The sequence below is a fragment of the Terrapene carolina genome, unplaced genomic scaffold (assembly GCF_002925995.2).
Source record: "Terrapene carolina triunguis isolate 2854851 unplaced genomic scaffold, T_m_triunguis-2.0 Scaffold53, whole genome shotgun sequence".
NCBI classification, from domain to species: Eukaryota; Metazoa; Chordata; order Testudines; family Emydidae; genus Terrapene; species Terrapene triunguis.
Window position 1 is genome coordinate 19,792,370 of NW_020664404.1, and position 137,397 is coordinate 19,929,766.

Genomic DNA, 137,397 nt, shown 5'->3' on the forward strand with positions numbered 1-137,397 from the left:
TTTTTTTTTTTTTTTTTGGCTGCTTGGGGCGGCAAAAACCCTGGAGCCGGTCCTGCCTAGGCTTGTCAATGTCATCCAATCTCAGCCTCCCCCTGCATCTCTTCCTGGGCTCCTTTTCCCAGTCTCCTTGCCTGGCCAGTCCCAGCTCCCTCCTCCCCCACTCCGCCCAGTTCTTATATAATCTGTGTTTCCCACTACCAGTCAACTGGGTCCCAACCTCCCCCTTACAAGCTCTCCCCCTAGTCTCTTTTCCCAAACAAACCCAGCCTCTCCCTACTGCCAGTTTCCAGGCCCAGGTTTCTTGTCCAATCAGTCCAGCTGCTCTCCATCCACTGCTTCCAGAACCATCCTCCCCATGCAACTCCAGTCCCAGTTTCACCAGACTCCTGTTCCAATCTACTCCTTTCCCTCCTTCCCTGTCTGGCTCTTGTCTCTTCTGCATTCAAATCAGATGGCTTCCTACTCCAAGCGGTCTGGGCAGCAGCAGCATTGAGAGCACAGAAGAAACAGGCGACTGCTCTCATTCCAGTGCCAGCCCATCCCAGTGGCTCAAAGGGACTAGGAGCAGCCACTACAAGGAAAGTCCAACTTTGCCCCATGGACCTGGGCTGGAGGAAGGATGCTCAGTCTCTCTATAGGGATAGTGCATGCACAGTCTGGTCATACATAGGAGCTGTGAGGGGATGCAACATGTTCGGTTGCTCTGCAGAGATGACATTTTCACACTCTGGTCAGCACTAGGAGCTGAGAGAGGCTGCTCAATGAGGACAGAATCTTTGGCGATGTTAATTACTAAAATAAAAAATGTCTCGACTGAGCATGTACAAACTGCATTTTTTCAAAGGCTTATGACTTGGTCAAATTGGTGTTCTTTTTCCACAGGGATGGCAAAACCTACAACTCTGACACAAACGCCACTCACTCCCCTGCCAAATTTCAAGTCTCTCCTCCAGAGCATTGCGGGTGAACGAGCATTTTGAAGAAAATATCTAAAGAATTCTTTTTAACTTAGGCAAAACAATATATTTTCTCCTTTTCTTGGAAATGGCTGAACCATTTTGGCTGAAAATTTTCAGATAAATTCAACCTGAGCCAGAAACCTGGCATGGAAATTTTCAACCCAAATTGTAAGGCTTCACAAAGTTACAAGCAACTGAAAATAGGGTCTTATAATGGGAAATGTCAGGCAGCCATAATAATAGATGGTGTTAACAATCCCACTTGTAATGATTTAAATTAATTAACTGGATCACTAAGCTCCATTAAAGCAGAATGTATTTTTAAATGAGATAATGGTGTTCCCCAATTCATGTTATTTCTGCTCTTGTGCATCCTCCAGTTTAAATTTCTGATAATTCTCTAAAATACCTTCATTGGGAAATAAGTTGTTGTATAGATTTCTCTAAAAATTATCTCTGTCAGCTTGTCTTTGCTCAAAAATAAAAATCTTCCATAATATTCTTCAGAAGTTACAAATAAGCTGTTGAAGACACAAGGAAAGTCCAGTAACTCATCAAAACAGCAATGCTGCCATCTCTCATGATTTTATTGCAATTCTTGGATTATTTGGTATTTTTCTTAAAACCCCAGATGCTTAAATTATGACATTGCATGAGAATCTCAGCTTTATTTTAAAAAAGTAAGCTCCTACTTCTCATGGTTTGAAGTAAAAGCTTGAAAATATGAAGCAAGTGCACCCTAAAGTATCAGAAGGCAAACAGAAAAAGCCAAAATGTATTTTAAAAATATGATTTCATGATTTTTAGCAAATCTCATGGTTTTTAGAGCCTGACTTTTTAATAGTGTTATTACAGAATAGTGACTATGTCTAGCATAATTGAAGATTCAGTCAGATTTTCTCGATGAGTCTGAAGTGCTGTCTTAAGCACCCAAACATTCCTTCTAGTCTACTAATCTTTATTTATTTATTATTTTACAACTAAAATAGACTTTTATTAACAATATGGAGTGGGAGTTTGTGAAGATAAATACTTCTTTTCAGTTCATAATGAAATAAAGTGGAACCAGTTGTCTCAGAGATTTGGTAATGGGATATGAAGACTCATCTATAAATCACTGGTTTGGATCCAGTGCTAGTCAGTATAGGCATGCAGCAATTCTCCAAAAAGGCTGTATTTTAGAGTGTAAGGTACCCACCCTACACATCATATCATATATAATTTGAAAGCTTATTTTATGTACATTTAGATGACGTCTAATGTGGAGCTGTTAAGTCATGCTTTAAGCCTGTATTGCTGTGAAACAATAATATCCAAAATGAGAGAGCATCGTTTTTTTGCACAGTTCCAGAAACACTGCAACATGACTATGACTACAGTTTTACTGTTTGTTAATTTCAATACCTTAATTTTTGCATGGGCAAGGTTTTTTTCCCCAGAAATGATTAGGCTGTTTAGCATGTGGCAAAAATGGCAAATATCAACATTTTGCAATATACCTACATGAAATGTTTTCACATCACATATTTTTAATCGTCAAAAGTGCCTTGCAAGTGATTATGATATTAACTGAAAATGTTAAAAACTATTTGCTGAACAGATCAGTCTCACACTGAAGATTGGGCACACAAGCTATTGCTTCTGGTGCACATAGTTTTTACTGCATAGTGAGTAGAAATGACTGAACGTCTTCTACATACAATGTCCCATCTCGTCTGTCTGGTAGAAGTTTTTAATTTGTAATTGCCTGTTCATGTAGTACAGCCTTTGAAATAGTCTGAAAACTAGCTTTTTAATTCAGTGACACTTATGCACAGGTCAGTATTAGTCTTATAGATGACAATACACAGCTTCATATTGGGCTTCAATCAAAGTGCTCACTAAACAAAAATGGCAATTTTGATACTACCATATAGATCTAATTTAAATCTAATTTAGCACAAGTCTGCATACTTGTATAAAATGAAAAATAGTGGTAGTCATGGTGGTAATGCTAACAATATACTTTGGGAATTTTACCTCTACATTTTTACCCTGTGATGTTTTATTGCATGCATTGAGAAATTGTGGGGAGATGCCAGATTGTTAGACCTTCTTGTTGATTCTGATGTGCATGCAGTTTGTACTGCAGATCAAATGCTTGCTGGTAGAGCACAGTTGAATCACATATGGCTTGACTTTAGCATTTGAGGCTCTGAGTGCTCTGAAACGTTATTCATTTGCTAAATGGTGTGAGCCGGGAGGAGGTACTCATGTAGTTCCAGCATTAGTCTGCAAACGTTGGCTGACTCTCAAAAGGTGTTTGAGTCTGAAGACACTGAGTCCTTACAGCATGTAATTAAAGAGCATGATGATGCTGTCACTCAGCATATGCTACCACTACTGGAGGAATATCAATCATGGGGACATGTCCAGCCTCCTACATTCAAGTTCTGGGATCATTTTTTCCAGGTTATGCAGATACTACTTCTAAATGCGTCTGCCGAGCAAGAGGATGATTAGAAACTTCATCTACACACAGCATGCCATGCTTCCATAACTCTTTACTGCAAACAGGCCCAACTATGCCAGGTGGATACCAATCTATATTCTTGATATATTAAATCTCCCTAAAGAAATACACAGTGCCTTTGAATCTGGGGAATTTGCTGTGCATCAGACTCTTGGAAATGGGAGTGACATGGGAAAAGAATCAAAGGGCAGAAGTGGGATTCTAGGATTGACAAGAAAGAAGCCTTATCAGCTGGATCCTCACAAGACATATTCTGGGTGAATATGCAAAGCTAGGAGAGAAAGAAGTGGCCTAACAAGAAGTAGAGGAGAGGGATACCGTACTGAAGAGCAATGAAGAGCACATTATGACTCTTACCAACTATGTCATCAACAATATGACAAACTGAATCACATCCAGAGATAGCTATCAACGTATCTACTGGACTGCATTTAACATCAGATGTGCAAGCAAATAGCATATGTTGGTGAAAAACAAAGGGAGAGATTTGAGAGAGGTGCACTTGATTCTGATGAGATGCATAGCTTCTTCAGCCCAGTCAAGAAATCTGATGTCAAAACATTTGCTGATATGGCCAAGACGACCAAATTTAAGCTTGGCAAAGGAGGGACAATCACAGCAGCTTTCAGTCCAGAAACTGTTTTCCACAGAGCCCAGTCCTTAACAAGATACAAATGTTTCAATGACAACTGGTCTTAGTTACCCAATAGGACCTGTGCCTGTGTCCTTCCATGCTGATGCAACAATGAGAAGGTGAACTAGGGCATCATAGGTTCCAGGGCTGGCACACCCATGGAAAAAAATTAGCAGCTGCTTAGCACCCACTGGCAGCCAGCTTCCCCCTCCCTTGCAGTGCCTCCCGTATGCGGGAGGCCCCACCGATCAACTCCTCCCCCTCCCTTCCAGTGACTCCTGCCCGCTGTGATCAGCTGTTCTGCAGCATGCAGGAGACGCTGGGAGGGAGGGGGAGGAGCGGGGATGGGGCATGCTTGGGGGAGGGGGCGGAATTCGGCGGGAAGAGGCGGGGCTGGAGCAGAGCAGGGACGGGAAGAGGCGGGTTGAGGGTGGGGGCTTGAGGGAAGAGGTGGAGCAGGGGCGGGGCCTGGGGCAGAACGGGGGCAGGGGTGGAGGTATGGGGGAAAGGGTGGAGAGGAGTGGGGGCAGGGTTTGAGCATCCCTGGGCAAAGGAAAAAGCCAGCGCCTGTGAGCGCATCAGCTGGAAGCTTAAACTGCAAGAATCCATGAGCTAAGAGCATGCAACAAAGAAACCGCAGTGTAAATCAGTGATGCCATGCATGTCACACAAATGATGGTTGGAGACAAATTCCGCACATTCGATGAATTGGCTGCTGAGTACCTGAGGCAGGTCCTAAAAGGATTTGACAAAGTTCATTCTGTAATCGAAGTCTTTGCTAGATATGACAACAATAACTCTGTGAAAACTGTAGAAAGACAGTGCTGGACAGGATCTAAGCTTGGATGAAAGAAATACCAGGTGATTGGTGGACACCCTGTTTCTCCATGGAAAAAGTTTCTAAACGTGGCATCCAACAAGCAGTCACTTGTAAAATTCTTCTGTGGATATATGGCTCAAAATGCACCTGAGAATGTAGGAGCACACCCAACACAAACACTCCTTGCTGGAGGCTTTTCCAATTGTGAAGTAGCAAAATCCATCACCAATAGAGGTGTTGAAGAAGCCCAAGGCTTATATGGTACTCAAGGAGAAACAGACACAAGAATGCTTCTGCATGCTGTGTGCCAATATGGCTTTTGGTGTCAAAGGAACCATAGTAATTAGGTCACTTGATACAGATGTTTTTGTGTTTGCTATTCATTACTTTCCAAACAGGGAACACACAGATAACATGCGGATGGAAACAGGCACCATTACCAACACAACTGACAAGCGTCACTTCACACCCGTGCATGCAATTTATGACACGCTCACTCCTAACTTCTGCAACATACTTCTTGCTGCACACACATTAACAGGATGTGACTCTGCATTATCCCTATTTGGTACTGGGAAAAAAACTGTTTAATACTGTCAAAACAAAGGGAGCTTACCACTTCAGAGATCTTGCCACACATTTAAAGGGCATCCTGACAGAAATTAGTCAAAAGAGATTTATTCTGAGGGGATTTGCCAGCCATTCTGTAAACATAGGATGAGGAGAAGCTTGTGACATATAAAGGTCTGTCGCATCTTACGCGCATTTAACATGCGCGATTTCAGCTTTACGCGGTCGGCAAAAACAAAAACAAAAAAGAGAAAAATAACAATTTTAATACTGTACCTGTAGTGCGGGTGATTCCGCCCGCCATTACACTCAATGTAATTTTGACTATACGCGATTTTCGCTTTACGCGCTGACTGCGGAACGTAACCCCAGCGTAAGATGCGACAGACCTGTACTCAAAACATTTCTCTCTCCCCGCTCTCTTTCTCTCTAGTTATACTATAAATCATGTATTCTGGGAATATGGACAGTGAAATATCCACAACAATTAGTCAGTTGTCTTGCTTTTGACCTGAAAGTCCAATTTCAGAGGTGATGTGTTAATTAAACTCTTCTACTGATGATTCCTTCATACGCTCAGAGTACCTTACTCCCACCTAAACTACTGCAGTACTGCCAACCTCAAGCATTCAAAAATCATTAATTAGTACCCAAAAATTATGAGATTGGTTTAAAAACCATGAGATTTACAAAAGGGATTCTTTTAATTTGCTTTATCGTTTCTGAGCATTTTAGGGTACAGTTGGGTTATGTTTTGGGGCTTTTCTCTGCAAACCTAAGGGCTACTTTTTGTTTTAAAAAAACAAAAGCCAACAATCTCATGTAATCTCTTTTCTCTGGGAGCTGTGGCTTTAAGAACATCATCAAATATCACAAGACACATGATAAATCATGAGAGTTGGCAACACTGTAGCGCACTTTAACATCAGATCTTCTAGATCCTTGGCATGTGACACCAACTTAGAGTAGTAGAGAGCAGGTGAGTGGTCCATCTCACTGGGAGTGAGGCAGTCTGTGTTGTAAGGGAGTCTAACACATCAGTTCTTGAACCTGGTTTTAAGAAGGAAAGTGATTTTTTTAAAGCTATAAAAGGAAAAAAATAAAGCTCCCTGACTCACTATTTGTTTCCTACTCTGCAACAAAAGTGCATCCATCTCAAGCTCTGCATATCCTTTATAATCTCTTAAAAAACACTTCTGATAAACAGACCCAGTCAATTATTCCCAGATCATAATACCCTTGGAATGATATAAATATAACAAAAATGTACTAAATCTCACCAACAGAAACCCCATCAGGGTTCCTCCACCACTGAAGTCTAGTCTCACATCTCCTTATGGACCAGGTTTACTGGATCCTTAGTGAACAGTGTTAAGAAATGGACTGTGGGAAATTCACAAGCAGCCTTGTCCTTGTTAACTGGTAACAAATGTCCATAATCAACTGAAAGTGAAGCTAAGGGCCTGATCCAAAGTGTGTTGATGTCAATGGAAAAGCTTCCATTAACTTCAATGGGCTTTAGATTAGGGCTGAAAGGAAGAAATGGGAAAACCTAGGGGACAAAGGAGAGAAATGTATGGATGGTGTTTAAATATATTCATTGCTTCTCCCTTTAGTTCAGTTGTTCGCTCTCTAATGTATTAGATTTTATTTTTCTTATGATTCTCTCCCCCTTTTTTAATGTACTGCTGGAAATTTTTTAGCTTTTCGGTACAGGGGAATAAAAATACCACATGGCTGATAACCTTTCTGCAAGGCCTTTGTGAGAGAAATTGTTAGTCAAAAAGATGCATTGCCCAAGGCTGCCTGTGTAAGGTACTGTGAGATGCAGAATGCACTACAATAAACAGGAAAATACATCTTGTATTTCTCTGGTCACTCTTTGCCCCACATTTATCTACACTGTGAAATTGTTGGTAATGTACACAAAAATCATCTCAGGTGTCTATAGATAAGAGCCCTGTGCATGGCTAACCACAGTGGAGTCTGGACAGCCAAATTCACAGAATGATATAGCAATGATAAAAACTTGGCTGGGTTAACAGCGACGCCTGCTTTCAATGCCGGCATATCTGCCTCTGAAAAACATGTGAACAAGCACTATGAGGGTATAATAGTAGACAGGCAACTACAAGGGATGGGAGAAAGATTCAGCAAGGAAACAAGGAGAACCCTATTGCTACAAATGTAGCTGTCCCACAGTAATCAAACTAATCCTTCTACAGTAAAAGCTGGCTTTTAATCACACTTCCTGCCCTCAAATGGGTTTGTATGTGACAGGAGCCCTGCTGCACTCAGATATCTCTTGCTACAAGAATAGCCCCTAGGTTCCATGAACATGAAGACAGAATTTAGAATATCCATGAGGCTGCTCTATATTGCATTGGAGCTGAGCAGGTCCACCAGATTGGGAGGAGGATTATAGGCACCTTTGCACCCCTTCAGTTCCTGCACAATGTGCAGCTTGGGCAGACATAAAAACATAATAGTTGCCATACTGGATCAGACTAAGGTCCACCTTGATCAGTATCCTGCCTCCAACAGTGGCCCATACCAAAGCTTCAGAGGGAGTGTGCAGAACAGGGAATTATGGAATGATCCAACCCTGTCTTCCACTTCTGGCATTCCGAGATTTAGGGTTGCACCGAGCATAGGGTTGCATCCCTGACCATCTTGGCTAATAGCCATTGATGGATCTTTCCTCCATGAACTTATCCAGTTATTTTTTGAACCCATTATACTTTTGGCCATCACAATATCCCATGGCAATGAGTTCTACAGATTAGTTGTGTGTTGTGTGAAAAACTACTACTTCTTGTTGGTATTTAACCTGCTGTCTATTCATTTCACCAGTTGACCTCTGGCTTTTGTATTGTGTGAAAACATAACATGTCTCTATTCACTTTTTCCACACCATTCATGACTTTAGACTTCTATCACATCCCCCTTTAGTTGTCTCTTTTCTAAGATGAGCAGGCCTAATCTTTTTAGTCTCTCCTCATATGGAAGTCCTTCTCTGAACCTTTTCCAGTTACCCTATATCCTTTGTGAGATGGGATGACCATAACTGGACACGTATTCAAGGTGTGGGTGTATCATGGATTTATATAATGGCATTATAATATGTTCTGTCTTATTTTGTGACCCTTTCCTAATAGTTCCTAACATTTTGTGTCTTTTTGACTGCTGCTGTACACTGAACAGAAGTTTTCAGAGAACTATCCATGTGACTCTCTTTTTTGTGTGTAATAGCTAATTTAGACCCCCATCATGGTATATGTATAGTTGGGATTATATTTTCAAGTGTGCATTACTTTGCACTTGAATTTCAACTTTGAATTTCATCTGCCATTTTGTTGCCAAGCCATCCAGTTTTGTGAGATCCCTCTGTAACGCCTCGCAGTCAGCTTTTTGGACTTAATTATCTTGAAAATTTTGTATTGCCTGCAAATTTTGCCACTTCACTGGTCACCCTCTTTTCCAGATCATTAAGGAATATGTTGAACAGCACAGGTCCCAGTACAGATTTTTGCAGTCCCACTGTTCACCTCTTCCATTCCAACCCTGTGTTTCCTATCTGATTATTGGCCCCAGTTTCCAGAGATGAAAGGCTATTATACTAACTCACTGCTCTACCTTGTCATCCCCCACACCAACTATTACTATTAAAGGCCAGAGATTGTATGAGCTGCACAATAAATTATCTGGTGCATATCTACTTTGCTAGATAGAGTGAGCTAAATCCTGGTCCTGCTCTGAAGCATATACAAGTTTTGTCTTACTTCATCGGGATCAGCATTTGTTTTCAGTGGGTATATACTGCGTGTTAAAATTTCTTTTCCAGCTTTAAGGACAATCAGATTTTTTAAATAATAAACAGACTACTCAAGGGAAGCTGGAACCATTGTCACTGCTGAGTCAAATTTTGTAATAGCCTCTTGTGTTGTTACTGCAGACTCATCAGTATACCTTTTTTTTTCTCTCTGTTTTCTTTTTCATTTTCCTGCTATCTCTGAGTTTCACTTTCATTTCACGTTTCTCTCAGACACTTCAGTTTCATTTCTGTTTCCCTATGCCTGTGCCCTCCCATTTGGTCCTGTTCTCTCTCCCTGAGCCACTGGAATATTTTCACGTTCCCTTTCTTACACTGACTTTCAATCTCCTTTATACTGTTTCATTTTCTTATTCTCTTCCTTTCCCTCTTTCTCAAATTTGGTTTTTTTCTCTCTCTGTTTTTCCATTTCTGTGGTTTGTCTGCTTTTCCTTAAGTGCTACATTTTAAAACAGAACACAATAACAAACAATTTGGGATACTCCTGGACTAAGAGAGGCTGGGGTAATCAGTGGAATGTAAGCGTGTTTAAAGCTAAGCATGTTTGAGTTCTGTCCTTAATAGGGATGGATTTAAACACATGCTTAAGTGCTTTCCTAAATCAGGGACGATGGGTATGTCTAAATAGCATATAGCAGTGAGCTGCCTGGCCCAGGTCGACAGACTCAGACTAGCAGGGCTCACACTACCACTCTAAAAGTAGTTTGGAAGTCTCAGCTTGGGCTGGCGCTCAGGCTCTGAAGCCCATCCACCTCCCTACGCTTCAGTGCTCAAGCCACAGCTTCTAAGTGCTGTCTACACATCTCTTTTTAGAGCGCTAGCGCAAGCCCCACTAGTTCAACTCTGTGAACCTGGGCTGGGAGGCTCATTGCCACAGGCTATGTAGACATACCCTAAATTACTAATTACCAGCCATCCAGTCCACCATGTATATATGCAGTTTATCATATACAGTAGTGGTCAATTTATGAATGGGTCAGTTTGGGTGAATCTTCTCTTCACCCCCCACCCCCCAAAAAAAGTGTTTTACTACTTTTCCCATCAAATTGTTATGTGTTTGGAATTGTCATGTGTCAGGTTCGTATTGTATCTTATTAATTATTGAAGTACCAAATATTTATTTCTATACTAAAGTACCTATTTCTACTAGTTATATAAATGTGGGCCTGATCCTGCAGTTTTCACTCAGGCAAAACACCCACTGAAGTTATTAGGCTATGAGTTCAGGCCCCGTTTTTGCATTATTATTCCTAATTTGGCACATTATGCTATTCTCTGTAATATTTTTTTAAATCATCACACTGAATATATGAGACCCAAAAATGTAAACACTATATTGTATATAAATGATCACATCAGCCTAAATTTTCAAGTGATCTAATAAAATTCCAGAACAATGATTTCACAATGACAACATAAGGAAATTACCATAGTGTTATGGTACCTGGATTGACTAAAGAATATATTTGTTGGGCCCAATCTCTGGGTCTGGCCAAGCTCTTATCAATGTAGGACCTAAGAGGGAGAGGGATAAAGCACCTACTGTATATACCACCTTTAAACCCTGCTCAACTCCCAGATCCTGGAACCAGTCAAAGAGCTGTTCTACCACCGAGAGACCATACCGCAGTGCACTGTTCATTTCCGCTTCTCTGCTACATCCCTTATATCAGGAGCAGCGGCAAGGATGGCTGCCATAGGGCTGCTGATACCAGCTCTGCCACTGGAGTATTCCCCTATGTAATGGGAACGCTTCACCTGGCCACTTAGGTTAGCATTAAGTTCACTTTTCACCACTGGAATGGGCCAAAGTTGCCAGGATGAATCCTTGACTATACAGAATACAAGTTTGTTTTTTATAAAGTGAAATGAACCTACTTGCCGAGTAAATATAAAAGAGAGATACTTTAGCTTATAACTAACACTCAGCTCTGAACAAATATTCTGTGGCAAGTCTGAATGATGTTTATAAAATTACTGTAATTTGCATGACATTTACTTAGGTGTTTAATAAATAGGTTCTTTCATTATTGCAGGATTAGCTTCTGCAAGGATAAATAAGGCTTTTTACTATTAGCATTCTGTACTTTGTAATTATTAGCAGTTTGAGGGTGCTGTTTTGCATCCTTCCAATTAAAATATATTTTATTTTTCATTATGTTGTTTTGCAAGTCAAGGATTTAATTTTGTTCTCACACCAGTTTTACCACCAGTATGTGGAAACAGAAGCAGAAGCCATTATGTGTTTTAGACCAGGGTTAATCAACCCATGGGTCGGGACTCAAAATTGGGTCGCCAGAATGTTTCAAATGTTTCATGGCAGCTCCTGTCCCACAGTTCCTACTCCAGGCACTGCAACAGCTGGGGTCCCAGCCAGCTCCACTCAGGTTTGGCCCAGCCGTTATGATGACAGGAGTCTGGGTAGACCAAATTTGAGTGAGTGGCACTGCAACTCCATGAGCCAGATCACAACTTCACCCACACATATTTGGTCTAATCAGGAGTGCGGGGCCAAACCTGAGTAGCGCTGCAACCCTTGAGGTTGCAATGCCCGGAGTGGAGAGCAAAGCCCAGCCAGCCCCACAGCACAGGAATTGCCACTGTGGGGTGAGTGCCAGGCAGGACCCAATCCCCCCACAGGGCAGGATCTGACCGAAAGCACCCCAGGGCAGGGCCAGGGCAGGGCCAGGGGGGCAGCAGGGAGGGAACACCACCTCCACTCCTGACTCACCTCAGCAGGCCACCCACCCTGTCTGGGTGGGGGGGGGGGGGGTCACAATCAAAAAATCGGAAGGGGGGAGGCACATGACCCCCCCCCATGCCTCCCCATGTGTTGCCTCTGGTACAGGGCGCAAATAATGCTTGCTTGCCCCAGGTGCTAAAATGTCTAGTTATGGCTCTGCCACAGGGCCTCCACCCCCAGAATATTTACTAGGTTGTGACAGGCCATAAACATTTACAAATAGGTCCAGAGCCAAAAAAAGGTTGAGAACCACTGTTTTAGACAACTCAAAGTACTGCCTGATCTTACATAAAAACACTGAATTATAATATTTGGGAATAATACAATGGCCTTATTTTAGTCTGATTTTCCTTGTTTATTTAAAGCATATTCTTCTGGTTTTTTAACCTGATTTTATACTGTAGTATAAAATATAAAATAATTTGCCATTAGAACTCATTCCCACATGACATTAAGGTCAAGAGCTGAGTAAGATTTTTAAAAAAGGATTAGGCATTTTAAATAAGTAATAGATTTAATTACCTTAGCTATGATTCATTTATAAAGATATAAACAACTGGTTCCTCTGAACCTAGCAATTTTCTGTTCTTTGAATGGATAGAAGTTCATACCCCAATCCTTTAAACTATTCCATGCAGATGAACTCCTGTGCCTGGTAGAGCCCCACTAACTCAGTGTGAAACTCCAGGTGGGCCCAAGAATCTTTTTGTGGAATAAGAGCTTCCACACATGGAGCTAATCAGGAATAGCTAATCAGGAATAATTTCATGTGTAGACAGGCCCTCTGAGAGATTAATTTTCCCCTAGTTATTCAGCCCTATTACTGTTATTCAGCCTTATTATAACTGCAGATAGAAGCTGTATGTTTTTGCCCATTTCAGCGCCAAGGTGATTGGATTATAACCAACCACGATATAAGACCTCCACAAGAATACGCAATTTGTATTTTGTGCCACAGAATAGTCATGTTGTTTATTGGGCATTATAATAATACTTTGCACTTCTACGGAGTCTTTCAAACAAAGATATCATAGGGTTTTAAAACAAATGATTATGCTTCAATTAACTAATGCCTCTGAGCAGCAGGTGTGTATTGAAGAATCACAAAGCAGCTCTTTGGATTTCCTTAACAAATGCTCAATTTTTATTTAAAAACGAAATGGTTTACAAGGCATGCTGAAGATCAAACAGTAGTGTAACCAGCTTCCTAAAAGCTACTCTCCTCCACTGCTTTCAAGCTGTGCTGCTCAGTCTGCAGAATGAGTAATTAAATGCAGGTGCAGGCCAGGATATTAGCTGTACCAGTGCATCATCTCCTTGTCTATTTTCTGGTGCTTCTACCAGTAGGAGTACCTGAGGCAATAACGGTTAGATCACTGAGGGACTAATGTGTTACAACCCTCAGAGCGGCAGTGCCTAACTTTTAGGTAGCTTACCACGCAATGGAAACTATATCCCTGAGTCAGATGCTTCGGCTTTCTAAACAATACTTAGGGAGAGTTGGGCATTTAAAAATGGGATCCACAAAAGCCAGCAAGATGAGGGGGAAGCCACATAAGCTAGTCAACAGGAAATGCTGAGAAGAAGGATGTGACCTCTTCTCCCACCCCTCTTAGGGAGCCTATCACTGCTTGGGATTCTCAGCCATGACTCCTCTCTAGGAGTTAAGGCCCAACTCCTCAACAGTATTTCAGCTCCTAACTCCCTTTGAAATCAATGTGCTTAATTACCTTAGGGGATCTGGGCCTAGGTGCCTAAATTGTTCTTCGAAGTCATGTTTGGGGGAGAAAGGCAGGGCTTAGGCCTCCCTTATAGTTTAGACCTTAGCCCAGGGGTTAGGGTATTCACTCACCTGGGATGCAGGAGATGCCAGTTCAGTTTCCCCCTCTGCCTCCTGAGAAGGGATTTGAAAGTAGGTGTCCCGCACTCAGGTGAGTGCCCTGCCCTCGAGAGCTGTTCTCACACTCCTATGGCCCAAAGCATATTGAACCACGGTGGAACAGCCACGATGCTGAAATATGACAGTTGATTGTTATTACCCCCATTTACAGATGGGTGGCATGAAGCAGAGCAGTTCAGCGTGCACATAAAAAATCACGGACACAGCCCGCAATTGAGGCCAGGAGCGCAATTGAGGCCAAAGGCACACTTCTGAGGCTCCTCTCTCCAGGCAGCCTGGGGTTATTGCATGCCAGGAACAGGCTTCCTGGCTACGGCTGGAGTTTCACGCTCTGTTCTGTAACACACCCCTGCGTGCAGCAGGGACAGGGCTGGAGCAGCGGTGTGACCCGCCTGCCTGCCCCACCACCTGGCTGCAGCAAGACCCTTCTCCGGGCTCTTTCAACTTAAACACGGGGCCTGTTTAGGACCCAGCGGAATCCGGGCGGGGGCGGTCGTAGAAAGGAGCGGACTGACGTAAGCGGCAGGCCACCAAGCTGCCCGCTGATAGGCGGATACGGGACGTTCCGCTCTTCTCCCCGCTCCTCCAGACCGTGTTCAGTCCGCGCCGGCGAGTGGCAGAGAAAACAGCGTCCGGGCCTCGCACCGCGCACGCACTGAGGCGGGGGCGCGCCGGGAACCGACACGATCCGCCCCGGAGCCGCCGGCGGCAGACCCGTCCCCTGCGCGGCCAGGGCAGCAGCAGCATGAGCGGCTCCTCCGGGCGCGCCAGCCGCTGAGCCTCGCCCGCCGCCGCCGGGGCCTCTCGGATGCTCGAGGCCCCTCCGGGCTGAGGATGCTGAAGATGAAGCTGCCGCTGAAACAGACGAGCCACCGGGTGGAGGAGGCGGCGGGGATGGGGCTGAAGGAGCCCAGCAGCCGGGACTGTCACCTCCAGCTGCAGCAGGTGCCCCGGCCGCCTCCCCGAGGCGGGGCGTCGGCGGGGTGCGGGCGGGAGCGGCCCAGCCAGCTGCCTGGCTTGGGCCCGGGACCTGGGCCGCCGCCGGCTCCTGCCGCGGGCGGGGCGGCCTCCCGCACGGACAAGGAGACGGTGTACGAGTGGTTCGGCCTAGTGCTGGGCTCGGCGCAGCGGCTGGAGTTCATGGTGGGGCTGCTGGACTTGTGCAACCCGCTGGAGCTGCGCTTCCTGGGCTCCTGCCTGGAGGACTTGGCCCGCAAGGACTACCACTGCCTGCGCGACGCCGAGGCCAAGGCCAACGGGCTCAGCGACCCCGGGCAGCTGGGCGACTTCCGAGACCCGGCCGTGCGCTCCAAGCTCATCGTCTACCTGGCGCTGCTGGGCTCCGAGAACCGAGAGGCCGCGGCCCGCCTCCACTGCCTGCTGCCCCAGGTGGACTCCGTCCTGAAGAGCTGCGGGGCTCGCGTGCGGGAGGAGGATGGGCCCGAGGAGGACATGGAAGGGCCTGGAGAAAACGGCCAGGCCCTCCCTGTTGAGAGCCTGGGCTTCGGGGCGCAGGAGGAGCTACTGTTGCTGTTCACCATGGCCTCTCTGCACCCCGCCTTTTCCTTCCACCAGCGGGTCACCCTGAGGGAGCACCTGGAGCGGCTGCGGAGGGCCCTCTTTGGGGACCAGGAGGAGGATGCCTTCGGCCCTGCAGCTCAGGTACCAAAACTCCCATCCTAGTTTCCAGGCAGCGTCCTATTCCCCCCTTTCCATGTGCTGTCTTGGGCTCTTTTCTCCCTTCTGCCATCATCACAGATAATGAAGTTGCTTTTTCTCCCATCCTAACCCCCATGCTGCTATGTGGGAGGCCCTCTCTCCCCCATCTTCTGGTTGCTGCTGTAGGAATTTCCCCTTGTGACCTAATAATGCCCGAAGGTGGTTCTGGGAGGAAAGGGGATTCTCCCTGGTAGCTGTAGCCAGAGCTGACTGGAGCCTATACTAACTAGTAGGGGGCAAAACAGCAGTAGTGCAGTCCAGTGAGCTCTTTATACACCCAGCCTGGAGCATTAAAGTCACCACCATGAATTATACTTATGATTCACTTAAGTTGTGGCTAATAACATCTAAACCTTTGGCCTGCTTTTGAAAAGGTTACTGCTAGAAGAGATTGCAGATATTCTCTAGTGATATGTCCAGTATGTTGTAGAAACTGAATGTCCAAATGCCAATGTGAATGTTGGCAAGAGATCTGGCTTTTCAGTGGGATAGCGGGTTCTGTGTCAGACTCAGACACTTGAATTTGCAGGGATCAGGGGTGTAACTCCATGTTTACGTTGGAGACTGTGCAGGTGTAGCTATGCTGGCACAACACCATAGTGTAGCTGCACGCTATGCCCATGGAAAGGGTTTTTCTGTCAGTGTAGGAACACCATTTTCCCAAACAAAATTGTCTACATTGACAGAAGTAGTTTTGCCTTGACATAGCTGCATCTATCCCATTGGTTATGTTGGCATAGCTATGTCAATTGGGGTTGTGGCTTTTTCACACTCCTGACTGAGTTAATTACATCAACCTAACTTGTAGACCAAGCTGAAGACTGCCCTCTGGACATCAACATTGTGTACATTACATTAGGCATGGATAGTGCTTACTTTTACTATGTGAGCAAACGAAAATGTCAAAACTAGAATTTGTGTTCGAAGTGGATAGCTTAGCTTCCTAGATGGGACACTTGTTGCTCCATTGATGGTTATACATGGTAATAAAGCCTTTCACTTAATGGCACAAGTCATCTTTCCATAAGAATCAGCTGTTGTGAAACTCAGAATTTCAGTAGGTAGTCTTAATTTATGATCTGTGTTCTTGAATGTTTTTAAAAACTTTTGTAACAATTTCCCCTTATTTATCTGACACTGCCATCTTTTTATGGGTCTACAGCTTTTGGTATCCAGATGGCTCCTGGCTTAAGAGGAACAAAGGGTGTGGGTAGCATATCTTTGCAAATGTTCCATGTATAGAAATGGTCTTATGTTAGGTTTTTCACTGTAGGAGTAATGAAATATTAAAGTGTTTCATGACTACCTACAACACTGTCAATATACAGCCACCTCTGGGATGGGATAGGAAGGCAGCAGTCAGGCAAAAAACTCTTTCATGGCATGCTGAACAAAAGAGAATAAGCAGGACACCAAGGCCAACTAACTCTTATGCAATGTGTCTTGGGATATTTAAGGACCAGACGGGCATCAATTTTTAAGTTTTCATACATCTTAAGTAAACACTCAACTCTGGCTTTAAATTATTCAGTTGGCAGGTCAGCAGCAGAGAGTAGATATTCTGATGCTGAAATCTTAATGATGAATTCACGTAAGCCGTAAAATAAAGTAGGGACGACGAGGTTTGTCTTATTTTGACAAATTAATTTGTATCAAGTCTGTCTATAACAAAGACCTGCCAGGGGTCTATGTGGGGGGGGGGGGGGGGGAGGGGATTATGGTAAGTTAGCTGGCCACTCTTTCTGTTGGGTGTGAAATGCTGGTAAGTAGACATATACTTTTCCCAACTGAAATTAGAGGATAGTAAACAGTTATTATATAGACTAGGTGATGTGCCATAGATGGCACTAGAGGCTTAACCAGAGCATTAAGTTAAGATTCTTATTGACCAGGGCCCAAGTCCACAACAGTGCCTAGGCACCTAAACCCTAGACTAGGGTGCCCAAGTTCCAGTATCGGCTCCACATCTACAAAACTCCTGGCAAACCATGTAGGTGCTTATGTTTCTGCCTTTGGGCATTTATGCTGTCCCCTCCCGTGCTCCCCGAATGTCCAGATGCCTGTCTCCCAGCCTATGCCCCGGAGTGATTCACAAACTTGGGAAAGATAGGGGTGTTTGCTGGCCTGAGTGGTTTGTGGGACTTGATCTAGTAGGCATGCTTGAGGCTGCCTAGCAGATTGGGTCCCTTTCAAAATGTGGCCACTGGAGAAGGTGATATTGGTGATGCCCACCTTTATAACTCTTAGTTCAGTGGTTAGAGCACTCAGCTGAGATGTGGGAGACCCAGATTCAATTCCCCCCTCTATTGCAGGGGGAGAGAGTATTTGAACAGGGATCTCCCACCTCTGAGTACTCCAACCACTGAGCTTTGGGATAGTTGTGGGGGTCCCTCAGTCTTCCTCATGTTGAAGCAGTTCCACAGTGGATAAAGAACGAGCGATTGGAGCATGGGGACTGGACCCTGGGTCTCCCATCTCTGAGGTGGATGCCCTAACCACTGACGTAGTCACTCTTGACTTGTGTGCTCTGTTAATATTCAAGTATTTATCCATAGTAGATCCTTTGTTGGGCCAGAGAGAGACAATTCATTGTATAGGGACCTAGGCACCTAACTTGGCTTTGTGGATCACGGTGTTCCCATGATTTTCTTGGGGCCTTAGATGCTGTGATTCTCAGCATTGTAATGTTCAAGTCCCTTTGTGGAGTGTATCCATGGAGGCTATTCTGTATAACTGTTTAGCTTAAAAGCTATAGTTAAAAAGCCCCCACTTTGTTTGAATAGTCTGTTCATATAAACCATGCTACCTAGAATGCAGTGATAGCCAAATCAACTTGGCTCATCCTACAGGTCACATTTTTTAGCCTACACAGAACTGAAGTTCTGCATCACCTTTCCCCCCTCCCAATTTTTATTATAATCATAAATACTACAGAGCACTTCCTGGGATTGGCTGTCTGGGAAAAGTGGATGGATGGACCTTGCCTAAAAATGCTGTCAGTTCCCAATCAAATAGCTTGCAATTAAACCAGGGGAAGCAGTGTGATTGGAGACATGGGTCTGCCATTGATTGCTGTGTGGCCTTGAGCAAGTAACTTGACCTGTAGGTCCCAATTTACAAATGGGAGGTAAATACCCTTCGTATCTCACAAGGGAGTTGTAGGTTTGTCTATGCACCTCTTCTAGTAGGTGAGGTGCTAATTAGTGAAAATGTAAGCGAACATGTGCATGCTTGATTTTATAAGCTCCAGGGGGTAGCGTTTCCAGTAGTTTCTGCAGGGAGTTTCTAGAGTGTTAGTTCCTGCCAATTAGTTCCACTGCTGCAGTCATTCAGCTTGTCAGTTACACGTGGGAGCCCCAGTGGCAGGTGTTTTGCCTCTGATCGTTTGTCCTAGTGGTGGAAAGCTACAACCACGGCCCACCCAAAACTAAGTAAACTAACTAAAACTAGTTCCCCCATGACTACCAGGGCAGACATCTGTGGCGGGGGGGCTAGTAGTACCAGAGCGGGAAAGTGTAGACGTTTCGGTTGCCACATAGTGGGAGGACCTGCCAAGGGACAGGACCGCTGCTGTCTGAGGAGGGGTGCTGGGAGGAGCCCGATCTTCACCACCTGGCTGCCCTACAGAGGCCATGCCTCTGGGGGAGGGTGGCCGCCTCTAAGGCAGGGAAGGACCTTCTACCTGTGGGGAGGGAGGTGACATGGGGAAAATGGTTCCTTCTCCTGTTTGTGGTGGGGACACCCTTTAGCCCCCCCGCCCCGTGTGTCTGTGGAGGAGGCTCGCGCTGCCCTGTCGCCGGGGGCGCGCAGAGTAAATCGGTGACTAACAGTCATTGTGGCTTCCCGCCCCGATTCAAAATGGCGGCTGCGGAACCGACACTCCCTGTCACGTGATATCGGGCCTGCCCTGGGGGCGGAGTCTCCATTCATTACATAACGAGCGAGACGGGTCTGGTTAATTCTGATGGGGCCCGGCCTCTCGCGCTTGCCGTTTGCGCCCTGCGGGGATGTGGGAGGGAGCAGTGAGAACGTTGCGGCAGAGGGAGCCGGCCGTTGCGATTGGAGCACGCGGCCAGCCAATGGGAGGGCGCAGTGTTGGCGCGTGCAGTGTCGGTTTTTCGGGGTGAGGAGAGCGACCGTGAGTCGCGAGGTGGGGACAAGCTCTAAGGGGAGTTCGCGGGCGTAAAGCCGAGAACCTGCCCCGCCCACGCCAGGGACGGCGTCATAGACGAGCTGGTGGGGAGAGGGGCGGGCAGAGATTTCTCTCAGCAGCCCACAGCTCTGCGCTCCTTTGTCGCCGGCCTCTCCCCTGAGTCCCGCGTGTCACCATCGTGCCCCGGTGGCCTGGAGGGGAGCAGCCGTGCAGCAGAGACTGCGTCTAAAGCTCTGATCCCGCCCGGAGGCGGGGAGTCTCCAGCTAGCGGGCGTACAGCAAGTGCAACATGGTCTGTTCCCTTTGTCTCCCAAGCGCCTTGTCCCACCCGCTGTAAGTTGTCTTCCCTCGATCATCTCCGTGTGTGCAGAGCCCTGTAAGTGTAGCAGGCTGCAGGAGAGCCTCTCCTAACCTGACTCATGCTCACTGGTATCTAAATCACCAACAATATCTAAGCATAGAAAGACAGACAGGGACGACCCACGGACAGCCCCCAAGGACTAGAATAACAATCATTCAGTGTCCAAAAAAGAATCCAATTTTGTTGTCCTAATAAAAGCAGGTTTTGAAATGAAATAAAAGGTTTTGAAATGAAACCTTATATTTAGGGTTGGCAGAATTTAATTTTTATTTTTGTATAGTTTTGAGGGATAATGTCAACACTTATTTGAAAGCATTTTTTATAGTCTTATTTTATATTTTCACAATTGCAGGAAATTATGGGTGGTCAGACAATTATGCAATGACTGTAGACATTGACATTCAAACAGTTAAAGCTTTGTTACTATTAACACACACATTGTCAGCATCACATGTCAAAATATACAAAGTATATATCCTTGTCAAAAATCAGTATTACTGAGGTTCTTGCTTTGAGAAGCATCTTTGACATGCAGTAGAATGAAAGTACTTTGTTGCTCATTCTGTTTTTCTCTGTGTAGGTTCTTGTATCTTCTTATACCTTGCTTTCTTCAGTGACAAATGTAAAAAGTAAGGGATAACTTTGCACTGCAAAATTAGCCCATAGAACTCACTGCCATAGATAAAACTGAGGTGAGTAGCTGAACAGAGTTTTAAAAAATTGGTATATTTAGAAAATATATTTATCATTATCCCTGTAAGCCTGTCTTATTAGAAGCCAAAAGTAAAATTATTAAAACCTCCTATATGTTAATCTTGTAATAAAATCAGTTTTACTGGCAAACAATAGGACAAATGGTAGTGAGAACTTATCATATATATGTACCGTATCAACCAGTTTTCTAGAACAAGATGGATAGATCAGTCATCACATTTCTTGACTTCCATTTCTAGCTTGAGATGAGACTAGCTCATCAACTTTCTTTTCCTTACACTTGACTTCTCAGGTTTTGAATAAATTAGTATAAGAAGTGAAGGCAGTTCAGTCAAAAACACTTTTTTAATAAAAATATTTCTTATAGTGCTTTTTGTCAGTGATCTCAAAGTGCTTCAGTCTTCAGTGTATTTATTCTCACAACACCCCTGTGAGACAGGCAAGTATTATCCCCATTTTACAGATGAGAAAATGAGGCACAGAGGCTAAGTGGCTTGCCCAAAGTCACACACAAAGTTGCTGCAGGAGCAGGTAATTGGACTTGGGGAGATCTTAGTTCTAGACTAGTGCCCTGACTGCTGAATAGTCTTTTCCCTTATAATGCAAATAAAACAAAGCATTTACAGATTCCTGATTACTCTAGAAAAACATCTTGAAAACATTACCACCATTGGTCATGATAGAAAACTTCAAGGTAGTTCTACAGTGGGTTTACACCTATTCTATTGATTGACTTAATTTATTTGTTTGTTGCACCAATAAACAAGTAGTCTGGAAAAGCTGTCCTCTTGTTCTGAAATAAGCTATTGATTGGCAACTATCTGTCACAACAGCATATTTCTTCTATAATTGGTCATTTAGCCTGATACTTTGACGTGGGCATGCAATTTCACTTAATCTAATTTCTTTAGTTTCCCTCCCTGTTACCTCTGTGCCCCTAAAAACCAACCCAGGGTCACCCTTGTATTAGTTTTATTACGATGCCGCTGTTGGGTCTGATAGAAAAGAGATGGAGCTTATTCATACACGCACACATTTACTGCATTCATACCCTCATGCACCCACACCCTTACACAGGTGGAGAGTTACCGGAGACAGCATGGAGACCAAGAAGCCGAAGCGTGGTAAATCTGGTGTGTCCGCCTGCAGTCACGAATCCAGGCTGCTGAGCAGGTCAAGGAGCAGCAGCTGCTTGTGTGCATGGCTGCTTCCTTTTTCTGGAACTGGGCAGCTCCTGTCACCTACACTGAGTTTTTCTTCTGTGTCCATCACCGAGAAGCATTCCCAGACCAGTTCATTTCATGCATACCACGTTCTTCTTCTCTTTACAGCACTTCGTGATTGCCTTCTCAGGGCAGATTATATCAGACATACCTGGCTCTTTTCTCCTTGCCGGTCCTCTCCACCCAGTCCCACATACACTCCATCATTCACACTCTCTCTGAGGGATGGGATATTACAAACCTTGGAAGTTCATACAAGTGGTAACTTGAAAAGGTTATAGAGCTTGCAAAGATTACAAAACTTAAAAGGCTGTGCTAACAATAATTGAAGTTACAAAGTCTGCAAAAAGGTTGCAGAACTTAATGATACAAGTTACAGATCTTACAATCGCATTTGAGCGGAGGCTTTACATAACATTCCCCATCTCTCTTTAAAAAAAAGAAAAAATGAAACCTACTGCAGACCATTGAGGAAAGAATTTATATGTAAGTTTCATTAAAAGGCAGAGCAGTTCACTAAATATAAATGCACATAATGTGGGCCAACCTGTAACACTGCAAGCATAAACATACAAGATGGGTACAGTAGTAATTTCATAGCTAAGGTTATAATCAGCTTTTATTAAGCTCAATTTCGATCCCTTTTCCTGCTACTTCCTCAGAAAACCTGTTTAACTCTCTTGCATTTTGGTCTCCTTCCAACTGAGACCTTACAAAGTTGAGGTTTTCATTTTGGTGGCTTATTGTATTTTACGAACTTTGTCTGAAAACTTGTTCTTGTTGACAGCAGCCTCTTATAAAGCTAGTAAGCATGGCAGTTATTTTTGGAATTGCTTGCAATGCATTTGCCGTCTGAGGATTCAAGCTTAATATTGTCTGCCTTATGGCATTTGAATTCCACAGGCCTAGTCTGTGGACTTGAAAGTCTGGAAAAGAACCAATCTGAATTTGCTCTGATTTTGATTCTTTGCAGTTCGTGCCTGTAGCTATAGCAGGGATACAATTATTTTTTTGTAAAGATCCAAATTTCTTGGTCAAGGTATAGTCAACGTCCAGACTCTAGAGGAAAAGTGGGGGACGACCCCCAAAACAATAAGTAAATACAAAGATTTTTGAGGTCCTTTTCAAAAGCATTTGGTGGTCGGGATTTGGCCTGTGGTCCATCTATTGACAACCTCGAGCTATAGTTTGATGAAGAGGTAGGCATGGTGTGTCTCCATGAGAAAAGAGGTACAGGGCAGCTATTCCTTTAATCATTCTCTTTCCTGATGTGCTGCTTTGGAGATCCAGAGAGTTGGAGCAGTTGAAACTGCTTTTCCCTGGATTCACAGGGTATTGAGGCTGTTGAACAAACTTGAGGATAAATAAACACACAGGCTGGATTTATGGTTGAAGCACGGAGGGGAACTTGAGAAATCTGAGTTCAGGCCAGGCTCTGCAACAGGTTCTGTGACATGGGGCAAACCATTTAATCTCTGCCATGGTTCCTTACCTGCAAAAGGGAAATACTTCCTTTTTCTTGCCTGTTTAGACTGTAAGCTCTTTGGGGCAAGGACTGTATTTTATGTATACATCATTTAGTACAACAGGTTGATTGGGTTTTCAAGGTGCTGTAATTCATAGTCAAAAATGAATGTTTTCTTCAGCTACTAAAAATTACTTTATACGCATTCATTTAAGAAGCTGCAAATAATGGATTATTTGAATGTTTTAATTGCAAAAAATAGCTTGTCAAAAATTCAGTTAGTGTTGTGTGGAATCCCAACTCTGAATGTCTATTAATGCCCATAATCTATCCAAAAAATCTTGCATTCATCTATTTTTACGATATAGACCACAAACTCCATACTTTACATACCATTCTACAGAAACACCTGTTGCTATCACTATCATACATCAAATTGAGTTACACAACATTGGGTTTATTTAATGGAACTTTCAACTAATCTTGGCTGTGAATTGGCCATTAAAATGAATCAAATTAATTTTAGCAAATATTGACCTATTCCTCTTAAACAATGTTTTTTCAGGACCTAAACCAACCATTTCAGCACCTTGACGTGATCTGAAATAATTCTAACTAGCATATATAGTAAGCAGGGCTTAGTCTAGATTCCCAAATATTTAATCAGGATTGATTAATGAAAGTACTAGAACTAAGATTGTTTAGTTAAATAGAACTCTGATAGGTGCTATGATTAGCTGGCTTAAGGAACCACTTTCAGAAAATTCCTGTAAGTCAACTTGTAAACGAATGAATGGTTTCTATTTACAGATTATTTTGCTTAACAAGTTACGGTAAAACACAACACCGTTTCTGTGGCTAATCTTCAGTGACTTATAAGAAAGCAAGATACTGGTGCTTAATTGTCTTAGAATCTAAGGGGTTTTTGTTTTGAGAGAGTAAAAAATAAACAACCCAGTTGCCACCATGCTGCACATACAATTGATGAATACTGCCAGACGCACCTACTTAGGTACTTATCACTTGTATATCTTCTGAAGCTGGTTTAAATTGGAAGACTAGAAAGGTCCGGGTGCTACTGACACTCTTATTTTTTTTAAATGTTTTTGTGTAGTCTATTGACTTTACATTTCAGGCAAACTAGTATTTTTTTTTGCCTGATCCAGTTTCTTACATACTGGAGTGCAAAACACCATCGCTCTTTCACGGTGACCCTGACCCATGTGCTTCTGGAAAAGAGCACTGCTTCTGGATAATAGTCCTTAGGCTCTACAAAGGAGCTAATGGTAGGCGGGGGGGTAAGTCAGTACTAAATTGGATGTGGTACCTGTCGGGAAACAGACTACATCTTAGTAAATCGCTTTAACTAGAGTAGTGTTGAGTGTATGGTGATAAAAAACCAAGTAGACAGTAAAGAAGTTGAGTAGTCTGGCTTGAGTTGCTCTGTTTCAACAAGGGGTAAGGAATGAAAATGGAATACAAAGAGATTGGGTAAGTGACTAGTGTAGCTGGACTAATGAGAGCAATGTAGCCTTTCCCCTCCACAAAATTTGTATTACTTCCAAAACACTGGTAAGCTAATACGAGTACTTGTGTTTAAAAAAGTTCTTGTAGACAGTATGGGGCTCCACTGATGGACAGCAGAAAAGGTTTCATAGAGCAGTGGTAGACTGGCCATATCTCAGACCCTTGCAGCTATGGAGTTCCCATAATTAAACCATTGTCAGATACACTAAGGTCTTTGTGATGTTGTACAGTCTATATGGTTTTATAAAAATATGATAATTAGTGAATATAATGTAACCGGGATATGCTTCATGCAAAAGGTCTCTTGTAAGATATCATTACAAAGCTTATCTACTGAGTGTGATCATCCTATTTGTATAAATGTACCACTCTTGTATCTAAAACTAGAAATATGAAATATAACTCTGAGGGCCTATTGTAATTATGCAAAGTGTGAGCCATTAATGGTGGTTTGGAATCTTGATGACTCCCATTAACCAGGACCATTGTCTGCAGATGGCTGTTTTACCTGTGAGTTTTCCTGCATATGTGTGTGCTGGCAAGTGGGTAATGAAGTCTTGCAGTGACGTGATCATGTTACCTGAACTGGAATCCACCTTTAACCTGGTGCTTTTCCAGTGGGGGTGGGGAGGGGTGGAAACCCAGAGGGACAAAAGGTTCCTGCCTTATGCAAAAGATATATTAAAGGGGTGGAACAGAACAAAGGGGAGAGAGGAGCCATCATGAAGAATCCCCTAGCTCCACTTGAGCTGGAACAAGAGCTGTACCAGGGGAAAGAATTGTGCCCAGGCCTGGAAGGTGTCCAGTCTGAGGAAAAAACTTACTAAAGCATCTCTGAGGGTGAGATTATCTGTATTCAGTTTGATTAGACGTAGATTTGCGCATTTTATTTTATTTTGCTTGGTGACTTACTTTGTTCTGTCTGTTACTACTTGGAACCACTTAAATCCTACTTTCTGTATTTAATAAAATCACTTTTTACTTATTAATTCAGAGTATGTATTAATACCTGGGGGAGCAAACAACTGTGCATATCTCTCTATCAGTGTTATAGAGGGCGAACAATTTGAGTTTACCCTGCATAAGCTTTATACAGGGTAAAACGGATTTATTTGGGTTTAGACCCCATTGGGAGTTGGGTATCCGAGCGCTAAAGACAAGCACACTTCTGTGAGCTGTTTTCAGGTAAACCTGCAGCTTTGGGCCAAGTAATTCAGACCCTGGGTCTTTGTTGGAGCAGACAGGAGTGTCTGGCTCAGTAAGACAGGGTGCTGGAGTCCTGAGCTGGCAGGGAAAACAGCAGCAGAGGTAGTCTTGGCACACTAGGTGGCAGCTCCCAAGGGGGTGGTTCTGTGATCTAACCCATCACAGCCTTGTCTACACTACTGCAGTAAGTCGACCTAAGTCACGCTATTCCAGCTATGTGAATAATATAGCTGAAGTCAACACAGCTTAGGTCGACTTACTGCAGTGTCTACATCACACTGCGTCGACGGGAGATGCTCTCCCGTTGACTTACCTTAATTTTCTTGTTCCGGTGGAGTACTGGAATCGACCAGAGAGCACTCTGCAGTTGATTTAGCAGGTCTTCACTATACCTGCTAAATTGACCCCCGCTGCATCGATCACAGCAGCATTGATCCCCGGTAAGTGTAGACATGGCCTCAGTTTCTTTCATACTGGCTCAGATAGAGACCAGGTGTTTTCAATGAGGGCATAATTGGACAGTACCTCTACCCTGACATGAGTATCTCCTCTCCCTTTAGGGTCTGGTTTTCCTGTAGTATGCCCCTAGTTGTATACAGGGTCTTAAGTCCTTTTGTGCTATCAGCAGAGACTGGAGCTTGTAAAGGATAAGCTAAGAGCTGTGGTGGTGACCACCTATGAGTTCCCTATCTCCTGTGTTACCTTTCCCCAATCTTTAACTCCCATCCTCTTTCCTATGCGGTGAATTGAGAAATTGTTTTTTAAACAAGCTTTCAGCTCCACATCTCTTTTCTATTCAAGAGATGTTAAAGCATTAAAAATCAAAACAATACAAGCTAATTCTTCAAATAGCTATACTTTAAGAGGAAGAGAGCAAACTGTCAGATTTAGGTCTTAAGTATGCCTCAGGTTAGACTGTATTAAGGGAGTATGTTGTAGTATATTTTGTCACAAATTTTAATATGTGAATATCTTTGGTCTGACATGTACACAGAAAGCCAGTTCCTGCTCTTTTATTTTTTTTAGGTCAATTTTAGAAAACGCTGTTAAACGCAGAAAGTCCAGCTTTCTAAAATGAATTGTGCTATAGATTTTTTTTTTTCACTAAAGCTCATGGTTTTAAAGTAATGGGAGACTATTTTATTATAAGAAACAACATATTAGACAGCTCTTCCAAAATGTTAATATAGAGGCATTCTGCTGCATGAGGTAGAGCTAACTTTTGTATCTACTTTTTGTGTCTGGCAAGGCATTTGGCTATAGCTTAAACAGGGCCTAGTTAGTAATTTTCAGGCAGCTGCTTTGATCTTTTGGAAGTTGGGTCCAGGACTTTGGTTTGATCACAGTAAGAAGGCACTTTCACTTCTGCCAAAACACATGCTAAAATAGCTTGTTCAACTGCATCCATAGTTGTTGCCCTACCAATTTCACAGCTGTGAAGGACTATGAAATAAGCCCTTCCCTGTGAAATCTGATCTCCCCCTGGCTGCTGGGAGCACCCCAGTGAGGGGGCTCCTAGCTGCAAGTCCCGGTTGGGCTAGGGAGGGAGAGGATTTGTCCTTCCTCTGCACAGCTGCTCTTGCTCTCAAGGGGGGATCAGACCCACCTCGGAGTACCTGCCTCCCCACTGCTGTAGGAAGCTCCTGCCCCTGAGGTTCCTACAGCTGGAGGAGATTTGTGGAGGTGGGTCGGATATTCCCCTGCTCTTAACTGTGAGTCCCTGCTGGGATGGGGAGGGACAGGACATGGCAGCTGGGGGGCGGGGTGGGAGGAGATCAGACCCACTTTCCAGGTACTTTTTGGGTTGGGATCCCCACAGTTACAACACTGTGAAATTTCAGATGTAAACAGCTGAAAACATGAAATTGACTAATTAAAAAACCCTCTAGCTGTGAAATTGATCAAAATGGACTGAATTTGGTAGGGCCCTATCCAAAGTGAACAAAAACTTGATAGTTTAGTGTCTGGAGGCTAACAGTTCTCTGATCTGATAGAATAATGAGACCAGGAATTCAAATTATAGCACATTACCTCTTTCTGCTTGTAGTTGAAGTAGCTTGACCTCCATCAAAAATTAGATCTGGTGTTATGTATGGCTGTCCATCGTATCCAATGATGTCATGGCATATTTGACAAACCACCTCCATTGTACTGGAGTAGGGAAGAGGTCTGTCTCAAAATGCTTCTAATTGTAGAAAAATTGCAAATAGTAAAGCTGTTAAAATGCCAATTAGTTCAAATACTCATATTGTGTTCAGAATTTTTTATAAACCTCAGCAGGCTGAAATGGGTGTTTATCAGAGGAATGGGCTAAGGATTGCCGCTGAATGATTAAGCATCTGTTCAAAGCATTTTAATGTTCAGAAGACACAATTTTTTTCCTATTAATAGGGAAGTCATAAGTTTGAAAACTGAGATGTTCCTCAAAGCCTAATAAAGCCCACCAAAAACAGTCCAAATGCAACAACGGTGCATTGGTTTAAAAAAAACAGAGTTTCTGGGCCTCTTAGATTCTGTGCAAGACAGGAGGAGGGATGCCTATGGTGGCTTTAAGCCTCCTTTGTGCTTTTCTGTTTCTGGACTGCTTAGCAGCCCTTGACATTACTGACAGCCATGGGGGGCCTATCTAAGTTACAGCAGCTTGTCCCTGTCTTCTTGTGGGCTGTGGCACTGCATGGAACCTTGCTTTTGCCCTACCCCTGACATGTCTCCTGTTGCAATATGCGTGAATGGGTCCTCACAAGACCACTTTGTGTTTTGGGCAAATCCTCTTCTGGATGAATCTAGCGTTTTTAATACTCCTTTATACCACTGTGGTCCTTTCTGCCTGCATAAAGAGGCCATGGCAGAGGTGAGCATCTTGCTCTTTGTATACATAATGCATATAAAACTCTGAAATTTGTAGTGGGAGATTTCATTGTCTGCCTCTGACCAAAGGTGAAGGCTGAAGGAAATATTTCATATGATTCTACACACCTATTTTCCCTGGCCTGTAGTACATTCAAATCTCCATATTTGATCTTCACTCTTTGCTCTCTGCTTATCTGAAGTGGTGGTAACATACCTTAGGAGGTCTTTATTTTGACAACTGTAAAGAAAGCCACAGTCAAACAGACTTTGAGTGTGATCCGTATCCTATGCATTTGAAAACATGTGGCTTTGGGGATATGTGTAAAATCAGAACTGGAGATGGAAAGTAATTCTATTTAGCAGGAATTCAATCTGCAGGGATAAAGGTGCAGAGGTAGCAGCATCCAGGCTTGTGGGTAGGGGAAAAATATCTTGTGAATAATCAGCATTTCAAAGCTACTTACAGCTGATCACTCACTCTTCTGACTTTCCTGTGTGAATGGCAATTGGAGTGCAACTCTGAATGTTAATATCAGTTCAGCATGTTGGGCTTTAACACCATGCATCTTTGGTTCCCTTAAAATGTATTCTGGAGTTGAATTCCCAGGTACCTCACTTCCAATATTTCAAAATATAAGAAAGCTATCTCAGGATTTTGTAAAAAGCTTACCATGATGGGGTCAACATGTTGCTTCCACCAGGAGCACAAGTACAGTTAAGAACACTTTTTAAAAAAAAATTCATGAGAATGGCCCTTCCAGAGCTTTTCTGAAGTATTTCTATTCCAGTAAACTTCTTTTATCCAAGAACAAATTGAAAAGACAAAACGTGTATATATTGACTTGTGATGTGCATGACAACAGATGCTCAAACTGCTATGCTACAGTGAAATGGCCAATCTCAAACTCACTGCACAGTCTTTCCAGATGCCATACTTGACATTTGATAGTCCCTTTGTTCAGTTCACTTGCCCTAGTTACTGTGTTACCGGAGGCATACAGGTGCTTTATCTCCTAGTTTTAGGATAACTTGGGCAACTGAGGTGTGTGTGTGTGTGTGTGTGTGTGTGTGTATATATATATATATGTATATATTAATTAGTAGCAGAATCATAGCAAAGTAGTATGTGGGGGTGTTTATACACTTGTATTTGAGTATGTTCAGAATTAAGTGAACAAATTAGCATTAACCATAGCAGCAGATTTAAGTAATCTATCACTTATAGTAATTATTACATTTGCCAAAAGTTTTTTAAGAAAGACTAGTGATCTTCAGTGCCTAACTTGAGACACTTTAAAGGAATCTGACTTTCAGAGACTATGCGGACAGCACTTTATTTAAAAAACAAAAAGTTCCTTTGAAAATGTCTCGTGTTGAGCACCTGGAAAATTAAGGTACACTATCACTAGTCACTTCTTAAAGTCTTAGTCTTTGTCAATAGCATGTACTGTGCACCTGTAGGAAAAAATAAATTGCTTGCTTACTTGGTTGTGTTTTTCTGTTAACAGCAACCTCTCAGACTGACAAAATTTGGCCTGCATAATTTCAGGTGGTGGGGTTTGTTTTTTGAGAATATACATTGTTTGAAGGAACTTCCCCTCTATTTTTTCTTTCCCCATATAGAATGACTTTTCCCATAATGACTGCATGCCAAGTAATGAGAACAGTTTGGATCACACCACACCACCTCATGATGGACTTTCGATGGCCTCTCATAGACCTCAGCGGGAAGGTATGTAAATAAAATTCTGTTTAGAAGTTTTTGATATTCTTTACAGGTTAAATTTAACCTAGTGTTATGGGACTCCTATGTCTTACTCCTCACTCAACTGAGGAATTGACTGCTCCCTAAGTGCAGCTGCTTCTGGACCACCTACACAGCACTCTCCAATCTGGTATGAGCAGAATGACAGGATTGTATAATTCTAGTTAGTTTCTTACTGCTAATATCAGAATGGATAGAGATTAATTGCAGGTGTGTCAAGAAATAAGCTTCCCCCTGAAGCAGAGATGATTTATTGGGAGGAGGAAAATAAACTTAACATGAACTGACTTTATCCACAGTATTGGTTGCTATAGTGATGCAAAACATTTTGTGAATTAAGATGTCGATACTGTGAAGTAGTGAATTGGTGTTACTTGCTTGGTTCACTCTTCTTACCTAAGACTCATAGACTTTAAGGTCAGAAGGGACCATCACGATCATTTAATACAGGGGTAGCCAAACTGTGGTTCACAAGCCGCATGCTGCTCTTTTAAAGGTAAAGTGCAGCTCACAGAGCCTAGCCTAGCCTCACCCCACCCCCCCATTCTCCACCTATCAGACTCAGGTGGAGCTTGGGGCTTCTGCCCGGTGGTGGGTCCAGTGGCTTCTGCTCAGTGGGGTGGTGGGTCTAAGGGCTTCAGCCCTTGCAGGAGGAACCTGGCTAAATAAGTCAAGCTCTTGGAGTCCCCTCTCGTAAGATAGGTTTTCCATTCTTTCGATCATCCTTGTGGCCCTTTTCTGCATCTGTTCCAGTTTGAATTCATTTTTCCTTAAACATGGGAGACCAGAATTGCACACAGTATTCCAGATCTGGTCTCACTAGTGCCTTGTATAACTTACAAATGTAGATTTTTTTTTGTTATTATTATTATTATTATTATTATCGTCTGCACTCAAAAACAAACTGTAAAACTTTTTAGAGCCTACAAGTCCACTCACTCTCCTACTTGTTCAGCTAAGACAAACAATTTTGTTTACATATGTGGGAGATAATGCTGCCTGCTTCTTATTTACAATGTCACCTGAAAGTGAGAACAGGCATTCACATGGCACTTTTGTAGCTGGCATTGCAAAGTAAATAAGTTTTACGTTGTTTTATGTATGAGTGCAGTTATGTTTAAAAAAAAAAAAAAAAATCTACATTTAAGTTGCACTTTCGGGATAAAGAGATTGCACTACAGTACTTGAATTAGGTGAATTAAACAAAAGAAATCGTATTTTTCATCTTTTTTACAGTCAAAATACTTGTAATCAAAAATAATATAAAGCAAGCACTGTACACTTTGTATTCTGTTGTAATTGAAATCAGTATATTTGAAAACGTAGAAAACATCCAAAAAGATTGAAATAAATGGTATTCTATTGTTTAACAGTGCAATTAAATCTGCTATTAATCATGACTATTTTTTAATCTTGTGATTAATCGCGATTAATTTTTTTAATTGTTTGACAGCCCTTCTACTTTCTCTTTCAAAATTTGTTTCAAGACCTTGCATATAATTAAGGTCAAACTAACAGTTCTGTAGTATTCCGGATCACTTCTCTCTCTCTCTCTTCCCCCCCCCCACACACACATACTTACAAATAGGAACTATATTAGCAATTCTCCAGTCATGGGGGTAACTATCTCTCTCTCTCTCAGATTTCTTAAAAATCCTTGCTATTGGTCTTGCAATTTCATGTTCCAGTTCCTTTAATATTCTTGGATAGAAATTATCCGTGCGCCGCTCCTGCGCGTGCCCCCCCCATTTAGTCCCATTAAGTTTTGTTTTGACTTTCACCTAAAATGTGGTAATTTCTACTTCCATATTCTTGTTCAGTAGCCACCCTACCACTACTCCTAAGCTCTTCATTACCCTTATTAAAAACTGAGGCAAAGTATTTGTTTTAGATGTTGGGCCATTCCTACATGATTTTTAATCTCCACCCCATCCTCAGCGCTTAGCGGCCCCACTGCTTCTTTGATTGTTTTCTTCTTTGTATGGCTATAGAACCTATTGCTGTTTTTAATTTCCTTTGCAAGGTCCAACGCTACTTGGCTTTTGGCATTTTTCACTTTCTGATCTCCAATAGGTACCTTTCCCTACTGATCCATCCCATCTTCCGTTCCTTGTAGGCTGTCTGCTTTGGTAAAAATAACCTGTTAAAGATGCTTGGTCTGGAACCTTTCCCTATGAATTTTTTTCCCCTTGCTTGGGATGCAGGCTTCAGTAATTCTAAGCCGCCTCCACATTTGGATCCTTGAGTTCTTTAGTCCAGTCCACTTCCCTAACTAATTCCTTTTAAGTTTGCCCTTTTTAAATCAAGGACCCTAGTTGCTGATCTATTTTTGTTTCTTTCCATCTGGTTTAAACTGAATGAGCTCACTTGAACCAAGGTTGTCCCCTACAACCAGTTCTTCCGTGAGGTCCTCATTACTCACCAATACCAAATCTAAAATGGCATTCCCCCTTGTTGGTTCAGAAACTATTTGAAGAAATCTGTCAGGTATCACATCCAGGAAAATCTGGGCCCTACTATTATTAGTAGCACTTGTCCTCCAATCTATATCTGGGAAGTTAATATTCCATAATCACACAATTCTCAGTACTGTTTATTTCATTAAAAATGTTAGAGGTCTCTATATACAAATCGGATCCTATGAGTCTATTATACCCAAGTACTATCCTAGTGGAACCTCCGGTAGCTTTCTTCCCCAAAGTGATTTTGACCCAGACTGACTGTTATCCATTCCATCATTTCTAATTTCTTTAGTCTACCTCAACATTAATATATAATGCTACTCCTTCACCTTTGTATTTATTTCTATCTTTCCTGAACAGCACATATACTCTAGTCATGACTACTATTCCACCATGTTTGTTATCCCTATGATACTTGGTTTCACTTCCTGCACCAGTAGTTCTGGTTCCTCTTTTTTGCTCTCCAGGCTCCTTGTATTGGCGTACAAACATCATACTTGTTTCTGCTTGACTTCGCCCAGATTCCTCACCCAATTGGGTACAGTCATTCTACTGCCAGTATTGCTTACCTGACTGTTAGTGCCAGTGAAGCTCTCTTTCCTCTCCTACCTATTGCTGTTCCTTTCTTCATTGCTGTATCCTCTCTTACTTGGTTTTCTCCTCCTGCTCAGGGTTATAATTAAGTGTGGCGATTACATGAGGGTTTTATTGGGAATGTTTTTATCTTAACAAAATACATAAATGGGAATGAGTCTTCTTTTCTTTACTACGTACCAGTCTAGAAGTGCTTCAAACTTCAGTTTGGAGTTTTAAAAGTGTAGTAGTGAAATACTGAAGAAAATGAGTCGCACTTGACTACCATCATTGAAAACAAGACAAACTATTACTCTATTGCATTAAAAACGCCCTCTTTGCTTAGGGAGTATGTATATAGATACTCCGGGGGTAATTCTGTAACAAAAACTAAATTCTGTGCACAGTATTTTAAAATTCTCCATATTTTGTCAATGCAATATAATCCTGCCAGTTGCAATTATTTTGGTAATTTATTTAAACCACAATACAATGGATGGGGAATGATTGTAGGGCATTGGAGGAAATATCCAAACCCCCTTTGTCTAATAGTAATGTAGCTAGGTTTGACCCTTTTATTTCTAGTTTATTAGTCAACAAATATATGCAGCCATATGCTCAGTATTACATTATAGGCAACTGGAGAGCAAGTGAGGCCTGGGGAGTCAAACTCACAATTTATATCGGCTACTGACCATTTCCAGAAAGGTTAGTAGTAGAAAGTTCATAGAGCACATTTTGATCGGAAAATTTCAGTCCAAAAAATTAGACCAGTTCTAATCACTGAAGCACTATAAGCATTTATATGGTCATACTGTCTTTTACAATAAGGCTCCATTACACCTCTCTGGCAATGTAAAGGAGCCTTAAAACGTTTACACGTTTTATGCTCCTGGGGGAACTCACCAAGAATGGGAACAATTCACTAATAGTGGGACCAACTAAGTAGGCAGGCTGCTACCTTATATTCTGCCTGAGAGGACAGAGCCTGCCTCATGCCTACCTCCAAACACCCCCAAAGCCCTGCCCTTCCATGCCAGGCGTGCCGCAGTAGTGAGCCAGGACAGTGTCTCTTGTTCATTCAATTGCATGCCTGCCCAGTCCTACCCCCTGGCATTAATTGATGTCTTCCCCACGACAACCAGCCCTCTCCCACCCCCCACGCTGATTTGTCTTCACCGACTGCTCCAGGCAGTGGTGCAGAATTCACCCAGGAGTGTGTAGTGCATCTTCCAGGTGGGATCGCTAAGTAGAGTTCAGGTAACTTGGAAACTTATGGCAATCCTATATCTTATCCAGTAAACCCCAGTTCTTCTCATATAAATGACTTCAAAACTCAGTTTTCAAGCCAGCTGTAAAATATATTTGTGTTCCTATATGTATAACTCAAAAGGCAAAGCAACACTGAGAGATGGGGTAATTAGACTGTAGGGAAGTTGAGTTTGGAGGAAAGAACTGAGGCATAACTATCTTCGTATTACAAAAACATCTCAGAAGTCCCGTCTTGAGTTTGAAGCACCATTGTGCTAACCACTGTAAGTGGTTAGAAATTGACTGGGAAAACAAGAGATTTTAGCTTCTAGACTTGGTTCTGGTACGTAATTTGATTTTAGCTAAGTGTTAAAACAATGTTTAGAATGATGGTAAGCTGTAGTATGCATGTGTGCATACTAAGTTGACATTCAGCATGAATATGTATTGTGTACAGAAAGAGTCTGAGCTATATATGAGCCATTATTATCTTAGCCAGTGTTACTTAATTTAACCAGACGACCAATCCATCCACTTACTTAAACTCTTAAAAACACTGACTCTGGAAGAAAAGTCTGTTTAAAAACATAAATAAAAAAGCAACGTAGGAAATTACAAAACTAAGTCTTTATTTCAGAAACACTTCGAGGCTGCTGAGAGGTAACTACAATGTCATCAATCAGAGCACTAACAATCTAGAGCAGGGGTTAGCAACCTTTTAGAAGTGCTGTGCCGAGTCTTCATTTATTCACTCTAATTTAAGGTTTCGCATGCCAGTAATACGTTTTAATGTTTTTAGAAGGTCTCTTTCTATAAGTGTATAATAAATAACTAAACTATTGTTGTATGTAAAGTAAATAAGGTTTTTAAAAGTTTAAGAAGCTTCATTTAAAATTAAATTAAAATGCAGAGCCCCCCAGACCAGTGGCCAGGACCCGGGCAGTGTGAGTGCCACTGAGAATCAGCTCGTGTGCCGCCTTTGGCACGCATGCCATAGGTTGCCTACCCCTGATCTAGAGCATTGAAAAACAAGAAAATGACTAGTAAAGGACATTACACATCTTACACTGCCTACATAATAAATGCGTAATAGTTATTCCTCAAATATTATAAATATTTCAACACAAGTCTTAAATAGCCTAACATAAAATAGTATTAATCTTGAAAAAGAAACCATCATAAATATGCACACATAGTTAGGATCAGCCTCAAATACTAGTCAGCATACACTTTCCCTATTAAATAAACGTATGGTGAAATGTCATAACTACATGTACATCATTATCAAATGATTGTAAGAAAGTAAACCAAGAATTCTTCTGTCTGTATGCAAACATTAATTGGTATTTCCCATATAACAATACCTCTTAAGGAACCTCCCATGGGCCAGACTCAAGGTATTATGCAGTGCATGTTTTTTATAATTAAAAAACAATGCATTTGTTAACATAGATAGTTGAAGATTTTGCAAGGTTAACTGTTCTGTTATCTTTAAGTTCTTAAGGTTAAAGTGACAGGTGTAGCAGACTTAACTTTTGAAACTTTTTTGTTTAATTTTTGGGCTAACTTAAATGTCTATGTATTGGTGGGTAGGGTCACTTTTTTCCTCTTTTTGTTACTTTTGAAAGCAAGTTGCTCTCACAATTTAAAAAAAAAAAAAACACCACAAACTGGGAAGTGACATTTAAAATTCCTAGCTATAAAGGATACTCTGTTTATGGTTTGGAAACTAAGTATTTCAGGAGTTGTGGGATTATAGGATTTCAGGTTTGTGTTGTTTGTGGTGTTGCTTGTTCCAGTTTATCCATGATTCAGTTACTAATTTAGCTGTTTCAGTCTAGAACTGGCATTTACAAATTGATGTCTAACCTACTGAAACTTTTAAGTTTAAATGCAGTATGAGCAGAAGCTGTACAAGTTATATACGGTGATAATATTGCAGCTGATTTGGCAAGAATGAATAACTCTATTCTAATGAATATATGCACGTTTAATTAAGAGGTTAATTAAGATTCCTTATCTCTGAATTACCTCACATTTTCACAATTTCAACCTTAATGATGAAATAACAAGCTTGCTACTTAATTAAATAAATAAATAAAGTGAACAGAACGATAAGGAGAGAATCTTCTGCAGACAAAATTGCTTTTGCATGATGTACAAAAGATCCATGTCTTTCCTTCTTCAAGGTCGCTGATACAAATGCTAATGTTGTGACCTTACTTAACTTATGAGGTCTGTCAAGATCAGCCCATGGTTGTAAGGAAATGAATTCTTTATATTGATGCGTTCTTGGGGCATGTCACGCTACAGCCCTAAATCACTTTTGTTAGGTCGACTTATAGCCAGGGCAGTAATTACTGATGTCTCCACTACCCTCCTTTTTTGTCAGTGGTGTGCATCCTCACTAGAAGCGCTTCCACCAACTGAAGAGAGGCAGTGTGGGAGCTCTCAGCTCTGCACTGCTTCATGCTGGGAACCCAGTTGCCGCCTGGGCTTCTCACCTCCCAGAATAGAGCTGTGAAATTGACAAGACATCCGCTGTTGGATAACGCAGTGTCTACACCAGGGGTCAGCAACCTTTCAGAAGTGGTGTGCCAAGGCTTCATTTATTCACTTGGTTTTAAAGTTTTGCGTGCCTGTAATACATTTTAACGTTTTTAGAAGTTCTCTTTCTATAAGTCTGTAATATATAACTAAACTATTGTTGTATGTAAAAAAAAAAAAAAAAAAAATTTTTAAATGTTTAAGAAGCTTCACTTAAAATTAAATTAAAATGCAGAGGCCTCCCTCCCAGACCGGTGGCTAGGACCTGGGCAGTGTGAGTGCCACTGAAAATCAGCTCACATGCCGCCTTTGGCACGTGTGTCATAGGTTGCCTACCCCTGGTCTACACATACACTGTGTCTCCCTAACTACACTGACATAAGCACTATGCCTCACATGGAGGTGGAGTACAGGTCTGTCTCTCATCTTACGCGGGGGTTCCATTCCGCGGTTAGCGCGTAAAGCGAAAACCACGTATAGTCAAAATACATTGAGTTCAATGGCGGGCGGAATCACCCGCACTACAGGTACAGTATTAAAATTGTTGTTGGGGTGTTTTTTTGTTTTTTTTTGCCGACCGCGTAAAGCTGAAATCGCGCCTGTTAAATGCGCGTAAGATGCGACAGACCTGTAGTTATGTCGGTGTAGTGGGGCACTCTACATCGGCTGGATGAGGCTGTAGTGTGTACACTGACATAATTAGGTCGATGTAAACTGCCTTACGTCAACCTAATTGTAGCATAGACCAGGCCTTAGAGAAACCAGATAAGAGGAGCCTCTCAACTTCATAACAGCTTTCATATAGGATCTTTCTTACAAGTTACATCCTGAAAAACACTGATTGAGGTTGAGTAGTATTTGAAGACTACAACACCACATCTCCTTAACAAGTATCAGCAAGGGGTGCCCCCCTTTTTTCCAGGTGTGGGAGACCATGTCGAGGGTTCAGAGGGTGTATAGAGCCTGTAGCCCACCCTCTCCAATGCAATGTAGTGAAACTGCCCTGGCCTGTTACTGGGTCTGTCTGAATGGTCTGGGTGCTGGGACTATTATTCTCAGTCTCTTGAGGTCTTTTTCAGTAATTCATTCTGCATATGAACAAGTTCAAAAATTGCCAATATGAATATAGTACTTCTCTCTTCCAGTAGTCTCACCATCATCTCCCCCTCCCCCTTTTTCTGTTCATTGATTTGTTCATGCTGTCATATGTCTATCAGTATTCTACATGTTACCTCACTTCTCACTTTCACTTACAAACTCTGGCCTTCGGTGTAGTGGACCCTATTTCTTGACTCCTGCAAACTGGGACTGCAAGGCACAGGAGTTGACTGTTTTCAGTTGGCTGCACTGAAACCTTTTGCTATAAATGCATGATTTAATTTACAATGTTATTTTAAGGCTTTCTTTTCACTGACAGTAATTACTGGATTGGCTGTGTAAGGTTTTATGCCCATATCTCTAATATTGTGCAACAAATTGTTGTTTTTCTTTCAGCTGTACACATTGAGAAGATAACTCTGAAAGGAGTACCAAGAAAAAGGGCTGATAAACATTTGGAGTACACCTTCAAAGTAAGCAAATAACAGTTGGCTTTTAAAAGTACATCTTTTTAATAGGAAGTTAACACGGCTTAGGGATATAAAAATTGTTTTTAAAGTACTAGTGTTAGTGAGATTTCTCTCCCCACTAGTTCTTTTAGAATAGTAGACACCACTTTAAGACACGTGCTCTTTGCCTCCTTCATTAAGGTATGGCGCAAATGCTGCCTGTACTGCCAGGCCTGAGGTGTGAAGACACAACATACTGAGCACCAGTTAGGCCTCTTCTAAACGTAATGTGTGTGTTACTCCAGAGTGATGATATGCCTGAAAATCTTGGCCTTTTTGGGTCTAACCCAGACTTGGAGAGCTGCATGCTTGTGATAAATATTTTACTAGTACTCTGTTTTAGAATTAATACTAAAACTGTTTAATTACTTAGTAAAAATACCAAATAGGTGTCCTGAGGTTCTTGCCTCTGCAGCTGCCAGTAGTATGGAAGTCAGAAAGGCATTCAAGGCCATGTGGCCCTTTTAGAACTATATTCTGAATGTTTGGTAGTACAAAAGGGTGGCCCTGACAAGCACTGCTTTCTGGAAGGTCTACCTGGTGCATCTCACAAGCATGAGAATATCCAGAGACACTGATCTGATGGTTACCAGGGATTGGGGGTTGATTACAGAAATGAGTAGTGCTTTGCTACTAGTTCAGAAAAGTAGCTTTCTGTACTGAAGTGCATTAAGTTAAACTATTAATACTGTGCATCCGTGAATTCTGTAAACTGGTGCTACTTTGACTAAATGAGGACAACTTACAGTTTGTTCCTAGTCAATGCTATGTAATGTGGCAAAGTACATAAGGCACTGGATTGGGACTCAGAAGGCCTGGGTTTGATTCCTTTCCCCATCTGTAAAATGTGGTGATACTAATCTTTTGCAAAGCATTTTGAGATCTGCTAATAAAGTGCTATATAAAAGCGGGTATTTCAGCATCTAATCTTATGGGCCACTGACAAGTAGACATGAAAATGTAACAGTATTCCCAGGCAAAAACTTTTAAGTTTGGAGCTAAAATTAAAAAAAATCTCACTTATGGTTTTCTGTGGTTTCCCCCCTCTCCCCCCCAAAACACAATGTTATAGAACATGTTAATTTAGAATTTAGTCTACAAAATGTAGAACACACTGCAGATGCACAGGCTGTTGTCACTGAAGCAATCTTAACTGTGTCAAAGTGGCTCTCTGAGAACAACCAGAAACTTGGGTTATGTCTATATTTCAGCTGGGAGCAAGCCTCCCCTGCCCAGTAGACAGACTTGTGCTTGCTCTACTTGAGTTAGCATGCTAAAAATAGTAGGTTGGACGTTGCGGCACTGGTTTTCTGCATATAAAAAGGAGGGCCAGCATTAGGGGGTAGTAAGAAGGGCAATTGCATGGGGGCCCCATGCCACATGGCCCCGCAAAGCTAAGTTGCTCAGGCTTTGGCTTCAGCCCCAGGTCACGGAACTCAGGGCCCTGGCCTTCAGCCTGATGCGGTGGGGCTTCGACTTTCTGCCCTGGGCACCAGTGAGTCTAACGCTGGCCCTGCTTGGAGGACTCCCTGAAACCTGTTTGCAGCCCCCCAGGGGGCCCCAGACCCCTGGTTGAGAACCACTATTTTAGAGGATATCCAAAGTTAGTAGGCTCCTTTTGAAAGTGTGGCCCTTACTATCTATATTTTGCCAAAATGGATATTAATACTTACTTGCAGTGGGTATTTGTATACCATCTTGAAATGGACAGTGCTGTAGATGTACTAAACATATTTAAATAGTATAATGCAAGGAAAGAAACATGATGTAACTTTCCTTTTCTTCTTCTCTCCCTTCCTATCAGGTAACCTGGTCTGATCTTTCCGTCACATGTGTAACAAAAACACATCAGGAGCTGCAGGAGTTCCTACTAAAAGTATGTATTCAAGTGTAAGCAACCTACAAGCAGAGTACTGTACATCACACTACAATTTCATGGGATAGGGCACTACTAGATGATGATTTTGGCTCTCGAGCTTCAATGACAGAAGCTTGAGAATATTGCCAGACTTTTGGCTTTCAGGAAAGCACTGATTGAATGAACACTAATGCATGTTAGCCATTCTATTTAAAGGAATGTATATTGTATGGTGATAGATTCCTTTCCAAAGTATGTTGACCATCCTTCTGCCCAAGCAGGACTAGAAGATATGGTTCTTATCAAGAACCATAAGGATAAGAGTCCTTGGTTGGCAGGAGATGGTAGTTTGAGATGGGAGACAACCCTTCCTACCCTTTTGGTTCTAATTGAGCTATCATAAAACTGTAAGGCTGGCTTTCTTTATGCTCCCAGTGGAGCTTGGAGCTAACACTGGACATGGCTACATGGTCTACATGGATGCTAACAAACATGTTAGTACTGCTCTAGGAAAATAACTTAATTACTGGTGCAAAGCCAAGAATACCAAACTTCTTACGATTTTCTACTTGGTGTTGTAGAGACAAATGCAGCCCCCTTCCCTGAGGAACTCACAAAATGTGAGTAAACTAGCAGATATTTGTGCTCTATGTCCATTGTGTCCTGTAAAATGGGTTAAAACAGTACTATCATCCTAGCTACTGTGGTCTTGCATCCATTCCTCAGTGGCTATCCTTGGGTTGTGCCTACCCTAGGGAATCTTTCTTTACCTCTCCAAATGATTCAGAGCGTTAACGAGAGCTTGGCTCGAATAGCTTCTGGTGTCACTATTACCCTGTTAACTAAAACTGTGCCACATGTAACTTTGTACAAAGAGCATCTTGATGGACCCCAGTGAATATGAATTATCAGTGTTTGGAGCTTCGCTACTCTAAAAGGGGAATAAGATTTACGTTCATATTGGAAAACCCTTCTTGCTCAGCATACAATTCCAGACTTTTTTTGAATGTTATACACATTTTTTTCCATTTGGGAGACTTCTAGATCTGTGAGAGCTTTGAAGGGTTCGAAGGGCTTGTCTACATTACCCACGGGATCGACGCACAGTGATCGATCCAGCGGGGGTCGATTTATCGTGTCTAATCTAGACACGATAAATTGACTGCTGACCACGCTTAAGACACCTTCCTCAGCTTTCTAGTAACCTCTCAAGTGCTAAGAAGCCTAGCCAGACTTCTGTTCATGTCTGCTTCCAGGTGCAGAGCTAAGCCTAGAGATTTAGCCATTAAGAATCCAGCAGGTATGGATTTAGTTGAAGTATGTATGACCCTAATCCAGACTGGCTGCACAATGTGGTACAAACGCTTGGCCAGCACCATAATGGTAAAATACTGTGACTAACAAATAGGGAGGGATCCACACCAGATGACTCTGCAAAGAGGCAGTGGGTCTCTGAAAGTAGTGAGGCACAGGATAGCTGTAATGATATTACAATACCTAATAGGGATGATCAACATCCTGGTAGATTAATTCAGCCAGAATCTGTGGTACCAGTATGATCCCTGAAAGTCAGTTGCAAAATGGATATTTTTCTGGTGGGAACACATCTGTCTGATAGTTATAACAAGACACGATACCAGTGACCGAGGTTCTGTTCTAGGCCAGATGAAGATGTTAGTCACTTCAGATGCTTTTCTGCTGAATTGGCGAACAGATCTCCTCTATTGCCTCTCTTCTATCCTTTTGATACCAAGCATGTGGAATAAAGTCTGGCAAGAAAGGGCACTGTTTTTAGTGGTTTCCATTGTTCTATTGGTGCAACTCCCAATAACTGTGTGACTGTGCAGTTTTACTGGTAAGTAACTTTCATATACACATACTCAGGCTGCTGCTTTTGTATTTGATACCTCTTTTAATGAAAGTCATCTTGCCCCTAGAGCAGTTCAGAGACGGATGAGTGATTACGAGCATGGAAAAATCCTTGTATGAAGGATTCCCAGTCTTCCTTACATTAGAAAGACAAATAGGGAGATATGATAAAAGCATATAAAACCTACAGTAGAACCTCAGGGTTACAAACACAGAGATACAAACTGACCAGTCAGCCACACAACTCATTTGGAACCAAAAGTATGCAATCAGGCAGCGGAGACCCAAAAAAGCAAATACTGTACAGCCCTGTGTTCAACATAAATTAAAATTTCCCTTTTTAGTAGTTTTTTTGACAAGATAAGGAAACTTTCTGTGCTTGTTTCATTTAAATTAAAATACTTATAAGCAGCCTTTTTCTTCTGCATAGTAAAATTTCAAAGCTGTATTAAGTCAATGTTAAATTTTGAAAGAGCCATAACATTTTGTTCAGAGTTATGAACATTTCAGAGTTATGAAAAACTTCCATTCCCGAGGTGTTCGTAACTCTGAGGTTCTACTGTATACTATAAAGTAGGTAGGTAGAGAGCTTCTGTTCTACCCTCATATACAGTGCAAGAATAATTGGACATTCAGTGAAACCGATGGAAGGAATTAGACTCGCAGGATGTTGCTGAGGCCAAGAATTTAGCATAATTCACAGAGGGATTCAACATTTGTATGGCTAACGCAAACACAGTTTGTTAAATTCTGAAACGGATAACTGGATAAGCAAGCGGTCTGGTAGGTAGTCATTCTCCAAGTAGTAGGTACAGTGAAACCCCGCTATAACACAATAATTGGGGTCCAAAAAATCCGATTGCGATAAATGCGGGGTTACGAACATTTACCATTTCAAGCCGGTCAGTTTTTTTTTTTTAAACACAAGTTATCCCAGCATGTTTTAAACACAAAAGTAGTAATTTAATTACATGTACATGAAAGAAACATGTGAAATCGACTATACTAATCATAGTGCAGAGTGCAAAGTCAATCTGGTTGCATGACTCCATAATTTTAAATTTCATCACTTCTTAAAAAAGCTATCTAGTGTGGTCTGCTTATTTGCCGCGGACTGTTGGCTTCTAGCAAAGTCAAGAATGCTGCTGAGTTGGAGGATTTGGACGCTGTCCATGTCTTGAGTTTCCAGCCACCTCAAACAGGCTTCTAGGTGCTTTACTGCCTCGGACACTTTTGGTGGGGGAGTTGAGGTGTCGTTGTTGTCGTCATTAGCGCCACTGGTTTCGGGCTCTGGTGGTGCAACTTCATTCTTCATGCTGACATTTGCAACAATTTCGTCATCTGAAATGTGTTCATATGGGGCAGATGTCATCTGCTGAAAACCATTTGAGGATATCGTGATGATTGTGCTCATATTTTCTGAGTGCTTCTTCGGCTAAACGTACATCGTTTTCAATGAATCTTGTAAATTCAGGCTCGTCGTCATTACTATCATCGTGTGTAGATGACGGAAAAGCTGGACCAAGACCCTTTATCCAGCATCGTTCAATGCAACGTGCAGAGATAGCATCCCAGGCTTTCCTGCCGAGGTGACAGACTTCTTTCAAGTTGAGTAACGTCAGTGATGTGTCGACGGAGGAGTTGTTACCCGCTACCATCCACTTGATCATTTCGCGACAATAGTTTTGCCTTGGTCCAGTGGCTGGATTTCTGACATAGTGTTCTTCGGGAGAGAAGAGACTTTAATCTTGCCGTCACGACTGACCAGTTTTTCCGCTGGGGGGTGGGCAGGGCAATTATCCAGCAGGAGGAGAGCTTTTTCCTCCTGCTTGAGTTTTCACAAATGAGCCCGAACGGCTGGCACAAAAGTTTTATGGAACCAGTCTTTCAATATGGAGCTATTCATCCATACATTCTTGCTGTTGGAGTATTCAAAGGGAAGGGCCTTCATATTAACATGCTGAAAACATCTGGGACACCTTGCTTTTCCGATCATCAGAGGTCTAACTTTGTGGCTGCTAGACTTTTTGACGCAAAAAAGAGTGACTTGGTCCTTCCTCTGCTTAAAGCCTTCTCATTTGTGACTATCAGTCCTGGTTGCGAGGGTGGGATCGGGTAACCTTTTTAAAGCATAAACCAGTCTCGTCGCAGTTGTAAACTTGATTGGCTGTGTGGCATCTTCCTCCAGCAACTTTTTAAGCTCAGTTGGGTAGGAATCGGCAGCCTCTTTATCAGCTGAGCGGATTTCCCCAGACACAAGAACTTGGCTTATAGTGTGCCTTTTCTTGAATCTGTCCAGCCAGCCGTTACTCGCCTTACATTTGGATTCATTTCCATTGATAAGGCGATCAAATTTCTCTGCTTGAGCTTTCAGAATAGGGCCAGAAATGGGAACTCCTTCTGCACGAGCCTGCACAAACCATTGGTACAAGGCTGAATCTAGGCTTTCGTCATTAGCAAACTTGACCTTTTTACGCTGTAAACCAGTTTCCTCTGCAAGAATGCAGGGTAGGCTACGGAGCTTTTTTCTTTTTTCCACCCTTGCAGAGTGGATTCTAATTCCTAGATCTCTAGCAAGCTGAGTTTGTTGTTTGCCCTTCTTTAGTTGATCCAGGGCATCCAATTTCCCTTGGGCAGAAAACGACTTGCGTTTGCGAACTGGCGTATCCATAATGGTAAAATATTTTTTTAAATATAGGAAATTAATAAGTTCATAGGCAAACACCATACACATGTACAACCCGAACTAAGTGCAATGGGCCTGCAATGGCCACGAGTCACTATATCCTATAAGACCGGAAGAACGCGGTTTATTTATAAATGTCGTAAAGAAAGCATTCCAGCAAAACTCGAACAGTATTACGGCCTTAAAGAGGAGCCAACTTATGATCGCATTATATCCGAATTCGCGTTATCACAGGGTGCATTATTGCGAGGTTTGACTGTATTAGATGAGACCTTAGTGGGGACAGTCTGTCCTGTATCTACCTGCTGCAGGGTTTCTTGCATCTAGATTTGGTTTCTATCAGATAGGACATTGGAATAAATAGGCAATGGATTTAATGCTCTTTCCTATGTTACCTAGACTAGTAGTCTTCAACACTCACTTCCAAAGTTTCTGGAGAAACTCATTTAAAAGGTTCTAGACTGTTCAGTTGTTGAAGTCTAGAAGAAAATGTTCACTCTATCAGTTAGGCAGTTCAAGAGGGAATTTTGCTCAAACAACAAGCCAAGATGAGCCGTTTCAAGATTTCCACTCTTCAAGGTAGCAGAAAAAGAAGCTCTGCTTCCAGAGGGAAATGAAGCTGAGCCAAGGCTGCATCTGCAATCTCCATCTCAAACTGCTACATGATTCCCTCACTTTAGTGGCCCAAGAAAGCATAATGGGGAAATTTCACCATTTTGCTCATCTAGGCACCTCTACAATGTCTGGTAGGGGAATCTTATTCATTCCACAGGGTTACTCTGTGGAATAGAAATACCCTATTTAGGACAGATTAATTCAGTCCCCTTCATTACAACAAACCCCATAAAGCAAAGGACTATTCAGGGTCATTCTAATACTTCCATTTCTTCTTGGAAAGATCCCATTAACTGAATCTCCATGAGAACTTGCAGTATATTCAAGTCTGTGCATCCCCACATGTCTCATGATGATTGACTTAGGTATGTTTTGAAAATTTTATTAAGTCCTCTTTGATCCAAATTCACTTTTTACATAATGGTTTCAAAGCAGGCACTTCAAGAATGCAGGTCTTGACCATTTAAACTGTCATATTTAAGATGGCATCCCTGGATACATGAACACGTATCAAGATTTTTGTGCTGTGGAGCTCTGCAAGCCTTCCCCAGTTCATAGATTTCCATTCCGGTCTAAGACATTCCTACTTTCAACAATTGATTTGAGTTTAAAGTTCGTATTTTCTGTGGTCAAAATCTCTTTTCTCATTACCACTAATTTAGCACCAAGTCTCTGATGTCTGTATCTTAAAAACCAAACACCTATATAACATAAGCTCTTATGAAAACACCTAGTCCTAGAGCTGAAGACGGGCACTCTACTCACACTTTCATGAAATATAATATTGCTAAGTAGTCTTCATGTTTCCTCTGCTTCCACTAGCTGCTATGGTCTAGTCCATGAGACCAGTGCCCACTTTATGAAGTGGGGAGTAAAAAAACTCTACGTCTGAAATTTGCCACTTTCTTTTTTCTATGCCTTCGTTACTCTTTGTGTGGGATGTTAATTTGCAGGTTTTTATTTCAAAATTCTGATTGTATCAAGTTTTGTAAGTTGCTACCTAGCAGTTGCGCACATTGCATTAAATATGAGGTACCAATAGTTCTTTATGCGGTGCAAGAAATTCTTAATTCCTGGCCAGTGAATAACATGCAGTTCCCAGCTAGCACGCTGGCTTCAGTCTCTTCAAATATGCTGAAGGATGCTGCTGACAGACAACTGCTTCTTTGTAAACTATATAACCTATTGATCATAACTGATTGTCACTAGATGTTAAAAGGTGCAGTATTGCTATTCAGTTAAATTTTGGAAATTGACTTTGGACTGCTAGCATTTCTCAAATAAAAATTCAATAACACTATCTTTTTTTCTTAGACATTTTTATTAGAATCTCATCTCATGCTTTCATATTACAGCACATTTCAAAGCTTTAGTGTAAATGTTAACAAATTTTTGTCTCCAACTAAATTGGAACATCTAAATGGCCTCAGACACTTTAGTATTCACAGTTCTCTAACAAATTGTTTTGCTATTAACTGTGGCACACACGTCTAGAGCAATGAGATTTGTTTTAAAAGTAGCAAATCCAAGCTCAGTGCTGCTAAGTAAGGAGTATAATTGCATGTATAAAGAGTACTGTTATCAAGACTTTGATTATGAAAGTGCATAACTCATATTTGGAACCCTTTCACCAGCTTCCAAAGGAACTGTCTTCTGAAGCGTTTGACAAGACCATTTTACGGGCACTAAATCAGGGTTTCCAGAAGAAGGAAGAACGGCGGCACCCAGATCTAGAGCCAATAATAAGGTAACCAGCTGAGCAGACAAATTATTTTCTTTGGAAAAAAAACACCTAAGTCAAGTGAGCTGTCAGCAGCATGGCATTCTCTGATAAGACTTTCTCAGAGGCTCTGGGCTTCTTCAGAAAAGTAATATAAGATATGAGTCATGTGGAAACATGTTGCATATTATTCTGTCCAGTTTTTCTTCATTTCCTTGTCTTTTTTTTCTCTCCCCTCCTCCCCTTAACTTTGAAGAAAAGAAAATTGATTCCTCTTTTCCAGGTCAAATGAGCATTTCCTTCCCTCAACCAGTGTTCGGTCTTTCTTTTTTTTCCCATTGAACCTATTTTCTATATGCTTTCTTCCCTCCCTCTTTTGTGAATATGTACTGCAGAATGAAACTTTATTCCAAAATCTCTAGTGGCTACCAGACTCAATCCATGTACTTTAGTGGGAATTAATTGGGCTCATGGAGCAGAATATTTACAGGTAAAATGGACTGGCAGTGGCTAAGTGAAACAGCAACTGTTTATCTTTGAGAGCCTGGTATTCAACTGAGACACTCTTAGGAAGATACTCTTAATAATTAGCTGCTCTACTCAAGAAAATGCTTGTCTTGAGATAACATTATATGGTAGCGTTATATCCAGGGATCAGATCTCCATTGTATTAGGAGCTGTACAAACACTATAGGAAGACAGTACCCCAAAGGGCTAATAGTTTCATGTAAGATAGGAGGCAATGAGTGACAGACAAGATGGCTTGGAAGAGAATGAATAAGGGTAGTATCATGTGAATATGGAATTCAGTAGGCTAGCTAGATGTAGAATTTGATAGTCCCAAATAATCCAAATTGATTTCAATAGAAATTCCAAGACTCTCTCTCTCTCTCTCTAAAATAGAGTTCAGGTTGGAGAGTACGTATCTTTAAGGCTAATAGCATGACACGGAGGCTGTAATGCATGATTATGAAAGAATTACAAAACCAGGAAATTCTGCTAAGGTTACACTTAAAAGAAATCCAAACATGTTATGGTATGGAAATGTGGTTAAGATACCCAAACATTAACTGTCCTGTGATGCCATGCATTAACCATATAATTATGGCATTGTGGGTTTTGTGGTTCCAGGTTAGATTAAACTGACTTCTTTTTTTCCCCTTGTGGTGTCACTGCAGGACAAAGTTAAATTTTTGTTTGTTTTAAATGTAACACAACTTGATGTTTTTCAGCAATGGAAAGCATAGTTTTCTGGAAAATGGAACTGGGTAATACTCTTCAGCAAGCAAAAACTGGAACTTAGGCTGGATTTTCAAAGTACTTGATGTTAGCCTAAGCCTTCTCCTATTTGAAGGCTCATGGGCTTTGTCGCTGACTCAGTGGGAGCAGATTTAGATGAACACAGAGTGCTTTTGAAAATCCAGTCCTTTTTCATGTTTACCTCCAAGAATATTCAGACTACTACTCTAACTTATTTCCATAGACAAATTTAAATCTACATGTAAAAGAATAAATTGACTGGATTTTGATAGCATCTTGTGCTCAGTTTCAAAAAAATTTAAGATGCTGGAGCACAAATTTCATGGTCTGGTAGCCCCAAGTCTTATGAATGTTACAGGTTATTTCAGTTGGTTAAAAAGTTCAAGCTAGTCTGAGACCAAAAATGTGGAATTTAAAAAAAAAATTCTATATGAATAGATGTTTTTAGATGAACACTGAGACTTCTTTACAAATCGTAGTTGGTTTTGCTTTTAACTATTCCTTTGCAAGGTCTGTACTCTTAACAATACTGTACTAGCTCAAAGACAAAGATGGACTTTTTTATACTGTCTATACCAAATTAAGTGTTAATGATTAAGTTTCATGGTTAATTTAGGATGGTTTTAAATGACTTATGGTTTTACGTTAAAAACCAATGTCTTAAAGTAACTGAAAACTCTTTTATTTCAGGCAGCTATTTTCAAATATGTCACAGGCTTTTCTGCAGAGTCAGAGAGTGTACAACTTCTTCCAGTCAATTTCATCAGAATCTTTGCACACTCACAGTAAGAAATTTCTAAATATTCTTTTGTATAATATGAAGAAGCTGTAAGACTTTCTTCCTGCCCCCAAGTTATTTTATCCTTTTTATGAACTTCGTATCCATTGCAGAAGTGACTATTCACTGGCCCCCCTCTCGAGAATACAAATTTAGAATGAGACTGAAGATACTGTAGAATATTCTTTGCTTTCTTTGAGTTTCTAGCAAAGGGGCAGGCAAACTTTCTGGCCTGAGGGCCACATCAGGTTTCCGAAATTGTATGGAGGGCCAGTTGGGGAGGCTGTGCCTCCCCAATGGCCCAGCCCCTGTCCCCATCTGACCCCCCACCTCCATTCCCTGGACCCCCCCACCCCTGACTGCCCCCCACCACCCCATCCAACCCCTCCTCTCCTTTCTGACTGTCCCCCCCCGGGCCCCTGCCCCCATTCAATCACCCCTTCTCCCTGACCGCCCCTGGAACCTCTGCCCCTGACTGCCCCCCGCCGCCCCATCCCCTATCCACACCTCCACCCCCGACCACCACCCCGAACTCCCCTGCCCTCTATCCAACCCCCCCGCTCCCTGCCCCCTTAACGCACTGCCTGGAGCACCAGTGGCTGGCGGCACTACAGCCGCACCGCCAAGAGCACCAGGACAAGCAGCCGTGCCGCCCGCTGGAGCCAGCCACACCACCGTGCAGCACAGAGCACTGGGTCAGGCCGCAACTCTGCAAAAGCCCCACCACCCAGAGCATCGCGCCGGCAGTGCAATGAGCTGCGGGCAAGGGGGAACAGTGGGGGAGGGGCCGAGGACTAGTCCAGGAGCCCAGGGACCAGGCAGGAGGGTCCCGCGGGCCGGATGTGGCCTGCGGGCTGTAGTTTGCCCACCTCTGTTCTAGCAGGCTGGCAACACTTAGTGTGTGCAGCAATTTGGGGATTCCTGCTTTTGGGTACTCGATAGAATCTCACTTATTTATGGCCTGGCTTCACCTCAAACAAGAGGACCACTGGAGGTATACAAAATTGAATCAGACTTTTTTCTTTGGATCATATCAGTCAATGGTTGATCCTGCCTTTTGGGAGGGAAATCTTTTTTCCTCCCATGCTAGTATGCAAACTAGTGCATAGTGTGTAGGTTTTTTGCCCATGCAGACATTTCCATATATTTGTAGAGACTGAGTAAAGGACTGCAAGGCACAAACGGAAAATATTAACTTACTGTGAATTATTAATTTGTACATTAATCATCTTTACTGCCCTCCCTGAAGCCTTCTGTAACAAGGCTATCATGTTTATCAGCCCTGTAAAGTGAATGACAAACACCTTCATAGACTTCGAACAAAATATTTATGGATTCAACTGGGCTGACTTCAGATCAGCTGCAGTTTATCTCTCTTCCTCATGTTTTGCTAGACGCCTCAATGCTGGATGTTTCAGTGCTTAAAGTAGGATTTGCACCAACTGTGTAAATGTTTGGGCAAATTGATCTCCAAAAGATATTGAATATTGTCCAGAGTCTCTTTTGGGCTCCCACCCCTGACAAACGTGCATCTTGCAGTAGATTTCCCTGGTGGGAAATCTGTTATGCAGCATAAGTTGGTCATGCAGCCTTCACTTTGTCCCCTGGTGCAAATTCATTAGGGTACAGCCTAATAATATGATCGCGCCTTTTTCCAAAGGACACCCTGCTGCATTCAGTGCACAGGGTGGACCATGTTTGCATGGTGGTGGTGGTGGTTGGGGGGTCTAGACTACTGCCTCAGTTGTTGCAGAAGTTTGAAGTTAAGTTGCAAATGAGGCAGGGTACCCCAGGAAGCAAAAGGTTAGTCTTGTAGTTTAAGCAGTTGAGTGCCACTCTGAAGAAGTGAATTCTATCTTTCTTCCATAGTTCCTGTTATGCTGGACAAATTACATAAACCAAAACTTACTGGTAACCGTTTGTTTTCTGGGTGCCCTATTTTGGACACCCGTGCTTTGACTTGCAGAAGTGCTGATTATTTGCAACTGAAATCAATAGTTGTGCTTTGAACATCTGAAGTGCTATAATAAAATTAGTGGACACCTTTGACAATCTTGATCTGAATCTCTGCCTTAGACCCTCACTCTATAGTTGGGTAACTGAATATCTTGCATCACAGGGCTGTTTTGAAGATAAACTAATGTTTGTGAAGCACTCCTATGTAACAGGGATAAACACCGTAAAGTCCATGAGGAAATTTTAATAAATTTGCATTCAAGGCAAGTTTTGAAAGGTGTGCAGTAAATAAGGCTTAGGGCCATGCATAGAGGGTAAAGATATTGAATGGCTAACCATTCAGTGAGCAGTCGTCCACACTGCCTGGGCACCAGCAGTGAGATGGTCTACTAGCTCTCAGTCCTCGTTCCCAGTGTCACAGCGACCCCCTCCCAGCAGACTGGAGAAGCACCTGCAGCAAAAGACCTACTCAGTCCCAGCCTGGATTGTGCTTTGGGGGTAAAGCATGCTCAATATCGACAGTGTTCAGGAAAAATTTGTTGCCACTTCCCATAAGCCTCTAATCCACATGTACAAACCGTTTCCAAAGATTTACAGTTCAGTCAAATGTTCATGGATTTTTCTGGACAGGAAAAAACTGATTCCAGAGCAAAGGGCAACCTCAAGGCAGATATCTGGTATAGAAAATTTTAGCTCAGGTGGCTGGCTTGGCTATTATAAGTATTAGGCAAACTTAACTATAGTTAATGCCACATCACTTTCACCTGTAATTGTGAAAGGATTAAGAAATAACTCTAAACTTGAAAAAATGCATTTTAACCCATTTCAAATAGATTTTAAAGTAGTTTGTTTAACCATCTTCAAACAATCTCAAACAGTTAAAACTGCACCATAGTTTTAAAATGGCATACTTGTTCATGCCTTCTCTCAAAATAGCCAGCCCTAGAAGGGTTTGGTGTCCTGAGAGTATGTTACTGGTATAGTTCACATTGATGTGTCATAGTTGGAATTTTAAGGTGTTAGAACTGCAAAGAAACACAACTTCTTAAAGTCATTTATAATGTGTGCTGAGCGCTTTTATTGCATTTGGCACACCTGTGTAAAGTATGCTTTTTTTGGTTTTAATGATATTTACACAAACTTCACCTGCTATTCAACTAGCTAAAATTAAGATGGTATCTTTAAGTTGGTATAAAAGCCCCAATCTCTCTCTCTCTCACTTTTTCCTTAACATAGCTTCTAGTTTTCTGTACCTCCTTGCAGAAGCTAACTTTTTACCCTGAGTTAGTTGCTGTAATAACTTCCTAGAAAACTACATAAAACTTATTCTCAACAGGTAACTTACAACCCTCTTCGAAGACAGCTAAGGCATCAGAACACTTCAAGGAGGACAGTTCAGAGGCTTCAAGTCAGGAGGAAGGTATTCATATATTCAAAGGTTCTATGTATGAGTAAAATTTTTACCAGGCTGACAGTCACAGAAATAATGTATTTGACTGACTTCTACCTCTTGTAAAGTGCTGAAGACTTTGGATGAAAGTTGCTATATAAATTTTAATTTTTGATACTGCACGCTTTCAGTAACTTAATACGGTTATTACATTTGTGAATAGGAAGGCTTTGGAGGTGTGGTTGCTTTTTGAGTTGTTTGGAGAGGCTGGGGTGAACAGCTAGGAAGAGTTGTGGGGGTTTTTGTTAGTACACAAAGATATTTGTGACTTCCTCATGTGTCTATTTTTTATGACCTGGTTAATGTTGAGTGAGGTATTTCAGTTTTAGTTGACATTTATAAAACATCATCTTAAATATGAAGATCCTCTATGTGGAAATACTTCATTCCTCTATTTTTATCCCAAAGCTGCACTTGTGTAGTGTTGTGGCCAGTTACTAACAGTGACTAACCCTTCTGATCTGGGTAATGAACTCCAGATATGGGAGTTGGTACTTCTCAGATACCATGAACAGTTTTGATGGGATGTACTAGCCCAGTGGATAAGTAGTCTCATTTTGAAAGGAATGCCAAGCCAGTTTTGCATCACTTGAGCTGTATGCTAGTTTGACATTTCGATAGGCAAAGGAGGGCATGCGACGCAAAGGACTGTTAAACCATTCTATTTGCTAGCGCACAGTGTTCTCATTCCTATCCTCTTATGCTGATATGCAAGGTGGAGTGTGATGTACTTTTGGATGCAACTTTTCTGAATCTCTTTTCAAATAAAGAAATGTGAAAAAAGACAGCGGCAGCTTGGGCCATCAGGCAGGAATGCTAAAGAGACAAGACGACTAAATTCCTGTTCAACCTCCAGTTTCATAAGAGCTCACAATAGGTTGCTTGCTCCTTTAGTAGAAATGTTACTATCTTTAATTGTAGCTATTTCACCATAGTACTGCAGTAATACAAAATAGCTATTTTTCAAAGTATCTCCTCTTCCTTTTACCAGTAAGCTATTTGGTCAGGTCCCTGTTAAGGAGACGCATTATCCAGTGGATCCTCTGATTGTGATTGTGTTGCAATGCATTGGCAAAATGTGATTCTTAAAGTTCTGTACTGTAAATGCCAGGGTTGGTTGATTTGTGTCAAATTTTGTTCCCTTCAAGGCAGAGACAATATCTTCTACCACTGGAAAACTATATACAATTCAGAAAAGCTTTTTATCTGTTTTTGAAAGAAAATGCCACCCATTGCGCTGTTCTATCTTAAAACACTAAGAAAACTTTGGAATGCATTTGAAAATCGTTCAAATTGTCATTTTTACATTTTCCTTAAATGAGAACTTTTTCGACTTTAAAATTTCAAATGCATTTGAATACATGCTTAATGCCATTAGAGTAAACTTTGGTAATGCTTTTAAACTTCGTACTTTCCAAATAATTCCAATTCTCACTCTGCCTTCAGTCTTCTAGTTGGATCTCTATTTTGATCTTGTTCTGAACTGCATCTTTAAGGGAGTTGAGGTAAATGATAGCAACTTTCAAAAGAAAAATAGAAAAACCCAGAAATGATAGCAGAGGAGTCAAAGATGTTACTTAGAAGCCAAAGATCAGCAGCAATTGGACCGTGGAAATTTTACTTTTGGCAGTATAATAAATATACAGTACTTCAGAGAGGTAAAAAGACAAGCTCCAAGGACTTACGGTTAAAAATAATAAACATTTTCCCACATATACATGCTATTACTTGTAAGGTTTACTTAAATTGCAACTAATCTCAGGTTCTAAATGCATTATATCAATGCAGGAACTTACTCATTGAGCAGCTCATAACTTACCAGTACCATATTAACCTTCTGGGGCAATATCCAGGAGTTGGAGAAAGGAAACAATTTCCATTTTTCCTTTTGATTTGACTGATTTTTTTTGTCCCATTGAGCTAAATCTGGCAACCTCTAATGACACAACCAGGGCACCTATAGTTAGTCTGTTGGTGAAAAATAATCCCAGTTGACTATGAAATGTACACTTCTCTCCCTGTGCTTTTTGCTATTTTTGTAACTTTTCTGGGAAACTGGGGATGAAGGTCCCCAGTCCTACCCATCTGATCCATGTCAACTGACCCCTGCTTCCATGCATTGTTTGACTTGAGTGGCCTTCTGTGCAAGTGTACGGGGTCCACTCATGTTGGATCAGATTGTAAGACTGGGATCTGTATCTATAGTAGCATTTGTCTTTTTCCTGTCACTACCAAAACATTGAGTGAAATATAGTCGAGAACCTTTACTGGATGGGTTATTTTCCTGGATTGACTTATAATAGAAACAATTGTTACTATTGGCATTGCTGACTTGTGTTCTTTTTTCTCCCCCCAGATGTAATGCAGCACACATCAGTCCATAAAAAACATAATGGGAAAAGTCCTGTTGCCAAGTAGGTATTAAGGTTTGCAAAACTAGCATGTCTACTTTAAAGTCAAACTTAAATAAATCCATATTTATTAGTTGCTTGAAACTTTAGGGGCATGCAAGTTTCCTTTTGGATCAAGACTTTTTCAAACTGTTATAAGGTATATTAAGTTGTCTTAATATTAAAACTTTAAGAAGAAAGTAGTTCAGTTGGAAGACATCCCTGGATAATTCTTCCTAAAATGTGTTTTTAAAAAATGTAGTTGCCTAACGTGTACATCAGGTAACTCATACATTTCTTTTCCAAAGGTAATCCATGTTCCTGGGTATTAAGCCTTGGGAATGAGATTTGAAAGATGACTAGCTGGCTCCAAAGAATTTTGGGACTGTCTTACAAAAAATGGCATTGTTATTCAGGGAGCATACAGAACATCATAACCACAAACTAGCTTTTCTTTTTCTCCAAGGTTAGGTCCTTGCCCAGTAGGGGCCAAGTCTTTTACCAGTAAAGGTTCACAACTTTTCTGGCATAAATCAGACAATCACATATTAAATACTTACATAGTTGGCATATAAGACTCCATGCATCCCCATCCCTGGTTTTCAGTAATTCCTCATATTGTTGAATCATCCCTCTTGTGTGGCTTTTCATATTTTTCCTATGGGGGAAGTATAGTTACTATCTTCCTACAATAGTCCATCAACTAAAGCATTGAAATCTTAACTTCTGTTTATGGCCCATTGTAAATGTAAACACTTTTTTACAAACCCAGTTTAAAAAACTCATAGACATGCTTTCCATGTATATTTTAGTCCTTGAATTATTAATGAAGAATGCTAACAAGCCTATCCAGAAATTTTGTGGAAGGTATTTACTCAAGAATGACCATACTGGGTCAGACCAGTGGTCCATCTAGCCCAGTATTCTGTCGTCTGATAGTGGCCAATGCCAGATGCTTCAGAGGGAATGGACAGGACAATTGAGTGATCCATCCCCTGTTGTCGAGTCCCAGCTTCAGGCAGTTGGAGGTTTAGGGATACCTGGAGTTGCATCATAGACCATCTTGGCTAATAGTCATTGATGGAGCTATCCTCCATGAACTCACCTATATTTTTTTTTTTTTTTTTTTTTTTTTTGGACAGTTATATTTTTTCATTGTGTAAAGTAGTACTTATAGGAGGAGATATACCTGGAAAGGTCATCAAGTCCAGCCCCCCGCCTTCACTTGCAGGACCAAGTACTGATTTTGCTCCAGATTCCTAAGTGGCCCCCTCAAGGATTGAACTCACAACCCTGGGTTTAGCAGGCCAATGCTCAAACCACTGAGCTGTCCCTCCCCTATGTTTGTTTTAAACCTGCTGCCTATAAATTTCATTGTGACTCCTACTTCTTGTGTTATGTAAAGGGGTAAATAACACTTCCTTATGCACTTTCTCCACACCATTCATGATTTTATAGACCCCATCATATCCCTCCTTAGTAGTCGTCTCTTTTCCAAGCTGAACAGTCTTTTTAATCTCTCCTTATATGGAAGCTGTTCCATACCCCTAATCATTTTTGTTGCCATTCTTTGTATTTTTCCAATTCAAATATATTTTTTGATATGTGACTCTGATTCCTATATATTTTGTGTCGTGTACTACTGGTTATCCTCATTGCACCAAGTTTCCATGGTGCATATTATACCAATATCCTTGTTTAATGCCTGGCACTCTGGTTCACCCATCTTAGTATCTAGACTTACAGCATTTATATATAATGGTCTTTTTACAGCAGCTTAGCTTTCCCAGAAAATCTGTATGCAAGATGCCTTATAGCCTGCCAATTTGTTCTTCATCATTTCTATATATACATTTTATTGTATCTTGGCCATACAAAAAAATAAGCAAAACCAGAAACTGCAAAATACCTAGCATAAGTAACAATATGTATCTTAAATTCTGTGGCTTCTTGCACAGAGTAAGAAGAGAAGCTGATTTTCCATTTTACTTACTTACATACATACATATATCTCTATATCATGCTCCGTCTAAATTTCCCTCTTTCTTACTCTGGAAACTATAACTTGTTCTATGCCACACCTTGTCTGTAGACCTAATCAGTTAGGGCTAAACTAAACCTATGGGATACGTAAGATCAGGGTTCTGTTAACCTAAAAACAAAAAAAAACAGCACTTTGCTTAACCCAGTTGCTGGGATGGTACAGGGATTTAGGTAGTAGCAATCTGAAACTTGAAGTGGCCCATCCACAAGTTGATGGAAGAGAGAAACTTTCTCTTATCTCCCATCTTGAATCTGCTAGTTTCTGTAAAGTGAGGGAAAGGTCTTAACTTCTCCCTCCTTGCAGCAACCAAGCAGCTAAGACAGGGACAGAAGTAATCTTGCTTATTCTAAAATCTCCCCTTTTCCCCCCCTGAAGTTGTCTCCCCTCCTGTGGATAACTTCAGTCTTTCTCTTCATGTGTTCAAATATGAATGGCGTCTCCTAAGTGAAGTAAGTTTTTTGTAGGTCAGTTCTTACATACTCATCCATATGAATCTGGTATAAATCTTGGGTTAGGAAAACTATATCTCTGGAATAGTGGTGGTACGCTGTAGAGAAGCTTATATAGTACCTTTCTGCACATTCTGGCTTAACTCCTACAATCACTCTTTTTTTTTTTTTTTTTTTTTTTTTTTTTTTTTTTTTTTAAAATGTTTTTTTTTTTATTTTTTGTTTTTTTTTGCTTAACTCCTAAAATCACTTTTTTTTTTTTTTTTTTTAAATAAATATGTGCTTTTTCTAAAGAGAGACGGTTAGGAATCTGAAGTGAAGACTCAAATAGTCTTAAAACTTACTTGAGGTCTTTGGAAAAGCAGCAAGGGGTACATTGAAAGCATCCCTAACCCTTTATCAGCTGACTCTTTAGCAGAAATTTCCAAAGTACTCCTGTACACATTAGTTGTGGACCTTTCAGTGTGTCTATTTCAAGACTCTTCAAGACTGAGTTCTGATCGAGGTTTACTCGAACTATTTCTTCAGGATTCATTGGAACATTTAACTCACTTTAAAGCCTCTCCTTTAATATCTTCCAGAGGTGCTTGGTAATGAGGAATGGAATAAAGTATTTTGTATTGCAGTGCGTTAATGAAGCTGGCAAGAACAATTAATTTTAAAATGTATTTAAAAGCCAAATGTCATATAGCAAAATATTGTTATAAATGTATAAGAGACTTTATTTATTCTTTTTTCTTTTTGTTCTCAGTCAAGAGTGGGGCACATCTGTGGATGACAGATGAAGGGTGGATTATAGGTCCATATGGCCTGGTGACCCCCATCAGAAATCTTGTTCCAAGAGTCTGTTGACCAATGTGTCTATACTTAGTTACAAATCAATCAGACTGGCTATTGCCATGTGTGGTTTGAGTGGAAGGCATTGAGGCCCAAAGTAAATGCCAAACACTAGTTTAGATTTCTCAACACTCTTCAAAAGTAGCTAGTGTGAGGACAGAGAATATGCAGCCAAAGAGAGTTTTAAATTCTGCTATGTGGTTGTAGAAATGAGCACAAAAGTGGTTTGTAGATGGTCCCACACAGCTTTTTCTAACTTTCTTGTATATTTTTGAAGTAAGGGTATGTAGTCACTTTTTCAATATTTTTGAAGTTCAGAGGAGAAGGAAAACAAGTTAAAAAAAAATCTAAATCTGTAAAACTGCTGTTTAACCACTTTTTAAGTGTGAAAAAAGGAAATGAATCATGAAACATTTCCATGAGCTATTAGGATTTGTGAGTTTGAATATATCCTAAATTTTGTGTCCACATAAGGGCTTGTCTACACAGTGGGATAATACAGCAGTTTAGGATTCTTTAGAAATCACACTCTCTAATAGAACACATTTATACTTCTGAGGGCATTCTGCGCACAATATTTTAAAATTCTGCAAATTTTATTTGTCAAATGTGAAGGCTCCATCATGGCAACGGGGAGCACAGGCCACTGGCTACACAGAGGTGGGAGATCACTGTGCAGCTCCTTTTTCCCCCTCCCCTCCCCCAGGACATGGACTCAGCAGTGAGACTGCACCCAACCCTGACACAGCACAAGGACCGGGCCTGCCCCAGAAACACCCAAGAGCCCTGCCCTTTCATGTGGGCAGGCAAGCTCAGCAATGCAGGATCCAAGTGTGGAGGGGCTTCAGTGTGGGGGGATCGCAGTGTGAGTTGAAAGGGTTCTGTGTGTGGGTGACTCAGTGGGGGATCCAGGTGCGGAGGGGGGAGGGGGATCTGGATGCACAGGGGCTTGTTGCGGGGGTTCTGGGTGCAATGGTAATGGGACTCTGCAGGGGGCTCCAGGTGAAGGTGGTTGGGGCTCAGCAGGGTGGGCTCTGGGTGTGGGGGGGATGGAGCTGTGGGGGGGGGGGGGGGGGGGCGGGGGGGGAGCCAGGGGGGGGGGGAAGGGGGCTCGGGGGGGGGGGGGTCCAGGTGCGGCTGGTTGGGGCTCAGTGGGGTGGGGATCTGGGTGCAGGTGGCTCATGGGGGTGGTCCAGGTGCAGGGGGAGTGGGGTTCATCAGGGGAGTTCGGAGTCTTTGGGGGAATGGGGCTTGGCAGGAAAGTGAGTATGAGGGGGTCTGGATGCATGGGGGTTGGGCCGATGGGGGAGCAGCTCCCTGTACAGGGGTCCCTCCCCCTGTAGCTGAGGAGTGATGGGCGCAGGATGTGGGGTGGGGGCCAGGAGAGTTTGCAGAGCTTCTTGCAGCCTGGGGAGAAATGCCGGGGGTGGGTCTTACCCAGCCCCAGATGCTGTGCAGGGGAAGAGGAAGTCCTGACCTCCCCAGCCCAGCCAGGACTAGCAGGTGAACCTGGCGCAGGGTCTTCCCCAGTCCTGCCTCCTGCCCCACAGTTATTTACCTCGGGCACCCAGAACATACTGCTGGGGAAAGTAGCATGACTGCTTTTGTGACTTCCCTATTCATCATTTTTCTGCGGGGAAGCAAAGAAATCTGCAGGGGACATAAATTTTGCACATATGCAGTGGTGCAGAATTCCCCCAGTAGTACATCACCCCACATGTGTACACACCATAAGTATCCTTAGTATGTAATTGCCTGTTAAGTAAAGTAAATTTAAGGTTGATCTAGTTTACAGCCATTTTATATTTTTATATATATACATACACACACACACACACAGAGTGAACATGTTCCACCTAGAGATCTGTTAAGAAAGATTTTATTTTTTTCTGAAAACACCTGTCTTCCCAATATGCTACAAAATTGGGAATGCTGTTATGGAAATCTCAGAAGTTTTTTATACTTGTGTAATGTGTTTTTCACCAGCACTAGCAGTACAAAATGTTCTTCACTGGATGGCCTTAACATAAAACACTCTGAACAGAATGGGGTAGTGGATTGGAGAAGAAAAAACTGCACTGTTCAACAGCATCCAGAGCACTGTACAAACTTACTTGATCAGGTAAGTGGCTTTCATTTATTTCATAATAGTAGATGAAGGTATTATCCAGAGCTCACCATTACATTTTACTTTAAGGCTAATTATACACACTACAGCATTAATTCTTGAAACTGTTTAAGTTCAACTTGTTAGTGACTATATTACTTATAGCAACCCTCATTTAACTTTTTGTATAATTCTTACTACTTCCTTACTAACAGCCATGTATTAAATTTACTGATCCATAATTAAAATGTCCTAATGAGAGAGATCTGAGCAGAAAGGTCAATATTCAGTTCCACTCAATTTCCTACAGGGAACACCTTATTTTAATGGGTTCTCACTGGATACAATTTAAAGCTTGAGGATTATGTTGCTGTTTGCAATTAGATAAAAATAGAGTAACCTGTTTGGTACTGTTCAAATGGCTCAACTGAGGGCACTTAACACTTCGTTTGTATCCATTGTATCACACCTGCATTGTATATGCAACTAAAATGCTATTATCTTTTGCTGAAAGACAATTGTAGTGACATTTATTTGTGGCTATCCAGTGTCCATCCCCTTGATATTACAGTGAAATTCTCCAGTAACTATTTCAAACAAGAGTAACTGTTACAGAAGTGGAAGAACTAAATTGGTAGATAGTTACACATACTTAAACTTTTCACGAGTCATCTGCCTTGTTTCTGAAAAAAAATTGTATGTAGTAACTAATACTACGGTATATCTCAATAAATGGAATTACATTTATTTTTCATCAGCCATAGAGAGTTGGGTATTGACAAATATAGCAATATTGCAAGCCAAAAGAACAGCTTTGTGGGTCTTGCAAAATACACACTGAACTAATGTTTCCTTCAAAGTAACATTCTATAAATCTTGCAATCCACTAACTATTTCTACTTCTTGACTTAATAGTCTATAAGCATGGGACAGTAAATATTAAATATTACATACTATTGGAAGGATGAATACACCATAACGGCAAACTTACTCTGAATTGTCATAACTAATTTTCACTCATTCACCAAGTTATAGAATCTTATTTACAGTAAAGGAGAGTGTAGCTTTCTTTTGGTTCATTGTACCAGTCTTGATAGATTGGGGGGTAGTAATTGGGAGAAGAAGCATCCTGTGAGCATAGATGCCATATTCCTCTCTGACATACCTATAGCTGGTACCCAACAACCCACAGTGGGGAAAACTGAAGGTTGTTTCTAAATATTGGTCTCCAGTATGAGTGGTGTGCATCCAAGTGATGGAGTAGAGTAACTTGCAGAATGTAGACACTCTTCTGAATAGCCAATAACTTCATTCACTCATGAGATTAGCTTTTCCTCTCAGCAGTGTCAATAGACATAAGCATGGTGAATAACTCTGGAGAGCAAACTGGTTCTTTTCAATGAAGGAATTGTTAAGTGTTGCCAGTTGAAACTCTTCTAGTTTCACTCAACAGGAAAAGACTTACGGCTTCCTTCCAACACTCAAATCAGCAATTTGGTTCATTCTTCCAAATACTTGCTGATACTAACAATCAGCATTTTTTCACTGGCTACTACCATTCAGCCAAGGCAGACCACATGAACGTAATTCGTGGCAATTCTAAATTAAGAAAACATCATAAAATGCTTTTGGATTTCTAGAAACACGCTTGTTACCATAATACTGTAGCACCTAGGAGCCTTAGCCATCAACTATAAATGGGAAAGACTCTTGAGATTTCTGCCTCTGAACTCTTATTAAACTTTGTGAACTTTATACTTTTGTCCAATACAAGATGTAAATGTACATTTTGCTTGGTTCTTGTGGAGTTTTATTTTCTAACTACCATCCTGGTATTTACTCTCTAGCATCCAGGAGAGAAACGGGGCTTATCTGCAATAAGCAAGAAGAAAGGAAAGCCACAACTGGAAAAGTAGGTTTTAATTTCACATAACTAGTTAATTAAGGACCTAAACATAATGCATGCAACCATAAAATCCATGGTTATCTAAGTTTCCATTAACACTGAGATTTGAGGATTTGTACCTCATTTCCAGCAATTTCTTAAAATTTGATTCCCTCTTTTGACTGACTGTTTTGAGCTTCATTCTATGCCTTGAAGATATAGGTTTTAAAATGGATTCTGTCAAATGTAGGCATGCAGATTTACTTGTAGGTTTTTGTGTTTTGTTTTTTTTTTGATTGCCTTTTTGTAAGTGTAAATACAAGGATGAATTGGATGCTGTTCCTTTTTCATCCATTTGCTTCAGCCTGGAATTGCTTGATGATGATAATAGGCATGTTGTGAGTCACATAAACATACAAATCCATAACTCCTTGTTGTAGTTTAAGAATATAATGAATAATAGATCTGTATAAAGAAAAGCTAATTCTTCCATATGAAGAGAAGCTAACATATACAAACACTTTTGAGATCTGTCACAAAATTGCAATTTAGCCAAATGTGCAAGGGATGGAGGAAGGACAAAGCCTAATTCTATGTCTACACTACGATCTTAAATCAATCTGTTAGGTCGACTTACCGCCACCACATTAATTACTGTGGTGGCTGATGTCCACACTAACCTCCTGTCAGTGATGTGTGTCCTTACCAGGAGCACTTCCATCAACTGAAAAGGGGCAGTGTGGGGGACTGAGAGCCAGGGCTCTCAGCTCCATACAGCTGCCCATCAAGAGCCCAGCTGCCTCCTGGGGCTTCTCAGCTGTGAGCCAGAGGCAGCTGCCAGGGGCTTCTTGCCTCCGGTGGGGAGAGCCACACCCAGAGTGCAGTTGGCTGTTGTGTTCCTGGCCGGGAGCCAGGACTTCAGTGGGCAGGAGCCTGAGTGGCAGCCCGACTTGGAGTGGAGACCCGGCAGCAGCCACTGGAGCTGTGAAATTGACAAGAATTACAGCCAACAGCGGATGTAAGGAACGCAGTGTCTGTGTAGTTGCCCTAACTGCACTGACATAAGCTTTGGCCTCTCGTCAAGGTGGCTTTATTATGTCGGCATAGCAAGGGAGTTACATCAGCGGAAGGAGCACTTCAGTGTGTACACCTCCACTGTTTTGTTGACGGAGGCTGATTTCAACTATATCCTGAATGGATATAGGATTTCCTTTTTCTTAACGTGTGAGAAAGTTAGAGGCTGTAAAATTATCCAGGATGCTTCATTAAAATGTTCCTCAATGTGACCTTGCTTAGTGTACAGTAATTTGGTGAGGATGAGCATTTTTAAATTAGCCACCACTTCAGCTGTTTCTGTAAGCTGGTAGCCCATCAGTGTGAAAAACTTAAACTAGTTGCACTATTTTGCATTACGTTATACATGCATATAAATTGAAATCATATGCCATTTTACTGTCTAACACTCGGACGCTTGTAAAACAATCTGGTATGTGCCTCTGCTATATTTGTTACCTACCTGAAGAAACTTTAATGATATTTCCAACTTCCCATCCGTTTTCTCGTTTATCTTTACTAAATATACTGAATAACATGGGTTGCAATTTTGACCTGTGATATATCCCAATATTGACTTCTGTAGGGTACTGTTTTCACTGATAGGCACATTTGAGGTCACAAGTAAATATTCCAGTGCAAATAAAAGCAATATTATATACCTTTGTAGTACACTTGGTTATCTTTGCCAAAACTACCTTTGAAAAATATTCTTTCATTTTACCTACATAGGGATAAAATAAAGAAAACTGACAGCACATTGAGCAATAGGATTAATGGAGTTAGAGTTGCAGCAACACAGCATATCCGTGCAGGGGCAGCAAAAGGTAAGACATTCTCTTCAGGAAAAAGATTCTTATTAACTATAATAAAATAGTACTCATTATACTAAGGAAATCTGTTAAAGCTGCCATATCTTTTAATCTAGTCCTATTTTTTGCACAATTACTACATGCATGTTTAAGAGTGCCCAGTGTCAAGATCCTCTGTTAGTGATTATAATTAAGAATTTATTTAATTTAATATTAAAGGGCAATTCCAATATATATATCTTTTTTTACTGTTATCTAAAACTCAATAACTGTTTCCCTCTCCTCCTGTGCCCCTCCGCATCGAACACTTTCCCCCCATCTCCTTTTTTGTTTTGGACATAAACCTAACTTAAGCCTGTTTGCTTTGTCTCCCATGTCAGCGCAACTATTGATACCATATTTGTTAGCTTGTTCTCTTCTGCTGGATTCCCTACCTCCTTCTGTTAGCATCAAAGGAAAAGTATTGTAGAGTAGACATAAGTGGCTGCTTAAAACACAAGCAGTAGAGTGAAATGAGAAACTTTCTGAATCGGCACAAAACAGCAATTTATTATGGTTTATTTGTATATATGTTGAGAGGAAGGAGTCCTAAGTGCTGCTGTCCCAACAACCTTTGTCTGGCTAGCATAATGATCAGTAACACTACGGGTAGTGCAGTTTGAGGAAGTGAAGAGTAAAAGTGGAGGAAGGAATGAAACTTTTACTAGTGCTAACCTGCTCATTGTGTAGCAGCAGAGAGAAAAGCAGTAGAAAATATCCTCATCAAATCATACGTTTGCTTTAAGGAAGATTGGTTTATGTCTAAATAGTTCAAATGTCTTGTTTCCTAGTGTATTGTCAATATTTGAATATTTGAAAATGTATTTTAACAAAACTGAGGAACTGCAGAAATACCAACTTTTCGCTTCAAATGGGAAACTTAAATGTGAAGTCTTGTATGAAATGCATCTAACCAGAAGAGGAGCTGAAACCAAATGTTGAGGACTTCAAGAACTAAAGTACCCTGTAAATGGAACATTATAGGAGGGAAGAAGGCATTTTATCCCCTATGAATAGTAGCTCAAACAGCAGATTAAGTGAAGTACAGCTGAGGGAATTCTGCACCAATAAAAAATGTATATCCAAATTCATGTTCTATTGGGCCACATTATATCGGGGTAGAGGTGTATATGATCATATGACAGTTGCAATAGTCAGCTCTTCTTTGAGTGCTGGTCTCTGTGTATTCCACACATGGGTATGCATGCATGTCATGCACCCGGCTCTGGAGAGTCGTAACAAGCAGTGTCTATTGGCCCACATATGCGCAGTTGCCTTCCTTGTGCTCCAGACTTAAGGTATAAGAGGCAGTGCAGGCCAACGCCTCTCCAGTTTCTTTTTACTAGTGCGTGGCCAGAGTCACAATCCAGTGTTCCCAGATTTCTTCTTTTTTTTTGATAGTCTGTTAATAGTTTTTATATTAGTTAATATAGTTTGTTCTTTAATGATGGTTCCTATGTGAATTCCACACATGGGATATGCATGTGCCCCCTGCACCTGGATGTAGAGTGTCTGTCTGACCTGCACATGTGCCACAGCTCTCCTCATGCTCCAAACCAAGGGCATAAAAGGTGGTGCAGGCTGAAACCTTTCCAGTCTAGAATTATGCATGCACAGGGTTCAAAAACTGTTTCCTGTCCTCGCTCATTTTGGTGAGTGACGAACATCAATGCTGCCTCTGTTACCTGGGTGAGGCACATACTTCTGTTAAGTGCGTCATCTGCTGCTCTGTCACCCCAGAACTCATGAAGATTAGGAACTGAGACTCAGAAAATCTCATGGAGAAGACAATGAATCCCCAACCAGAGCTGTGCCAGGGATGACCTCCCCTCGTTCCCCCCGCCAAGTATATCAGTCTCATAGAGCAGGCAGAGCCCCTCTGAGCACAAACTTGGGAGCCAAAGGCTAAGACTGTGAAGGCTAAGGAGAAGGTGTCAAAGAAGCGCTGGGAGCACTCTCATAAACATAAGGACAAGCCATCTTAATTTAAGACTGCCCCGAAGAGAGAGTATCTTTTCCTGACCCCACCAAAGTTGGGAGACCTGGTACACATGAGGTTCGGGATAACTACCTCCTGGTGGTCCCATCTACTTCTACAACCGATGCACTACCAGTATGAGAGAGCCCCAGAGGAAGCCAACTGCCATGATGACCAGGGAAGCACCAGTACTGACAGCTATGCCAGTGGATTCTCATTGTACCCCAGGGTGATCTAAGACCTACATTTCCCCAGCGGACATCTTTGCTCAATCCAATCCCTCCTATCGGGACAGTCTCTATTCTGGGACGTTGTTACAACAGAGGAAGAGACTGTCCTATTATTTAGAGTTGTTCTCCTATCCCACCTGCCAGCATTAAGATGCAACCATCAGTTCCACTGGAGATGAGTGATATGGCTTTCTCTTTTGATGAGTCTTAGGCCCCACAGAAGTCTGTGTGACATCAGGCAGTGACATGACAAAGGAGCCCCAGATAAGATTCCACAGAAGAAAGGTGGTTTGAGGTCATGCCATGAGGTCCTCCTCTGTCAGTTGATCCATCATACTGGCAATAATAGGGACCATGAGAGCCCTACTCTAAACAGCCAGGATTGGTGCAGGAATCCTATTTTGACATTGCCTGGACATCCTCAAATGGCACTGTTGGAATATACAGAACGGGAAGGTGAGCCAGATCCAACAGTTTAGCGAGCAATCTCATAATCTTCACCCAATGAGTTGGTTACTCTATCTTCTCCATTTCCACCAGACAACTTTAAGCAATATCAAGAACTCATGCCCAGGGTGGCTGTGGAGCTACAGATGCAGCTTGATGAAGTCCCGGTCAAGTTGCCCTCCCCATCAACAAGGCCATTATGGACCCAGCAAAGGTGGTTTGGCACACTCCTGCTTCTTGTGCTCTCATCTCTAGGAGGGCAGAGAAGCATTACTTTGTTCCATCCAACTGGTGAGGGTTTTTGTTCTCACCCACCACTTAACTCATTGGTGGTGTAGGTGGCTACAGTGATCTAAGCAACAGCACCCAAAAGCTACTCCCTCTGATGAGAAGGTTGTGCTGCTTGTCTCTTTTCCACCTCTCTCCAGTTCTGGATCTCTCATTACTAGGCTTTCTTGGCCAAATATGATTTTCCTAATTACACTGAGTGTATGGAATTTAATGACCAGCTCCCTGAGGAGAATAGGTCCTGTTTCCAGGCCTTAGTGAATGAGGGCAGTTTGGTGGCCAAAACTTCCCTCCAACCACAGTGGAGGCAGCAGATACTGCATTGTTATGAGAAGAGTCGTGGTTGCAATGCTCAGGTTTCCCTAGAGAGGTGCAGAGTATCATCCAAGATCTGTCCTCCTCACAGAATAGGCTGATATCAAAGACTGTCTCTCCCCGCTCCCTCAAAGGCTCAAGCCCAATGCTTCCCTTGCTGGGCATTTAGACCTTTGCCTCTGAGAGAATACACCATAGACATTCAGGCCCCTCTACTGCCATGACTTCCACCCATTCCCACCCACGTAAGGACTACTTTTGACACCTCAGTTATAGAAATGGTAGGGGTCAATCTCCCCATTTTTCTTTTGGGGCAGTCTCACGTTTTGCCTACAATTGGGACTCTATCATAACAGACAGTTGGCTGCTAAAAATTACCCACCATCGTTACGCCATCAAATTTCTCTTCCCTCCTCACTCCCCCCGACCCTTCAGGAACCACTCTCACAAGGAGATTCTTTGCCAGTATGCAGATTCTTTTCTTCAGCAAGGGGCAATAGAACAAGCAAGTACCACCTCAGTATCAAGGGAGAGGGTTACTATTCCCCAAAAGAGATGCAGGGTTGGGATCCGGGACCCCCTGACAACTTAACATCTTATTCAGATTGGTTACCCCTCCCTACAAGATGTGAATGTGGTTTGTAGTTCTCCATATGAAGGACACACTTTTTTTTTTTAAATGTAGATATTAATCTGTCCTACAGAATTGCTTCAGTTCCTGGTTAGTCAGGAAACATTACTAGTTCGGAGCCCTTCCCTTTGGATTAGCAATAGTGCTCAGGGTATTCACAAAGGCCATCTGAGATGTCAGTTTTTCCCCTATTTTGATGATTGGCTCCAAGTAGTAGGTCACTCCAACCACACAGTCAGATGAGTGACTTTGTTCCTGCTTCATCTTCTGGCGAAGTGCAGTGTTTACATGAACAAAAAAGTCCGTTTTGACAGCACACAGATGATAAAGTATATCAGAGTGACACTGGACTAGAGTTTCAGCAAGAGCTTTCCTCACGCTCTTTCCCCCCCCCCCCCAACATTTTAGCCAATGGGCAATGTATGCTTTCTCTGCTAGGCCACATGGCCTTGTGTACATGTAACACCATTTGTCAGAATTCATTTATGCTGCCTGTAGGCCTGGCTCTTGTCCTTTTTACTTGCCAGATGGGGACCACATAAACACCAGAGTGACCGTTCTCGCCAGGGTCATCACATCTTTAACCTGGTAGTCGAACCCAGAACAAGTGTGAGTGGGCCTTTCCCCTGCTCATGCATTCATTCTGTATCCAAGCAATGTTGGACAACATCACCATGGTCTCTTATATAAAACAAGCAGGGTGGTGCAAGATCCCTTTCCCTCTGCCTGGTAGCAGTCAGGCTTTGGAATTGGTGCACCAGAAACCATATCACTATCCAGGTGTTCAGAATTCATTAGCAGACAACCCAAGCAGGCACTTCTCTGCAGACCATGAGTTCTGTCCTGAGCAAGACATTCAGTTAGTGGGAACACCTCAATGGGCTCTCCATGCCCCCAAACAAATAAGTAACTTCCCCAATACTGCTCCAGAGTATCTATGGGCAATGACTCCCAGGGTGTCTCTCCTGTTCTCATGGATGGACCAACTCAGATGTCTTTCCATTCATTCCCCTGCTATCATGGGTCTTAGGAAACATCTGTCGCAACAGGGCAGGAGTCATTCTCATAGCTCCCAACTGGCCCTGACCGTTTTTGTTCCCGGACTTTCTGAGGATGTCAGCCCTTCGTCCTATCAGGATTCATCTCTCTCTGAATCTTCTAATTCAGGAAGATGACAAAATCAGACATCCCATTGGCCCACACTGCCTTTTATGCCTTCAGTCTGGAGCATGAGGAAGGTGTAGGGGTGTGTGTGTGTGTGTGTGTGTGTGTGTGTGTGTGTGTGTGTGTGTACACCAATGGACGTTGCTTGTTGAGAATCTCTGGAGTCGGGTGCATGATGTGCATCCATACTTCTGTGGAATACAGATGGGGACCATACATCTTGAGGAACCTCCCTATTTGATCATAAAAAATATTGCTAATGGGCCTTTTGAAGTGAAGCTTTTTTTTTTCTTCCAGAGGTGACTTTAAACTACCATTTTTTAAAGAACTTCTGTCACATTACATTGTCATCTTTTGGAAGGTACATTTTGTAGAAATAGTTCATTCTGGTAAACTAATGTGCTGATTTGTTATCTGAATTGTATTCTCAGTTGTGTTCATCTTGTTTAAAGATGAGTAACCAAACTTCTGGAAAAATGTTTTATGGAGACCACTGATGGGGACTTGGATTGTTGAACAGCCTCAACTGCTGATGAAGTTAATGAAGGCACCGCAGGAATGTTTTGCATTTTTAGTAGGGCTGTCAAGCGATTAATCACGTGATTAAACAATAATACAACACATTTATTTAAATATTTTTGGATGTTTTCTATATTTTCAAATATATTGATTTCAATTACAAAGTGTACAGTGCTCACTTTATTTATTTTTGATTACAAATATTTGTATTGTAAAAAAGAAATAGTATTTTTTTATTCACCTAATAGAAGTACTGTAGTGTAATCTCTTTATCATGGAAGTTCAACTTATGAATATAGAATTATGTACAAAACAAAACTGCATTCAAAAACAAAACAATGTAAACATTTAGAGCCTCCACTCAATCCTACTTTTTGTTCAGCCAATTGCTCCGACAAACAAGTTTGTTTACATGTGCAGGAGATAATGCTGCCCTCTTCTTATTTACAATGTCACCTGAAAGTGAGAACAGGCATTCGTGTGGCACTGTTGTAGCCAGTGACGCAAGATATTAACGTGCCAGATGCGCTAAAGATTCATATGTCCCTTCATGCTTCAGCCACCATTCCAGAGGACATGCATCCAAAGCAGTGCGGACTGATGCATGTTCATTTTCATTATCTGAGTCAGGTGCCACCAGCAGACGGTTGATTTTCTTTTTTGGTGGTTCGGGTTCTGTAGTTTCCGCATCTGAGTGTTGGTCTTTTAAGACTTCTGAAAGCATACTCCACACCTCGTCCCTCTCAGATTTTGGAAGGCACTTCTGATTCTTAAGCCTTGGGTCGAGTGCTGTAGCTATCTTTAGAAATCTCACATTAGTACTTTCTTTGCGTTTTGTCAAATCTGCAGTGAAAGTGTTCTTAAAACGAACGTGTGCTGGGTCACTGCTATAACATGAAATATATGGCAGAATGCGGGTAAAACAGAGCAGGAGACATACAATTCTCCCCCAAAGTATTCAGTCACTAATTTAACACACTTTTTTTAATGAGCATCATCAGCATGGAAGCATGTCCTCTGGAATGGTGGCCAAAGCATGAAGGGGCATACGAATGTTTAGCACATCTGGAACGTAAATATCTTGCAATGCTAGCTACAAAAGTGCTATACCGAGTGCCTGTTCTTGCTTTCAGGTGACATTCTAAATAAGAAGCGGGCAGCATTTTCTCTTGTAAATGTAAACAGACTTGTTCGTCTTAGTGTTTGGCTAAACAAGAAGTAGGACTGAGTGGACTTGTAAGCGCTAAAATTTTACATTTTGTTTTTTGAGTTCACTTGTGTAACAAAAAAAATCTACATTTGTAAGTTGCACTTTCATGATAGAGATTGCACTACAGTACTTGTATGAGGTGAATTGAAAAATACTATTTCTTTATGCTTTTTACAGTGCAAATATTTGTAATCAAAAATATAAAGTGAGCACTGTACACTTTGTATTCTGTATTGTAATTGTAATCACTATTGAAAAATGTAGAAAAAATCCAAAAATATTAAAATTTAAATTGGTATTCTATTGTTTAATTGCAATTAATCACGATTAATTTGAGTTAATCGCGTGAGTTAACTGCAATTAACCAACAGCCCCAATTTTTAGTGTCTTAATTTTTATTCAGTTGTCTTGAGTTGTGGTTTGCAGATGGTAAAGGCACTTTCCTTTTGGATTTGTGCCTGATAACATGCCTAAAATGTGTGCCAGGTATCCATAAGTATTCTGATGCCTCTGAAGGTGAAAAAATGAGATGTCTTAAGTGAATGCTGTCATATCTGCAGCAGCAGTAGTGGTGTACCTGCCAAATGTTGCTCTCTGAATTCCAGAGAACAGGAAAGCATCCTGTCATTTTTTGTTTATCTTCCTAGTGTATAATGTCTGTTACTGCATATTGACTGGAGTAAAGGTCACCTGTCTGAGGTCACACAGTCCCATAACTTTGATTTTGTTTCCATATAAAATATGTAGGCCTATTCAAGCTATAGGTATTGCCCCTTCCTCACTTCAGTTGTGCTTTCTCTTCTCCCCATTGGCCTCTTGGCTACCAGAATACTTTCATGCAGCTCTGATAATCCTTCTGTGCCACTAGAGTGGATTTGCTACAATGGCAAGACTTGTAGAATAATTGAAATTGCACTCTCAAACTAATGCCTTCAAATGGAGTGAGACCTTTTTTAACCACCTCTGCAGTTCATGTATTCTACTAGTTGGTAGTCTGGTTCCTAACTGGTATGATCAGAGCTGCTCTACCATTTTACTCCTGAAGGAATTCTGCGCCGCTGTGCAATGTAGAATTTCACAGAATTCTCTGTTTACCCCCTCAGAATTTCTGGCTGCCACTAGGGGCCGCTGGACTCTGCAGATGCCAACTTGCAGTGAGCGGAGCGCCCAGCTTGGTGGGGCTGGAGGCTGCATGCTCTTTGATCCTCATTCTCCCAGGGATAGGAGAGGGCCTGGGAGACCCAGCCAGCTCTGGCAAAGGAGTAGAGTTGCCAACCTTCTATTTGCACAAAATCGAACACCCTCGTCCCGCCCCTACCCGAGGCCCTGTCCTACCCCTTCCCCACTCACTACATTCCCTCTCCTCCACCCTCACTCACTTCCACTGGGCTGTGGCAGGGGGTTGGGGTGCGGGAGGGGGTGAGGGCTCTAAATGGGTTTGTGGGGCCAGAAATGAGGGCTTTAGTGTGTGGGAAAGGGCTCCGGGTTGGGGCAGGTAGTTGGTGTGCAGGAGGGGGTGAGGGCTCTGGCTGGGGGTGTGGGCTCTGGGCTGGGGATGAGGGGTTTGGGGTGCAGGAAGGTGGTCCAGGCCAAGGGATTTGGAATGTGAGGGAGGGTTGGGGTGTGGGCTCTGGGCTCAGGGTACTGGTTCTGAGGTGGGGCTGGAGATGAGGGGTTCAGGGTGTGGGAGGCGGCTCTGGGCTGGGGCAGGGGGTTGGGGTGCAGGAGGGGCTCAGGGCTGGGGGTTGGGGTGCAGGAGGGGATACGGGCTCTGGGCTGGGGGGTGCTGGCTTTAGGGTGGGGCCAGGCAGGAGGGGTTTGGGTCCAGCTCCTAGGCAGGGGGAAGGTGGAGGGTAGGAGGCTCTGTGTTTCGCCTTGCTCTCGCCTGCAAGTACCGCCCGCAGATTCCATTGGCCGGGAACCAGCTAATGGGAGTGCGGAGCCGATGCTCAGGACAGGGGCAGCGCACGGAGCCCCGTGGTCCTCCTGTCTAGGAGCCGGACCTGCTGGCTGCTTCCGGGGTGCAGTGTGGTGCCCCAGGACAGGTAGGGACTAGCCTGCCTTAGCGTTGCAGCACTGCTGACCGACCTTTAATGGCCCGGTCAGTGGTGTTGACGAGAGCCACCAGGGTCCCTTTTCGACCAGGTGTTTCGGTCAAAAACTGGACACCTGGTCACGCCAGAAAGGGGGTGAGGAAGGGCGGGGCCGCACCACACCAGGTCCCCTGGTGGGACAGTAAAGAAGTTGCAGAGGAGTAAAGGCTCTGGGGGTGCTGCTCTCTGGGCCCAGGGCTGTCCTGCGGCTGGGCTCTGGGGAAGGGGGTGCTGCTATCTGGGCTGAGGGGTACCCCGCACCTGGGCTCTGAGAGGATGGGAGTGCAGGTGTCTGGGCTCTGGGGACCCCACACAGCCCATCTACCCCCTCTCCAACTGGAACTGGGTTGTTGTAGGGGTTTCTTTAACTCTCTATTCCTGGGGGATCTTCTTTGCTGTTGTCTGTATTGTTGACAGGTATTTTTGAAATAAATTACCAAAATAATTGAAACCGGAGCCATTATATTCTGTTGTTTTGGCAAATAAAATATGCAGAATTTTAAAATATTGTGCACAGAAATTTTTAATTTTTTGGCACAAGTATCCCATGAGTACCATTTTCACTTCTGTGCTTTCCCCTCCTCCTCCTCCTCCAGCTATTGTTGTGAGGAGGGGCGGGGGGGGGGGCGGGGGAAAAGCATGGTTGGAAAGCAGGATTGTAATATTATAGGTAACACTTCAGCTATTCATTAACTACTTTCCCTTTTCTTCTCACTTTCCTCCTTAGTGGGATTTTAACACCGTAAATCTAAACTAATATCTCAATTTTAACTTGTTTGTTCCTAATCACTCTTCTTCCCTATCTTTGCTATCTTTTTTTCCCAGGCTCATAATCTGTCATTTAGTGATTATTTAGATATATGGGAGAAAAAGTCAGTCACATCTTTGCCGTTTCAGATCTTCCCTCTCCTCACTGTTTAAGTCTTCTGTTCACCCACCCACAGTCTATCCAAAATGCTACTGCTAGATGCTTGTCTTGCTTGTCTTTTCACCTTTGTCCTCTGTCAAGAATTCATTCTCTCCTTTATTTTTTCTCAGCTTTAGTAACCCCATCCCTTTCCTGTCCTAAACTGTTAATCCTATTTGTTGGAGGATTCTCTTATGAAACTTAAGTAGACATTGAAATTTCAAAAATGATTAAGTCAATGTGTGAACTTCCCTAAATCTGTAATGTTTTTTAACCAGCTCTAATTGTAAGTTCTCCAAGTAGAGAACATTTCTTATGTTCTGGAAGGTAATGTTGTTCTTCAAGTGATATCCCTGTGGGTGATCCATTTTAGGTTTTCATGCACCCCTACTCTCGTAATCGGAGATTTATAGTAGCAGTGCCCAGTTGGGTCGCACATGCTCTTCTCCTCATCTCGCGCTGCTTCTGGTGATTATGTGGCGCTGTGCGACCTTCCCCCTTCAGTTCCTTCTCTACTGCCTTTCGCTATCAGTCACAGTATTTAGCAGTGCCTCAGAGCTTACTTAGCATAAAACAACCCCCCAGTTATTTCTGTGTGTGTCCACTGCCTAGGCAAGACACACGTACCTCAAAAGTGTCCACAGTGCCATAAGTAAAAGCCAAGACTAGGAAAGCCAGGGACTTGCAATTGAAATTACTCCTAATGGAGAAATCCCACAAGCCAGCATCTGAGCCAGAAGCATAGACATCCCCTCCCCCTGGGGCAAAAGTCACCCACAGCAGCCTCTGACAGAGCTGCTTCTTCTAAGGCTCAGACAACCAACCAAAAAGGTGGCTAAAAAGTGTACTTTGGATTCACCAACTTGGGAAATGACCAAGAAACAGCAGTCCCCGAACTGACATACGCAGTTGGTACTGACCTCACCAGAAGTTTCTACCACTGAAGTTGCGGTATCCTCTGGTACTATGGGTACCACAAGAGAGCTAAGGACTCCAAGCGAGCCAGCTCAGATATAGACAGTAAGGGGAAAACGAAACCCATGCCACCAACAACACACTTGGCACCAAGCAGCTCCATGCAACTACAGGACATGCTGCCACCTACCATCCGTCTGCCACAACTGACGCGTACAACTATACCAGTTTCGAGTGGTGTCCCTGAGGGACAACTGATCGATTGCTGGAATAGCATTGATTATAGGCCGCCTTGGACTCTGCAGACATGGCAGCGTGGTCTACAGCTACTGCAGTAGTCATGAGGAGAGCTGCTTGGTTGCCTTTCTCTGGAAAAGAGATGCAATTGACAATTGAGGGTCTGCCGTTTGAAGGGCCCAAACTCTTCACGGCCAAGACAGATGAGTCTTTACACATCCTCAAGGGCAACACTGAAATCCCTGGGAATTTATATTCCTAGGAACAAGAGATTACAGAGTAAAAACTATAACATGCAGCAATTCCGGCCTACACCATAGACCCAAACACTTAGACAGTATGAACCACAGGGCCAAAAACAGAGACCTGCAAGGAGACGCCAGCCTCTACCTCAATATGCCATATCTCACAACCATCCTCCAGACAGTAAGTTTGATGCGTTGGTCGAGGGTCAGAGAACACCACATCTCTCAGCGCTGGAACCCTTCCCCATCTCTCAACCATTTGCAGACTGTCTAATTCCATACTATCCAGTCTGGAAGTCCATCACAACAGACAAATGGGTACTGGAGATAATTGAGGTTGGATACTCCATCCCTTTTACTCCCCTTCTCCTCGCCCTCCCCCCAATTCTCCCTCTCTCTTCTGGGACCCCTCTCACGAAGCCCTACTGCAACAAGAGGTAACCCACCTCGTATATCTAGGAGCGGTAGAACTGGTACCAACAGAATACAGAGGGGAAGGGCTTCTAGTCACATTATTTCCTCATACAGAAAAAAACAGGAGGGTGGAGACCCATTCTCAGTCTTCTACTCAACTTCGTGAAAACCCAACACTTCAAGATGGTTACGTTAGCCACCATAATTCCAGCAATAGGACAGGATCATTTCCAATACAAGATCCTACCCTTCGGCCTATCCACTACTTCTCTAGTTTTTTCAGAGGTCCTTGCCATCGTGGTGGCCTACCTCCACAGGAAAGGAACTTTGATATTCCCATACTTGGACGACTTCCTGCTGAAAGCACCTACACAATAAGCAGCATCAGAGTGCACCAAACAGACGATAGCTCTCTTCACAAGGTTAGGCCTCCAAATAAATGCACAAAAATCAACACTAACACCAGTGCAAAAACTAGAGTTGAATGGAGCCTACCTCAATTCTCCCGAGGTGACGGCCTCTCTACCACAACGATTTCTCACCTTAACCAACCTGATCTCCACAGCACGAAACAGCCCGCAAGTCACTGCCAGGACTTGCCTGCAACTACTAGGCCACATGGCCGCCACGATGTTCGTTGTCAGGCACGCAAGACTACACATGCATTATCTACAAGTTTGACTCCAGTCAGTTTACATCCCACACACAGTATAAACAAGCATCTCACAATGCCAAACAAAATAAGACTCCCTGCTCTGGTGGACACAACCAGGCAATGTCTGTGCAGGGGTTTTTCTTGTACAAAATTCCCCAACAATAACCATCATAACAAACGCATCGCTCCTGGGTTGGGGGGCACATCTGAACTCGCATTCCATCCAGGGCCGTTGGTCCCCAGCAGAATCCCTTCTCCACATAAATCTTTTAGAACTACGAGCCATTCACAACGCTTGCTCCCACTTCTTACCGATCATCAAAAACAAGACCACACAAATCCTCACAGACAACATGGCATGAATGTTTTTCATAGGCAGCAGGGAGCATGTTCACACTCGCTATGCAGAGAAGTCATGCAGCTCTGGCACTGATGCATCTCGCACAATATCCATGTCACAGCAGCATATCTGCTTGGATGCCAGAACACCACAGCAGATGCACTAAGCAGGAACTTCTCTCAGGAACACGTGTTCCAAAACGTTTTCAAGCATTGGGGGTTCCCAACAATAGACCTGTTTGCAACTGCACAAAATGCCAAATGCCTGATGTTTTGTTCCAGGGCGGGACTTGGTCCCCACTCTCTAGGCAACACCTCCCTCATCCAGTGGAACACTCCCCTCCTATATGCTTTCCTTCCCTCCCCCTTGTAGCTCAATTGATCCACAAGATCAGGCAGGAAAGGTCCAAAGAAATCCTAACAAGCCCCATGTGGCCTCCACAAACCTGATACCTTTATCTTCTCAAGTTGGTGGTGCATCCACCACGTATGCTCCCGCTTCTGCCTCGTCTTCTGTTCCAGGACGCAGGTCACATCCTTCACCCAGATCCCCAAAGACTCCACCTCAAAGCGTGGTTACTCCGTGGCTCAGGATCTGAAATGACATGCTTGACAGAGGTACAAAAACACTTTGTTAAACAGCCGCAGAACAACCACCTGTCACGTGCACCTGCACAAATGGAGGCGATTCAATACCCGGTGCCAACAAAAACCGATTCTATCAATCTGTCCCCTTGCCTCTAATATTAGACTATTTGTTAGAACTTAAATCGAGCCTCTCCATGAGCTCAGAGTACATCTCTCCACTGTAAGTGTACCACCATAAAGTAGATATCGCTCTTTGCCCACCCACTCACCAAACAGATCCTTAAAGGCATCATCTACCCGGAAGTGCAAAATCCTACTCCACCATGGGACCTCAGCCTAGTCCTTAGAGTCCTCACCAGCCCTCCATTTGAGCCCATGGCGACATGCTCTCAACTGCACCTTTCCATGAAGGTAGTTTCTTGTGGCCATTACATCTGCCAGATGGGTGGGAGAGTTGGGAGCTCTCATGGCAGACCCACAATCTTTTTCAAAGATAGTTTCCCTGAGACCACACCCCAACTTTTTGCCTAAAGTCCATCTACCTACCGACATTCTACCCCAAACTTCACAAGGTATGTCACTCCCTATTACATACCCTGGGTGCACGTAGGGCAATAGCCTTTTAAATAGAGCTAAATCATTTAATAAGTCCCCAAAACTATTTATCTCAATTACTGAATGATCCAAAGGGGATGCCATATCTAAGCAGAGGCTATCCAAATGGATTTTGGATTGCATCAAAGTGTTACCGTCAACATGACTGGCAACCCACTGCAGAGATTCATATGCATTCCACCTTATTGGCCTCCACAGCATTCCTTAACATTTCCATTATGGACATCTGTAAGGCTGAAACATGGACCTAAGCCCCTACATTTATGCAACATTATGCATTAGAACAGCACGTAACCTCTGATACTCTGTTTGGACTCACTGAACTGTCATCTGCACGACTTCAATGCCAAAGTTCTCTCCTTCCACTGGAGGGCACTGCTCTGAAGTCACCTAAAGTGGAGCACTCACAGGGGCATCATCACTCGAAGAAGAAAGTTACTCATCTTATGCAGTAACTTAGGTTCTTTGAGATGTGGGTGCTCCACTTTAGGTGTTTGTGCACCCACCCCAGCACACGGAATTGGAGATTTATGGTAGCATGCCCGGTTGGATCGCACATGCGCAGTCCTCGTCTCGCACCGCTTCGGGTGGTTATTTGGCGATGTGCGACCAGCCCCACGCTCCCCACCCCCACCACCCGTTCCTTCTCTACTGCATAGCATTATTATGAAACTCCGAAGTAGAGGGGAAGAGGGAGGGTAGTGGAGCACCCACAGGGGGACACATCTCAAAGCACCTACACTACTGCACATGGTGCGTAACTTTCTCTTTGCTGTGCACATTTTTGATGTGTGTTGTTTTTAATAAACAAAGCTTGTCACGTAAAATGCACTTAATCTGTCAGAACATGATAGGGTGAATTATATAATTTGGGTAGTATAAATGCAAAGGTAAAATAAGAAGGCATTGTCACATACCATACATGCTCTTTCCCTATATATGCCTTCTATTGTATAGATCTAAATATTGCTTGACTGGCAAGTTGACACCCCCTGTAAATGCAGACCAGTGTTCTCCCTGGCTGATTAAGGCTATTGGAGAAGTGCTTGATCCACAGCTGATGGAGGTGACTAATTTTTCTTGAATAGGTGAAATGTTCAGCTGTCTTCTGGTTAGCCCTTGGGACAGTTTTTATTGTAAAGTGTTGTCAATTAAACTTCAGTCAATCCAGTTCAGATTGTCATGGCATGAACTATGGACAAAAAAGTCTGTCCTTGCTGATAATCTTTGATTGCAATTGATCATAAGGTATTGGTACCACCTAGTGGCTGAACAGTCCTGGAGGAGGTCTCAGTGTTGAGGGATACATGGTTGACTGACTTAATTCATTCTTGAAATGCTACAGACTTCTATCTTGGGTCCTTTTTTTTCAATCTGTATGACCATGCTAAGGGATGTTTTGATCTGCAGGAAAATATTCTAATGAAGATAATTGTGTCCTTTGTCAACCCAACTGTACACTGTGGTGGCTGTCTGTCTGGCACATATTTTTGTTTGGATAAGAGAGAGGTGACTTAAGTTTTTAACCCAGATAAGATTCAAGTAATAGCCTGTATTTGAATATTGTGGTGTTTTGAGGAAATGGCAAGCAGTCACTTAACACTGCAAATTTACATGGTGTTTTATACAGCATAATTATCTGCTCTGGGGAGCTTACTGTTTAAGACTGACAATACATATATCAAGAATTCTGTTAAGGGAAATTCTGGGGGATTTTGATGAGAACAAGTAGGGGAGGCCAGAGCAATGCGTCTGAGAGGTTCAGAAGTTAAGGCATGTCTGGATTGTTCCCTTTGTATGGAAGTCCATAATGCAGTAGTATTCTGGAGGATCAATTACCATTTGAATGTTGCCTGACAGGGACCTTCGCCAAGGTGATAACCAAATCACAAGTGAACAAGTAAAGCAATTTGCGTTTATTTGGAGTTGTATCGATTTCAAGGTAATAGTTACAGAATGTGCTTCCCTGCTTGTTGCTTAGCATATGGCAAGAAAGCTGGTGGTGTCTACCTTGACTTTACTGAGTTACTTAAGGTGAGATGGTCACTTGTATTCTTCCCAAACATTTGTGATCAGCCAGGTTATATTTGCACATCATACTGAGTTGCATCTGAAAGGGGCTCAAAGGCAGAGCCATTGCAGCTCAATCTGTGAAGAATGTCCTTCCTGAATGGCATGCTGGAATCGCTCTGTAGCTATAACCAGGCATGGTCTAAGAATGTTCTGTTTGGGTTGGTAAAACTTGACAACTTTTTGTCTTTCATGACATCTCCCATCTCTGGTCTTTCGTTCTTGTTTCTAGTCTTGCCATGCCATCAGTTAATTATGTTGTAGCTTTGTACACTGTCAAATACTTCTGAGATTCCGCTTGAGGATCTTATTTTCAGTGACCAGAGCAGCAAATATTGACCTTTATATCTAAGAATGTTAGACTACATTGGTTTTTCAATCTCATTTGAGTGAATACAAAATTCTCACTCCCAGGAAGTCTGCTAGCATTTGTTTGGGTAGGATGGGTGATATGATCTATCATGACTGTTTTACTACATATTTAACTATTAAAACTCCCCAGGAAATTGAGCTTTCTCCCAATAAGTCTAAGGTGGGGAAGTGTGTGTTTGGTTGAAAGTCCTCCTAACAGTATATTTGATAGAAATTCAAAAGAAAGGACATGATTGTTATACTGCAGTTCAGCAAGGGACACCATTTGACTGAGCATTTATCCTTTCTTTTGGTTCTATGTACATATAGAAATTTAAAGTCTGAACTAGTAGGGTGTGAGCAATCCAAAATAACACAGCTGCCATACAGTGTGATACAAAATAAAAAGAGAGGTTCTTTTTATTTTTAGATCTGAATTTGGACGTTGGATCTGGACATGACACATGTGGAGAAACATCTTCAGAGAGTTACAGTTCTCCTTCTAGCCCACGACATGGGAGGGAAAGCTTTGAAAGTGAAGAGGAGAAAGACAGAGGTTGGATTTTGCAGTGGGGGGTGGGTGGGTGGGGGTGTGTGTGTGTGGGTGTGTGTGTGTACTTGTTTGGACACCTCAATAGGGCAAACATTGAGCTTGACCACTTACTCTGAAATGCTCTAACAGTCTGGTTTAATCTTTATTCCTATACTCTATTTATAAGTAGTGTAACTGTGAGTGCCTCAGTCATATATTTGATTACCACATTGCCAGTTGGTCAGGATTCAAGTTTTCACTGCTATTTCAAAACCTTGTTTTGCAATGTTAAATAACTCTCAATTCAAGGTATACTCAATTTGTCAATTGACTAATTCTATACCTCCAAGAAAACAGTATTTCAAAAATTTCGCTAAGGTTTTTCCTCTTCTTTTTAAAACATCAAAGTTACTTAATATAACACTTCTGACACTTAACTTACATCCAAATACGTATGTTTGTGTTGATGGTAGACAGTACCTAGGTGATACATTTTGTAGTATTGATGCCTGAAGGCAAGAAATGCTAATCTTTGCTTTGCAGTACTTAACTGGTACCCTTCATTTTATACCATTATAATAACCCCTTGTCACACATGCAGTCATATGACAGTAGGAAAATGTGCTTTATATACTTCAGTTAGCAACATCATTGGAAGACACAAGCTGTCTATTTACTATGAAGGAGTATAGTGCATGTCACATGGCACCTTCCAGAAAGCAGTGAACAAACAATAGATCTCCTGCACACAAAGTTCTGTAACAAGTTAAGGATTTACTTTCAATAACGCGACAATATTTTGGCAATTTCCAAAGCTTTTTTTTAACTGCTAAGGATTTCCTTGGAAATTACAAAGTTATACGAAATGCAATGAGATGATGTACAGATATTGCATTTGTTCACTGCAGGCTTGAGGTGACTCCATATTGAAATAAGTTTTCTGGAGAATGTTCTGCTGTCAGCCTTCCTGAGAGGGGCTATTTTCAAAAGCCTTTTAAAAATAGCTTTGAATTTTACTTGAATATAAAACATACCAAAAAATCCCCAAGATAAATACATTGCCGCTAACATACACCCCAGGAAAAAAGAACAATGCTCAGCCTTATACCGAATATACAAAGTCCCAACATTGAGATTCAGCTGTAAGATTCCAAATGTGTGGCACAATTACACCTTGTCATCTTTTCAACTGTAACACCTCTCAATCTGATAAGTCAAGAAAAACTTGCCACTTTGTGTGTGTGTGTGTGTGTGTGTGTGTGTGTGTGTGTGTGTGTGTAGTTTTTCACCTTCTGTAATTTTGTATGTTTGCTTGTAAGAGACTTGGCGCTCATCCCTGCCTCATGCTCCCTGCATAGCATTTTCAAAACTCTTCCCTATGTCCCTTGTAATTAGCCCCACTCAGTGCCTTATACTTTTCTTCTACATTCAGCTTTTTAAACATAAAACAAAATGTGATGTTGAGTGAGGATATATGCAGAGTCTGTTGTGGAGCTGAGCAATGGAGGCAGGATGAACACAAGGCTGGGTAGGAGCCAGGGATGGGAAGGAGACCATGTGGAGTAATGCATGGTGGCATGGGCTGTATAAGAAGGACCAAGCTTTTTTTATGTAGACACTATAAGTTGTTTCATGGTTTGTTCCTTTGGATTGCCTGACTATCCTTTGGTTAAGGCAGGCCATTTTAGGTTTTAGGAACACTGTCAAGGTAAAAATCATTATGTATATCTTTAAATATCCCTACCTGAGTTGTTATTACCTTAGTCTTTTTTTCATCTTAATTTATTTTCACCATTTACTTATGCTTTTTTATTTTCTTTGAATGATGGACTAGTGGTCATGTTTGCTGTCTGGCTTTCATGCACTTAATGTTGTGTTGGAGCTCTTAACACTTAAGAGACTTGGTTAAATACAAGAAATCTTTCTTTGAAAATTGAGAAGCGACACATGAAAACATTTCTTGGTTTTTTAAAATGTAGCAAACCTATTGTATATAAATCTCAATGCTAACCATATTTGTTTGTTTTCAGTGCTGTAAATCAGTGGTTCCCAATCAGGTCCAGGGCCCTCTGGGGTGCTGTGATCATGTTTCAGGGGGTCTGCCAAGCATGGCCAGTGTTAGACTTGCTAGGGCTCAGGGCAGAAAGCCCAAGCCCCACTGCACAGGACTGCAGCCTGGGGCCCCAAGCCCCACCACCCTGGGGCTGAAGCCGAAGCCTGAGCAACTTAGCTTTGATGGGCCCCCTGTGGTGTGTGGCCCTGGGCAGTTGCCCTGTTTGCTACTCCCTAACGCTAGCCTTGTCTTTTATATGCAGAAAAACAGTTGTGCCACAGCTGGGCTGTGGAGTTTTTATAGTATGTTGGGGGTCCTCAGACAGAAAAAGGTTGAGAACCCCTGCCGTAGATTACTTGTATTTGACAGTGCAATAGATGGAAATGTTCTGACTGTCCTAAAAGCTAAAGGAACAGAAAGTTGTTTAAATATACCTAGTGTGTCTGAGATCTTTCTCCTCTTCCCCTGCCACCTATATTTTGAGAATTGTACCAGCTGGGGGCATAGTGATTTCACATCTTTCCAGGTGGATGGGAGGAGCTTAATTTGTTCTGTGCCCTCCACTTATACATATGTGTATAGAAGTCACAAACACACAAAATAGCAAGTGGATTATTTTGTGTTAGCAAAGAATAGAAAGCAAGGCAGATATGCCCCTAATTGAAAAGAGAAAATCAGTCCAACTCAAGTTGGAAAGGTGGATAAACAGTCTTTAATTTATTCTACATCAAGATGAAATAACACTTATTTGTGCCATAAAATTTAGTAAAACCTCAGGTTTGCATTTTTAATTTTTCACTAATGCTTTATCTTCAACAGATACAGACAGCAATTCAGAGGACTCTGGGAATCAAGATGCAGCCAGGTTTACTGTTTATGGTGCTGGCAGTCCATCAAACATCAAAACAGCAACTCAGATTCCTTCAGTGAGTAATGAGAATGGAAGTATTTCAGAGGATCCTTTAAATTCAAAGTTTCAACATATTTCATTTATGCCTGCCTTACACTGTGTGATGCACAATGGTGCACAGAAACCTGAAGCTGTAGTTCCACCACCCATATCTGCTGATGGTAAAACAATGGGAATGCTTGTTACCACTCCTGTCGCTATATCGCCAATGAGAGAATCTGCAAATTCAACTCCAGTTGGAATAGGGCCAGTGACTTCTGGTGAATCTGAAAAACGCCTTGAGCTGTTGGCTTCCCCTCTACCAGTACCATCCACTTTTCTTCCACATTCTGTCCAGCCTGGTAGCCCAGCTTTGCACTTGGCAATACACAGATTGAAAATACCCTCTCCGCAGGGATCATCTGAAAATTGCACAGTTAATGGACCACAGCAACCAACAGGAAACTTAAGCATTGGCTCACCAAATACTGCCTTTATCCCAGTCCACAGCCCAGGTAGTTTTCCAGGATCCCCAGTTCCTAATACAGATCCCATCACAAAACCTGCATCCCAAGTGGTAGGACTGAATCAAATGGTGCCTCATATTGAGGGGAACACCGGAGCAATCCCTCAGCCTACCAGTCTAAAGGTGGTTCTTCCCGCAGCTGGTCTTTCAACAGCACCTCCACCGGCTTCCTATACTTTGCCAGGCACTCATGCTACCAGTGTGTTGCCCAACCAGAATACAAATGTGCTGAACACTGTAGCAACTTCCACACCTCCTCAATCAGCTGGTTTGGGTGTTGGTCAGATCCAGTCAACTATTCCCCCTGCAATACCTACCCATACACCAGGCCCTGCCCCTAGCCCAAGCCCTGCTTTAACACACAGCACTGCGCAGAGTGACAGCACATCTTATATAAATGCTGTTGGAAATACTAACACTAATGGGACTTTAATGCCTCCACAGCAGTTGGGGTCTGGGGCTTGTGGTTCTTGTGGACGTAGATGCAGCTGTGGGTCCAATGGAAGCCTTCAGATCAATAGCTATTTTTATCATAACCCTATTCATGGACAAGTCTACAGAGTTCCACCTTTCTTCACTCTGCCATCTCTTTGCAATGGCAGCTACCTCAACCAAGCACATCAAAGCAATGGAACACAACTTCCTTTTTTCCTGCCTCAGACTCCATATGCAAATGGACTGATGCATGACCCAGTAATGGGGAGCCAAGCCAACTATGGTATGCAGCAAATGGCAGGATTTGGGAGGTACTATCCTGTATATCCAGCACCTAACGTAGTTGCCAACACAAATGGATCGGGGCCCAAGAAGAATGGGAATGTTTCATGTTACAATTGTGGTATAAGTGGACACTATGCGCAGGACTGTAAGCAGTCATCCATGGAGGCCAATCAGCAAGGTAATCATGATAGCTCCCAACGGACTTGCTTTTGAGTTTACTAGTTTCTCTTTACCTTACTGACCATGCTGTTTCTGTTCTTGCAGAAAGGTGTGTGCGTGTGTGTTTGTATAAATGTACGTTGTGCACTAGTGATCTGCTATAAAACTGCAAAGAGGCTTATCTAGGCCCAATAATCAAACACTGGGGGAAATGGAGTTCACAGGTACTAAACTAAATTTAAAAGGGGTATGAAATGGGGCTAGGAAATCAACCCATCTCTGTTCTAAATTGTCATTCTTTTCTCTAGGCTTTTGGCAGTATTTTCAGACTTGCATGCTATTAATGTCAAGTCTTCCACTCCCTTTGATGTTTTGGTAGAATTCAGTTGCAAAAAGGATTGGAAATTGTCAGGTACTATATACAATACATGGCTTGGATTTCTAAAGCATGTGAAGATTTGGAAAACAAACAGGTCATTCTGATGTATTTTTTTTACCTCTGCATAACCAACTATCCTCTGTATAACCTATTTTATCTAGGTGGGATTTGTTTGACTTCTGAGACAGTTGCAGCAAAAAGACACTGAAATAAGACACTAATAAGAAATTAAAATTTAACGAGTGACTTCAGTTTTAGAACTTCCATCCTCTTTCCATTCAAAAAAGAGGGGAAAACAGTGTTTGTACCTGTAGAACATTAAATACATTTTTCTTCCATCACCTCCTTTCTGATCCTCAGTTGTGTCTCCTCTGACTTTAATCATTTTTGCCAAACTTGAACAGGAAAAATTAGTCTTGGTGTTTGGGGGTTGCTTTTACTTTGCATTTTTCCAGGGGAGGTAGTGTCTTACATTTTTAGGTTGGATTTCTTTTATGCTGACACTTCATAAAGGAGATGAAAAACTATGAAGTTTGAGCCCTCCTTTTAAATAAGATCGGAGAACAAGATAGTGCCTTTTCAAGAGCATGTCCATTTTGATACCTTGTAGTGGTTTGTAATCTGTTTAATTGTAAACAGTGACTTAGTAGTTCTCTTTCCTGTTTTAGGCACTTACAGACTGAGATACGCACCTCCCCCTCCCCCTTCCAATGATACCTTGGATTCTGCAGACTGAAACAAGTAAACATTGCCTACATAACAAACTGAAGTTTGGGGAATTGGGGGGGGAGGGGGAATGTTTCCTGTGGTCTTGCATTTGGGATATTCCTGGTTTTATATTCTTTTGGAATTTTTCATTGCTCTTGCACCTCTGTTCAATACAAAAGAAGAAAACTGAGTCCCTGATCTCCTGATTCTGCAAAAAGCTTACATAATGCATGTAACTCAAACACACAGCCAAACAATCAAAAGAGCATTTGAACCATACTTTTGCACTGAAGACTTGAGACATGTGCAATGTTTACTGCATTTTTTAAAATGTCCTTTGACCTCTGACATCACTGGTGGAGCAGCCATATGGTTGAAAGAAGAAACTTGGTCATGTTCTCTCACAATCCCCCCTCTTCTGTCCCACCCCACTCCACCCCCAGCCTGTTCTCCTTACGCTGCTGTTTTTGTTTCTCTCCCACCTTCACTATGTGTCCACATGGTTTCATTGGACTGCATGAGTATTTGGCAGTTTATACAGAGTTTGTCCATACTATAGCAAAATGTTATGCTCATGAATTATATGGGGAAATTGTTTAGTCTTCCTGTGAGGAACAAGACTAAAGACTCACAGAATTGTGTATATATGTAATATCTTGTATTATACATACACACAGCTCTGGGTCCACAGTAAATGAAAGTACTTCAAGTGGGAAGGGAATGAAACTGTGTGGACTTGAACAGATTTATGAACATGAGCAAGCTTAAACTGAAAGATCTTATTTCCATTGTAGTGTTTTAGCCTGATTGTTCCAAGAGACAAAGGGGGAGGGGGGACTGGTATGAATGTTGTATTCCATGTGTTTGCATTTCTAATGAAAGCTGACAGTGAGTCCTTTTTTAAAAGCTATTCTACTTCTGTGTCAACACAGAATGAACATTACTTGATTGATTTGATTTTCCCTAAACTATTAGTGTTGCATTGTATTTAGAATGTAAATGGTTTATTTCAGTCTGAACAAAAGTTATGGTTTTCTACAAAATAGTCAGGTATTCGTATTAGGACCGGTCTACCAAATAGCAAAGTCACTATTTTATAATAATTTACCACTATGCGTGATTATGGTATAATGTGAAAGACTGAAATGCGTGTGCTAAGATGGTATTAATCATGTTGGTGTCATGTCAGTAAGTTTTAATGCTGCTGTATTTTTATTTTTAAAAGCCAATATGTACTAAATTGCTTCCAGGTAATATTTGATTTCCTAAAGTGCACTGAGGTTATCTGGAAGATTGAGTGTATTTTTCATGACTGCTACATTCAACACCGATGAACAATTACCACTGTATATCCATAGGTTTTTGGCATTCCTCACAGTTCATAGCAGAAATGGAAGATTTTTTTTTTTAAGATGCTGGTATGCAGTAGAGGGACAAAAGTAAAATTGTCTGGGGGTTCAGCTGCCTAATTGCTAAACAAAAACTTGAAGAAAAAAAGCTTGATTTACTAAATGTCTTCATAGGTAGCATTTATATTTATAGCACCAGTATACATTTTTCCCTTTGGGGGTGGGGTAGGGTAGGGTAGATGAAAGCTTTAATTTAAAAAGAAAAGAGAAAAAGGAAGTAGTAAATGGAAATTATTTTGATTAAAAATATTTTATTTGATCTGGGTATTTTTGGACCGCATTATTAAATGAATTAACTGCATTTGAGTTTAAGTGAGGGTGTTAAAGCACCATGGACTCACATTGTGAATTACCTGCCAGTTGTACTTTATGGAACTTATTTTATGATTTAAAATACTGTACTGTAAATAGGAGGTATGTTACCTTCTCTTTATTTGTATGTTTACCATATACTTTGATATTTGAAATGTTATGTACTGGAAAGGTCACTTATATTTCTAGAACAGATTGGATTTTATGCAACCTTTCTTCCTTGAATTAACAGCAATAAAAAAGGAAAAAAGCGTCTCTGCAAGTACTGTACTTTATCGCTCATAACAAAATTAATGAAAGTGGTGCCCTGCTCCTATTATGTTTTAGCAAGGTACTCCATTGGCTGGAAAGTGGCATATATTGGACCATTTTGTTAGTGTAAGTATGAAGTACTTTGATTAGTTGAGATAAGAACAACTTCATATCCTAATTCAGGGCCATGATATCTTGGACTGGGTAAGTGAACTACTGGCTACTATGAAACATTGAATTATGAAAATAAATGAAGGAATGAGGTGATCTGGGGCAACAGTGGTTTAAAGCCTTAGGGATCTCAGTAAAATGTAGCCAAGTCTAGGCTCTATTGGCTGCATGTCTTGGGCTTAGGGTAAGCCCCTGTTCTGATATGCTTCGTTGGTCCAAGTGAAAGCTCCGAGTCCCTAACGCTCTCTGGAAAAATCAACATAATACCTGGAAAGTGAGCTGTCTTCATGTCATTTTTTTCATTCTTCTGGGGAGAACAGACGGCAAACAGGCCTGCAATGGCTGAAAATCCAAGCCTCTGCCAAGTGACACTTCCGTTAACTCCTAAACAGGATAACTTGTTGGGCAACCTGTCTTGGCCTAAGTCAAAAATGGAAGGCATTATGCTCCCTCTGTCAGCTGACTTCCCTTTTTCATATCCAGAGCTCCACAGTTCCAGGGCTTACTAGCAGCTTTAAAACCATACACCTTGTCTACACTAGACAATTAAGTACACCTACGTTAGGTCAACCTGCAGCCACTGCAGTTTTTCATGTCCATACTAACCTCCTTCCGCCAGTGGAGCGCGTCCTCACAGGGCGCACTTGCACTGACTTGCGTGGGGCTCACAGCTGGAGCCTCGCTGCAAGGTGCCAACAGCCCGGGCTGTCTGCTCGGCACAGAGCCCCACTGCCGGACACCGACAAGTGATGTAAGTAACGCAGTGTCTGCACAGATACTGCGTTGCCCTATCTACATCGACCAAAGCACTATACCTTTCATAAAGGGGTTATTAGGTCAGTGAAGTGAGGAACTGAAATTGGCAGGAGCAACCCTGTCATGTGGACACTTGGAGTTAGGCTGACATAAAGCAGCTTAACTCTGTAGTGTAGACCTGGCCATAGTCTTCATTAGCCCTATTGGCTTGTCAGAATTTTATTTTTATAACTTTGACAGACACCTGTTTGGTTTTTAAGCATTTTTTATCAATTTCAGTTTTCACAATGGAGGAAATTATGCAGGTTCAGACAATAATTAGACAGTAGACATGTCCAAAAAGTTAAAGCATTGTAACAATTAAAACACAAATTTGTCAACATCACGATATGAAGCAAGAATTCTTAAATTAAGTTTTCAAGCAGCCTTTTCCTTATCACCGGTCTCTTAAATTTGTATAATTATTGATGGAAGCATTGTCAGTTTGTGCGTACAGTGAAGTTGACATTTACCGTTAAAAATATGTTCCCAAGCCTACTTACAAAGCAATCCAGCCTACCCCATGAATCCAGCCCCTTCTCCTGAGAAAGGTGTGATGCCTGATTCTTGGGGAAAGAAGGGCTCCTTCAAGCTCCTGGCTTCTGCTTTTGAGAGAACCTCTAAACCAGAGGTGGGCAAACAACAGCCCCCGGGCCACATCCAGCCTGTGGGACCATCCTGCCCGGCCCTTGAGCTCCCGGCCGGAGAGGCTAGCCCCCGGCCCCTCCCCTGCAGCCTCACCTCGCTGTGCCGCCAGCACTCTGGGCAATGGGGCTGCAAGCTCCTGCCGGGCAGCATGGCTGCGAGAGCTGCCAGGGTGTAGTGTATTTAAATTGCCCCCGGTAGGAATGTGCTACTTATGGAGCACCAGGACTGGCAGCTGTAAGTAGTACACCGTAAGTAGCACATTCCTATGGGGAGCAATTTAATACACTACACCCGTGTAGGGAAGGCTGTGCCTTCCCAAACAGCCTGGCCCCTGCCCCCTGACCCATCCAAACCCCCTGCTCCTTCTCCCCTGACCACCTCCTCCCGGGACCCCCTGCCCCAACTGCTGTCCTGGGACTCCACCCCCTATCTAACTCCCTCAGCTCCCTGTCCCCTGACTGCCCCGACCCATATCCACACCACACCACATCACCCCCAATAGGCCCCCCGGGAGTCCCAGGCCTATCCAACCACCCCTGGGACACCCTGCCCCTTATCTAACCCCTCCCGCTCCCCGCCCCCTTACTATGCTGCTCAGAGCACCAGGACTGGCAGCCATAAGTAGTATGCCGTAAGTAGCACATTCCTTTGGGGAGCAATTTAATACACTACACCTGGCCCTCCATACAGTTTCAGAACCCCGATGTGGCCCTCAGGCCAAAAAGTTTGCCCACCCCGCTCTAAACCAACATTTACTCATCAGAAAATGTGATCTGACAGACCTGCTATGGTATGAGGCTAGTGTGGAGTAAGCAACTCCCCACTCCTTAAGCTCCACAGTTAATTGTTCCACACATTGAGGGTGTAAGTCACCAACTAGGAATCCAGCAGTTGTTCCTGCAAGAGAGAGACCCAAAAAAAGAATAATGTTCTGCAAATACCATAAGGTAGCTAGATCCAAAAACTTACACACTAACACGAACTATCTCAGGCAGCACTCCAAGACTTTCTTCCACCTGGCTTGGCCCTCTAAATTGCCAAGTGATCCAGGAGCCTGTTTTAAAGTGTTAACTTGCCCTGTTTTAGTTACAAGTACGTTTGTCAGTTGCTGATTAGAAAGGGAGTAGAATGAAGAGCAACATGACCAGGATTACTAGGTACTACCATAATTCAAATAATTTTATCCAGACCCTTGAATTGGTGATCTGTAATGAATAGTAAAATGCAAGTCACTCATAATCTGCTTCATTTGCACTCCACTTGGTTTATGGTCTGAAGACTTTCAGTTGTAGAAGAAACTTACTGTAAACTAAAGACCTCAATGCAGTGCAAGCCCTTCTTACCCTATTGTGAAATAAGCATATTTTCAGTTCATCTTTGCTCTGTGTGGTAGTATAAACCTAGCTGAATATACTGCAGCTTCTCCTGAGAATTTGTGTATAGACTTGAGCTGTCCCTGTTTTCAACATCTTCCTGCCTTCAATGTAAACTTAATGGTTATTAAACTTTCATAAGGGGCTTCTTTGGTTCCCAATTATGACAAGCTTACTCCAGAGTTTTAGTATGTAATACATTGCCTAGCATGCTGGATATAGTGCTGTTGGCTTTCTGGCAACAAATAGCAAATATGTTAGTTTATTAAACTCATCTCTAAAATCTCAAGTACATGGAGCTCTTGGTATTGTCATAGTGAGGATTGAAGAATTAAGAACAGTTGAAAACAAAACCTGTATCATGGGAACTTGGGCACTAACAACACTTCGAGGGTTTTGCATATAACAAATGCACAGGTGGTGGTTTGTGTAGACATGTTTTAGGGGAGGTAAAAATGTAGCATTGCCTTAACCTTCAAAATGGTTATTGGAGAGCTTCTTTTGTCCTTTCAGGAGAGGCTTTCATTTATTCTTCCGACTGTACGTTCATAGCCTTAGGCTCCAGTACAACATAGTGTTTACAACCAGATTGTACATTTACGCAGTGTTGATCATGTGCAATATGTACCCAAAAAAGAGACCCTTTGTATTCTCTTGATACTGGTATAACTTGCCTGACTAGTGTGAGTGAACAAGTGAGCAGAAAGTGTCCCATATAAATGGTTTTAAAAAATCCTGTACAAAAAGCAGGTTATTGCATTGACATTGAATAAATCATTTAAGTTGGTAAAACTCAGTAGCTTAATAGCTTTAGTTGAGTGCATTGTAGCTGCAATATCATTGATTCCCTAGCTTTGGAACGCTCTTCCTGGGTGTAAAATAGTCCTGCTTTATCAACTTTTATGCCCTGCTGCAAGACATTCCCCCCCCCCCCCTAAATTGGAGGACTCTGGTTGCCATTCGAAGATCAAGTATGCAGTAATCTACTGAGTAATTAGATAATGGAGTGAAGGGGGGCTCCTGGAGTAATTAATGCATGTTACGGAGCACTTAGAACAAAGACTAGGCACTCCTTTTATTGAACATGTGTAAATTGCAAGCTTAACCTTTTTACAAACTTTTCTAATAAGACACTTTTTCCCCTAACTGTTCTGATTGGAATTGATTCCAAACTTCTGAAATAAATCTGGTTAACTTTGTCATGCTAATACATTTCAGTGGGGAATCTAGAGTTAATTATGCGTTACTGTATAAAAGTATGCTTTGCTTGTTTCCAACCTCTTTCATCCTGACTGGATCCTGAAATTCTTTACAGCATATACATATACCCCAGCGCTGAAATGTGGTTCTGCAGTATGGAGACACAACCTCCGTTTTTAAGATTTCATCCAAAAGCCCCTATGATCAGTAAACGTCATGGAACTGATTATTAGCTTCTGGAGGAAGAAGGGTTGAATCAGCTCGGAGATTTATACTTCTAATAATTTCTAAGAATTAATTAGACCGTCAAATTAATTAGACCACTAAATCATTCCTTCAACATACAGAATTCTTGAATTCTAGCTTATGCTAACATTTGGGGTGGTGCAGGGGTGGAGTTGGAGGTATTTAATTTTTTTAAAAGGCAGGGTTTGAATGCACAGAGATGAGCCAGTCTTTCAGATTTCATTAGCCGTTTTATGCATACCCAGATTCAGTTATTGGCAAAAGTTTTTAAAACCAACAATTGTACCAATTAGGTATGCAAATAACTGAACTATGTATTTGTGTAATCAGTACAGTTAACCATCTCGGATACACATTATCTAGTTGAATAGATTAGCACAGTATGCAACCTATGCTTTTCAACAGATTAAAATCCATAAGAACTGCCATACTGGGTCAGACCAATGCAGCATTTAGCCCACAATCCTGTCTCTGACAGTGGCCAGTACCAGAGCTTCAGTGGAAGTGTACAGAACAGGGCAGTTTGGCAGTCAGTCTCTTAGGATTGCCCTGAGTAGGGCCATAACTGGGGGGAGGGGGGAGAGAGGAGAGGCAGGAGATGAAAAAAACAGTAGGGGGTGCAAATATGCTTGCTTGCTCGCTCTGGGTGCTAAATTGCCCGGTTATGTCTCTGGCCCTGAGCATGGGATTGCATCCCTGGACAGCTTGGCTAATCACCAGTGATGAACCGATCCTCTATGAGATTATCTAGTTCTTTTTTTGAACCCAATGATGCTTTTGGCCATCACAATATCCCATAGCAATGAGTTCCTCGTGTTAATTGTGCATTTTGTATGAAAATGTACTTCCTCTTGTTTGTATTAAACCTGCTGCCTATTAACTTAATGGGTTGACCCCGGTGGTGGTATTGTGGGAAAGGGTAAGTAACATTTTTTTCCACACCATTCATGATTTTATAAACTGCTATCATACCTGCCCTCCAGTTGCCTCTTTTCTAGGCTGAACTGCCATAATCTTTTTAGTCTCTCCTTATATGGAAGCTATTCTATACCCTTGATCGTCTGTGCTCGTCTCTGAATCTTTTCCAATTCTACTATATCCTTTGAGAGATGGGACAACCAGAATTGGCCACAGTACTTAAGGTGTGGGCGTACAATGGACTCAGTGGCATTATGCAATTTTCTGTCTTCTTATCTATCCCTTTCCTAATAGTTCCTAATATTGTTAGCCTTTTTGACTGCTGCTGCACATTGAGCGGATGTTTTCAGAGCCCTGTCCACAATGATTTCAAGATCTGTCTTGAGTGGTAACTCATTATACATATAGAATGATGGGGTCTAGTTGGGATTATGTTTTCCAATGTCCATTGCTTTACACTTACCAACACATTGAATTTCTATTGCTATTTTGTTGCCCAGTCACCTAATTTTGAGAAATCTTTGGGAGTCATCACCTTTATCTCCCTTTTTTCATAATATCATTTATAGAATGTACTATATTAGAAGGGAAGGGAGGAGAGACCTTGGTTTAGAGAGAGAATTGGCCACAACCTCAATGATTAATGCTAGCCAAATAAGTTTGTAAGTTATGGGACAGAGGAGTATTGCTGTGTGCATGTATTTTCCCTGCTGATGTACTGCTTTTTCACCAATAAAGATCATACTGTAACTTTATTGCCCTCTTTAAGAAAAACAAAGATTATTAAATGGCTGTGGTACAGTTTGTCTATAGGCATCAGTTTTCTCCCCTGTACCTCCTTGATGTAGACCTAAGCACATAGAAGAAGAGTAGTTGCAAAAACTCCAGCTGAATAATAGGTTTGAGTGGTAGCAGTGTTAGTCTGTATCAGCTTATGCCCAAATAAATTTGTTAGTCTCTAAGGTACCACAAGGGCTCCTTGTTGTTTTAGCTGAGTAATAGTGAGAGGAAACCGTTTCCTGATTAACAATGCATGTACTGATTACGGGTAGGGTAGCAGGAGTCTTTAGACTGCTGCCAAACACTGATTATTCATATTTTTAAAAATAGGAGCCTAAAGTTGGGCTCTACATCATCTCTAGGCACCTAAGTAAATGGCCTGATTTTCAACAGTGCCAAGCACCCAATAGTGCCTGTTGGAGTCAATGGGAGCTGCAGTGCTGAACACCTGAAAGATTAGTTTCTGTAGTTGTGACGTACTCTGTAGTACTGTTCAGAACATCTCCCTTGTAGCAAAGGTGAGAGGGATGAAGCAGTGTGTTTGTGTTCTAAGGGATCTACTCAGCAACAGAGGTATGCAGCCTTCTGGGTCACGTATGCTGGCTGCATGGTGTTCAGACTTGCTCAGAGAAGAGGACCTGGTGTGCAACAACAGAAAGGAGTCTTTGAATTAGAGAGCTGTGAGCTCCCCAAGAAGCACTACTGCAACTCTGTCACAGCTTGTCTCCTCTTTTACCCCTTCTTCCCCTCCTGCTCTCCCCCTCCTCCCCCCGGCTTCCTTCCTTCACAATCTGGGGCCATACAAAATCAGCTGGAGCTTCTCCAGCTATGGGGAGCTATAGGGCTAGAGTTACTCTGGAACAATGGAACTTTCTCCAGCATAGGATGAAGGTTGTCTGGGACAGGAGACAGTTATCTCAGGTACCGGTCCAAGATTAGAATGTATTCCCATAGGAACTAAGGACCACTACAAATCACCACATTTCTGCTCCAAGTTCAAGGTGGGTTTCTCTGACCTTGGCTTCTCTAACATAAACATGCATATATTTAAAAACAACAAAAATACCTACCAAAAACATTCCGCTGCATTCTCTTTTGTCCCTGGAGAGGTCAGAGAACAAACCCTACATGGCAGTTGCTCGTCACATCCTTTAAGGCACTCCGATGTTATTGTGATGGAACGCGGTACAATAACCTAGAGCATCCCTGCTTAGGCCACTGTGGAAAGGGACTAGCTCCTCCTGGACCAGTTCCTTTCTTTTCTTATTCCTAAATCCTGATGCTTTCAAGATGAGGAGCTAGTAATTTTCATATGACCATTCTTCAGTTTGAGTTATTGAGCAGGGAAACTGCATTAGACAGCCATTTTCAAGGAGAATTACCACTTTGAAATAAAAGTCAACCTTCAAAACTGCAGAACCCAGGAGGCCTCTGGCGCCATAGAGACTTAAGACAGGTATATGGTAGGAGACCGTACCCCATCTCCTAATTTATTTGGCTCTTAACAAATGAGGGAGGGGAAGTTGGGGGAGCTGTTGCAGTTCATCTAGGTCAACAATAGTGTATGTGCCTTAGCCTAATGAATAAATAGATGTACATTTTGAAACACTACATTTTTTTTAAAGTTCCAATTTGCTTCTCAAAGTCTCACTTCACAGCACTATTTCCCCTGCAATAGTTATTCAGAAACACTTTGCATGTCTATTTGTGCCTTCTCTCTGGGGAAAGTGCTTCCCAAAGATGGTTTCAACTGCCAAGTGCACTAAGCATCTCCATAACAAACTTTACAAATGGTTCAGGCAGAGGCTGACTCACTTAACCAAGGTCACACAAGAAATCAATGGCAGAGCTGTAAATAGAATCAAGGTCCCTTGACTCAGTATTGTAATCACACCTAGAACACCTTGTTGGTTTTCACTCAGCAGTTTTCAACACACACACCCCCAACACCCAAGAGAACACTGGACCTGGCAGGTAAGTGGAAAGGAGGAATTTAAAAAAAATACTTTTTAATTTAAAAATATTAAGCTTGCACATATATTTGTATCTATTTCTTAGCAACTAAAAGCATGCTAGCTGCTTTACAGTAACTAGTCAAGATACGATCACTGCCCCAGAGAGCTGCAGTCTTAACTGTGTCTGTAAAATATTGAAAACAAAGAAAATCCATCATCTGTAGCTATTCACTGCACAGCAATAGAATATTGTGTGTCTGGATTCCTGGGTTGTGTTGTCTTCCATAGAAATAGAGGTGATCTTAACTCGAGTTAGCTGTCTCGAGGTAAAATCCTACTGAAATGAGGGAGTTTGCGGTCTCCACACGAGTTAGCAGGTTGAGGTAAAGACTAGGGGCCAGACTTTCAACTTAGTTTAGATATGACAGGCACCTAGTGAGATTTTCAAAAGTGCCTAAGCAGGTTAGGCACCTAACTTCCATTGCTGTCAATGGGAGATAAGAGGATTTCCCTAAAGCACCTAGGCACATAGCTTCATCTTTAGACACCGAAAATATCTTTGATCATCTAGCCCTAGTAGCCTCCCCTGTGGTCTTTTCAACTCACGTGGAAACTACAAATGGCTTTATCTTCACTAGGATTTTGTAACTCACAATAGTAACGCATCTTTTTTCCCCTAGCAAACACAGGGTCTTCCTAGCTTTTTTAGAGGAGTTTGGTCTACGGATTAGAGCAGGGGCTTAAATGGTAGACATCTCTCCTATTTGTCTTTTAATCATGTTTTGTATTTACATAGCATCTGTAGGTTTCAAAACACTTCTCAAACATGGTTATGCAGGAGCAGCCACATTTTACAGACAGCGTAACAACCCCCAGTACGGCTCATCAGCCAGGTCTGCATTATTAATCTCAATGTTAGCCAAGCACACACATTCAAAATGAGTATGCCAAAAAGTAGTGCATCTAGGTACGTGAAACTGGGTCTGTCATTTTAGAGACTTGGGTTCCATTCCCAAATCAGCCAGAAATTACTTTATCTATCTCCTCTAAAGTGTGGTGAATTTTGTACTCGTCTGCCTCCAAAGGTTGGAATACGTGACCTCCTTTGTACTACGAGTTGTGAAGTGCACAGAATTAACACGGTAACTTGTGGCTTCCTGGCTCCCAGCCCAGCATTTCTTTCCTTAGGCTAAAGAGGAAGAGGAGGTGACAAAGTTTCCAGCTCAGTGCACCTTTCTGGAGGAGGAGGAATTTTGCTTTGTGTTTCATCTGAAACTCTGTAGCTCTGTCTCAGGGTATTTCTACACAGCAAAGAAACACCTGCGGCTAGCCCGTGCCAGCCAACTTGGGCTCGTGGGTCTTGGGCTGTGGGGCTGCTTCATTGCTGTGTAGACTTCTGGGCTGGGGTTGGAGCCTGGGCTCTAGGACCCTGTGGGGGTCTACACAGGAACCCCACAAGCCTGGGTTGACTGGCACGGGCCCACGGTGGTGTGGTGGTGGGTTGGGTTTTTTTTGCTGTGCAGGCCCTCAGGGGCTTACACCTACAGTACAGGAGAATCAGCAGGGTTTGGGAGCACGTGCAGTTAGAATGTCCAGAAAACTAAGAGCTAGCGATAAAGCTCTGTAGATGGCGATTTTCAGAGATTCAGAACTGACCAAATCTGGATGGGTTTTTCCAGGAACACCAGAAATCCTGGGGTCAGAGACTGCCAAACTTTCGGTTTCTGCTCCAAATCATGAAAGTACTAGAGCTCTTCAAGAATTTTTGGCCACTGGTCCTTTCTACCTATTTTTCACAAGGCCCATTCTCACACTGCTGAACCATTTTTGCTCAAATTTTGAAAAAACAAAAACAGTTTGGGAAACAACCCTAAGCTGCTAATATGACAACTTTAATATTATATGTGTGTGTCTATGTTAGAAAATAGAATATTTGATAGTAATTTGGGCTCTTAAACGAGTTTTGAAAAAAATGTTTATTAATCCCTTGACGCTTCATGTTTTATACCTTAAATTCACAGCTTGAAGGTTTTATTTTTGACTGTTTAGATTATATCTGGTTCAAATATTAAAGCTTTAGATATGAAAATATTCAGAATTCATTTAAAACAAAAAAGGCAAGGCTACATGATGCCTCTCATTTGCTCTCTTCATTTCCATATATTATTTGCCCCATATTGTTCAGTTTCTTTGTTTAGAAATGCATCGAATTTCCTTTTGAACTCAGTAAAGCTGTTTACTTCAATGACCAATGTGGGTAACATATTTCAGATGCATGTTTTTCTTTCATTTGAAATGCTCTTTTAGTCTCTCTTTCTTTCTTTGATAGAGGTATACGTGCAGGAAGCCAAGCTTGTTCTATTGCTATTATAACATCTGGGCAGCTCCCTTAATTCTTTGTAAAAATTAATTATGTTCAAAACTTGTTTCTCTTTCTTCTGCTGCACACAATGCTACTTTGGTTTGCTTAGGTGTTTGCATATTCTGTAGTAATTGTTTATCTCCGCCAGTACATTATTTTTACAGCTGGCTGTGCCTTTGATATAAGAAAATGTTAGAGTTCAGAAGGAGAAAGAAAATGATGATGGGAATCAACAGCAATTTGCAGTATTCCCAAACCCTAGCAGAAGTTAAGGGGGAGAATTTGTAAGCCCATATCTGTAAGTGGAGTTGTTCTTTGCAAATCTCCCTGTGCAGAAGGAGCAAGCAAATTATGATCTTGGGCGGGGGGGAATTAAAACAGCAAAGTTGGATGCTGCCAATACCGTGAATAGAAGTTATTTTCTTAAAAGACTGAACTGCAGCTCTGGGCATTTTTGCTCCAACATCAATAGTTACATGAATGAGAAATGGAAGTAACAGTGGTGGATCTGGTCCATTCTGTCTCCCCAGTGAAGTAATGGGGGTTTGTGGATATATTGTTTTGGGTAAGTATTTCTGCAGCAGCACAGTAGCAATTAAACTCTGTGGTAATGTGTTTCACTGCTCAGCTGCGGACTATTAAAATAAAGGCACTGCATGTTAAGGCGGAGGCATCAAGCCAGGTTGAGGAGGGGGGCCTTGACTACAGAGTGTTCCTGCCTTATCTGAGGAAACAAAATAAATGCACAGCAGTCAGCTTAAAAACTCCTCACTGGCCACATCTGAAATACCAGTTTCCCCTCCCCCACAGAAAAATCCAGTCATAACTGCATTTGCAAATGACTTTTAGTGGTGGCTATTATGTTTTCTTAAGCATCTCACACCTGCAAGCAGGTTTTGAAGCAATGCTTTGCCTCCTCTGTCTCATCTACCAGAAGGGGGGGGGGTACATTTTTTTTTTTATTATTATTTTTTTTTTTAATTAAAATGAGGCCTGAGTCTTGGTTGGGGCCTGCAGATGCTTGTGTAATACAAACAATAAGGAAACTTCCCCTGTCCAGGTATCTCCATTTCTACAATGCTGTTTATTCCGGCCTTCTTACAGTCTCTGCAGTTATCACAGTTGGTCCCAAGCCACCTAGTAGGTCTAATTATTGCTTTGCCTTGCTGTTCATGTGTTACCTCCCTTCTGTCATCTTTACTCCTTTGTCTCCCTGTTTTGTCAGTGAGGTCATCTTAAAATTCTCAGTCTCACACTTAATGCTGTTGCCCAAACTGGGCCCTTTTTAAACTTTTTTCTCTTCTGATTATTCCCATGTTCCTGCTCCTTTTTTTCATTTGTCTTTATACTACAATGTTGATATGATATACTCTTCCTCATCCCTTCTTTTTAAATTCTCTTTTCCTCCGGCCAACTATTTGATGTCTCTCTTGTGTTGCTTCCACTGTAAGCTCGGTTTATGTTCTACTTCAGTACTACTGGACTGTGGGTGACATACTGCTGTATTCTACGTTAGGCTGACCCGGTGCTCTGGGTCCAAGATGCTGTACATTTTACAAAAATGTAATGTAGTTGGGGGTGGACTGAATCCACGTCTTTATTCTCTTCTGTATGTCCAGCAATTGGCCTGGTGGTGCAGGGTACACAGATTGGAAGAGTGGCACCAAAGCGTTGTAGTTCCAGTCTGTACTGGGTAAAAGATGGGTCAATGCGAGGGGATCAACCAGTGAAGGACATGGCCTGAAGCAAGGTTTCTCTCTGAAAGTAGCATAAGCATAGGAGGAAATTGGCTAGCAAGAGGACGGCCAATAGCTAGGCCAGCAGGAAGCAAGATGGAGGGATGTATTGTACTCTGAGCTAGAAATACTGCCGCAGGGATCACTTCAGTACAGTAACTCCTCACTTAACGTTGTAGTTATGTTCCTGAAAAATGCGACTTTAAGCGAAATTATGTTAAGCGAAATTTTTTTCACCAGACAAAAGACTATATTATATAAAATATATACCCCCAGTATAAGTTTTAAACAAACAATTTAATACTGTACACGGCAATGATGATTGTGAAGCTTGGTTGAGGTGGTGGAGTCAGAGGGTGAAGAGAGTGGGATATTTTCCAGGGAATGCCTTGCTACTAAATGATGAACTAGAACAGCTGAGCCCTCAAGGGTTAACCCGTTGTTAATGTAGTCTCTCACTCTACAAGGCAGTACAAATGGAGGGAGAGGAGACAGCATGGCAGAAAGAAACAGACAGACACCCTGTGTGAGAGAGATGTGCATTGCCCCTTTAAGTACATTGCCTTTTTAAGTAGATCAGGAAATTGACAGCAGCTGCTGCTAGCAAGCTCCCTCCATCCTGAGCCCTGTTGTGTCCGTCCCCTCCCTCCCCCCCCCCGCTCTATGGAGATGGGGTAAGCCAGGGGGAGGGGGAGGGGAACACCCTGATATTAGCCCCTCTCTTTCCACCCCCCAGCACAGCAAGCAGGAGGCTCCTGGGAGCAGCTCCAAGGCAGAGGGCCAGAGCAGCACACGGCGGGGGGAGGGAGGGGGGAGGGGATAACCGAACTGCCGGCAATTGATAGCCTACTGGGCAGCTATCATGCAGGGAACTTAAGGGAGCCAGGAGCTGATGGGGGGGTGGGGCTGCCGATCCACCCTGGTTCCAAGCCCCCACCAGCTAGCTGCAACGGGCTGCTCTTTCTGCAAGCAGTGGACAAAGCAGGCGGCTGCCAAACAACGTTATAAGGGAGCATTGCGCAACTTCAACCAGCATGTTTCATTGCTGATCAGCAATGAAACAATGTTAACCTAGACCAACGTTAAGTGAGGAGTTACTGTATGTGGTTCAAATGGTCTCTGTCAAATCTGGCTGCATAACAAGCACTGGGAAATGCTGGTACTTGTACATGAACAGGTAAAGATTTGATTTCTTTGATGTTGAATGGGTTGATCTTTGAGGTTGGGGATAGAATGTCCCAAAGCAACTGTCATCCTCTGGCTTTGTGTAGGGGGATGAGGGGCTGGTCCTCTATCAGGAGCTTTAATGATTTGTTTTTGCTTTTTAAAAATTCAACCAAAAATAAACCTTTTTTCATTTTTTTAAAACTAGACTGTGGCGGTTTGCTGCTTCTCAGCTCCTTTATTTGTCCTGGATCTAAATCGCATGTCCTCACGTGAACATCTGATGAGAACAATAGAGCAGAATTAATAGCTCTCCTGTGAAAGCAGCAGAAGTAGCCTGAAGAACCTAGTGCATTTCCCTCCTCTCCAATTTTAAATGTGCTGCATTGGAATGGCACCTTTCACTAGCAGAGCTCAAATTACTCCTCGTACATCATTTCATCACAACACTCATAGGAGGTAGCTAGGAATTGTTCCCATTTTACAGATGAGAAAACTGAGGAACAGAGATTGCACTTGTCCAGGGCAGCCCAGTGAGTTGATAGGCAAAATATCTAATGTTGTCTCCCACTCCTAATTTTTATTCACTAACTCACTCCTCTGTCTTTCTGAGTTCTAAGAACCCAAAATGTCCCCCTCCCCAGGTCAAGGCTTCCTGACAACTTCTCCAATCCAGTTACCCAAAGCCTGCAACATATTGAAAATCTGGGGGCAATGCAAAATAAATTGAACTTGATCTCCAAATAAGGATGGCTGACCTTGACTGGGGAATGGAGCTGTGAGTGGGAAATGGCTTGGGGGAGGGCAGAGATATATGGGAGCCTGTCCATGTAATTTAAGTCTAATGTGCCAAGTAGGACATGAGGTCTTGATCAATATACTGGAAAGTATATAGAAATCTTCAATCTCCTTCTGTAGAAAAGGAATTGGGTCAGTAACTGATTTAAGAGTTCCTACATTCCCTCAAGTCTGCCTTTTAAAAATATTTCTATGCTATTACCCAGGTCACATGCTCTTGGAAGTATCTTGCAGCTGATGATTGACTTTTGTGATCAAGAGAACCAGTTTTTATTTAATTTACCCTCCCAAGTTCATTTCCTAGCCCTGACCTCCCTGCTGCTGTTTCTACCCTGTGTGTTCCTTTGTACAAGTTCTGCTATTTTTACTTTTGGCTAATGTCAGTGAATAGTTTTGCTATGATCAATTACTTACCTTTCTTTAAACAACCCTTGCTTCTTATCTACATAAATGTTCTTTTAATCGCTCTTCTCATTCTGGACTGCATTTATATAATGGGTTCCTTTTTTTTTTTTTTTTAATCCACTTCTTGTCTTCTCTATCTGAATTGGCTCTGTTATGTATGAAAGTCAGCAGCTGGGAAGATGAATACTAAGCAGCTTTGTCTGTCTTTACTGCACCATAACTCAGAGACCGTGACTTCATGTCCATATAGACTTACTGGATGGAAGATATTGGTGGAGGAGGCTGGGGGAGCTATCACGTAAGAATGAACCTACTCTGCCTGAATGGAGCTGGATGAAGGTGACCTTTGAGATCCCATCTAGCCCAAACATTTGATTTAAAGCTGTTTTCACTGTCAGGCTTGTCAATTCCTAATCTGCAAGTCACTGAAACCCAGAAGACTGAATTTTAAGCTTATAATTCATTCAGTTTTTGTCAAGCACTTTTATCTTGTAATAAATTGTCCCCTGGGGAAAACATCCCGAAGGTGAAATGTATCAGTGTGTGAAACCTCCCCGTTCACTGATGGAAGCCTTATCGGTTGAGCCCTTTAAAACGTGGGTGGACAAAGCATTGGAAAACCCTGTAGGGGAAAAGCCCTATAGTGGCAGGGACATGGACAAGGCAGACTGAACAGGTATGCACATCTCCTATAAGAAAACCATTATCTTTGTCAGTTTAACTTGCAATGATGGGAGAGTAATAGTTTGTACCCACATTACAACATGGGTAAGTATTACTATTCCCATTGTGCCCGTTTCCCCATCTATACAAAGGTCAAATGCCTCACCCAGGATCACACAACATCATGGTGGTAGAGCTAGGAATAGAACCCAAGTCTTAGCTTCCCAGTCCTCCCTTCTAACCACTAGATGACACTGCATCCAAGTTTAGAGATCAGCAGAGTAAGGCAGAAAGTCCTTCTAGTCATAGGACAGGTCTACACTATGGGGAAAAGTTGATCTAAACTACGTAATTTGAGTTGTGTTAGTAGCTTAGAACTACTTACCACGGGGTCCACACCGCACAGGGTCAACGGGAGAAACTCTCCTGTAGACTCCCCTTACTCTTCTCGTTCCAGTGGAGTACCGGAGTCGATGGGAGAGCAATCAGCGGTTGATTTAGTGGGTCTTCACTAGACCCGCTAAATCGACCCCGGTGGATCAATCGCCGTAGCATCGATCCCACCAGTAGTGGAGACAAACCCATATAGCTCTTTTTTTATTACATCAGCAAGATGCAGCTGTATCATGGCTCAGAATTCTTCTGAATCAAGACAAGATGACAGGAGACGTTTTTCCTTTAATTTTCTGACCCCATTTCACAATTTTATAATGCACAATAAAAATGTTTAGGACTCAGTTACACCCTCAAGTAAATCTTAAATTGCTTGCTATGATATTACAGCTGGTGTATTCCAAATCTTTCCACTCCGCCTATGTCGTCTCTTCCCCAATTTAGTTCTGCACATAGATGTGTAGCCCACTCTGTTTCCAGGGCTGCACAAAAACTACCAAGTCCCTTAATTATTTTATTAATGCAACCATGTTTCCTCAGGTCTCATAATCTCCAATGATAAGAGGTTTGTCCTTTGACCTTTGGGGGTATCGCTCTATATATTCTGTCTAAGGGTTCTCTAAATTGAATGCACTACTCCTTGTATATTGAATGTTCTTTGAGGGGACCTTCATCTTGCTCATTGAGTTCCTTGTTTTAAAGCTAAGGTTGGTGGCTTGGTGCTTTGTTTTTATTGTTCTCCAGCTGTTTGGTTGACTATTGTAAAGAGCCAGGCTGCACGGCACTGGGTTGCTACCAAATAATAATGGAGGAAATTCCTGTAGGTTATAAAAGTATTAACTAGGGCTGTCAAGCGATTTAAAAAAATTAAGCCCGATTAATCGCATGATTAAAAAAATTAATCGCAATTAATCGTGTTGTTAATAATGGAATACCATTTATTTAAATATTTTTGGATGTTTTCTACATTCTCAAATATATAGATTTCAATTATAACAGAGTACAAAGTGTATAGTGCTCACTTTATTTTTTATTACAAATATTTGCACTATAAAAAACAAAAGAAATAGTATTTTTCAGTTCACCTCAGACAAGTACTGTAGTGCAATCTCTTTATCATGAAAGTTCAACTTACTTTTTGTACATAATTCTACATTTGTAACTGCATTCAAAAATAAAACCATATAAAACTTTAGAGCCTACAAGTCCACTCAGTCATACTTCAGCCAATCGCTCAGACAAACTTGGTTACAATTTGCAGGAGATAATGCTGCCTGCTTCTTGTTTACAATGTCACCTGAAAGTGAGAACAGGCATTTGCATGGCACTGTTGTAACCGGCATCGCAAGATATTTACATGCCAGAGGCACTAAAGATTCATATGTCCCTTCATCTTCAACCACCATTTCATAGGACATGAGTCCATGCTGATGATAGGTTCTGCTCAATAACGATCCAAAGCAGAGCGGACCGATGCATATTCCTTTTTATCATCAGAGTCAGATGCCACCAGCAGAAGGTTGATTTTCTTTTTTGGTGGTTCGGGTTGTGTAGTTTCTGCATCTGAGTGTTGCTTTTTTAAGACTTCTGAAAGCATGCTCCCACCTTGTCCTTCAGATTTTGGAAGGCACTTCAGATTCTTAAAATTGGGTCGAGTGCTGTAGCTATTTTTAGAAATTTCACATTGGTATCTTTTGTGTTTGTCAAATCTGCTGTGAAAGTGTTCTTAAAACAAACATGTGTTGGGTCATCATCCGAGACTGCTATAACATGAAATATATGGCAGAATGCAGGTAAAACAGAGCTGAAGACAACCAGTTCTCCCCCAAGGAGTTCAGTCACAAATTTAATTAACGCATTATTTTTTAATGAGTATCATCATCCTGGAAGCATGTCCTCTGGAATTGTGGCTGAAGCATGAAGGGGCATATGAATGTTTAGCATATCAGGCACATAAATACCTTGCAACACCCGCTACAAAAGTGCCATTTGAATGCCTGTTCTCACTTTCAGGTGACATTGTAAATAAGAAGCAGGCAGCAGCATCTCCTGTAAATGTAAACAAACTTGTTTGTCTTAGCAATTGGCTGAACAAGAAGTAGGACTGAGTGGACTTGTAGGCTCTAAAGTTTTACATTGTTTTGTTTTTGAGAGCAGTTATGTAACAAAAAATATCTACATTTGTAAGTTGCACTTTCATGATAAAGAGATTGCACTACAGTACTTGTATGAGGTGAACTGAAAAATACTATTTTTTTCATTTTTACAGTGCAAATATTTGTAATAAAAATATAAAATGAGCACTGTACACTTTGTATTGTGTTGTAATAGAAATCAATATATTTGAAAATGTAGAAAAACATCAGAAAATATTTAATAAATTTCAATTGGTATTCTATTGTTTGAGTGTGATTAATTGTGATTAATTTTTTTAGTTAATCGCGTGAGTTAACTGCGATTAATTGACAGCCCTAGTATTAACATGTGGAGATGACATAATTTGTCCTCTCCTGCTCCAATTGATTATTTATACAAACAAAAGCTGGCTCAAATGTCCACCCTGGCAATGTAATGCATGAGGTCAATGTTGGGTAAAGGATGCACTGGAATGAGGTCATGAACCATGTTCAGCTGGCAAAGGGTTAAATTTTTTTTTTAAATGAGCAATTCCTGTCTCAGACCTGACAAACTCACTACATGTAATACATTTTCATATACTGTTTTTAGCATTACAGCATACAGACCCAGACAGTATGGATTAGAAGTCCCAGAAGCTGTATTAAATGTAAACGTTCCTTGTGGCCATCAGTGCTTGGCCTCTGGTCTGGTCTGGTCTGTTGGCAGCATACGGTCTAGGCAGAGGTGGAAGAGGAGAAATCAGCTCTGCTGTTTATCATGCCTCTGTATCCTAGCTCAATATTCCATTAATATATGCCTGAATTTTCCTCCACTCCTGGGAGGTGAAATTCACAAGAGTCTGAGAGACACCTGGGCAGGGCAAATTTCCACTGAAAGCCTACAGTCAGCTGTTTGTGTGTGCAGTGCTGTTGCTTGGACTCACTCAAGCCAGCCTCACAGCGGAGGAAAACTTTGAGAAATGATACAACTTGAATAGCTCAGCCAAGAACACAAATAGAAGATCTGTAGCAGGAGTTGGTTTGCTTGCTAAACAGAAAAACTAAAAAGGGAAGGATGTAGTAGCTGTCCTTGAAAACATAGTGGCAGCGGGGGATGCAGCTCTGGACACACGTCCAAGTACTAGTGGAGATCAATGTGAACAAATGAATCTAAAGCTAGATTATCTGGTTAATCAAACTAGATAAAATAATATTAAGATGTTGGTAGCCAGTGGGGCCTGGAATTCAGCAGTCTGAAGGATTTGTTTTCTCTATCATACTGAAAGTTTAAGCATGGACAATGACTGAGTGCATCCTAGATTTAAATAGCAGCTCTGGATGCTCCGAATTTCAGAAAAATCAGGCCATCTGTTTAGGTGTCTAAATATAGATGCAGGTACCTAACTTAAGTACCCAATTTTGAGAATGTTGACTTCAGTAGGTGCAAGCCTGGGATCCATGATCATTAGATACTTTTTTGCACCATTGGGATTAATGCATCCACACCAACAAGATAGTGCATAGCAAGAGAAATTTGGCTATATTTTAGAAACCTTAGATGGGTACAAGTGCCATCTGCTGGTGGTGATTTTATTCTCCCTTCTGACACAAAATAAATTGGTGTAATCCCTGATTTATAAATCCAGGATGATAAACCAGAAGTAAAGATGAACTAGAAGTGCCAGTGGATAGAGAATGAGAATCCCCCAAGGAGACATTTGGGGGTTAACAATGTTTATATTGTAAATACGTTGGGGCAAGGATCTTGACATCTGTGATGTCAGTAAAACAGCAAGCATAGTGGTAGTTTAATATAAATAATAATAAAGCAAGATGGCCTGTATCTTTAGCTTCTGAGCCTGAATGGAAACTTACCTTTGCCAAGACAAGCAAGGAAGATTTGGTATGTGCATATATTAGGAGAGTTTATCCCACTTCTGTACACACCTGGAGTTGGGCGTGTGAGTATTATATACACTCTGTAATTTTGATTACCCAATGGCATTTGTCGGTAGTGGTGGGGAGGAGAGACACTAAATAATGTAATTGGAAGGTATCTTTAGTGTTAAACAGTTAGCCACTACAGGATATTGTCCACTATCAGGGGATGTTGGCTAATTGAGGTTAGCAAATGGAGTACACTGTGTACACCGAATACCTGTACAATGTATGTATCTGTATATACTGGGAATGGGTTCTCTCTTTCTCTTCAAGAAAATTTCTTTACCTCAAATGTAATACGTGTTTTCATAAATCAGGGACTACAGATGACTTTTTTTATATATGGGGATTTCCACATAGTATGGTATGAGACTCATTGTTGCCAATTCATACTTGTCCACATCTGATGGCTTCCAATACAGCTTTTGAAGGAGGTCCTCTTCTCTGGGCTATGGAAAAAACCAAAGCAATGTCACAACCCTTGATAAATGTGCCAGATGTTGATGTCTCTTTTGACAAAGCGAGCCCTTACGTTTGCTCACGTCTGTGCCTATATTTCCCAGTTTGTATAGCCAAGATTGGTCATTCTATCTAATCTGCTTTCCCCAAGACTCATCTGATGCACCATCACGGTGGTGATTGTACCGTAGAGATGCCATACTTCCGATGACATTTTGGGTTTCCTGTGACACACTCCCTGCTGGGGCCAGAAACAGAGACGCCCAGGACAGGGCAGTTGCAGGTTGCAGCTTCACAGAGTAGTGGGAAGTTTATCTACGGTGACCAGATGTCCCGATTTTATAGGGACAGTCCCGATTTCTGGGTCTTTTTCTTATATAGGCTACTATTACCCACCCCCCCACCCACCCCCACCCTCACCCTCACCCCGTCCCGATTTTTCACATTTGCTGTCTGATCACCCTAAGTTTATCTCACTGTCATTCATAGTGCTGGTCATAATAAAGGACTTAGCCTGACGCCAGTCTCTGCTCATTTGTAAGATACGACATGGCACCAGCAGTGGAAGGCGCAGTGGGCTGGAAGAGACCCAGTGAGAAGTAACGTTGCAAAGGTTGCTACAGAGCCTATGCCACTGCATAGAACTCCTCCACCAGCCCTGGCAATCAGGGGAAATGCAGAATGGTTCAAACATCCCTTTGAGTTGTAAATGAAAGCCACAGAGGAAAATTAACTGGATGATGAGTAAAGGATTGCTCTGCTCTTAACCGTGTCAGGCACAGAAGCCCTGGATTTAGACAATGTATTCCATGCAGATGGGGGGGGGAGGGAAGTGTTGCAGAAATAATGAAAATGTTTGTTTCCCTGGAACAAATTTTACTTTTGAAATATATATATGTTCACAATGAAGGGGAAACAACATAGAAGTTTGTTACAGTCTTAAAGCTAAAGGGTCAGTCCTGTGCCATCTTGGGATATAACAATAAGAACATAGGTGAATGGTTACTAAGAGAGATGGATGTGAAGCAAGCAAGGGCAATATGTATCTGCAAAGCAGCAGAGCAACCAGAAACAAAATAATAAGCCTAGGAAAAGGCACAGAGTATAGAACTGGGAGTAGCATAACTAAATCAGCAAGGGAAAAGTTAACAGAAATTAAATTGGCCAGGGATAGAAAAATGGAAAGTAGGAAACAATGCCAAGAATGTGGCATTCAGCATGAGTATAGGACATGCCCAGCATTCTGTCAAAATGTAGAAACTGCAATAAGCCTAACCATTGTGCTAAAATATGCAGAGAAAACAGGAAAGCGCACATATTAAGTGCAAAACTGGATTCTTCAAGTGAAGAGGAAGAGCTGTTCTTAAGCACAATAATGGAGGAGGCTGAAAACTCAAAAGACTGGCTAGTTAAAATTTGCAAACATGGCACTTGTGGCATACAAGACAGACATGGAGCAAGGCACAAGAAAATGTAATCACAGAAACTGAAATGGAAAGAGGTAAGGAGCACATAAAAGCAGATGAATTAAAAGTATCTGTGAAAGATAACAATGGAGGAACAATTCCAGTGTTGGGGGAGTGCACAGGGACACTTAAATAGAAAGAAAAAATGATAAAACAAGAGTTTGTGGTGGTATGCCCAGGCAAGCAACCAGTCTTGGGCCTACATACACATGAGGTGCTTGGTCTCGTTAAGATGATGTATGTGACGGGGGGGAGACACTATAGAACCAGATATGAAAGTATTAATAGCATCATATGAAAATGTATTCACAGGAAATGGGTAACACACAAGTTAAGAGAAGATGCAAAAGGTGTGGTACATGCTACACGGAAAGTTCCACAAGCCTTAAGAAAGAAGCTAGAGCAAGAGCTGAGGAACATGACAGCAAACGGTATCATTTGGACAGTAGAAGAACCAACAGACTAGGTTCACTCCTTAGTAATTGTAGAGGAAAAAAAAAGGAGGTGGCCATGGTTATGTCTAGGTCAGGGGTGGGTAAACTTTTTGGCCTGAGGGCCACATCGGGGTGCGAAACTGTATGGAGGGCAGGGTAGGGAAGGCTGTGCCCCCCAAACAGCCTGGCACCCACCTCCTATCTGACCCCTCCCACTTTCTGCCCCCTGACTGCCCCTCTTAAAACCTCCCACCCATCCAACCCCCCATTCCTTGTCCCCTGATCACCCCTTCCCGGGACCCCCACCCCAACTGCCCCCTGGGATCCCACCCCCTATCCAACCCCCCTTCACCCAGTCCCCTGACTGCCCCGACCCCTATCACACCACTGCCCCCGACAGGCACCCCGGGACCCCACCCCCTATCCAATCCCCCCGTTCCCCATCCCCTGCCCCCCCGAACCTCTGCCCCATCCAACCGCCCCCTGCTCCCTGTCCCCTGACTGCCCCCCAGCACCCCCTGCCCCATATCCAACGCCCCAGCCCCCTTACCATGCCACTCAAAGCAGCATGTCTGGCAGCCGCGCCTCCCGGCCGGAGCCAAACACACTGCTGCGCTGCCCTGCATGAGCGCGCAGCCCCCCCACCCAGAGCGCTGCCTGCGTGGCAGTGGGGCAGGGGGGACAGCGGGGAAGGGGCCGAGGGCTAGCCTTCCCGGCCGGGAGCTCAGGGGCCAGGTAGAACGGTCCCACAGGCCGGATGTGGCCCGTGGGCCGTAGTTTGCCCACCTCTGGTCTAGATCCTAAGGAGCTGAATAAAAACAAACAAAACTAACACTTTTGCTTGCCCCCCAAAAGTGAACTATCATCTGAGAGCAGGAGCCAAATTCTTCAGCAGATTAGATACATCAGCAGGAGTTTGGCAGATCTCCTTGGACATTGAGAGCTCCAAGATCTGCACTTTCAACACACCGTTTGGCAGATGCAGCTTCTTAAGACTCTTTCATAATAGGTTTATCTCCAGAAGTATTTCTGTGAACAAAATGCTAGAGGATCTAGTTCAGGCGTGGGCAAATTTTTGTCCCGAGGGCCACATCTGGGTGGGGAAATTGTATGCAGGGCCATGAATGTAGGTCTGGGGCAAAGGGTTGGGGTGTGGGAGGGGGTGCGGTGTGCAAGAACGGGCTCAGGGCAAGCGGTTAGGGTGCAGGAGGTGGCTCAGGGCAGGAGGTTAGGGTTCAGGAGAGGTGCAGCAGGGGGCTCAAGGCAGAGGGATAGGGGGATTAGTGCAGGGGCTTGGGGTGCAGGGTGCAGGAGGGGCTCTGGCCTGGCACCACTTACCTCGAGCGGCTCTAGGGTGGCAGTGGCATGCAGCGGGGCTAAGGCAGGCTCCCTCGCACTGTGCCACACCCAGAAGTGGCCAGCATGTCCAGCAGTGGCTCCTGGGGGCGGGGTGGGGCAAGCGGCTCCACCGTATGCTGCCATCACCTGTGGGTAACACCCCTGAAGCTTCCATTGGCCACAGTTCCCCGTTTCTGGCCAATGGGAGCTGAGGGGGGCGGTGCCTGCAGGCGAGGGCAGCACACAGAGCCCTTTGTCCCACCCTTCTCCCCAGGGCTGCAGGGACGTGGTGCCAGCCACTTCTAGGAGCGGCATGGGGCCAGGGCAGGCAGGGAGCTTGCCTTAGCCCAGCTGCACCATGGGGCTGGCAATCCTGCAGGCCGGACTGAAAGCCCTGGCGGGCGAGATCCGGCCCATGGGCCATAGTTTGCCCGCCCCTGATCTAGCTGGTATAAAAGTATTATAACATAATAATTTTGGGACAGCACAGCCATTGAACATCAGGAACGACTGAGGAGAGTACTGGAAATTGCAAGAGCTAATAACCTTAAACTGAATAAGGCTAAATCTTAGCTTCAAATAACAGAAATAACACACGTGGGAGAGAGATCCTGATCTCCAAGGGAATCTTGCCCAATGAACCACAGATTCAGGCAATACTAAAGAGGCTGAGGCGTGAAGATACAAAGGGAATTCAAAGGCTATTGAGCACATGGCATTATGTCATCAAGTTCATATCTAACTATACGGCTCACACAACTCACCTAAGACATCTCCAAAGGTCACTGAATGGACATAGATGTCAGAGCATGAAAGAGAGTTCAATCATTTAAAGCACATTCTGACATCAGCTCCAATGCTGCAATTTTTTGACCCACTGAGCTACATCAAACTCTCAACAGATGCCTCAAAAGGAGAGCTGGGAGCAGTACTATTATATGGAACTGACTGGTTGCCACCAGACATGCCAAACCCGCAGAAAAAAATGCAGAAATTGGGCTTGGTTTTGGCTTAATTGTCTTGAGTTACTTGTTGGCTAGTTTTTGGCTTGTAGCTTGTTGCTTGTTTGGCTTGTAGTTTGTTGCTTCTTCTTTTTTTTAAATTGGCTCCCGGCAAGCAGGGGCAAGGGGGTGAGAGAGTTGGGGATGCACAGCGGGCCCACCCCAGTCCCAGACAGCACACCAGGGCGATCTAGTCACATAGAGTGTTGGGGTTCTTAGGAATTGGCTTGTTTTGGCCTTGTTTTGAAATGGGATTAGCTTGATTTTTGGCTTATTGTGAAAGTCGGGGTGCTTATTTACCGTGTGAAAGTTGGCAACTGTGGTTGCCACTCTCATATGCATCGAGGGCTCTAACAGCTGCAGAGATGGTGTACACACAAATTGAAAAAGAGACACTAGGTCTGGAGTATGGGATGTACACGATTTCATGATTTTCTCTATGGTTTAGCTTCAGAGCAGAAAGTGATCACAAACCAGTGATGACAATACACAGCCTGACAATCTGGAAGAAGAAGTAAACATACATGTGAACATGGTAAGTGTCATGTGCTGTCTCTCCAGGCATATGGGATGAATTGGAGCCAGAGAGATGAAATGCTGCCGTTGTGATAAAGGAAACAAATCAACACTTCCCATCTGCCTATTCCCACTATAAAAATGAGCTTTCTGTGATCTCAAAAGTTCAAGCCAGTTGGCCAGGGGCTCCTGGTATGTAACTCTAAATCTCAGCTGGTCTGACCCACTGAATACACCTCACACACCGTAGTCATGATATTTATTTATTTAATACATCATCTGAAAACTACCACCACACTGGTCATTAATATCACTGAAGTGTATGTGAAATTATGGATTTTCTGATGTTACGTTTTGGAGTCTGTAAACAGACAAAGGAGGCAAAACAGATTTTTTCCAGACAAAGGAAAAAGGCAAACCTCTCTTTGGCTCAGCTGTAAATTGAGCCAGGTGTGGTCAGGGACCAGGACAATGGGCTATTAATTTATGCTGGAGATTGCGGGAAGATCATTTGCATCTTAAATCACAGGAGACTGCAGAATGAACATAGTGTCGGCTCTCTAGCGGACACAGGAAGCTCAGCCCCCAGGAGGGCTTCCTGAGTTTGAAGAAAAAGATGAACTTTGGGGATATAAGGAACTGTTGGAAGAGTCTGGGATACCTATCTACTGAGAGAACAAAAGCCAGTGCTTTGTATCTATGAAAGATGGGTCCTCCCGCTAAAAGAGGCAAGAGAATGCTGACAACTTGGTGTGAGCAAAGAACTATGTTAGGCATAGCTATATATCGTGCTATAAAAGTAAGTTTTGGACACTAGAAAATGGGTTATTTTTGTAACCCTTTCATATCTCTTTCACTCTTGCTTGAAATCACTTAAATCTCTGTTCTTTGTTAATAAACGTATTCTTAGTTTTACTACAAACCATCTCCAAGCTGTGTATTAAGGTTAAGTGTATAACCCCAGCTGGGCTAACAAGTGGCTGTGTGTACTGGCTCTTTGGAGGCAGCAGTGTTACCTCTGTGCGAGTGTCCAGGAAGAGGGACTGGAAGCTGCAGGGGGGATGATTTTGGCAAGACGTGGGACCGAAAGAGTTATAGGGGTCACCCTGCAAGGAGTAACTGGGCTAGTGGGAGCCAGATGGAGACCATGGTGCTGTGAGCATGCTGCTGGTGTCAGGGCTCCAGGCACAGAGGCCTTCAGGGTTACAGGACTGGCAGTGACAGAACCCCTTATTGGTCTGGCTGAACCCCCAAAATGTCACCACCACATTTCAAGAAAAAGGAATACCTGAACTGTGCTAAAATGTACGGCTTTCATCATGAGACATTTCATTCCAAATATCCTCAAGCCAATGGATTAGCTGAATGTGGAGCATATGTAATGAAGAACTTGCTCAAAAAAGCAATGGATGCAAGAGAAGATCCATATTTAGCACTACTCAGCTATAGAGCTACACCACTGCAGTGTGGAAAGTAATGTGCTGAACTCCTCCACAACAGGTGTATAAATACTCAATTACTAGATATGCGACGCTACATGACTAAAATATGACCATGTAGATCATTGTTACTACCACTGTTCTACAATTGCAACAAATCTTTGTACAAAGTATATCATGTAAGGTGTCGATGGAAAAGTTATCCTATTTGAATGCATGTATCATTTTCGTATCTGAAATTATGAATATTGTTTGTATACCTGTATTTCAAAGTGTTTGCTCCTGGGTAACACCCACAAGGTATTTACATCCAGTCTAGCCAGCACACTGTGAAAGAAATGTTTAAGTTGATGGCCCATCAATGAACGCGATGGGCCATGAAAGAAGCTTATCCCACCTGATGGACCCTCCTGTGGACGCGCTAGCTAGAATATGGGTAATGGCCCCTGCTATGACTTATCGAATCACGCAAGGGCATGTGACTAGACTCCATCTTGTGTGCCTCCAATTTTCCACAAACTGAGACTGAGAGCTTTCCCTCCACAGGGCAAAAGCTATAAAAGGCCCTGGAATCACCTCCATTTTGCCTCTTTCCTGCTCTAATTTCTGGACTATGGACTTATACTAATGGGAGCATTCTAACCAAGGGACCAAAATCATTTGGAAGCAACCAGAGACTTAACAAGCCAGCAGTTTATTCCATCACTACTACAAGCCTGAACCAAGATCTTTGCAATTATTGTATGTATTTGATTCCTTTAACCAATTTTAACTCACGTTTCTTTCCTTTTATAAATAAACCTTTAGATATTAGATACTAAAGGATTGGCAACAGGTGATTATTGGGTAAGATCTAAGTTATATATTGACCTAGGTATGTGGCTGGTCCTGTGGGATCAGAAGAACCCTTTGGTTAATTAAACTGGTTTTAAATAACCACTCATCATTAAGTCTAGTGGGTGTTGAATCCAGGACTGGAATACCTAAGGCGGCTGCATTTCTGACTTCTTGATAGCCACTGTGGTGAGACAGAAGTTTACTTTTGTTGCTGGTTTGGTGTATCTTATGGAAGAATAACCACCAGTTTTGGGTATATCTGCCCTATTTCTGAATTTGGTACTCTCAGTTGTGACCCACTGAGGCACCGTGACAATGACTAAGGAGTCTGTGATAGTGAGGAAAAGACTGGGAAAGTACAATCAGACAAAATATTATCATAAAGGAACAAGACCTCTTCCACTGCTAAAAAATAATAGATTCACTGAGAATTTGGCAAGATGGACACTGGCCAGTGAAAGCTCCAGTGATCAAAGAGGAGTCACCTTGCAAGCAAAGCTGCCTGAGCTAAGAAACGTGTTGGCTTCCAGTTGGAATCCTTTCCCCCTTGCTTCTGACAAGCATCTTTGTAAGTCCCTTTAATACCTTTGAGGATACAGCTGGCATCCCAGTAGCTTGGCTAAATACCTTTGGGTATTTGGTGGAGCTGCCATCATCTGATATATCTCTAATGGATTTATTTTGGGCAAAGAGTAGCCAGGGTGAGAGTTCTGCAGTTGACTGTGAACCCCAGACACTCCAGACTAGTGTTGAAAATAGGGGTTCAAAATAGATTTAGCAGAAGGGTTGAAAATATATTTATCAGCCTTTCTGCCTTGGCTGCACTTGAGATATTGTCTAAATACATTACTCTCCAAGACAGTAGCAACTGAAATAGTAGATGCCATGATTTAAAAAAAAACACCACTACCTTTGGGTGACACAAAGATCAAATGCCATGACGTACTCCAGGGAATCTGAAGTTGCTTGTTCATAGAATCATAGAAGATTAGGGTTGTAAGAGACCTCAGGAGGTCATCTAGTCCAACCCCCTGCTCAAAGCAGGACCAACCCCAACTAAATCATTTCAGCCAGGGCTTTGTCAAGACAGGCGTGACGCATGGCTAGAAAGGGTTAAACATCCTGCAAAATAAATAACCCTCAAAAGACATGTGGGGAGATAATGTTTGTGTTTTTGTGTATTTACATATGTGTGAGTAGGGTCAACAATGTAATTAACAGTCCCTCCCTATGCTGTATTCCGATAATTCAGAGGTCAAAAGAACATCCTAGCATTTAAATTAATTGTAAACACAGGATATCTCAGTATTCATCTGTCTTTGAAATGTACTGTGAATGGTGGAGGAACAAGCAAATGCCCTTTTAATTCTATAGTTAAGTACCGGTGATGGACCTCCTTCAAAGTCATCCTAATTACCTTTTGAACTCCTAACTTATCAAAAAACATGAAATTGTATAAAAGATCCTTGGGTTCTGATTCTGTCATCTCAGATCTGCTTAGGCTTCATCTGGGGAAGTTTGAGTCGCAAGACGGAGGTCCCAGTTATGCTGGTCCACCCTGAATATGATATTTGGACACTGGACTATAACCTATGAACTATTTCTGAAAGAACTTTTTATAACTACAAAGCTCACCATCTCTGCTATGAATCTGCACCTCAATGAATTGAACTCATGTCTATATGTATATTGATCTTTTAACCATACTCTCTCTCTTGTTTTTTAATACATTTTAGTTTAGTTAGTAAGAATTGGCTGTAGCATGTATTTGGGTAAGATCTGGAATATTCAATAACCTGGGAGGTAATGTGTGCAAACCTTTGGGATTGATAGAATCTTTTCTTTTATATAATGAAATAAGATTTACAGAAATTTTCATCATATTTGATGTGGGTTCCTGGATGGAGGCCTGAGGCTGGATCACTTTAAGGGAACTGTGTTGTTTGGACTTCTGAGTAAACAGTAAGGTAATAAAGAAGCTGTTTTGTGCTTGCTGGGTAAATCTAAGTATTGGTATATCTACCATCTTTATGAGGATTGTCTGCCCCATTCTTTGGGATTCACCCTAATTGAGTGACCATAGCTGGCTCCCCACTAGGACCCCGGTCACACCGGGCCTTAAAAACCTCTAAGGAAGGAGATTCCACCACCTCCCTAGCTAACCCATTTCAGTGCTTCACCACCCTCCTAGTGAAATAGTTTTTCTTAATATCCAACCTAGACCTCCCCTACTGCAACTTGAGACCATTGCTCCTTGTTCTGTCATCTGCCACCACTGAGAACAGCCGAGCTCCATCCTCTTTGGAACCCCCCTTCAGGTAGTTGAAGGCAACTATCAAATCTCCCTTTCACTCTTCTCTTCTGCAGATTAAATAAGCCCAGTTCCCTCAGCCTCTCCTCATAAGTCATTTGCCCCATCCCCCTAATCATTTTCGTTGCCCTCCGCTGGACTTTCTCCAATTTGTCCACATCCTTTCTGTAGTGGGGGGCCCAAAACTGGCCATAATACTCCAGATGTGGCCTCACCAGTGTCAAATAGAGGGGAATAATCACTTCCCTCGATCTGCTGGCAATGCTCCTACTAATGCAGCCCAATATCCCGTTAGCCTTCTTGGCAACAAGGGCACACTGTTGACTCATATCCAGCTTCTCGTCCACTGTAATTCCCAGGTCCTTTCTGCAGAACTGCCACTTTGCCAGTCAATCCCCAGCCTGTAGCAGTGCATGGGATTCTTCCGTCCTAACTGCAGGGCTCTGCACTTGTCCTTGTTGAACCTCTTCAGATTCCTGCCAATGCCGTGGGAGTGGGGAGGAGCCCTGCACTGGGATCAGGGTCTGGAATTAGAGCCTTCTAGAATCCTTTTCTGAGGTTGTGGGTAACCGTCAGCCATAGATTTAAATACTTACTTTCTGACTTACTGACTTAGCGCCTTACTGAGGAGGCTGGAGTTCTCCAACATGGGGAAATCCATTTGTTTTTACAGCTTTATTTATCCCTACAGCTGTAGATTGAAACTCATTCAAGTACAATAAAAGACTTGTGTCAGGATATACCATATAACAGTAACCACTGACATCAGTGGATGCTGATCCTCTGTCATTTGATTGGGGGTAATGAGCTTTAGAATCCTAACCCAGATCATGTCATATGACTTGGAATATAAAATAGTTTTTCTTCCTTGGTAGCACCCTGCCTGTGTGCCAGAGCCTTATTATTGAAGTGACCATATGTCCTGGTTTTACTCGGACACTCCCAGTATTTTATATGATGTGCTGATGCCCCAGGAACTTTGTTCAGGTTACCAGATACGTCTCTGTTTTTCATTTTATCAGTCAAAATGGTAAGGTTTCTTTATTATAACTACAAAGTATTTGTTCAAAACATATTGCTACACTAGATAGAACTTGCTCTCTGTATTTACCAGGATCTGACAGACCAGGGGAATTAGTGTTCAGTTTGATGATCAGTATGTGAAATTTAGACAAAAGTCAAATGAGTGTAGAAAAAAAAAAAAGACTGTTCTTTTGCTCAAAGTGCATGTTAGTGACACTTGTTTGGTGTTTCATGGTAAACTGATTTAGAATGCTAACTACCTGGGAAAAATCCTCTGCTCCAAGAAATACACATGTCACTGAGCCAGAAGGTGGCAAAAAAAAAAAAAGAAAAAAAAATTGCAGGAAATATAAATGCAGTCCAATAAAAGTCTGCTACCTGCAAAACTCCTAAGTCTACATCCACAGTGCCTTTATCCTTCCACACACCACATTGCTACCAATGCTACAGATGCAGTGACCTTGGTCACAAGGTAGACTTTCAAGGGTGAGTGCCAAGAAATCAGTAAACAAGAAGTGCAACAAAAAAGCACATTTTGCTAAAGTCTGTAAGTCTGCCGTCATTGTTGTGTCTGGAGTTCTCACAGATAAGGATGATGGCAAACTGAATGTGACAGGAGATCACCACACCACGGCACACTGCCAAGAGCAAGACAACTGCCATGAGATGAGCATATCAGTGGGTTCTGGTTCACCTTACACTATAATTCTCAACCAACTCTATGCAGTGCTATATGCCAGCTCCCAAAGTGAGTTGCATCCTCCAGACATATGCCCTGGAGGGTATAGTGGATCTCCCATCCCCATCAATGGCTATTTTACAGATACCCTTGAGTACAAAGACCAAAACGCCCAAAGGAAAATCTATGTGCCCAAAAGGGAGTTTCTGTGGCATATTGGGAGAACTTCTTGGTTCTTGCCAAGAGGTACCTCTGCCCTCCCAGCAGGAAGTTTCAGCACTGACTGAAGCTCCGAGCACAAGGCAAGAAGAGAGGAGGCTGCTGGACTGTAATGCTGTTCTGTTTCCCCTTACAGAATAAATCTTTGTTCCTGGTGGTTTGTCTGGTCTGAGCTGAATACACACTGACACACAATGCAGAGCACATAGAGGGGCCTCAGGCCCAGTTTCCTAAAGTTGTTTAAAAAGCCACATAACAGACTTACCTTATCTTGAACCTTAGGCGCCAACTCCGTGGGTGCTCCAGGACTGGAGCACCCATGGGGGGAAAATGGTGGGTGCTCGGGAGCCCTCCTTTCAGCACCTCCCCCTCACCCCCAGGGCTTCCTGCCTTCCGGTTGGCCCCTCCAATCAGCGCTTCCCCCTCCTACCCACCGCAATCAGCTGTTTTGCGGCATGCAGGAGGCTGGGAAGGGGAGAGTGGAGGAGTGAGGACACAGCACGCTTGGGGGGAGGGGATGGAGTGGGGGTGGAAAGACATGGAGCAGGAGTGTGGTCTTGAGGGAGGGGGTGGAGTGGGGGTGGAGCCTGGCAGATCCGGGGGTCGAGCACCCCCCAGCACAGGAAAGTCAGCGCCTGTGTCTTGAACAACCTCATACTGGGCCAGCGAACAAGGGGAGGAGTTATACAATGAAACTATTCATGGACATGTTAAGAACAGGCAGGATGTAGATCTTAAGAAAAGTGCTGAACCTGAATAAGTTTCAAATTGGAGATTTTGTTTGTGTGACGCTGCCATATACAGTCAAAAAAGGACATTCAAGATATTCATGTCCTTTGCAAATAACAGAAATCTTAGGAGATGTATTAATAGATGAAAAGAAATGGAACACTTCAAGATTGTCTGCAACTCATCAGCCAGCAGCTGAAGAAGAGAATGCTGATTTTCGCCTTGGACCAGAGAACATCGGTGACACCGATAGTGATGATAGACCATCTATAGCTGTAGGAATTGCTCCACCACCTACTCTTGTTCCTGACTCATCAGGTATTAGGAGAAGTGTCAGTCAAAGGAGACTGCCTAAAAAGATTGGAAGATTTTGTTACTGGACTCAAGGGACAGACTAGGAGGTGACTGTTTAAAGTTTTATAATGATTATTCTCAAGGGGAAGTGTGTGTTTTAGCTAGCGAGGTGCATATAGCTACCCCAGTTTGTGTTTTGTAATAAGTTTGTTCCTCGATGATTCCTGTAGCTTTAAGTCCAGGAACTACAATTCCCAGGATGCACCAGTGGAGGAGGCAGAGAGGAAAAAAAGGAGAAGGAAAGGAAGAATGTGAGCTCTGTGAGCCAGTGAAGGAAATAAACTGTACCTTTGGTGTTATCAAGCTTCCCACCAAGTCTTCCTCAAAGGAGTTCAGGTACAAAAATCACTTCACATATCTGTATAATGGTGTGGAATCCAAGATACCCTGTCCACATAGTCAGCTGGGTCAAATAATGCCCAGTGTATGTTCTAAAAGTACAGGAACACTTCCAATTGCATCAACCTTCTCAGATACATTAACACATATCCAATATCTAATGATACTGGGGCCCTAGGAAAGTTCTCCAACATTTCTTGCGCCAGCCTCTGGATCTACTGAAAGTAGTATGATTCTCCTGTGGATGTGGAGGGAGCACACACCCTGCTTGCTGGTAAGTCGGGCTCCAGTACAGCTCCTTTCATGCCATTTCAGAGGGGGTGGGAGTACCTTCCTATCCTAAGATTTTTGGCTTGAGACTCAGATTTCGGGGAAGATTTCTCAGACCCTCAGAACTACCTCCTAGATTTCAAGCTTTTTCTGGTGACATGACTTGGAAGTTGCAAGTGCCAGAGCTGTAAATAATGCAGCCATAGTAGTGACATTGATAACACAGTTGAGGGAGTAGGCAATTTCTCAGGAAGTACCCATTTTCCCAATCTACACGCACCAACTCCCCATTTCCTTCTTTTTGATAGTAACCGTGGACTAATGTTCCCCATTGTCAATGAACCCTTTCAGATACAAATTTCTCTTCTAAAATTCTTGCTGCTATACCCCACTATACAGGCCTGTTAGCTGCACCATTGTAGGGCTAATAAGTTCTTATATAGTAAACTCTTTATGGTAAGGATCATTCTTCCTTGGCACAGCACCCAGCACAAGGAATCCTTGCCCTTTGTTATGGTCTCTGGACACTACTGCAATATAAATATTAAATTACAATTAATAATAATTGACTAAATAAGGCATTTTAATTGTTGCACCATCTAAAGATTTCACATTTCTCTATTCCTATGATGTAACAGTGCTGAAGAGCAAGATACATGTCTTTATGGAGCATAGATACCAAACGCCATTGTTGTGCATGTAACTATGATGCCTATTTTGTGTACTGCACCTTGAAATTTCTATGAAGCAGCCATTTTGTTGTCAAAATTGTTGCAACTTCTACAGATTAGAGACACACACATGCACACCATACTCTCTTGTGGAGTCTTCCCTTTTATTCTTAATTGTTGTTTTTCTTAATCTAAAATAAAAGCTAATTAGACCAAAAGTATATGTCTACTCCTTGTGTTTGAGGAAAGCTCATCAGTGCACAAAGTAAAAGTAATCTCAGATAGCCTAGACATCAACTGCTACAGTGCATTAGCAGACAAACACCATACCCCATGATGCATCCTACTCTAGAATAACCCCTTTGGGTCCCAGATCATGTAGGATCTGCAGGTGAACTTCAGCTTGGTGAAAAGGCTGAGCCTCCAGTATTGCTAATTCCAAATGATCCAAAAAATCATAAGTAAGGCCCTAAAGAAACATGAGATATATTCCCATGATTAAGCTTATAACCCTAAATAATTAGGTTCTCCCTTATTTGTCTTTAGTTTTTTGAGCCTTTAGGGTGCGCTTTGATCACGCTTTTCTTAGCAGCCTGAGGGCAAGAAGCATCCTTTCTTTTTAGATGAGTGCTAAGGTTCTCACGTAATCACAGGACCTCAGGAGCTGGAACTTCAAAAAAAGCATCAAATATTGTGGGACTCCTGATAAAATTGCAAAAGTTGGCAATACTGGGCCTCACTTTGACTGCTTCCCCATGAATGTGTGAGAAGAAGCCTAAATATGAATTTGATTTACGAAAAGCTTTGAATTTTTGCTTTCTTAGGTGTTATTCGTAACAAAAGTAAAACTGAAAATATCTTGTCAATGTTGATACTGCCTCTTTAAATGATATAACTGTATGCATGGTGTAGATTACACAATCATTTATATTCTATTACTGGTATGAACTATGTACTGTAATTACACTTTGGGCCCTAACATTTTCAAGAGCTAATGAGAGGAATTTTATAATCATGCCAATGGGGACAACGCTCTAGTTACTATGTAACTGAGACATTTGGTCTTTATAGACGTGACAACGGTATTATTTCCTAGTTAGTTCCTTAGAAAACTGAAATTATTTACAACAGTGGCATTTGATATATTGTATTTGCTAACACTGCATTTCACTGTTATAGCCATGGAAATCAAGAATCTTTAATAACCTAGACTTTACAATTTTACAATGTTTGATTCTTGATGAAGTCTCCTTTTCTTATTGTGAACAATAATATGTGCAGGGAATTTACTTTGTACCTGTGAAGTGTATTTTATTATATTGAAATTCAATTGATTTAGCCATTGTAGTGGCTTCAAGTGTTTCCTCCCTGTCAGCATAAGAAGCCACTCCGCCTCACGACACCACCTAGTGGCTGAGAGCCGATCAGAAGGGGATTAGTGTGGTAAATCAGTCAAGAGTCTAGAGCCCTGACCCCTTGAGGCGGGGCATGGCAACTGGCAGTCTTTAGCTCAGCTCCGGCTGGGGCAGACAACCACCACGGTCAGGCTCAAGCCCAAGTGTGGGGCAGAGCAAATCAGTCTGTAACCAGCCCTCTAGCTGGGGCAGACAGCAGACAAACACAGGTCATCTGGCCTAAGGTGAGGAGGCTGCCACCCCAAGGGTGGGGCTGGCAGCAGGGGGTAGGGAGACTCAGTCCCACCTTACTTCACCAGGTTCCAGCCCAGGGCCCTAAAAGTGCGTGGAATCCTGCCACTGGGTAAGTGGGAATCCTGCCGAAACCTGCTGAATGTGGTTTCAGCAACACAACTGGACTAACTTCTTACCCCTACCTGTTTGTAGGGCTTTATCGCTCACGGGCCCTCAGGCTCCTCGAGGTACTTGGCAGCTGGCAGTTCCAGCTGCTCCTCAGGGCGTTCCTCCAGAGACGGGTTGCTACAGCTTGGTCCCTGATTCAGGGGCCAGTAGCAAGGCAGAGGCATCCAACTCCTTCCCTGGCTCTCCCTCACCTGAACTGGAGGCCCCGCCTCTTATCCTTCCTGTTCTGACCCTCAGCTTCCAGAGCAAGTGGTAGGCCCAGCCTGGCTCTTCCCACCAGGGGGCGGGAAGTGGTTCCTCCCTGTCAGCATCTGAGGGAGGCCAGTTCATCCCGCTACAGCCATTCAGAGTTCAAGAATGCTGTAAAGTTACTGATATAGTTTCTTCTCAGTTACATAGTTCCCTGCACTCTGATTTGCATACGATGAAGGGGTCAGCATTTATTTATATTACGATAAGGTTATTGTTTTGTAAATAGGGTGTACCCTCAAGTTGCAGGAGTCAACTTTGTGTTCCTATATAGTACCTTCCATCTGTGGATCTCAAAGCACTTTGCAAATCTTAAAGGTGACTTGAAAAGGAGAATTACAAAACATTAGGCTCATGACACAGTCTATCCTTGAAAACTGTATGATGACTGGAGAACCAGTGAATTAATGACAAGAATTATGAGAGTGAAAGCTGATCAACTGAGAGGGGAAGGGATTTTTAGTGGGACTGTTCAAAACTGTTTTCTTTGTGGGTTTTTTTAACACCTATTTAACTTAAATGAGTAGCATGTTGGAGGAAGGCAGGCTTTATTATATGTTCTTCCTGGCCACCTCTTTGCTTTATTATTTATGTTTTTACTTTTCCCTCTACTCATCCTCATCACATGTGAGAAAGGAGTTAATTGTGAGAGGGGGAAAAAGAAGACCGTGTATGTGAGAGAGAGAGCTTTAAAATATACAAATACAATTTAATTAATTACATTAATTATTGGGTGTGAGGATTACAATGATTAATCTTTCCTAAATAGCAACTGGGACTAGGGATGCAGACTGAAAGGCCCAAAGATAGATGGGTTGGTGGGGTGGTAAGGGAATGAAAGTTCAGGTAACTAAGTTTGTTGTGGTATATTGATCTGTGTAGAAGCTGTAGTGAATCAGAATGTATATTGTAATTAGCAATAACCATATAGTCATCAAGCCAATCTGCCATTATGGGCCTGATTCAAGGGCTACTGAACTGAACGGGAGACTTTATTTGACTTCAATGGGCTTCATGATTGGCTACTGTTGGATGTGAGTATTGTATTATTGTTATTGAGAAATTGCCACTGGTTGTTGGTCAGTAGAGCATCCCATTGTTCTGGACGGCTGAGATGGCCCCATCTCAGTACGATTCTCTTTAATCTGTAGTAAATACAGAATATTATGTAAATTAACAGCATTCAAAGGAAGGAAAGAAATCACAGGAAAACATTAATGACAAGATCCCCTGCTGTTCTGAAGCAACTCTCTCACTTTTTCTAAAGTAGGCTGCATAAATATTGATTTTCCCTGGATATGCCCTACATTCATTTGCACAGTCATGATAAATGTGCTTGAGAATGAGAGATCAATCTTACTTTCCTGCACAGTAAATATATACACATTTCAGAGGGCATGTAGATAATGCAAATTCTCAATTCTCAAGCCTGCCACTTAATCATTGAGTTACGTAAGAAAAATATGTTGTTCTTAGCTATTCAATATTTTAAAATATATTTGCATTAATCCCAATAAAAACCATTTAAAATGTATTCAAATCACATTTCAATTATAATGCCAAAGTTTCCTGTATTTTCCCCTTATATTTAGTCATCTTATTTTTTATAAAATACTCTATTTTAGTGAAGTTGTAACCCAAAACATTAATATAACCATGTTGCTTTACTACTCTTCTTCCTTAACCCTGTTGTGGTTTCTATTGGTTTGAGGCCATGGGCAGCCATCCTTGACTCCATCCAGCATACCTCTCTCAACCTCTATTATTTTCCCTCTCATAACTCAAACATAAGGGAATATTCAATGAAACTGAAAGGGAACAAATTCAAAATTGATAAAAGGAAATTCTTGTTCACAGAATGATGTGCCAGAACTCATTGCTACACAATATCATTGAGGCCAAGATCTTAGCAGGATACAGAATACAGGATAACAAACATATCCAGAGTTACAATAATAAATATTATTTTAAAAAACAAGAGTTTTTAAAAGGGACAGACACCCTCATGCTTCAGGGGATAAGCCAACCTCCAACTACAGCTGTTTTGGAAGAAGTATTTTGTGGGCAGCTTATTCCACAATTGCAGGGTTTTTTGCACCTTCCCCTGAAGCAAATGTCACTATTGGTGACAGGACACTGAACTAGAAGGACCAATGGTCTGATCCAGCATGGCAATTCTTACTTTTCTGAATAGAAAGGCATAGTATTTTTTCTTTCTGAATATTGATATTCTTCAAATTTATCGAAGTGTGAGCAAACATGTGACTACACCTGAAGGCACTTGAAAACTCCAGCTAGTGCAGACAGCAGTTGCCCATGTACTTTGCAATCCCTCATTACACTTGTGCTCTAGAGACTGCACTGACTTCCAATCTATTTCTGAGGGCAACTCAAGTTGCTTATTTGATCTGTAAAGCTCTTCATGGTTTTTATTTTGTGTTCTTAGAGATTGCGAGTGAAATACTGATCACACTGAAGTCAATGGGAGTTCTGTCACTGACTTCAGTAGAGCCAGTATTTCCCTCTGCCGCTCTCATGTGAAACTGTGGAAGTTCAGAACTGGGACATGCAAACTAACAGCCCCCAGGTTTGACTGTCAGGGGGCTGAGGCAGAAGATTCCTAGGGGAGGACCCTAATTTGGGATTTTACTCCTCCAGCCTCTCTTGGTTCAATAAAGCTAGAATGTGTTGCCTTATCTATTTATTGAGGCTCTGAGAGGGTTGTTTGAGAGGTTTCTGGGGAGCTGTATGTATGGGGGATGTTAATTGCTTTATTGTCATTAACTGGTATATTGATAGTTAAAAAATTTTTACTTTGATTTTTATTTAATTCACCTAAGTATGAATCAGAAGGAATCAGAATTGACAGAGAACAGTTAACACATCTTCTCTTCGCTGACGACTATTTAATACTAGCAAAGGACACAGCAGAACTGGAGAACAAATTGCAGCAACTGCAAACACTTTCGCATGACATTGGGATAGAAGTGAACACGTTGAAGATGAAGTGGATGTGGAATGAGCATTGTGCAGAAGGAATCATCACTGTAAATGGGAAAGAAATTGAGGAGGTGGACAAATATATTTACCTGAGTCAGCAGCTGAGCAGAAACAACTCATTCAAAGGGGAATGCTGTAGGAGGAGAAAGGCGGGGTGGGCAAATTTAATCAAAATAAAGACGTCTCTAACGGATAACAAACTGCCAATGAAGAAAAGGAAAGAACTGTTTAACTCCACTGTTCTGCCAGCAACGATACGGAGCAGAAAGCTGGTCAACGATGAAAGCGGAGGAAGAAAAATTCACGGTCACCCAGAGAGCAATGGAAAGGCGAATGTGTAAGATACCGCTCCGTGATCACATACCGAATGAGGAGATCAGAAGGCGTACAGAGGTGACCAATGTAGTGCAGGCAATGTATGACACAAAGCGAAGATGGGCGGGTCATGTAGTCCGCAGGCAAGACAATCGGTGGATAACACACATCAGTGACTGGATCCCCAAAGACCACAATTGATCGCTGGGCAGACTGAAAACGTGCTGGGCCGATCCCAGGACAAAACTCTTTGGCCAGAAATGGAAAGAATGTGCTCACAACAAAATAGAATGGTGTGGCGTCAACTTGTGCTCAAGGACGAGGACAAGTCTGACAAAGGTGAAGTATGAATATTGTTTTATATATAAGTACCTTTTAATAAGGTGTATATTTTATGTGCTTAAGCAGCTAAATAAAAATAACTTTTGAAAATGAACTAATTGATGCATTTTGTCCATGCTTTTAGTTAATTATTGTAGAAGCAGCTGGAGGTGGGTGATAGGCACCTTGTACAAATGGAAAACAATAAATAAACATTTAGAAAATTTTCCTTCAACTGTGCCCACTCTCACATCAAAATTTACTCTATTCAGCCTTAAAATATGGGAATTTCTAAATTGGAAAGAAGTCTCAGTTATTAACATGATCAATTCTTAGCTCTCGAGATTGTGACATGAATGATTTAAGGAATTTGCTTAATGGAAGCTTCTGATGCTATAGTGAAAAACTGCCGAATACTGTGGGTCATTCCAAACTTGCTAATGGTCGCTGTTCAGGTTTATCACTGATGTTGAAAACAACTGTATTTGAGTCATTGTGTTAGGTTATAGCTTTCTGAATCCACATTAATCCTATTCAGATTTATTAATGATGAACTTGTACTTCAGGGAGTTGTAGTTCTGGAACACAACAAAAGTTTGAACAAGCAAATACCAACCTAAGGGGAAAATACTTGAGGGAGAAAAAAGGGCGTTATAAGCTTTTGGAGACGAACCTTTTAGTTTTTTAACATGCAATAGGGAACAAAACTTTTTTTCCCTTTAAATAAATAAATAAACAAACAAATCTGTATTTAAAGACAGGAGAGTGGACGGCTGGGTAAGAGGATTAGTGAAAACTTTCTACCAATTAATCTTTCAGCTCTGAAGTCTGGGTTTGAGATTAATCCAGCACAAATTAAAAACAAAATATTTAATAAATGTTGCTTTCATTTTAAGACAATACCTACTGTAATAATTTGGAATATTTGATATATCATCTAACACACTCCTGTAGTTTATAAGGCTTGGTGGGGTTTTTTTTCTTAATTTGTTTCTGCAGGTGCTGTTTTTAATAGCATCACAACTCACCGTCAGCTGCTGTCTCGAACAACACAATGGAAAAATTTAAAAGAGGCCTGATATTTTATTTGTAGCTTTTTAAATCTCTCCCTACACATGTGATGTGACGCTGTTCCTAGCACTGATAAAGGATCAACATCTTTGTGTTGGGAGTGATAGATATAATCAGAATAAGTTGGGGCCTTCTTAAATTTGCTAATGCATCCACACTTCTGAACTACTTCATTACAATGCTAACACAGTATTACAAAGAATTACATATTAACAGTCTAGCACAGTCTGGAAAAATACAATTGACAATGCTGATTATTTAGGAAATCTGTGTCTCGTTGAAAACTATATGATCTAGCTATACCGAGGACCAACTTCAAATACTGGTCTTAGCCTCAAACTGGTCCCGCAGTTCCCGTGACTGGTGGGAACTGCGGGACATTGCAGAAGCAGCATCCTCCATTCTTGGGTTAGAAGGAGCCTTGCATTACTTAACAAAGACCCCAATAATCAGAAATGACAATGATGAGCCTCTCAATGGAGCCCTATCCAGCCTGCCAAGTCAGAATGAAGTTAGTGACATGGGCCCAGATTCTTAAATGTATTTAGGCTCCTAACTTCCATTGAAATCAAGGAGTCTAAAAACCTTTGAGGATCTGGGCACTGGTTCCTATTCAAAGAAGAGGCAAGAGCCGTATATTCACTTTCTCCTATCTACATTTCACAAGTGAGAAACAGGGGGCCTGGAATCTACTCCCAGCTTTGAAACTGACTCACTGTGTGATCATGGGAAAGTCACTTAACCCCTGTTTCTCCATCTTCCCCATTTGTAAAATGGAAATAATTATGCTTATCCATCCTTTGTTAAAATGCTTTGAGATCTACAGATGAAAACTGTTAAATACTATTGTAAGCTAATTGCGGTTTTTCAGCCTGGAAGAGGCTGTGGATTTGAAAAGGTGGGAAAGCCATTGCCAGAAATTTTTGTAGAGGTTAGAAACAGAAAATAAATACTAAACAAAATTTCAGGCTCTCCCCCACACCCTAAAGATACAAATGCAAGTGTAGAGTATTATATCATATATGGCCTAATTCTTTTAAACCCCAATTCAAGAAAGCATCCCTATTGAGGCATGGTTCTTAAACTGATGCTCAACTTTAAGCAAATATTTAAAATTACATATGTTCTTACGTTCTTTCCTGAATAATGATGGACTTATGCACCTCCTTAAGTACTTTCCTGAATTGGGGCCTTAGACTATTGTTAACACCTTTCATATGAAAACACTGAAATGCATTTACAAAAAAAAAAGACATTAAATTGCTTTATTTTATATGGCCTCCCTTCTCATCCTTCCCTTACTTCTTGGATTATTTTTACTGTTGAAAATGCCTTGTCTTCTGTTGCAACATGTTAACACTTAAGCAAGCCTCTTGCCTCTTTCTCTTTAGGGAAATTCTCTTTCTCTAGCAAAAATAGGCTATTAAAAAACAGAGCTGAACAAGGCTCCAGATACCTTAGTACAGAGCTGATGAATATTAATTCCTCCTTTCTGAACTAGATGCTATTTCTTAGCTCCCATATTTTACTCCCCCTCCCCTCCCTTCAATGAGATCACTTCAATGTTTTCCCTCAACCCTTCATATCCCTCCCATTCTTAAATATAGATCCTCATTAGCAGCAGTACTAAAACCTACTTACAGCAGGGAAAGTATGAATATGATCTTTCCACTAGTATCTGCCAGTGCTCACCTGCTTTTGATCCAGCACTGACTTGCCAGTAAAGTTTTATTTATTCAAGGACTGGAGAATGAGCAAGTCTTGCTCAATGAGGGCACAGTATTATACCATTTTTAAGTTTAGTATTTAAAAATAAAGTAATAATTGCATATTCCAATCATAGAATACCAGGGTTGGAAGGGACCTCAGGAGGCCATCTAGTCCAACCCCCTGCTCAAAGCAGGACCAATCCCCAGATAGATTTTTGCCTCAGATCCCTAAATGGTCCCCGTGAGGATTGAACTCACAAACCCCGGGTTTAGCAGGCCAATGCTCAAACCACTGAGCTATCCCTTCTTAGCTATAACTAAAAGCTATAACTTCTTTTTTGAATGTAGTAAATTATCAAACTAATTAGTTAACAAGGACTACATAATATATACTGTTCTGTTCCAATGGATAAAAAGACAGGATTGAATTGCAAATCAAGACATTCATTTTAGCTAAAATTAAGAACTGTACAATTGCAAGTGCTGTAGGTTTAATAGAGTCAACACAACAAAGCGGCATTGAAGTGAGTTGACTGTGGGCCACATTCTCCAATCTATTTCTGCAGTCAAAGAGGAGCTAAACTCCTAGAAAACAACTTGTGTCCCTACTATGCCCCCTGTACGGTAGAAGCACCTCCTATAGGTGTACTTTAGTCTCAGGGCTCCATACAGATTTGTGGGAATCAGGGAGTAGCTGCTGTGCTGCAGCCTTCATAGATAGCTGAATGGGAGTTAATACTACTCTATATGGCCTTGGCTACACTTGCGAGTTACAGCGCTGTAAAGCCTCCCCCAGCGCTGTAACTCACTCCCCGTCCACACTGGCAGGGCACTTACAGCGCTGTATCTCCCTGGGTACACCGCTGCAGGTACTCCACCACCCCGAGAGGAATAACAGCTGCAGCGGAGTGGCTACGACTCATGGGTGTGAGTGTAAACGCTTGCAGCTCTGTACTAATCACCTCGTCAATTGGCCAATCCTCTCCATTGTTGTGACCGGCTGCAGGAATGCGGAAGTGCTGGTTTCAAAGCTCGTACCACAGAGAAAAAGCAAACAGTTTGCTGTTTGCTTTGAGTGAGTGAATGAATGAGCAGGGGGCTGGGAGTTCGGCACTTGCAAAATAGAGTGCTGACACGCTCCAAAAAGCACTCTCTCTCCCCCCACACTCCCTGTCACACTCCACCCCACCCCCCCGTTTTGAAAAGCACGTTGCAGCCACATGAATGCTGGGATAACTGCCCATAATGCACCGCTCCCAGCACAGCTGCAAATGTCACAAGTGTGGCCATGCCACTGCGCTGGCAACTGTCAGTGTGGACAGACTGCAGCGCTTTTCCCTACTCAGCTGTACGAAGATAGGTTTACCTCACAGCGCTGTACAGCTGCAAGTGTAGCCAAGGCCTAAGCATAACTGATATGGCTGGGTCCCCTCCCGAGGTACTACTGTGCAGCTACAGGAGAATGCAGCTGATGGCAGCAAGCCTTATATAGCCATGCCGCCACAGCAGAGGTAGGACAGTAGGGAAGTGCAGGGAGTATCTTGGGCCTGGTCTACACTTAAAAGTTAGGTTGACATGCCTATGGTGTTCGGGGGCGTGAATGATTCACACCCCTGAGTACTGTAGTTATGCTGATGTAACCCCTGGCATTGACATGGCTAGGTCAGTGGACAAATTCTTTCACTGACCTAGCTACCACAGCTCAGAGAAGAATTTTCTGGATTAACTATGGTGCAGTTGAAAACCCTTCTGTCACTGTAGGAAGCATCTACACTACAGCGGAACAGCTGCAGCACCATAGCTGTGCTGCTGTAGCACCCTAGTGTAGACATGTCCTCTCATGAAGCTACTGGTCCCAGCCAGGGCTTCCAAACAATCTTATGTCCCCTTTGTTGCCTCTAATCCTCTCTCCCTCTGAGAGCTGCATGTGAAAGAAACTCTAGCACAGGGGTGGGCAAATTTTTTGGCCCAAGTGCTCCTTCGGCACTATGGCATCCCAGCAAAGGTGGTCAACCTGATTAAGAACTTATATGATGGCATACACTGTAGAGTGATCCATGGAGGGCAGCTTACAAACAGCTTCCAGGTGCAAACCGGAGTCAGACAAGGATGCTTGTTGTCACCATTTCTCTTTCTCCTTGTCATTGATTGGATTATGAAGACATCCACTTATGAGCGTAGGAATGGAATCCAGTGGACGTTGTGGACCCAGCTTGATGACCTGGACTTTGCCGATGACCTTGCACTCCTTTCGCATAGCAAACAGCAGATGCAAGAGAAGACCAACATAGTGGCAGCCACGTCATCACAGGTTGGCCTCAACATCCACAAGGACAAGACCAAGATCCTCAAGATTAACTCCATCAGTAATGACCCAGTCACACTGAATGGAAGCCATCTGGAAGAAGTGCAGTCCTTCACCTACCTAGGCAGCACCATCGACCAACAGGGTGGCACGGACGCAGACATCAAAGCAAGGATCGGTAAGGCAAGAGCAGCTTTCTTACAGCTCAAGAACATCTGGAGCTCTAGAGAGCTGTCTTTGGCAACAAAGATTAGACTGTTCAACTCCAACGTGAAATCAGTCTTATTGTATGGAGCTGAAACCTGGAGGATAACTAAAACAACCACCAGGAAGATCCAGACCTTCATAAATAGTTGCCTTAGAAGGATTCTCCAGATCCGCTGGCCAGACACCATCAGCAACATCTACCTCTTGGAGAGGACCCGTCAACTTCCAGCAGAGGAAGAAATTAGAAGGAGAAGGTGGGGTTGGATAGGACACACACTACGCAAGTAGCCAACCAACATCACTAGACAGGCATTGCGGTGGAACCCCCAAGGCAAGCGGAAAAGAGGCCGTCCAAGAAACACCTGGCGATGAGACCTTCAGGCTGATAGCATAAAAATGGGCTATACCTGGAACCAGCTAGAGCAAATGGCCTAGGATAAAGGACTCTGGAGATCTGTGGTTGGTGGCCCATACCCCGATTGGGGTGACGGGCATGAGTGAGAGTGAGTGAGTGAAGGGCCACATCTGGGTATGGACATTTTATGGTGGGCCATGAATGCTCACGAAATTGGGGGCTGGGTGAGGTAGGGGGTGAGAGATCTGTCTGGGGGTGCAGGCTCTGGGGTGGGGCCAGAAATGAGGAGTTCAGGGTGTGGGAGGGGGCTCTGGGATGGGGCAGGGGATTGGCGTGCGGGTGAGGGGGGTGAGGACTTTGGGGTGCAGGAAGGTGGGACCGAGGGGTTCGGAGGGTGGGAGGGGGATCAGGGCTGGGGCAAGGGGTTGGGGTGCGGGAGGGGGTTGGGGTGCAGGCTCCAGGCAGCACTTACCTCAAGCAGCTCTTGGAAGCAGCAGCACCTCCCTGCTCCTACGCGGAGGCACGGCCAGGCGGCTCTGCGCGCTGCCCCATCCACAAGCGCCGCCCCTGCAGCTTCCATTGGCCCCATTTGCTAGCCAATGGGAGCTGCGGGGGCAGCGTGCGGAGCCCCCGGCTGCCCCTACGCGTAGGAACCGGAGGTGGAACATGCCACTGCTTCCGGGAGTCACATGGAGCAAGCCTCCAACCCCACTCCGCAGCAGGAGCTCCAGGGCCAGATTAAAATGTCTGAAGGGCCGGATGCGGCCGCTGGGCCATAGTTTGCCTACCCCTGCTCTAGCAGATTCATCTCACAGTTTCATAGGCCTACTGTTCTCTTCCCACCATTTTTCTGTGGAAGGGTATACTATGTCCCCTCCATTTAATGTAGTTTTTAGTCAGAATTATTTCATAATGATAAACTTAAATTATTTAGTTTTTTTTCCGAAGTGTTTCAAGTTCAGAAATTTCTTCATCAAAATTGCCAGATTCTGCTGGGAAGCCGCTAGATTGTGAATCATCCCCTTTCCCACCATTCCTTTATATTTTTTAATAATAATTATCAATAAATATAGAAAAGCAAAGAAAATATGAATACTTCATCCACCTGCTCTGAGCTACAAAGATTAATCTTGAGAGTATCGCAGTATAGCAGCAGTTAATCCCTATCAACATTCCCAATTCCAATAAAAAAAAAAAACTGGTCAGAGAAGAATTAAGGTTGTAAATATCTCTCAATTACTGGGAAATACCGTATATACTCATTCATATGCCAAATATTTTTGGTAAAAAAGTGATGCATCAAAGAACGGGGGTTGGCTTATAAACGGGTCTACACCAAAATTTGATGATTTTAAACTCTATGGAATAATTTAATTTAATATCTAATACATTGTCATTTTGTTTACCTGGAGCATCTGCAGGCATGGAGCCCCTCAGCTCCCATTGGCTGGGAACGGCAAACCGCGGCCACTGGGAGCTGAGGGGCTCCGTGCCTGTGAATGCTCCAGGTAAACAAAACGTCCAGGCCCGCTAGAGGCTTACCCTAACGGGCCAGGGGCCAAAGTTTGCCAACCCCTGAAATATAGGATCAGCTTATGAAAGGGTCATACAGTTTTTGCTGTTTTTACCTAACCAGCTTGGGGGGGTCGGCTTATAAACGAACGGGCTAATGAACGAGTATATACGGTAAATCCTAAAGAGAACAGTGTGGTTTTCACTGAAGATACAAACATGAGTCTGAATGTTCAAAGTTAAATTACATTTAAAAAAATTAAAAATATGGCAAAAAAACAATTCCCCACATCAACCCTAAGTAATCAGGCTTTATACAAGTGAAGTGTGGGGAGGCAGGGTCAGAACAGAGACTTCCTCGTCAAAATTCAAAAAATGTGAATGCCCACAACCATGACTTCTTCTTTACCATTGTGCCCCAACTCAGGGATCACATAATGCTAGGGGACTTGTGTTAGTCTTTTGCACCTGAGTGAATTTTACAATGCAGTGGTAACCCAAACAACCTTAACTTTAATCCAGTCCACCCTGTGGACTTCAGTAGTTTGCTTATTAAATCACTACTCAGTTAACAGAGTTGTTTTATGGATTTGAGTAGTCTGTGGGCAGAGTTATGAGCTGGATTCACAGCTCGTGTCAATTAGCATAGCTCCAAAGATGCTAATGGCGCTATGCCATTTCACACCAGCTGAGAATCGGAACTGAAGTTGTTTGGATGACTGTAGCCTTGCATATGCATGCTATCTAATATTGGATTTTCTGTATGTTATGGATTTTAGTGTAATCTTAACTCTGAACTTCCAGGTTTTCTAATATTTGTTCTATTTGAGAAAACTGTTGTTTCCCTCTTTAGATAAATATTTACCAGCTTAACTCAATGTCAGCAAAGTATTTCCTGGAAAATTCCTTTCCTTTAAAAAAAGGCTTAATTAATATAATACTAAGTGACAATAGTCTCTTTGGAACTTGCTGTCTCCCTCTTGCTTGCCCCAAGCCAGGATCATTTGCCAAGCCTCCCATGTCCTTCTCTCTCTTCCTCCAGTCTCCCCAGACAGGGCCGGCTTTAGGCCGATTCAGCCGATTCGGCTGAATTGGGCCCCGCGCCTAAGAGGGCCCCGCAGCTGTCCACCCCGCCCCCAGCTCACTTCCCCCTCCTCCCCTCCCCTGAACGCTCCGCCCCCTGCTCCTCCCCCTCCCCTGCTTCCTGTGAATCAGATGTTCGCGGGAAGTCTGAAAAGAAGAAGGGGCAGGCGGCAGCAGCAGGTAAGCTGGGGCGGGGGGGGGCGCGAGGAGGGCTCTGGGGAGGCGCGGCGCGGCCCAGTCCGGCCCCGGCGGCTCTGGCTCCGGCCCGGCTCGGGCCCTGGGGCACCGGCCCCGGTTCCAGCCATGCTCGGGCCCCGGGGCACCGGCCCCAGTTCCGGCCGAGCACGGCCCC

The 137,397-nt window shown here is 42.5% G+C and overlaps 1 protein-coding gene across 2 annotated transcripts; it reads left to right on the forward strand.

Moving 5' to 3' along the window:
• Nucleotides 1–14,579: 14,579 nt before the first annotated feature.
• Nucleotides 14,580–89,354, forward strand: ZCCHC2 (zinc finger CCHC-type containing 2). Of its 2 annotated transcripts, XM_024203895.3 has the most exons (14): nucleotides 14,580–15,632; nucleotides 30,812–30,920; nucleotides 39,281–39,357; nucleotides 41,198–41,269; nucleotides 48,056–48,168; nucleotides 50,092–50,186; nucleotides 53,472–53,555; nucleotides 55,942–55,999; nucleotides 61,292–61,427; nucleotides 63,260–63,324; nucleotides 65,083–65,177; nucleotides 81,843–81,968; nucleotides 84,817–86,310; nucleotides 87,339–89,354. In XM_024203895.3, exons 1-14 carry the CDS (start codon nucleotides 14,805–14,807, stop codon nucleotides 87,404–87,406), a joined length of 3,420 nt encoding a protein of 1,139 aa, XP_024059663.2. In that variant the 5' UTR covers nucleotides 14,580–14,804; the 3' UTR covers nucleotides 87,407–89,354. The 2 variants fall into 2 exon arrangements, with proteins under 2 accessions (XP_024059663.2, XP_024059673.2); XM_024203905.3 differs by lacking the exon at nucleotides 81,843–81,968.
• Nucleotides 89,355–137,397: the final 48,043 nt, after the last annotated feature.

What these genes read in the sequence shown, in the direction of transcription:
- ZCCHC2 (XM_024203895.3), top strand. Translation starts at nt 14,805, where the DNA reads ATGCTGAAGATGAAGCTGCCGCTGAAACAGACGAGCCACCGGGTGGAG. An exon ending in CCTTCGGCCCTGCAGCTCAG is followed by an intron (nt 15,633 to 30,811) that starts GTACCAAAACTC and finishes TTCCCCATATAG; the next exon opens with AATGACTTTTCCCATAATGA. An exon ending in GGCTTCAAGTCAGGAGGAAG is followed by an intron (nt 53,556 to 55,941) that starts GTATTCATATAT and finishes TTCTCCCCCCAG; the next exon opens with ATGTAATGCAGCACACATCA.